We start from the raw sequence: 142019 nt of genomic DNA, 5'->3' as shown, positions 1-142019 counted from the left end.
CCACAGCTAGAGCTCATAAAATATACGCATAATCTCAGAAAGAGAGTGCAGTTCAGATTGCAGTACTAAGTCTGTTCTCCATTCTTGTTATTCTTCCGATAAGCAGAAACTGCCACTCTCTGCGGACAATCCATTAACTAATGAAACCGATCCGTATGCCATTTATTTATATTCACTCCCATTTGCCGCTTTTTCGCATTTTAATTTCATTGAGTTTATACAACAATTTGGCCCAAATGCTAGCAGTTACCCTTGCCCAGTCCTGAGGGGCGCTTCGAGCACCCTCGTCCTCATGCAAAAATTCAAAGGACTCAGAGCCAGAGCCAGGATATGTGAGTCCTGAGACGCACTTGGCAGTGACATTTAATGGCATGTCAACGTCTGTGTCGCACGTTGGCATTTATTGATACGCCGCTCAGTTAACAAGTCGATAAAGTTTTATAGTCGAGGAGGGTATCAGCTGCCGATAAATGGAAATGGCAATGAAAATGGAAATGGAAATGCAATTGCCAGTCTTATGAGGGGGGTAAACAAAGCAGAGCTCTACCTGGAAAACCCTTCCCTTCTTCCTTCGCCATATGGCTAATTTTCCAGCTTGCCTTCTAATTTCCCACTTTTGAAAACAAACTTCTCACAAAGCGCAGCCCAATGCAATTATCAAACTTCAGAGGGTTGCCCTTTGCTAAATTGATTAGAAGACTTTTCCGCTTTCTGCTCTCTCTCTGCTTTTGTAATTTTCCGCAGAGCTCTGGACCCCTGGTAAAGTAGCTCAAATTGACTTTATAATTGCCCAGTGGGCGTGGTCATAACCCAATTACTACGCCCAGTTGCCCAGTCAATGCTCCTGTGGTCGCCATTTGGTCGATGTTTTGATTGACACGGCAATTGCCGGCTCACCAGATGTCCAAATTTGATTTGTAGTCTAGAAAATTTAAAATAAATTCATGAATTTTTCTAAATATTAATTGCGATCTAAACTTTAGCGAGAGAAACTAATTTAAAACGCAAAAAATGACTCAAGCTTTGTGTGTTAGTCTGAATGATAAGAGATGTATCTCTAAAGCGCGACTGAACTTATGGTTCTGGCAAGTCGGATTGCTGTTCATTATTGTAGATACTTTGCTTCATATAAAGGTGTTATATTCCACCATAAATATACTTATTTGCTCATTATTAAAACACAATTAGCCTTAAGTGGGAATCTCTCACTTAGCTTCAGTTCCAGTTCAGAAACCGGTTATCATTTCACCCAGTTTCTCGCTGACCGTTCCACGAAAAGCCCTGCCTTTCAATGTCACTCATGTTTGCCAATTCCGTATCTATTTTGTCCGTGTGTGAGTTTGTATCTGCAAGTGGCTATCTGTGTGTGTGTATATGTGGTTCAAGGTTAAACAAAAATCGCCAAAAAGCCGATAATGAAGTGCACAATCATTGGGACTGGGAGTGGGAGTGGAACTGAGACTGGGCCAACTATAAGGTGGCGCCTCAAAGTCTTGGATCTGGTTTTCGGAACAGGTGTCGTCGCCAGCTGATAAACATCATGAATATTAATGGAGACATCATAATCACCGGCTGGGGGCATTAAATCAAATGCAGCCCGTCGAAGAGTCAAGTTCACTTTCACTCCATGACGCACTCATGATGATGAGTAGTCTTCCCTCGATTTTCGGTTAATTCGATGTATTCGGTGGATTCGGCTTACTCGGCTTTCAGTTTCGCGGCGTTCGGCGTTCGGTTTTAGCCAATTTTGGTCAGTGGCCCACTGGCACTTGGCCACAACACCTGCGCATCGCATACAAATGGCCAATGGAGCGGCTCTTTTCTGGGCTTCTGGCTATTTTCGGATCCAGCGCAGGCCTGATGAATGGCCTGGCATCGATTTGGGCACCGATATGGATCGTCTTGTGGACTCGGCTTGCTTTTTGGCAGCCATTGCATCATTGGGCTAGTTAAGCATTTTTTTTTTTTTCCTCTTTTTTTTAGCCACGTTTTGAGTGCACGCGAATGGCGGGTGAAAGCAAAGTGTGGCAATCAATGACGACATCAAGCCGAAGACCACTGCACCAGCGGGTCTGACCAGCCAGTTGCTTGGCTGAACAGCTGATAGACAACGGACGGGAAAGATAAGGCGCCAGTGAGTGCACTTAGAGAAATATATGGTAGGTTTATGGTAAAGCAAAGACTATTTAAAAACCATGATGAGGTACAAAAAAAGCTAATAATTGGATAAGGTATCAGTTCCGCTAATCAAGTTAAACAACAAAACTCAAATGAATTATTTGAGATTAAAGATCATTAAGAGATTTCTTCTCAGTCTTATAGTGTCGTAGACCTTCAAGAAGCTTATCAGTTTTTTACGACTCTTAATCAAAATATTTTCCCAAATCGGAACGTTGATTGCCAGAAGTTCAAGATTTACAGGGCAGATCGAAGAACACTTTCTTGAGTTTTCAATAAAGGCGACCATTTTCCAGGGGTATCAAGTAACACCATGCCAAGTCAATTTCCCGACTGAGTCAGCGGCAATCTTCGAGAGCAGCTTTTCCCTCAATTAATCGCAACAGAAGGGGTAAATATTTCAGTAGTTTATTTAAATAGAAACATGTTTTTCAGACTTTTGTTAGCGCGAACTCACATTCCGCACTCATTCACTCACACGCTTAGCCAAATAGTTGATGGCTGTTAGATAATTAGCAAAATATGTACAAACATGCTGGCGGCGGTAAATAGATCCGCCCCCCAGCCGCCGCCCAACTCAATTAGGCGCCAATTGTTCTTCCCCCTCCCGAATAAAAAAATATATCAAATCTGACGTCAAGGCAATTTGGCCTGCGTCTGTTGACTCTTTTTCTGCTGAATAACACTTTCGATCCAATCCGTGTACTCGGCCACGTTAGTATAGACAGCCGGCTTGCCGGCCATTCCGCACTGCGTGAATCCGTAGCTGACCACGCCGTAGGCCACCCACCGAGAGTGCTGGCGATCGAAGTACATCAGAGGTCCTCCGGAATCCCCAGCACACGTGTCCTTTGCGAACTCTCCGCCAGCACAGATTTGCTTGGGACCCAAACGCACTCCGAAACCCTCCAGGATCTTGGTGCAGTTCTCATTGGAGACGTAAGGAATGCGCAGCTTTAGTTTTATGGGACTGTGGATGTTGATGAAGTACTTGTTGACTGAAATGGAGGACAATTTAGATATTTATTAAGAAGAGTTTAGATTCTGCTCCTTCTCACAGCTACAGAACTTAACTAACTTAGGCACGAGTATATCTATTGATTGATTTAAGCGAATAGAGAGGAAAAACCCATGTCTCGAATTTAACTAAAACTTCCATTGAAGGTGTAAACAAGATTATTTAACATTAATGTTATTTTTAACTGTTTCCCTCAATCAAGCCGCTTTGTTTTGTAAACAAATAAAAACATAGAAAAACAAAGCAATGTCTCATGAACTGAGATAAACCATCAAGAAACTATATAGCCCTCCAAGCTGACTTTTCAGTTCCCTGACCATATATCCCCAAATCAGTAAGGTACTCACATAAATCCGTGCGACCCCATCCGGAAACGGAGAACATCTGACCCTCGGCCAAAGTCAGAGGTTCGGACTTATTAGGCAGACAGATAGGCATGACGAAGTGGGTAAAGGACACGGGATGCTTCAGCCGTATAATGGCAATGTCATTGTATTTGTAGTTGGAAAACTCCTTGTACTCCGGATGGACATGGATCTTTTCGTAGCCAATGTCCAAGGCGGCGTCTGCACAGCTCAAATAGTTGGGTTCCTCGATGCAGTCGGGTTCGGTTTTCACATTGAATTCGCCCAAACGCACATGCTTTCTAATCGAAGTGGAAAATTCTTACAGTTTTCCTAGGATATAAACCTAAATTTGACTTACAATCCTCTTCGATCACGAACTCCCTCGCCTTGAACGCAATGAGCTGCGGTTAGAATGTGACGATCGTCTATAAGGGCTCCACTGCAACCATAGTCATCTGGAAAATATTCGGGAAATATTCTTTATAGTTAAGTAAAAGTATTTACTAGTTCTCGAACTCACTTGAGTTGTAGACAAGCAGGGCCAGCCAAGGATACTCGTCCAGTTCGGCTATTTCTCCGCCATAAATTCGGTTGGTCACCTGCTTGCCACATTCGTTCAGAAGGTTAAACCCCGAACTGGGCTCCACAGTTTGAATCCGCCGCTTTAAGTTTCTTTCGCTTAAACCGGGCTGTGACATCCAGAAATCTGCGATACTCGAACTTTGAGAACTGCAGCACGGGATAAAGGTAATCCTGGCCATTTGCCGGGCAGCAGACCAAGGATTCGTAGGCACCCTCCGCCTCGGAGACTTGCTGCTCCACCTCGCACTGCACCTTCTTCAGGAAGTTCACCTTCTCCGCCGGCAAGTTGGTGGCATTTCGAACTTGAAGATACGCTCCGCACCGGCTGACCTCCAGGCAAACGCCCCTTTTGGCTTCATTGGGAATGTCGCACTCCTGAAGGACTTCAGCGAGGATAAGCAGGCGGCAGGAGCAGCCGAAGAATATCCATAGTCGAAGAACCGAACCGAGCATGGGTGACAGTATCTATGTGATCTCGAATCAATCAGATACAATCCAATACGAGCGATCGTGTTGGCAAGAAGAAGCGGCGGCAAAGGCTTACGAACCGAAACTGAATGGCAACGCAGTTTGTATAAGCGGAGTGCCAAAAAATAAGAAATACAAAAACAAGGCGACGACGAGGCGAGAAGCCGAAGACCCCGAAAAGTCGGAAGAGCCGAAGAGCCGACCCCCAGTCTACAGTCTTCAGTCTTCAGTCTCCAAAGCTCCAACTCAGGTGTCAACAAATGAGCCCGCCCCCGCCCCATTTAGGCGGCGAAAAACGAGTCCAAAAGTGCAGTAGTCGGCAAGTCCAGCGATCGTCCGGATGGTCCGGTTATAATACATATTGCATAACCATCACTCAGCTGGCCAGCTGGTTTCACTTTCGTTGAAGGTGAGAGACTGCCTCTCGGCCTGGCCAAAGCTCTAAGCCAAGAACAAATGTATTGCCCACTTTTAGGAGGCAGCGAAGTGCCAAAAGCTCCGCCATTTGCCATTTTGGCCAAAGTCCACGGCACAAAGCATAACACCTGCCAATACCGGAAGTTTTCTTGTGGTTTTCTGTGGCCGTAAAGGCCGCCAATTAAAACGCGGTGGCAATGTCGTTTTGCCCGGCGATTGTTGGAGGTGTCGAATTCTGGTGGGAAATCCAAAGGTTTTTCGGAGCAGGTCGGTCAGTCACCTTGCTGGGGTGGCTCTGGGTGTTCAAAATCCACTCTGAACACGCATTACTTAACAATGTTATCAAAAATGTTTTAATTCATTTAATGACAGATTGATTAAGCCCAAGAAAAAGAATTCCTACACCGCAGAATGCAGCCATGAGGTTAATTTCATTGAAGATTATTTTAAAGACAGATACTGATAAGAGGCTTTTGATAATGGTATTTTTTGTTACATATAACCAAATATATATATACAGAACCCCCAGAAATACCTTCTTGATCATGATCTCATGCTCCGCTTGATCCAGTCATCGTACTTGGCAACGTTCGTGTAGACTCCAGGCCAACCGTTCTGTCCGCAATTGCGGCCAAAGGACACTACGCCTCCCAGGACCCAGACGCCTCTACGGAATGCCATTAGTGGACCCCCGGAATCACCAGTGCAGCTGTCAACTCCCTCCTCACCGCCGGCACATATCTGAGTTTCTTCCACGTCAACATTGACTTCTGCAAATCGGCGACGGCACCAAGAGTTGTCCACATGTTTGACCCCCGCTTTTTGTTTGGTGGGACTGGTTGTGCCTTCCAGAGTATAACCCCAACCTGCTACAATAAAAAGCTGATCGACTTCCCAGCCATCCACGCCCACAGTCGAGGGCAGGCAAATAGGTCGAATGTACGGCGTGTAGGAAACCTTACTCGTCAGGCGGACCAGGGCAATATCGTGCGGGGAGGATATGGATAAATTAGTGTAGTTCGGATGCCAGCGTATCTCCTGGATCCCCCTTCGCACAATGTTCGATGAGCATATTCCTTGACGACAATCCAACGGTGTTCTGGTATCGTGTTCTCCCAATCTCACAGAGACTCTGTAAGGAACTAACTAAAAAACCATAAAGATATTGGATAAGCAAATTCTTACAGTGTACGATTGGCTAACATCCTCCCCGTCACGCAATGGGCTGCTGTTAAAACATATTGCTGATTGATCAGCGAGCCAGCACAGTTCGTTTTGATTTCCTTTCCCTCTAACGAGACGTATTCCAACAATGCCATCCAGGAGAACTCAGTAAGGACAGCTTCTATGCCCGACAGGATATGGGACTGCACGACATCACCTCCACAAATATTGTCACCGGGAACCAAATTCGGATCATACGCAAAGGCGGTTGTCGGGGGTGGGACAGGAGGCATCCTTAAATAGTCTTTATCCTGGGTACAGCATGCAAAAACCTGGTTGCTCTGATCAGATGGACAGCGGGAGGCCTTGAGAAACTGCCTCTCGGAATCGGTTAAGTTCCTCTTCATCAATTGGGAGTTTAAGGCGGGGCACTGGGTGATTTCCATACATTGTCCAGTTCGATAATTGGGATTTCGACATCCCCTATCTGTCGGGTTACAAATTTTACAAGAACTCTTATCGGTTTTCCAGCCAAGTTTCAACAATAATAAAGTCTCAGTATGTTTTTACTAGAGAAGCTTATTCACAAGATGATGTTACTTTTTCTTTCCTTTTTATGATAATTTTAGATATATAAGTCACATTTTTCCGAGAAAGAAGAACTTTTTCTCAAACCAAAACTTACACTGGGCGCTAGCTTCATGGCTAATCATAATCCACAGAAAGACCGCAGCGATCACTTTCATCTTTGCTTTGAACTTTCTTCACACCGACATCTATCTCTTCCAGACTCCGTAAAAAGATTAAAATCTTTTAATAAGTAGCCGATTGTTTTATACCATCGGCATCGTGAGCTGCTCGACAACCGATTGTCCCCCGAAGATCAAACATTGCTTTTCATTATCTTATCTCTTTCGACGGCTATTTTCTGGGCTCACATCTACAAGTGAAAAACAATTTTATTGTTTCTGGGAAATTTCGTGCTGCTTGGAACGCTTTTATTGAGAAAATTTCTTTTATGTCTACCTATGGCCTCATGTTCTTCTTGATCCAGTCATCGTACATAATAACGTTCGTATAGATAGAAGGCCAACCCTTCTGACCGCATTTGTGGCCAAAGGACACTATACCTCCCAGAACCCAGACTCCTTCTTGAAATGACATCAGTGGTCCCCCGGAATCCCCTTGGCAGGTGTCCTTTCCCTCCTTACCGCCGGCACATATCTGAGTTTCTGTCAAGTTAACGCCATCTCGAAGCCACCTGCGGCTGCACCTAGCTTTTTCCACAAAGTTTAACTCCACTTTTTGCTTGGTCTCACTCATATAACCTGACGACGTCCGACCCCATCCTGCTGCGTAGAACAGCTGACCTGATTGCCAGCCTTTCACGCCCTTGGTCGAGGGTAGACAAACAGGTCGAATGTAAGGTGTATAGGAAACCTTTTTTGTTAAACGGATCAGGGCAATATCGTGGACGGAGTTGTCGGATCCGTTGACATAATCGGGGTGCATCCGCGTCTCCTCGATGTCCACCCTCATAACGCCGGGTTCGCATCTCCCTCCCTGACAATCAATAAGGGAACTTCTGTTATGTACGCCCAATATCACAGATCGACTGCAAGTTTAAACAAAGTTATTAACAACAACCTAAAATATAAATAATATTTAACAACCAATTTCTTACAGATTTCCGGGACTGCGCTTAGATTCTTCGTCCAGACAGTGCGCTGCTGTTATAACATATTGGTTACTAATCAGCGATCCGGCACAATGTGTATTAATATCATCTCCATTGTGATACTCCAACAACACCATCCAGGGGAACTCAGTGCGGAGGGCTTCATCCCCCCCAAGGATTTGGGTCTGCACGACATCACCTCCACAAATATTTTTACCGGGAACCAAATTCGGATCATACGCAAAGGCGGTTGTCGGGGGTGGGACAGGAGGAATCCTTAAATAGCCTTTATCCTGAGTACAGCAAAAATAAACCTGGTTGCCCTGATCAGATGGACATCGTGAGGCTCTGATGAACTGCCTCTCGGAATCGGTTAAGCTCCTCTTCATCAATTGGGAGTTCAAGGTGGGGCACTGAGTGATTTCAATACATTGTCCAGTTCGATGGTTGGGATTTCGACATCCCCTATCTGTCGGGTTACACTTTTTATTATAAACACGAAGTACAAATTCCGATTTACTTAGAGAAGTTACAAGCTTATTTACAAGATGAGGTTACTTTTTTCTTTCCTCTTTAAGATATTGCTAGTTTATATTGAGAAAAATGATCCCCGTTTATCTCTAGGTGTATAAAAATTTAATTACATTCCAAATTTTAATATATTTTAGACACTTATTTCACATTTTTCTGAGTAAGAAGAACTTTTTCTCAAACCAAAACTTACACTGGGCGCTAGCTTCATGGCTAATCATAATCCACAGAAAGACCGCAGCGATCACTTTCATCTTTGCTTTGAACTTTCTTCACATCGACATCTATCTCTTCCAGACTCCGTAGAAAAATGAAAATCTTTTAATAAGTAGCCGATCTTTTTATACCATCAGCATCATGAGCTGTTCGGCTCCCGATTGTCCCCCGAAAATCAAACATTGCTTTTCATTCGTAAACTTTTCTCTTTCGATAGCTACTTTCTGGGCTCACATCTACAAGTGAAACACAATTTTATTGTTTCTGGGAAATTCCGATTTTCTCGCCACGTTTATATTGAGAAAATTTTATATATTCGTGATAATTTAGAATAATAATTAAATATAATAACCATTTTCTATGGCCTCATGTTCTCCTTGATCCAGTCATCGTACATAATAACGTTCGTATAGATAGAAGGCCAACCCTTCTGACCGCATTTATGACCAAAGGACACTATACCTCCCAGAACCCAGACTCCTTCTTGAAATGACATCAGTGGTCCCCCGGAATCCCCTTGGCAGGTGTCCTTTCCCTCCTTACCGCCGGCACATATCTGAGTTTCTGTCAAGTTAACGCCATCTCGAAGCCACCTGCGGCTGCACCTAGCTTTTTCCACAAAGTTTAACCCCACTTTTTGCTTGGTCTCACTCATATAACCTGACGAAGTCCGACCCCATCCTGCTGCGAAGAAAAGCCGACCTGATTCCCAGCCATTCACCTTCTTGATCGAGGGTAGACAAACAGGATGAATGTAAGGTGTATAAGGAACCTTATTTGCCAAACGGATCAGGGCAATATCGTGGACGGAGTTGTCGGATCCGTTGACATAATCGGGGTGCATCCGCGTCTCCTCGATGTCCACCCTCATAACGCCGGGTTCGCATCTCCCTCCTTGACAATCAATGGGGGAGCTCCTGTTATGTACGCCCAATATCACAGATCGACTGCAAGTTTACACAAAATTATTAACAACAACCTAAAATATAATATTTAACAACCAATTTCTTACAGATTTCCGGGACTGCGCTTAGATTCTTCGTCCAGACAGTGCGCTGCTGTTATAACATATTGGTTACTAATCAGCGATCCCGCACAATGTGTATTAATATCATCTCCATTGTGGTACTCCAACAACACCATCCAGGGGAACTCAGTGCGAAGTGCTTCCTTCCCTCCCAGGACGTGGGACATCGCTATGTCTCTTCCGCAAATGGTATCACCTGGGATCTCGTTGGCAGGTGGTAGAGGCGTTGAGACAGCTACAAGCAGAGGAATTTTGTTTATTTAACACATTTCAATCAGCGATTTCTTAAGATAAAGAAAATTCAAAGCTCATCCTCGCTTAAAGAAACTGCTAAGTAACTTATTAATAAAGACTCTTCAAGAATCTCTTTCACACCCACTATCCCTTAGAGATCAAGGTCTTATAACTTTAATTTCCGAACTTTAAAACATACGCAGAGTCAGGGAATCGCGAAACATGAGAACACATAGAAAAGCAGCAGCGATCACTTTCATTTTTACTTTTGATCTGTTTCAGACTTCCCGACAATCTGAATACTTTTCTAAGATTATCGAAGCTTTTTATACCATTTGGCTTCGGGGAGGGCGCTCTCTTGGTTCTCCTTTGGAAAGATTATAAATGCCATTGAGAGGAATCAAAAATGTTTAATTACTTTCCTATCAGCAACATAGCCAGAACGTGCATAAAGTGTATGGTTTGAATTCTAAGAAATTTCCCAAACTATAAAAGCTGAAAAATAATGTTTAATGTTTGCCACACATGTTTGAATAAGCTAGAAAATTATCTATCTGATTAATTTGAACATTATTGTTTATGTTTCTACTTTTCGTTTATAATATGCAGTATATATACAAAGCGAAGTGAGCACATATCAAGAGATCTTACGGCTAGGCAGATCGGGGGGATGTAGCTTCTTCAGCCGTCAGGCCACTCGCCAGTGAGTTTGGGTGTGCAGGATGCAGTCAGCATAACGACTGCTGTGCAGATTAATTTGGTCACCTACGAATAAGAGTCGAAAGTACGTTTCGATAGCACAGTTTGTAACGCACCAGGGATGCCCTAATGCTCGCGGAGCTGCACGTGATTGCATAACTCTAAGCAACCCAAGCTGATGCTTAGAGGCAGTGCCCCACACTGGAATGGCGTACGTCCAAGTAGGCTTCAAAAGTTTGCATTAGTTGCAGTTTAATGCGATGCGTGGGAAGCTAGCGTGCAGGTGTCGATAGCATAAGTGGCCAGGTGCAGTTTCGCAGGGGAGACGTCATCAGTATTGCTGCCGGTGGCCGACAGGACACAGGAAGGGTCCAAGTACACTTCCCTGTTCTTCATTCGTAAACTCATTTCTTTTGTCAACTATTTTCTGTAGATGTGATTACAAGTAAAAAACTATTTTATTGGTTCTGGAAAATTTCGTTCTGCTTGGTAAATTTTTATTGAGAGAATTTCATATATGTTTACCAGATTAATAGTATTTCTTTAGAATAATTAATAATAAATGATAACCGTTTTCTATGGCCTCATGTTCTCCTTGATCCAGTCTTCGTACTTACTAACGTCCGTATATATAGAAGACCAACCGTTTTGTGCGCACTTGTGGCCAAAGGACACTATACCTTCCAGAAACCAGACTCCTTCTTGAAATGTCATCAGAGGCCCCCCGGAATCCCCATGGCAGGTGTCATTTCCCTCCTTACCGCCGGCACATATTTGAGATTCTATCAACCTAACGCGTTCCTTTTCTAACCACTTGCGGCTACATCTATCTTTTTCCACAAAGTTTAACCCCACTTTTCGCTTGGTCTCACTCATATAACTTGACCCAGTCCGACCCCATCCTGCTGCGAAGAAAAGGTGACCTGAAATCCAGCCTTGCACTTTCTTGAGCGAGGGTAGACAAACCGGATGAATGTAAGGTGTATAAGGAACCTTTTTTGCCAAACGTATCAGGGCAATATCGTGCACGGAGTAATTGGTTTTTCGGTTGACATAGCCCGGGTGCATCAGCGTCTCCTCGACGTCCACCTTCATAACGCCGGGTTCGCATGCCTCTCCCTGACAATCAATGAGGGAACTCCTGTTATGTACGCCCAATATCACAGATTGACTGCAAGTTTACACAAAATTATTACAAAACATCGTAAAATATTTAACAACCAATTTCTTACAGTTTCCCGGGACTGTCCTCATCGTCTTCGTCCAGACAGTGTGCTGCTGTTACAACATATTGGCTAGTAATCACCGATCCCGCACATTGTGTACCGAGATATTTTCCTTTGAGGAACTCCAACAACACCATCCAGGGGAAGTCAGTGCGGAGTGCTTCCTTCCCTCCTACTACTTGGGACATCGCTATGTCTTTTCCGCAAATGGTATCACCTGGGATCTCGTTGGCGGGTGGTAGATGCGTTGAGGGAGCTACAAGCAGAGGAATTTTGTTTATATATTTAAAAATAAAATATTTCTGAAGACTTTTACTTATTTTTTACTTCATTTTCTATCAATTTAACACATTTTAATCAATGATCTTTGTAATACAAAGGAAATTCAAAGCTCATGAGTTGAGTTGAGATAGTTTTTATAAATATTTGAGCATTTGATTTATTTATAAATTCTAAAATATAACTAATTTAAGAAACTTCAAGAATCTCTTTTCACAGCCACTATTCCTTAGAGTTCAAGGTCTCATAAGTTTAATTTCCAAATTTTAAGACTTACGCAGAGTCAGCGAATCGCGAAAAATGAGAGCACAAAGAAAAACCGCGGCGATCACTTTCATTTTAGATTTTTTACTTTTGATCTGTTTCAGACTTCCCGACAATCTGAATACTTTTCTAAGATTGTCGAAGCTTTTTATACCATTTGGCTTCGGAGACGGCGCTCTCTTGTTTCTCCTTTGGAAAGATTATAAATGCCATTGAGAGGAATCAAAAATGTTTAATTACTTTCCTCTCAGCAACATAGCCAGAACGTACATAAGTTGTATGGTTTGAATTCTTGGGAATTTTCCAAACTATAAAAGCTAGAAAATAATGTTTAATGTTTGCAATAAACATGAAAATATTCTTATTAATTTGAACTTTTTTTTTTTGCATTTATATTTTTAGTTGATAATAAAGAAATACAACAATTCTGAGTATTAGCTAAATAAGATAAGGAATAAAAGTAAATATATTTTAAAATCTACAATATGATTTAAGCCGATTGTGTCTAAGTTTTCGAGTTATTTCTATTGGCCTCTTTTCTTTTTTATAAACATTATATAATCCCCAATTGGTCAAGAGCGGAAAACGCAAGATGAGATGGGAACTTGACGTCGGGGTGAAATATTTTTTGTTTATTTATTTATCCCACGTTTACAATTAGTTAAAACTAACACCTAACATTTCGTTGGGAACTATAGAAGTTAAGACCGCTCCAGTGCCGTCTAAGATGAGATGGGAACTTGACGTCAGGGTGTAATATACTTCATATTGCATACTCGCAGGCGCAGGGAATAGTCCGGATAAGTCGAACTTTCACAAAGAGGGTCTCTATCTCTTTTTACTGCCTACCGTTTTTAGGTCTTTAACAATTCGATTTGGAATGGCAAGGCCATGGAATGCTTTTTCAAATATAAAAAATTTGTCATGAAAAGTTGTCCCACCCAAAAGGCTTCCCCCACAAAAACTTCAAAAAGCCAAATCGGATATTTCTAAAATTTATATTTGCAATATATGCTAATAAATATTTCACAAGTGCACTTAAATCTAAGTTAGTTTCTAACCTAAACTAGCAGTAGAAAATATCACAAATTTCGCTATAGCTTTTTCAGAGCTCGATGCTCTCCTAAGCCCTCACATTCTGCCGGATCCAGATGTCGTAGGCAGCCACGTTCGTGTAGACACCTGGCCAATCCTTCAGGCCGCACTTATAGCCAAAGGATACGATGCCCTCCAAGACCCAGGAGTCGCCACGGAATCGCATCAGTGGACCGCCGGAATCGCCGTCGCAGCTGTCCTGCCGGAACTGTCCTCCGGCGCACAGTTGGGTGGACTCCACGGCCACCTTGATCTGCGAGAATCGTTGACGGCACTTGGCGGGATCCACATAGTTGACCGTGACCTTCTGCTTGATGGGACTGCGAGACATTTTCAGAGTACGACCCCAGCCGGCCACGGTGAACTGTTCACCGGCTTGCCGAGACTCAGGGCCCACAGACGAGGGCAGGCAAATGGGTCGGATGTTGTCCGAATAGCGGACATTGCGCTCTAAGCGAATCAGGCCAATATCGTGAACTTGGTTTGTGGACTTCTCGCTATATCTTTCGTGAACCCGGATCTCCTCGAAGCCCAGACGCTGAACCTCCGGGGCGCAACTTCCTCCACCCGGGGGGCAATCCACTGCGGTACGTGTGTCATGCTCGCCCAATCTCACCGAGGCACTGGAACAGATACAGAAAATAAATTAATGAGCATTTAGGCAATTAACCACTAGAATTAGCCCGCTAATTGGTGCTTGGCCAACGGCGAAATCGAGAGCGGGGCGAATTGAGAACCCAAACCCGAACGCCAACTTAGTGAATCATCGAATCGCGCTAACAAGCGGCAAAACACCTCGCATTTAGCACTGGTTAGCCGTCTAATTGATATTCTTGAAATTAGCCAAGTCCAGACCAGGGGATCCCTTTGGCCTCGTTCAACGATTTAGCCGGAGAATGCAGCCGTGTTCGCGGAATCGTCGCACAAATAAGCGTGAATAAGCCACTTTCGCCCACCCATCGAAACTGGATTGGGAAGCAATCTAAATATTCGTAATGCTAAAACTTGATTCACCGGCTATTGGGCTATTGAACTGCCGCCCCATTCATGAATCGGCTAGCCAGAACTATAGTAAATCCCCTAAGGCTAAAGTCACAAACATCAACAGTCATTCAAAATGTCTTGTTTTTTGGGAACTATTAAGAAAGTTTATGTATATGGGAAAGATCTATAGGTCTTAAAGTGATATTAATAAAGGAATATTATTATATATATCAACTTAATCTAAACCAAAAACTGAATGCTTTCGATAACAACATCTTCAATCCGGTTAAACATAAGTTTCTGACCTGCCTCTCAGAAAATAAAATCCCCTGATTTCTGCAAAGGCAAAGTTGAAAAGAAACCACTTTGGACTCTCCTTTAAAGATATCCCCATGATGTGATATATACTCACAGCGATCCGATCTCCCTTTCAATCCTTCCCGTCAGACAATGGGCAGCTGTGAGGACATATCGCTGATTGATGAGGGAACCTGCACAGCTGGTGGAAAGGCCATTTCCATTGCGTCTTCGGTACTCCAACAAGACCATCCAAGGAAATTCATTGAGTTCAGTGTCCTGGCCATCGTAAATCCTGTTCCTGATGGCAACGCCCCCGCAGGAAGGCGGCTGAGGGAGTAAACTAGAGCCATCACCAGTAGATGGCTTTTGAACGACGGTATTATCCCCAGCTTGCTGATTGCCAAAGCTAAATGCCCGAGTCACTTGTCCCGGGAAAACGAAACTGTTTGGCCTCTCCTCCTCCCAATCGCCACCAAAGCCATCGTAGTCTGGGAAGGAGGGATTCTGGCGCTGGTTTCTCGTATAACCCGTATCCTGAGTGCAGCAGACAAAGGGCCGATTATCCACGCCCATTCCACAGGCCGAGGACCTGATGAACTTCTTTTCCAGATCGGTCAGTGCGAACTTCTGCAGCACGGAGAAGAGTGTTTGGCATTCATTAATGTGCACACAGAGTCCAGACCGTTGGTTGGGATTCAGGCATCTCGAATCTGCAGACGAGATAAAAATATTACAATCTGGTTCTCCAGGGGATGCCCCGAAATGCGCGCGCCTCTTCTAGTGACATTCTTGCGGTTGGAGCAGGTGATCTGCAGGTGATTCTACACAGAATGATCATGACACACTCAAAGAAACGGCAAGATAATATCTTTCGCCTTGCATTTAATTAAGAAATTAATGTTTTCAGTTTGTACCCTCAAAACATTGACTTGTATTGCATAAAATATACGATTTAATCCGTTGGATTCATTAAGTTGAAATACTAAAGGCATACTCTTTTAGACTTTGGACTGTTTATAATTCATAAAAATATCAAATTATATTAAAAGAAACGATGATTATTCTTGATTCTAAGGAATCATGAGTCCAGTCACTATATTAGTTAATCGCCTGGAAAAATTTTCCAAATTAATTGGGATTTTTATGCTGACTTTCCAAGTGCAATCATATCTTGACCACAAGTACACATCACTCTGCTCCGGGCACTGCCCACACTTTGGCGCGTGCAATGTTCCCGGACCAACTGGTCCAACCGGCTCAATTAGAAGCGCACTTGACTTCCTCGCGCTGCTGCGATTTTCCCCTGATTTTGGGGGATTTTTCAATGGTCATTTGACCGCTGAAGTCAGCTTAGTACACTCACACTGGGCCCTGGCCTCGTGGGCAATCAGAACGCAAAGAAAAACCGCCGCGAACACTTTCATTTTTGCTACTATACTCGTATTTAGTTAATAATGACTTCCGAGTTGGAACGTTTCCAGTTGACCCGATAAAACAGACTGTGAGATACCTGGAGTTGGTCGGAGCTTTTTATAGCCGCAGCTTCAGCTTCGTGGACTGAGATGCCCCGATCGGTTCTCGATCGGAACTCTAGAGCGGGTTTATCAATAGGGCACCACTGTTCTCCGCTCTGCGGTTAAAACATTCAAATCTAGTGGCTAGTATTATTATGCGGTAACTATCTTAAAGATGCGTGTCACTGGGTGACACCGAAGGTTTTCAGTTCCAAATTTATGCTTTGGAAAACATCTCTTTTGGGTGCAACGAACTTAGGAAAGCCAAGACCTCAAGTCAATGACGCTGGCTAGGAATTCCTGCCCACGTCATGAGTTATTTGGCAATAGGAAACAGTCTAGTTCTACCAGTGTTACTCATCGCTCTAGTATGTAACTTATAAGTATGTTCTAAATGAACTTGAATCGTTTTATGACGTGACAAACTCATATCTAATTAGAGGCTTGCATCCCTTTTGTGGGTTTGCCCATTTGTCATGCATCATCTGCAAGAGACCTGTACCCGTTCAAAAACGATATATGGCAACTATATCATGCAAAATCCACCGGCAGAACACACAGTCGCCGGAACGCCAGGTGATTTACCAGCTTACGAGGTGCTGTATACTCGAACATATGTAAACCAGTTCCTAATGCGAAGAAGACTTTGAAAAATTTCCATAGTCATAAGAGAAAAAGAAAATAGGAAGCCCTACAGAAAACAAAAATTTAGTTGTATTTATAATTGAGTCAAATCGGTTAAGGGAATTCCCTGGTTCCAAAGTCCAAATTGAGAAATTGTGTTTTAATATAATTGATAATCATTTAGTTATTCAACAACCATCAGTCTAATGAGATGCAACTATTATAAAATATTATAAAATATCACTTTCTAATAATATCTTTATTAACATACTTCCGTTTTAAAAATGATTCACTAGTACTTTCTTAGTCAATTTTTTCAGTAAAGCTAGTAAATGAGCTCCGAATTTGTTTAAAGCGCCCAAGACCCAGTGTTTCAGCGGGCTATCTTGCAATATCAATCTTTGTGGTATTTAAGAGTCAGTTGGTCTCCGGAAATAACCACGGGATACATTTCGGTAATTTGATACTTTTATCCATTTGAATTCAAAGGCCAAAAAGCACGGCAAACCCTTTAATTTCCTGACATTTCCCTTTCGATTGCGGGTTGTTAACGGGATCAACATGTTACCGCAAAAAGGGTTGAGCTGACAGACGGCAAAGTTGAAACGTAGCACGCGGAAAATGTCAGCACCAGATAAACGGGGTCTTTGTGTTCCGGAAAAACTGGCCCCGGGTCAGGGGTCCCGTTTCGCGAGGTCTAATTAGGCGTGGAATATGTAAAAATTCAGCATCCCGCTGTTAAATACGAAAAAAAAGATTTTGACTTGACAGCGGTGGGATTCGAACCCACGCCCTTTCGGACTGGTGCCTAAAACCAGCGCCTTAGACCGCTCGGCCACGCTGCCTTAACGAGGCGCCAACAGCCGTCTACAGAATACAAGGTTCTCTCTAAAAACATTGTTTATTTTTCTAAAAATAGAACAATTCTTTTTGAACAACTACCAGAGGGCAATTGTATTTGTATTAGACTCTCACAAGGTTTATTTTCCAAGCCGTTAATCTCTGTAATACTGAAAAAATATTTAAATTGTTTGTTATTTCTTTTTCAGGAATAACACAACTGATACCCATTCCTCCGAAGTATATTAGTTTTAAGACTTGAACCATAATGGAAAATAAGTGAAACCTTTAATTAAAATTTATTATCTTAAAATGTTGTATATTTTAAACACATTATATTTAAATTAATTTTTTTATAAAACACACTTCTGAGCAAAAGTTTAAAGTAAATTAAATAAATTTGTAGATCACTAAATTATATAAGCTATTTTACCGTTCATTGACTAAATATTAAATAATTCTGTACTTATCGGAGTAGATAAAAAAACCGATGGACAAAAAAATTTCAACCTGACAGCGGTGGGATTCGAACCCACGCCCTTTCGGACTGGTGCCTAAAACCAGCGCCTTAGACCGCTCGGCCACGCTGCCGATGTACGCTGGTTGTCAAATAAGCAACTTAAAGATAGCAGCTGCTGAGTTTGAGTACAATGTGGTGGTTGGCATAGTTTTGGGGTTGGTTTCTCAACAGTGTTGCCGGCACTCGGTAGGAAAAAGTAGTAGTAGTTAGTACGCAAATAAACATAGTCAATTCGTGGGCGCTAAGTTTAAAATACAGCAAAGTACGAATAATAATCAGGTTATTTGTGTACATAACTAAACAAAATACTCTACCCCTAAGATAGAGAATCACTATTTTGCGCATTTATTTTACAGTAGTAAAATTCAGCGAAGGACTATAACAAAGGCAAATACTTTACGAGCGACATCGCCATCGAAGCGATTCTAATTCATTGACAAACGCATTTTGATTTTGCGATAATGAGAGTTGGGGTTACAGTAGTGGTTCAGGACACCTTTGACTCGAACTTCCCTTGTTCTTTTCACATTATTGACCCCCTTCGGAGGTCCTGAGGTCGCTCGCACCCCGCTTTTTACGATTCTAGCATTTTGCAAAGTTCGCAAATGACGTAGAAAATGTACGTCGTGTTGTTATTGTTGATTGTATACCCTTAAAGAAATAACTTTGACTTTTGAATAAATTATATGATTTAATCTTTTTTTATAATATGAAGATATAAAATCAAATTCATGAAGTGTTTAAGAGTTAACTTTATTAACTTTACACTTAAGTTAAATTTAAATATGTAAAATGATTAAAACATTTTATAATTTGATAATATTATAAATTATTATAATATAATATAATATAATATAATATAATTTGATAATATATATTACTCTGAAGGGTATTGACTGTTGCACTTCCCAGCCCTGTTCCCATTTTTTATACAGAACGGTAGCAGAAGCTATAGATTTTATAGCCTTTTTATGTGGCCATAGTTTCGCTTTCGCACTGGCCTTTTACGAGTGTTTTATAACTTGTTTACATTAGGAGAGTAACCACCCGAAATGTCACGTAACGGACTTCCGCTGCTGGGAATCATTTTATGCAAAAATCTATCAAATCGCTGGCGGGCTGCATAAAAATCGTCGTAAAGCGATGGCTTGATTCAGAACTCTAGCAGCTGACATTGGCTATATGTCAGGGAGATATAGCCGAGATTGGAGCAGAGTGCAGCGAAGCGATTTGCTGAAGCGTCTCTGTGGAGAATCGCGGATTAAGTGGATTAGATATCGACCGAGTGAGTCCACCTTTAAAGCCTCCAATGGATGAGATGAGGCAGGTGAGTCGAACAGTGGCGACGGTGGCCCTGCTCCTCCTGATTCTACCCCGACCAGCACTGCTCTATGGACAGTCCGAAGAATCCCATGAGGGGGAACAAATTGAACACGAAATCGAAGGAGCAATGGGAAATATGGAAAGGCATTTCGAGTCGGGCAATGGAATCAATCATAGAGAATCCAACGCCATCTCTAAGGCATTTGTAAGTTTAAGTCTATAATTTTGTTTAATATGTTAAGTTAACTTACCCTCTTTCAGGTAAAACTTGGTAGATATATTAAGAAAAAAACGGAATCTCATGGAAAACCTGGCTCAAGCGGAGCCATTATTACATTCCAGGTACTTAAGAGAACGAATAGCTTAAAGCTGATTAGTGTTCGAATGAAAAATAATAAAGTTTGAGGCATAAATAAAGATTGTTAAATATTAATGAAAATGTCTATTTGGTTATCTTAGCCTTAAGTTTTATTAACAAAATCTGTCTATGTATGAAGCTTCATTCTAAACCCAAAGACGAAACTAAAAGTTAAGCAAAGTCCGCGTTTCGAATCGAAGTTAAGTGCAGCGAACTGATTTTCCGGACAAGCCCTTTCGTTTTTTATTTACTTTAAAGCAGTTTTACGATGACAGCCCTTTTGCTAGTATATTTTGCCCTTTTAGTCTGGGTTGCCAAAGACATCCAGGCAAAGGTTATGATCTCCATGGGAGACATGGCAGAAATAAGCGAGAAGAACGGTCGAGAAATGGAGAAAAAGTTTGTGAGCTCTTCAAGGGGACTACGTTTAGTTAGTTACTAACTTTAGTACAATTCTAGTCTGATTTAGAGAAGTTGATTTCCGCTGATCCGGACAAAAAGGTATTCAACATCAAACCAGCCGACAACGCCCACATTCAGTTTTCCTTCCAACCCTCCAAAGGAAATAAACCCTCTTCTGATAAGAAGAAAAAAGAGCCCGAGTATTTCCTCAATTTTGTGTTCAACAACTATAGGAATCCGAAGAAGTCACTGGATCGGAAAACCCTCAGCAAAAAGGTGAAAATGCGACGAACTGCCAGGCGGCTACTGCCCAATGGAATTCCCAATCCTTATAAGTACTTTCCGCTTAAAGGCGATGATATGTAGATATAGATTGTCGCTATCTATTGATTTGTTTACCAGAAAGTTTACTCACCGATAATAAAAATAGCTTTAACTTATTCATTCACAAAAAAGAACCAAAATAAAGCGGATTGTTTAGATTTTGATAACAAATCATAAATAATTATAATGTTAGCTATTTTAATTTGAGTAATAAATATGTTCTTACCTAAACTTAAAGGGTAACACAGTCATAAATATCAAGTGCATTAACTATATATGTAATTAGAACATAATTAGGGTATTTAATCAAATGCCAGACACCTCTAAGATAGCCCACCAAACTTGGAAGACATCGAATTCATTATCTTTCACTATTTTGCGTACTTGTCTTCCTAGACTAGAGGAAATAATTGTCAAAAGCCATATAGAGTTTAAAATGGATCGATCACAAAGTAGGTCTTAGATAAGAACTTTGCACTGAAGATAAAAGTGCTATATTTTTGCTATATAAAGCATGCAAAGGTCGCCAATATCTTTAGTTCGATATCCAAACATGAAATTAATAGTAGTCAGTTGTTTGTTGGTGATTTTCCTGGCGGGAAAACACCAGGCCAGCGCCAAAAGTGTGCTGGGTAACTTGGTAATTACATATCAAGGAAACTTTTTAAACTTACCTTATAAAATATGAAACTTTAGACCAGCGAAGTCGGCCACGATGCCTCCGAGTTGGGCAATGAATTGGGTCAAGAGATTATTCAGTATGGCCAAGAGGCCTCCCAAAGCGGATTACATTATGGACAGGCAGCGGTAAGCATAAAAATCTTAAATCTAAATGAGGAATCTTCAAAAATGAAGAATCATTCTGTTAAAGGAAAATGCCTCCTCTGGTTGGCAACTTGGAATGGATGGCAACATTTTTGGCCATGAATTGGGAGATGAGGGCGACCAGTTAGGTCAGGAGGCTTCCAACAGCGCCATTAACTTTGGCCACCAAGTTTCCCAGGAAGCAGTAAGTTGAAATAATTAATTAATGGGATTTTTATAAATTATTGAATCTGTTTTTTCTATTTTTATAGGAAGAAGCAGCCAGCGAGGAACTTAAGGCCTTGGCTAAGCAATCAGCCAACCAAACATCTAAGGTATAGGCCTAATTTTGGTTGATTAAATAATATTTTTAAGCAACTTTTAAACTTCTTTTTAGAAGTCTGTCAGCAAAAGGTCAACTGCTACTGACAAAGAAAACCCTTCCGTGACCTGTGCTTGCACCTGCTCCAGTGATGGAGCTGCTGCCAAAGTTGCACATGATGTTGCCTCGAGTGCTGCTGGAGCCGCTGGAACAATTGCTCACGATGCTGCCGGTGTGGCCTCGAGTGTGGATGGAAGTGCAGCAAATGCTGCTGGAACTATTGCCCATGATGCTGGAAATGTTGCCGGAGATGTTGCCCATGCCGCTGGCAAAGTAGCTGGAGATGCAGCACATGCTGCCTCCAAAGTAGCTGGAGATGCAGCCAATGCTGCTAGCAAAGTTGCCGGAGATGTTGCCAATGCTGCTGGAAATGTAGCTGGAAGTACAGCAAATGCTGCGAGTAATGTTGCTGGAGATGTTGCCAATGCAGCTGGAAATGTTGCCGGAGATGCGGCAATGCTGCCACTAATGTTGCTGGAGATGTTGCCAATGCAGCTGGAAATGTCGCAGGAGATGCAGCAAATGCTGCTGGAACTATTGCTCATGATGCTGGAAATGTTGCCGGAGATGTAGCAAACGCTGCTGGAAATGTTGCTGGAGATGCTGCTAATGCTGCCAGCAATGTTGCTGGAGATGCTGCTAATGCTGGCGCCAATGTTGCTGGAGATGTGGCCAACGCTGCTGGAAATGTGGCAGGAGATGCAGCAAATGCTGCAAGCAATGTTGCCGGAGATGTGGCAAATGCAGCCGGAAACGTAGCTGGTGATGCAGCAAATGCTGCTGGAAATATAGTACATGATGCTGGAAATGTTGCTGGTGATGTTGCCAATGCAGCTGGAAATGTAGCCGGAGATGCAGCACATGCTGCTGGCGATGTTGCCAATGCTGCTGGAAACGTAGCAGGAGATGTTGCCAATGCAGCTGGAAACGTAGCAGGAGATGTGGCAAATGCTGCTGGCGATGTGGCAAATGCTGCAGGCCACCTTTTCCACGACTTATTCTAGAGTACCTCTCTTACTTATTTAACTTAATAAATTAACGAGCATTTAATGATGAAGCAATTTCTTATTTTTCTAAGCCCTAGCTCCCTAGATAATCCCCTTACCCAGTTTGTTTTGACTTCTGAGCTATATGCAGTGGGTTTATTTTTGGCCACCTGATACCAGGAGCCTCTTGAGACTGTCATTCCCAGATTGTATAACATGGAAGATATCGTAAGGAATACCCCGAAATTAAGTCAAATACCTGATCAATCAGAATCAAACCTGCCGCCAATCAGTGGGGAATCATTAGCCACTCAAGTGCGATTTGTTTTTATTGGCGGCGTCAAAGAAGCCCGTAACTCCCCCGTAAACCCACAGATAAGAACGACCTATAAATGCAGTGTGGCTACTGGAGGTGATTCAGTAATTCACCGATTTTACGAAAAACTACAACATGCACTCTCCTGCAATCCTTGCCCTTCTTGTCATCGTTCTGGTGGCCCAATATGCCCAAGCTGGCACCCTTAGCTTTGGTTCCCTAATGGGTGATGTTTCCCAAGTGGCCGTTGCTGGGGAGAAGGTTATCCACCAACTGGAGAACGCCGTGGCCAGCTCCCAGTCGGATTTCGTACAGCCGACCACCCTGAATATCCTCAGCGATATGGGCAATGCCTTGGGCGATCTGGCTGTAAGATCTTGTCTGGAATGTCTTAGATTTACTAAAAAACTTTCTCTTTTATAGAATGCCCTTACTAACTTGAAAGTAGATACTGACTATATGGAACCGGAGGCTACCAATCTTCTTGGAGATGTTCTGGGAGGAGTTGGCACTGGTCTTGGAGATTTGGCTGTAAGTTATAGATCTAATTAGTCGCTTAAAATCTAAACTAATAGAAACTCCTTATATTTTTAAGAATGCCATCACCAGTCTGAGTTATCAAATGACCAACGATCCTCAGGCTCGCAGTCTTTCAGTAAGTTATGAAATAAAATAAAAACCAAAATTATTAACAAATATTTTTTCAGTCTGATGGAGCTTCCATCATAGCCGAAGGAGGGGGAAGTTTAATCAGAACTATATTTTCTACATATTAATAATATTTTCCCATTTTTCCAGGCCGTGAGTGCCAAGACCATTGCCGCTGCTGCCGATGCCGCTGCCCCCTACATCAAGCAGCTAAATGCTGGCCTAGGCGATCTGGCTGTAAGAACTTAAGAACTGTTGCTAATCTGATGAGTAATGAATTAACTTCCCCCAGAACGCCCTCACCAACCTCTAAGGAACTTTGTATCAGTTCAATTAACAAATAAATATTCAATCGCCTAAAGAGCTTAGTGAGTGCTTCCTTTGTGTTCCAATTTGGGCGGAGTTCATCAACAAGTTGGGCATCAATTAGTTGGGTTGTTTTGAAATCTAAGAACTACCAGCAAGGTCGGGTTCCCATCTGCTTTTCGTTCTAGATCAGGAGAAAGGGGGTTATATTGAGAATGGAAAAGGGGTCAAATGATACGTGGTTGGAACACGTGATTGCCAACAACATTAGGGGATCAAATTTCCAAAAAAATAAAATCCATCAGGAGAAGAAGGAGGAAGCGCCATACACACATGCCGGTTTTTGAATAATTTTTATTATGACAAGTAGGTTGCCTTTGTTCCTCGAGCCTCCAGAATTAGGTCATCTCGAGGGGAATGGGAATCATAGGGGGTCTTTAGGGGGAAAGGTATGAGGGTCTCAACACTCCGGAAGACATTCTCAGAGCTCAGTCGTTTCCCGAGGCCTGCCATTAAGTTGCTTTATCGAGCGGCAAATTTCGATTCTTCCTCCTCCACTCACACACACGATCTCTCCCCCCAAAAAGGAAAAGTCGTGCCAGCAGACCTGTAATTATGAAAATTAACAAACATTTTGGTAATTAATTTCGGCAACCCTTTGGCTGCCTTTGGTGGCCTCCTAGCCATCCAACACCCATAATCCCGCATCAATTAAAATGCACAGCCCGTAATCTCCACCCACCAAACACGACTGAGGGAGGTGCGTGCGAACAATGGATAAATATTATAATAGCCAAAAGTTGGGAGTGATTTTTGTCAAGGGGTCAACTAGACTTTAAACACCCTTTAGATTAGTTTAGGTGCATATAAATATTTTTTAAATATTTATTTTTAACCTTCTTTCACTTTTTTTGGTCAATGTTGGATACAACTTTTTATCTACTTTTCATTAGCTTTTATTTCCTGTTATTGGAATACCTTTAAACTCAAATACCTCTCCACCGAAGGGTATAATTATGATAATAGAAAACGTTTTCAATAATTTGTGACACTCTTTGTCCATCAGTTGGCCATCAGAGTTTGGGCCATTAATTGGCGGTTTGACAGCTGAAGAGCTCAAAGCGGAATCCAGCGCAGTTGCCGACTGTGTGGGTGTGATTCGGTAATTGAATCCCACAACTGACTACTCCGATATATAAATATATATATATATATATATATGTATATGGGATATATGCAATGGATAGGGGAATGAAAGATAGAGGGGTCTGCAGGCAGGAGGGCCAATTGTGCAAATCGAGTTGGCTGGGGAACCGGTTCTGGCCTGTTTCTATGTTAGTGGTCAAGGTCTAAGGAGCAGCGGACTTCGGGACGGACTCCGCTGAGGAGCGGCCAAATGAATGCCTCCAAAGCGGAATAAACAATAACAGCAGGCCCGGAGAAGAGCTGCCAAGAGCCAGGCGAATATGAAACCACAACGAGCGGACAACAGAACCAAAAGGAGTCACGAGAATTGCATAAACAATGTATGTACAAAGTCTGACAGAGTACGTACATAAATCGAGTTATATATAGCTGGGGTAGCGAGTTAACTGAAAGTTAAGAGGGTGCCTCAAGAAGATATGTATTACAAAAACATGGCGACTTTACGGACACTCTTTTGAGCGGACAAGTTTGTGATGCAGAAAATCTATCTTAATACTAACATCTTACTTAGAGGAAACTTTATATTTTCTTCTTAATATTTGTTTATAAACAGTTTGGTTCACTATATATAAATGAACTATAATCATTATTATTCGTAAATCTGAAATCACTCAACTTTGATCATTTTAAAGCATTTTTATCCCAACTTCAAAACAAAAAATGTAATATTTACTTTTAAAAACAGAATTTCTAACCTACCCACCGGCAACCTTGAACTGGTAATCCCCTCAAGATCAAGAGCGAGCCACCCTGACACCCGGCGCAAGGGGCACGCACATGCATCATGCAACATGCAACAGCGGCGTGATTGCAAGGCAGCAACAAAAAAAGCTGCAAATGCATCGAAGTGGCATCTAAACAGGCATATGTACGTGCCTCGTTAAAAAACTGCATTTACAAGGGAGCACATGCAATGGTGTTTGTGTGTCAAAAAGGGTTGCCAAACCGCTTTCAGGGCCTTATGTACACAATACACAAAGGAGAAATCCCTATAATGAACATTTTTGCAGCCGCAGAACTGGTTTTCGATTACGTCGTTTCAGCCTTTGCTCCTCTTGCCCCCTTTTAGGAGCGTTGCAGCGAGAGAGAAGCCAAAGGTTGTCTTATCGACACTTGACCAAAACCAAAACTAAAACCGAATCCAGGCTCTGCATGGGGAGATACGAATCAGGGATTTGGTTAACTATCGATGCGCATCCACGATTCCTCAAAAAAAAAAAAAAATAACACTTGCCACATTAATCGCCACAATTTCAGCCTGTCAACTGTCACTCCCGAAAGAAAGAACTTTCGGGCCTTTGTCTGCAATTTGCGACACTTCACACGCACATCAGCAACAGTTTCATTAAAACTAATTAATGCTTAGGCACACATAGAAACGGTTACACTGAGAAAAAGCTTTTGCTAAAATACTAGGTTGAATAATAAGTACTTTGTATAACATTCTTCCATGGTATAGCATTCTTTCTCAAAATACTAAATCGAAAACTAAGTCCGTAGTGCAGAAAAAATATATTTTTCCAAACTAAAACTTCCTCTCTCCAATCACTGCTTTAGTAATTACAACATATTTCAATTTCAAACAATCTAACTACTTCCAAATAACATTTTCCCCAGTGTAATCTAACACCCAAAATCACCTCTCTAGGACCTAAGGCACAAAGGGGAGGGGATCGACATCATTAAGCTCGTATCAGTTTACAATGTTTTTCCACGCCGCGGCAGCCGAAAAAGTATGCACAAATTAAATTAAATGAAGTGAGTGTGAAAATGCTGCAGGTGGAAAAGGGGGCGGGGCAGCAGGGCGGCTGGCCCAAATGGAAAGCCACAAAGTGCAAACGTTGAACAACCGACCTGGCCTGGTCAAAAGGAAACACGCTCAAGTGATTTCCATGCCACCAACAGACCCCAGATATGCCACACATACATATATATACGTATATAGTATAGTCACCTGTATTTTGTGGTACCCTCGTGTCTGCCTGTTGATGGTGAGTCAAGATAAGCAAATTGTTGCCGAAAAATAGAGGCACAAAGGAAGCGATTTGGACATTTTAATGATGATAGAGCATGACACAGAATAAATGAAAATGAAGTGTGGAAAAAATTCATTTAAATTGCGGGCTAAACAGAGCCCGTCAGCAGAAGTAACAGTTAGTGGAAAGAGTTTTCGGGCAAAAGAATTGAGGGAGTGAGCTCTCTTGATTAATGACTGCCAGGATTATTTTGGTTTATTTGAGAGTTACCTCAAATGACAGGCAGAATCGTACCCACCGGAAAACTGAATAATCTTTCAGGAAGCGAATCAACAAGGTGGATCTCTTGATTCTTTTTAATGAAATTAACCAAGTCGAAGTTTAGAGAATCTGAATAAACACTTAAGCAGCATACGGAGCATAGCTTTTATTGGAGATCTTGTCGTAAGGATGATGGTACCCCCTATCGATAAAGCAATATTTGGCTAAGCCCGATTTTACCCTCGAAAGGCACAGTATTGTGCCCCATAACTAAGCCAATAATGGTCCTAACATGGAATGGCATACCTCGTTGAACTTGATTTCTAATTCCTAGTCGAACTGCATTCACAGTTGAAAATGTCAAATTTCTGTAATTTTTTTTTCAAATTTGTATGATGTTTTTCCTTATTTTCGGCTACCTTTATTTTCCCTTCAATCCGACAGTATTGTTCCCATAACTCGGCCAATTATGGTCCAAATATGGAATGTCATATCTCGAACGGCTCGTAATTTGATTGCTATGATCCCCAATTGATGTGCATTCAAATCTGGGAAACTTCATTTTTGGCCCATTTTTAAAAATTTTGATGATGGTACCCCTTATCAAAAATGCCAAATTTGGGCCAAAATTTATTTTCCCAAAATCGAAAAACGAATGATAGGGGTGGTAAGTGGTGGTCGTTAGCAGCACAAAACAGTCGTTCTTTTGGCTGTGCGACTTGTTTTGACCATGCTAGAGCTAAAAACCCGAGCACACTATTGCGAATATCTGTTAAAAATGGGTGTCCTGATTTTTCGGCCCATAAACTGGAGCTAGCAAGAAAATATCAGAACAATAATGATAAAAGCAAGTATAGGGCCTTAAAGTTTTGGTATTTAGCTGCATACAACAGTCACTGTTTCAGCCGTCCCTCGTGTTTTGACAAAGTTAGAGCTAAGAAAGGGCAAGAATCTGGGCTCTAAAAGACGTATTCTTGACTTTGGGCCACAAAAAACAGTTATTTACCCATAGCACAGCCAAAAATGGTCCTAATATGGAATGTCATATCTCGAACGGCTCGTAATTTAATTGCTATGATCGCCAATTGATGTGCATTCAAATCTGGGAAACTTAATTTTTGGCCCATTTTTGAAAATTTTGATGATTGATTTTCGCATCGAAAATGCGAAATTTGGGCCAAAATTGATTTTCCCAAATTCGAAAATCGAGTGATAGGGGTGCTTAGTTTTGGTCGTTAGCAGCACAAAACAGTTGTTCTTTTGGCTGTGAGTCTTGTTTTGACCGAGTTAGCGCTACAAGACCAAACACAGTATTGCAAATTTCTGTTAAAAATCGGTTTTCTGATTTTTCAGGCATTAAATCAGAGCTCGAACCAAAAAATCAGACAAATTATGTTAAAAGTATAGGGGCTTAAAGTGTCGGATGTAAGCTGCATAAAACAGTCACTGGTTTAGCTATGCGTCCTGTTTTGACAAAGTTAGAGCTAAGAAACGGCAACAAAACCGATATTACTGCTGTTAAAAGACGTATTCTTGACTTTGGGCGCAAAAAAATCAGTTTATTAGCCATAGCACAGCCAAAAATAGTCCAAATATGGAATGTGATACCACGTAGGGATTGTAATTTGATTGCTATGATTCCCAATCAATTTGCACTCGAATCGGGAAAACTTAATTTTCGGCCATTTTTCGCAAATTTTGATGATGGTACCCCTTACAAAAAATAGAAAATTTGGCCAAAAATAAAGTGTTTCAAATCGTCAATATAATGATTAGGGTCGAAAGTTTGGGTCGTTAGTTGCTCAAAACAATATTTATTTTCGCTCTGCGTCTTGTTTTGACCAAGTTATAGCATGTCATACCACGTTGAATTTGTATTTTAATTCCTAGTCGATCTGTCGATCAAACCTTTACCTGTCTAAAATTACATTTTTGTTAAATTTTTGCAAAATTAGGTGCAAAAGTGTGAAATTTTTTTTCAGAATAGGGATAGGAATAGGAAGTAATTGGGATAGTTTTTTTGATACTGCTTAACTTCTCCATCAGCTATAACTAAGTTAAAACTAAAAACATTCAAAATAATTCCCCATTTCCTTAACCAACTGAAGAAGGGAATGCCATCAAGCGATCCCGAAATTAAGCAAATGGGCACCGCATCCTCTACACATGTCTTCACGCAATTTCGAGAGACACATGCAGTTGCAAGCTGCTCCTGATGTTTGTCATAAACAAAAGTTTCGATAATTATGATAATTATGTTTTATGCTCCGTTTCCTCCAACCCCGCCTCGCCCTTCCATTCATTTTTTCTCTTGATCGTCTGCCTGTCAAATTGTCGTCGTCATAAAAATATATGCCCGAAAAATGAGTAAACGTCAAGGGTGTGCAAATGTCTGTATACAAAGACATATTTATATGACGAAATACACAAAGAATTATTAACAAAAATTACTACAAAAAGATTACTACTAAGATTTAAAAACATTCTTTAATGCTTAAGTTGAATTTATGAACTCCAAAAATGAAAGATGATGTACAAACTTAAAATTACTTATGCTTACATTTACAATTTTCACAGAACATAAATATATAATTTTTTTCACTGCACCCCTGTTCATCATCATCTATACAACGACGTGTATTTACTATGTCGTGAATGCATCTTTCTTGCCTCTTTTTGTGGTCGCTCAACCTGTTTCACCTGAGCGAGCTTCCCCGAAACCCCGAAAATACAAAAGCCCTGATGAGTGGACAGTGGGTAGGGTTCATTATCATCATGGTTATTATAATTATAATTTGGTGTCTGCTTTTTTGGGGTTTCCTTTGTACCCTTCAAACAGAAAAACAGAAAAAATGAACAGAAGGATAACAAGAACAAGTGCAGTTAGCACGGATTTAATTTATAATTTTTTCTGGTCGAAAGACTGGGCTTCCTGTTAGCCCTGGGCCCGCTCTTCATAAGTGTTTTTAGCCCCCTCGTGGGACCCTTCTAACCTGCGATTCTTAATGGGCAGCGAGGCGTCTCAAGGTCTTCTCTGTCAACTGATAAAGAGATAATGTTGCAAAAAGCGCAGGGAAGAAATTATAAGAAGACGAGGCACAAAAAGTGAAGTAGCAACTGTCTGACTGGCACACACACATTCGCAAAAAAACAGCCATGATATCATCGAATAAAAAGAGAAACAGAAACAGAAACAGAAAACAGCGAAGACTACTAAGGCCAGACAAACTGAAACAAACCGCAAAAATACGAATTGGGTGGACAAGGGGAGCAAAGAGAGCAGAAAGGGTAAAGTACACAGGAAAAAAAGGGATGTTCTACATTTCATCTGAACATAATGTTTAAAATATAATATTAAACTCTTCCTTAGATTAGTTTTTATTTAGTATTATTTAGTATTTTTAGTATTTTTATTTAAGGAAGGAAAGTAGTAAGTTCTAAGCTCAAGCTTGAGCTTCTTTTGGTACCTATGCTTCCCAGTGTAAATACTCCAACTGACAAGCGAAAGAGACGGCGAAAGACTCACTTCTTCTCACTTCCATCCCCGCTCTCCTCGCACACAGACACACACCAGCAAGTTCAAGTTTGCGAGGCAGGATCCCATTCAAGGCCCCAACCAGCAGACAGCGAACAAGAGGAAGAACAATGGGTGAGGGGTACTGAAAAATTAAATTCAAAAAAAAAAAAAAATACCAAACAAGTTTCGCTTTTATTTAGTGCCCAACAACAGCGCCAACTTGCAGATTCCCCCTCACACAGGCGCAGAATTCCGCATACGCGCCTTATATAGCAAGGCAACTGGCTATGTACCCAACTCTACACCGAACTTTGGCGATCCAAAGCGTACGAATGTTCCAGCTTTACGTGCCGCAGCATAAAAATGGAACAGGCAGCTGGGGCAGGCCAACAGATGGGTTCAAAAGAATAGAATTCGGTTTAAAAGAATGCTTTTCGAGCTCTAGAATTTGTAATGCTAAGTTTTTAATATGTTTTTGGTCACACTTAAACTTAACATATTGCAAGAAACTGGCTATATAAATACTTTTTAGTACAGAAAACATTAACTTATCTTATTAGAGCATCCAACATCTTGTCCTACAACCTCATCCAGAGTTGTAGAATCCGCAGCGAAAAGCGAAGGCGATCGCACTTAATGCTCCACTGATTGCACAACGATCGTTGAAAGGGAGAATGCGATTGAGGATTTCAAGGGGTATTCCACGGGTATTTCTAAAGCAAGGGGAGCAGCAGAGATCAGGGGGGGATGTGGGCTCACAGGGGTGGGGCAGTAGACACAATTGTTGCCGCAGTCGGTGTCAGTAGGTAGACCCCATCATCATATTGTACAGAGACGAGTGTGTGTATGTGTGCCATGTGCATCTATGTGTGTCACAAGGAGCAGAAATTAAAGTAAGGCAGGAGGTTTCTCGGACTGGCTGGCATGTGCAGATAGAACAGTCTTCCACTTTGCTCTTTTTTAAGTCACCACACAATGGGCATTTAATTATTTAACCCTTCTGCTACGCCCCGCGATGCCAGACAGCAGACTGATGCAACTTTGTTGCAATCTGCTAATAGATAGTGTAGACTAACAGGTACCCGTGAAAAATACTAAAGAAAATACTGACATATTTCAAGGAAAATAACTCACAGATACTTATTAATGCTGAAATATGAAGGTATCAAAAGTAAAATGAATGAAAAGGCATTAATGATAGGTGGATACTACTAACAGGGTTGCTTTTTCGACATCCTTAAACTATTCGATAAACTATACAATCGTTTCCTTGGCCTCTTAAACCTCTCCAAACCCAAAATACCCACCGAAACCCCCAAATACCTATTGTAATGATAAGTGATTTCTCAGCCAGGATGAATCTCCAGCTGCCGGCTGATTAATCGCGGATCGTGATGGGGCTATCGGCTTGGGATCACGTTCCGACTCCAGCTGAGATCCTCCCTCCCTTTGTGAGTGCTTTAAAAATAGTACCGCCAAGTATTTAGATCTTAAGTCGCAGATATATGATATATAGGAGTACGAGTATATGCCCTGTGGGCGGTGTGGGGTCGTCAGAAACTGATGAACTGCAATATGGGAATGGAATCCTCGAAGGCAGCTAATTGGAGCTCACCCTCCTCACCCCTCACCAACCATCTCCTTCAGCATTCTCGAATGATTTATTCCAAATATTTACACTTGTTGTGGCTCTCTGGCCTTATAAATCCCAGCCAGCAAATGTTTTGTCACGCGATCCCCCAGTCGTGTTCCTCTAAGCATGTGGCTCTACTTCATCGTGACACAATGTCCATGCCCCAAAGTGTCAAGTTCTGGCTTGGCTCAGTTCGGCTCAGTGATGGTCATAAATAATGAAATGGTTTTTGAAAACATTTCCAGAGGAAGTCTACTTTAGATGTACTGGGAAAAATATATCAAAAGGCTGATTATGTTTAGAGATTTCCTTCTCAAGAAGTCATTAAGAAATTCAAAACTAAATGTTCTTACAAGTTTCTGTATTTTCTCCGCCTGTATAAACACAATCAAAGTGTTTGTTTTCCAACCGCAGATCAATGAGAACAATAAAGTTTTTATGTATCTGAAGGCGGGATCCCAATTTCAGAGTTCGCCTGCCAAGAAAGATAACCGAAGGACCTCGATCCCCAACTGAGACCTTCGATAAATCAAAGGCCAGAGTAAGTCCCAAGTTATGGTCTCTGTTTTCCAGTGCTGACAGTGGCCACCTTTAACCCTTCTCCAACCCCTGGCTAATTATGCCGCGAAGCCCGAAAAAAAATATAAATAAATTTTTGAAAAACGACTTCTTTTCGGGCAACAAAGACTTCCCTTGATGGACGACACTCTGGGGAACATTTGGCCCGAACCCCGCCCACGAACAAATTGCTTACAGGGCAAAATGCAAATCAAAATGACAAAAGCAATTAAATTTAACCCATTTCCAATGCCAACAGAAAAATGTCTCACTTTTTGTGGTTATTTCATGTGGAAAATGTACTGCATCACGATCAGAGGGTTCAGGTTGCAGAAGCAAAAAAAAAGAAAAAGCTGGAAAAACTAGAAAAAAAAACACAGAAAAAAGAATAAGGAAAAGGGCTCTTTTAATTATTTGGCGCCTGCATGTGTCTCAATTTAAATTAGCTGCCGGGGTTTTCCTACGGCTTCCAAGGAAATTAAAATTCAATTTAAAAATGCCACGAAAAATAACAGCAAAAAAATTGGTGGAAAAGCTGTGGAAAAAAAATCGTACAACAAAAGTGGGCTAATTTTGTTATGGTCCCTCAGGGGGGTTGCTGCCAAAGGTCCGAGACGAGTTCAAAGGGTTGCCTTTGAAAATTAGTTTTAGAATTTATGGTGCCTCGCGGGGTTGGGGTTGGGGTGTCTTTAGCGCGCCTTTCAATTGCCATAAATATGATTTATGATCGGCGCATTTAATAGGGATAATTTTCATTATTTCTGCCACTGGAAACAGCATCCCATTCGGTTCACACCCGCCCCAATTAACGCACAATTGCAGGAGGCTGTACCGCCTGTTGTCCCCTTCCTCCTCTGTATCTCGACATCCCAGAAGTTGCTGCCTCTTCGTGGGGCAACTATTCATCAGTCATGCAATCGCCGCTGCCTTCCAGAATCCACTGCGATCCTCAATGACATCGAAATGTGCGGTCGGCATGCCGGGAACTTCGCGGCAGACAAGATGAGGATGCTGGAGATTGGGGGACGGCCCCCGCCAGAAAACCTTGAAAACGACAGCCAAAGGGCTGGTTTCTCCAACTCCCAGTTGCCAGTTCCCAGCTCCGAAGCTCCCCACTCCCCCAAATCTTCGAGAGCTCAGAGTTTCCTTTGGTCGCGGGATCAGCACAAAGGCGACGTGCAAAGTAAACAGCGGAATCAGCGCACAGTGGTTGAAAATATGGTTAAAAATATATTAAAAATAAAAAACATAAACAAGAATATAATCACTTTTAGATAGTTATTTTTTTAATTTTTTATAGATTTTATAATAAATTTTATTTCAATATTAAAACAATTTTTATTATCAAAATCTAATCAAGCATAGCCTGATCCCACTGTTCTGTTAGCAGGGAGTTTGGGATGCCTTGGCACGACGCCTGGCCAGAACAAACATTGTTAGCACTAAATGTCGTCGTTGTCTTCCCCTCCTCCCCCTTAACCCTTAGCCTGCCGCTCCATCCGCTGGAGCAATATTTACACGCGGTGCACGAAGTTGCAATGAATGTTGCTGGTTGTTGGTTGCTGTTGCTGTTGGTGTCGACAGATACGCTGAGGCATTAAAGTATAAAAATAAGAACGTCTTCCTGCCCCAAAACCCCCCGTTCCGCCGCCTCCTTTCAGGCCTTTTCATCTCCTTCGTGGGAGCGGGCCGCACTTGAAATTGCATTTTCTCGGGCCTGGCCTTGAAAATAACTCCACCACAAACTACCAACACACTTGGCCCGAAGTCAGCCGCGGCAAATGGCCAAAACAACGAAAACGAAATGAAAGGAATCAAATTTTTCGAAACCAGTAAAAGGGTTAACCCATGGAAATGCTTTTTCTTATTTCGGAAATTAAGAAAAAGCCAAGAAAAGAAATTCTTGCTTAAATATTTTTGGCTTTCTGATTTAATATTTATTTTAAAGATTTTTAAGTTCCAATTAAATAACCTTAAACCCATTTCTGGGGTTAAGAAAAAGTATCCCAGTCTCAAATGGAAGGCGAAAATGTTCTCATTTTATGTCCTCGCCTGCCATGACACGACTCAAGCACTCAAAATGCAAGATGATGGATGATGGCGAAGATCTCGATTCCTCGCCTTTCCGGGCATAAATTTGAAGAGTTCCATTTCTCTAATGTCGAATGCTCTGACGACTGCCAAAGATCTCGGGATTCGAAGGCTTCTTCAGCTTCTTCTTTACCTCTCGAAAGGTGCCCAACTAACCACTGACCCACTCGAAAAAGGGAAACAGCGGAGCCCCTTCGCCAAGAGTTAAGGAATGGCCAGGAGGCGAGACCCAAACACGAAAACAGACCTTTGGAAGATGCACTTCGACAAACATTTTGTATATAATTAATAATTTTTAACAAGTTTTAAGCTATTAAATATATGATTTCTAGAAAGGAACAAGTTTTTGAGTAAAATTTAGCAATTAATTTTAAAAAAGGGCCTAAAACGTCATGTTGGAGGTATTTTAAGTTTGGAAATAAGATTTGGAAAATCTTTAAAAAAATGAAGAATATTAAAATCATAAAGATATTTCCCAAGTGTGATCTGAATTCTGGAGAGTCTGTTGCTGTTTCTGTTGCTGGCTTTTGCCAGAGTCCCGGCTGCCCTATGGTCGCCTGCATTTTTGGTCATGGCCTTTTGGCACCGCTGCCCTGACACTGCTGCACATTAATTATTGTTTATGTCCGGCCAGACAATGCAACATGGACCGACCGAGTGGCGGCCGTGTCAAGTTCAAGGGTTCATTAAAGAGGCCCAGACAATGGCTTTCGGGATCTGCCCACGCCAGCAGAAAGAAAACGAAAAAGCCAAAAAGGAAGACCCTTCTGCTCGTGGCGAAGGCGAATGCAAAAACCCTGCACCGGATGCACCACAGATAAACTCAGATACAGGCCCGGCTTTTTATGGGTCTTCTAACGATTTTCAGGTAGGTGCAGCAGCTGGAACTCAAAGCTGGAGACGAGACGGAGACGGAGATGCCTGGCACTCCGTAATCTCAATTGTCGGCTTTGCATTGCTCGGCGATACGTGTGACCCTAATCCGCATTGACATGTCGCTCAAATTAGATAATAAAGTTGTCTCCGCCCCGTGGGCTTGTCTCTGGCAACTCCGCAGCTCCCCACGTCTCTCGTCTCAATCATCTTGATCACTGGGTCTGGGTCGGGGTTTCTAGCTCTGGATTCGGCTTGGGATTGGAGGAGATTGCTGCTCCTATGACAACAATGAGACAACGACCCAAGCAATGAACACCCCTTCCCTAACGTTGTAAAGTACACTTGGAGGAAAATCGGAAGATAGGAAATCATCCTTGTAAATGGTTGATACTTTAGGAAACAATATGTAAAAGACTTTCATTGTTCATTGGAAATAAAGTTTAATTTTCATCAATTTAATATTTATCTTCGCCCAACTTGTTTTTCTGAGTGCACTCAGGCCGAGCCCAGTCGAGCCGTTTTTAATCCAATTAAAGTATGGATTTATGAACTACTCGTCTGTGACTGCGTTTGTTGCAGGGAAGGAAACCTCTTTTTATGGCCAGTGCGTGCCGCTTCTCCCGGAGAAATGGATAGAGAAAGGGAGAACCCGGGGGAGAGAGAAAGAGAAGATTATAGAGAAAAAGTGATATTTTAATGGCTCCAACGAGCTGCAAATTATCATCCAACTTTCCTTTGCCGCACTGCAACTGCAACTGCAACTTGATTCGCATTTTCAAGTGCACTCCACTCGAAGGCCAAGCAGGGCGAGGTGGAAAGGTACAGCCCAAAGCGGCAAATAAAAATGCAGAAAGGCGAAGCAAGCGACAAACCGCAGGAGACAGAAATAATTACACATTTTCCCTTTAAAAAGCGGTAAGAGGGAGCAGCAAATGACACAAAATTTAACTGAGAAGTAATGACAAATACGTGAGGTATTGCATGCTTGTGGAGAATCTAAAAGTGAGAATATTTTACTTCGAAATTTAAAAATGTTTCAATATTTACGAAGCAACCGTGCGTATGCGTGATATGTTACAATGCTTAGAACAGATTTAACCCTTAAACCATAACTTCACTATTCCCTTTGAAGTCTATGAATACTTTTTCGTAAAAGTGAAGTTTTACCATCAATTAACATCTCCATTCTCCGGCTGAAAGAGCCTCTTCGGCTCCTACGAAGATTCATTCATGAAGCGTTACCTTTTCTTTAGCACCGCATAAGGGTTAAGACCTGCCAGCACTTTTGCACAAAGGAAAAGCTGAAGAAGAATTATCATAGTAATCTTGATAAGTAAACTCACACACACACACTCTTACACACACAAGTGGGCAGTGAGTGTGTGTGTGTATGCGTAATTAGCATGCACGCAAATAAATTGTTAGCAGTTGCGGGTTAAGCACCATGCGCGTAGGGCCAAAGGGGGTCCGCAGGGGTCTGCCGCTCGATTTAACGAGCTGCGACTGCAACGGCGACGCAGTAAGAGCGAAGAAGACGGACAGCCGGAGACAGGGACAGAAGACAGAGGCTTTCATCAACGCGTCAGTGATGCGCCAAAGCCCCCTGACCAACCCCCCTTGCACTGGGAAAAATATGAATTACTGTAAATTGCAGTATATAGAATATTTATAGTAGACTTTTCAGTATGTTTCTTTCAGTGCACTTTAAGACTCCCCCCTTACAGCCCTTACACGCCCTTCTTAACCCCTTGAGACCCACCACACGCATTTGAAGAATTATGAGGCGGCGGCAACGCACATTTCGCTGAAGGAGCCGCAACAGCTACAAATCTTCCCCTCGCCCCCTTTTCTTTGCTTTTCCAACCCCCCTTCACCCGCAGCCCCCTTTCTGGGCCTCTTTTCTCTAACCAGACGTGGTGCATGCAACGTAGCGTTTCAATTTATGCGAAGTGATTCGTCATGCGGTTAACTTTAGAATCCGCACAGCCAAAGACCCATGCATTCTTCAGATACAGTAGGCACTCGTGGTATTTACAATATCATATATCTATATAATATCATATATAAGGAAGGTGCCTAATAATATGACAATTAAATAATAAAATAAATGTATCTAAAATGATAAGATCATGGGCATTAAAAAACCCTTTGAAAGGAGCGCTCAACTTAAAAGACTAAATCATAAAAAGTTTATGATAGATAGAAGAGATGATATGATAAGTCCAAATATGCGAAGTTAAGAACTTTTTAAAGAAGTATAAACTTAGATTAAATTAGTTTAAGCTAGTTTTATAGATATGGAAATGGTAACTCTTAAGATACTACTCAAAGATATTTTATAATACATTTTTATCACTTCAGACTATGCAGTTTTTACAACGAAGTTCCACTGCCTTGTGGGGAGTCGTGTGGGCTGGCATATGAGTGTTCGAGTGTCTGAGTGCCCGACCGTATGGCTGTAGCCTGGGTGGTGGTGGTGGTGGTGGTGGCACTAGTGGTGTGGTGCAGTGGTGCCGTTTCTGTTTCTGATATTTGTGCTGGTGGTGCCGATGTTGCCTAGGCCCTCAGCCTCGTCCGCCAGGCATTTGCATATGACTTGGGACCAGAGACAAAAGGAGTAAGAAGAGGGTTTGTGGAGGGAGGGGGGGCCTTGAAACCTAGACGGCGACAAAGCCATCGTCAAGTTTAAGGCTATGGGTAGTGCAGGGGATGGAGCAGTGGGGCGGTGCTGGTCATGAGGAATACTCCGCAAACGACTCAATTGGCGGCGTTGACACTGCCATTTGTTTCACTTTTCATGCCTTTTGTTTGGGCTGCCTTCTCATTTGGCTTATCGTTTGCTTTGTTAGCTGGCAAAATACCTCCTTTTTCTACTTTTCTTCTTTCCCTCAGCCCCCCACCTCCACTGATTTTCCACCATTTGTTGCAACTGCATTCGCCATGGGTTCGGTTTGGCCATGAAAAAGTTTAAACACCTCGCCGGCCGAGGAAATGTGTTCTCCCTCTGCTGGTTTGGGCTCTCCTATTATTAGCTAATAGCCGGCCGAGTTGGTTGCCAACTGATTAGCCATTGACGACCACGCCCTGTTCCGACCACAAGTGCACAGAAAGAAAATATTAGATGTATCTTTAACTTGAAAACTATGTTTTATCCGGAATTATCCAGATTTCCTTATTGCTAACACTTTTTTCTCTCCGTGTAGCCACTCATATCTGGCCATCGTCTCATCAATTCCCCAGGCGTTGACACCAAACAATTTGTCAAGAGATAATTTGTTGTTGCAGCTGGCCATGTGGATAGTAACCCCCACTTCTCGCCCATAATAGTGATAAGCGGCTAACGAAGTGGCCATTGTTTGCATTTGGGCCCAGTCAGTCAGTCAGTCAGAGTCGGAGCCCAACCCCGCCCACATTTGCTCACTTAGCCATTTGCTCATTGCAGTTAACAGATTGTGGGCCATTCAACCCACTCGATGTTGCCTCGTTAGCCAATTTCCACCTGATACTTGTATGTTGCAGCTTTTTGGGGGCAACAAGAGCCATGCTAATGAATTTCGATTTTCCACAGAACTTTTCCCCCCCTTTCGGAAATGTGAACGCATCGCTTTCCAGGAAAAACCAATGAGTTGACACACAACGGTTACAAATTAATGACGGCCAATTGACTTTGTGGTCGGAATGCCAAGGGGTTGACTTGTCAGTTGATTGATGGAAATTGGAAAAACAAAACAATGAATAGAAATATCAAAATAAATAATAAATAAGTTGTTTAGGAAATTAGCTCTACTTGGAGTTTAGTTACAAATGAAATGATTTTTAATCTGGTAAACTTAGATCATAAAACCACAAAACTACTCAACCTTTTCCAATCAGAAGACATAACTTCCAGGAAAACTTTTGTGACTCGCTTCGTTTTTTATAGATGACAGCGCTGACCCTCCCTTCCCAGCAGTCACATTTTTGGGGCACGCAAATTTCGGTCTATTCCCGCAGTTTATAGGCGGCACTTTGATTGCTTTAAGCACACGAAATCTATGCTCGTACAAAATTAATAGATTCATAAAAAAAATGGGACCGAACGCACCGAAAAAAGATTTCCGATATGTGCGTAGCGAAGAATGTAGACTTTTTGAGGGGGGAAGAAGAAAGGGAAGGCGGTCTTGAGCTCGGTCCATTTTAATTTGTTAATTTACCACAAAGTCTGCTTTTTCTGATCGCTTTTTCTGATCTTTTTTTCAGCCTGAGTATGCGAGTTCTGCGGATTGTCTAATTTTTAATAGGCAGATGTCTTCAAGGGCTCCAGAGTAGGGAGACAGTTTCTCAAGGTTCCGTTTTCAGGGGCGCAGTTAAGATCAAAAGGGGGTATATCTATGTTTTATAGGGGATTATTTGTTATGTTTCCTGTTTAATTTTAAAGAAAATGAAATATATTTTCAATTTCTTAAAAGTGTTTCCTAATCTCTAAACCTTCTCTTGGCTCTCCTCCCTTGCTGCCTGGCGTGTGCATGATTTATGCCCCCGAAATTCTGCCTGCCTCCATTTGTGGCTGCTCAACTCGACTCCGATCCAATCCAATTCGCTTGGCAAATGCGTAGTTACGCATGCTGACAGGCCTCAGAGTTCCCCCAATCGCTTACAGTCTCCTACGAAAGTCAGCACCTCCCTCCCCCCCTGCTCACTTGGCCAGCAACTAAATAGCAACAATTTGGTTTTCATTCTATAATGAAATAGACGGAGGCTCTGAAATGGGCGGTTCCTGGAACTTGAGCGGATGTGTTGATTTATGGGATTCTTTTCTTTTGCCAGGGGGCCGCCGCATTACGTAAGTCAGCAATTGTGGCAATTCCGAAAGAGAAAACTCCGAAAAGGGGTAATTGGAATCCTGTGGGAAAGTTTTCTGGAAAATAGTTGGGGGAGTTCTACACTCAAAAAGCTGCTATCTGTTATCTTATTTTACAGTTTTAATGATTAATATTGGAAAAAATTAACTTTTATATAACTTTCACGAATTAAAGTAACCCAGGATCCAATTTTCTTTTAATTTTCCCACTTTTTTCCGTGCTCCGATGACGGTTATGGTCTAATTGCACCCAAAAGGGTTAAGCAGACATGCAAAATTTGATCAAAATGCAGACTGGGAGGAGGGTGGAGCTCGAAGGGGTGCCGACATGGGTCCAGCGAGTCGCATTAATCCAATTCCAATTGTCAGAATTCCCCCCAGAAGAGCGCCAGCGGATGTAACGGTCCGCAAGCAAATGACAAAAAATCGCATGACGTGATGTTCGTGGAAAGTGCAACAAAGGTCCCAAACTCCCCCCTGCAACTTTTTCTTTTGCCACAACAACAAAATTGCATGACAATGGGATGCGGAGGCGAAGGCTGGAGAGCAGGTTGCCAAAACTGAGTCAACTGTAGTTTTTATACCCAGTAAATATCAGAGAGGGAGTATACTCTGCATTCCAGAAGATATAGTCAGCTGTTGGACATAGCTTATCTGGATTCTAGGTTCTTAGCTGAGAAATTCGTAGATTAAGCTTAAAAATCTAACAGAGAAAGTACCTTAACATGAAGATTCTATAATACAAAGTTCTCCTTCCATAAAAACCATATATTTATCTCCACATTTTATATACAATTTACCACTCTGATTAAGAGTCATCACGTAGTCCAAAAATCGCATGCCACATTGACTTGTTGCAAGTTGGGCTGGCAAATGGTAAACGAGAGAGAGGGGGCAAATGGGGAGGTGTGGTCTGCTGCCATGTAATTAACCTGCTAAACCGCTGTGACGCCAGCTGCCCTGATATTCATGTCGCAGACTGCACAAATACCTATATACTATATATAATTTCCATGCACACAGAGAACTTCGACGGGCCTAGCAAAATTTAAAATTGCCATAATAAATGACCAAAAATAAATAAATGAAATCGGAGGCAGAGTTGCGGGTGGGGATTTCCCGGTGGGAGGAGCCCCAGCATTTTGTGGAGCTCTTTCTGTATACACATGCCATTTTCCTGTGTATTTTTGGGGGTTGCTTCCGGGTAAGTGTGTTTGTATTTGCAGAACTTTCATTTTCATTTGCAAAAAGCGAAAAAAATGGGGGAAAAAGAGGAAAAACAAAGGAAAAGCAACCAAGCGAATGACGTGGCACACAGCAATTTTCGATAACTTTCAGGTTGGTGGAAGGTTTCATAAATGAAGATACAAATTTAGATTTCTGTTGGAATTCGAATGGATAAAACCTGATTAACAAGAAGTTGACTATATAAATTTTAAAAAAGCTTTCTAAATGGAAAATCACATTTTTATATTTAAAAAATTAAAAAGCTTACATGGAAAGCTTATCAACCTAACAAAAACCTTGAATGTTCTAGTACAAACTATAAAATTACTAAAAAAAAATGTAGTCTTATGATGAGTCTAGCTTATCAGCACAATAAATGATTTAAGGTCATTATAAAAAATCTTTTTCTGTAACTAATTTCTCAACCTAACACCTTGATTTCAGCAGAAAACAATAATATTTTCCTAATTTTTTATAGTTTCTTTATTTTATAACATTTTCAGACCTTCACTTTCATCTTTCCCCATTTAAGTACCAATAATGTTTGTGTTCTTAACTTTATTAAGTCGTGTAAGCGTCTTATGGCTAAGCAAATACAATTTTGTTGCCAGCCCACCCTTTGTGTGACCCCTTCCCAGCCTCACCCACTAACTGCACTTCCCATAACCCCCAAACCCCCTGAAGAATTTTTATGAGTCACTCGGACGACCGCAGAAATAAATACAAGCATAAATATGAGCAGAAGTATGAAAGTTGCCCCAAAGATGAAATCTACGCAACAAAATCGCCTAACAAAGTGCGCAGTAAAAATAAACAGAACGAGGCGATATAAAAAGCCGATAAAGCAAAAGATCCCCAACACAAATTTCTGGCAGGAAATAGATATAGTCCACCGAGAAAAATCCGATTAAATCAATATGTTTTTAATGGGTTTATTTGGAATTTTGGAAATAATAAAAAAACCAAATTTATCAACTAGTAAGACTAGTATGTAAAAGTATTATTATAGTCATTAAATTATAAATATAAATCATCATTTTAAGTGCATTTTATTTGGAAAACTCTCAACACAGAACACCTTGTGCCTCCCACTTTTACTCTTTTCCTTCTCCCACTTTTACTCTCCTCCTTTCCCTCGCCCACTCACTTTTTTTATGCCACCCCACAAACACACACATGGAAACGCGACCTCGGTTAAGGAAGAGAATGTTCTCAAACTTCGGCGAAACTCCGCAGAAAAAGAAAGGAAAATGGTTGGGGAAAACTGGGTGGATAGCTAAGGGGAGAAGAAGAGAGTTGAGGGGGAAGTGAGAACCGAGAGAAGCCAAATAAATGCGATGAAAAGAAAACCCAAGAGGCGGAAAACAACGCAGAAGCCTAGGAAAATGGAAAAATTTTTCATGTGCAAATAATACACACACACATACTCATAAGAAGCATAACCATACACCTACAGTTGGGGGGAAATTAATAGAAACTGTTAGAAAATGTTGACTGTTCAATTTATAATTATAAAAGTTCTCTTATTTCTGAATTTATATTCTTTTTTTATTCTCAGCTTTAGAAAACAATCTGAAAATTGCGCTTAATCAAACTTAGTCTTAAAGTTACAATAACGCCTAGAAGTAGACTATGCAATTGACTGATTTATAAATATTATTTTTTAAAAATTGCCAATTATTGTCTATCTTTCTTTTCCTTATTTAGCTTCAAAATATTTATCAGCCTTAAACTAGGAAATCCCTTAGAACATCTTCTGAAAATAAGAAAATAAGCTTGGCTATTATTTTAGCCACCAGTGTATTCCAGAGTTCTCCACTCACACAAACTAAACTCCAAAGGAGCGTGGAGAAGGAGCGTAAGAGGGAGAAGAAGAGACAGCAGTTTCCCTTTGACGTACTGACGTAATGCGGCAAATGCTGCGCCAAACTCCCATTTATCTCTGTCCCTCTCCCGCACTACATGCACTAAACCACCCCGCCACCCACTCTTCCCTCACCAACTCTCTTTCGCTCCACTTCAACTTCATTCGTGGCCAGCAACAACAATTTTTCAAGGTTTCAAGGCCCCAGTAGCATAGAAAATTCACGATCAAGAACATGGAAAGTTGTGCTCTCTCTCCTTGCCGCTCTCCCCCGCTCTCTTTGGAGTTTTTGGAGTCGAGAGAGCGACACGCGCAAAAATGTTCACTGATGGGAAGGTCGGGGAAGAGAGTTGGGGGCAAAAGGCACCGAGAGAGAGGAGGGAGCCGACAAGAGGGAGTTGCCAATTGCCGTTGGTGGTGTTTTTGTATTGCGGTTGCGCAAAGAGAGGCCAAACGAGAGACCATAGCCAAAGGAGTGGGAGAGCAAAAGGAGTGGGGCTTTGTGTAGGACAGAGAAAGCCAATGGAGTTTGGCTGGGTCTCTTTCTCGCTTACTCCTTAAGGATAGCCCGCTCTTTTGTTCCAGAAGAATGGGAAAGTGAGGGAGTGGGAGTGAACCCCCTTTCCGCCAACCGAGTTTCCAGGGTTTCCAGGATTGAGGTTTATTTATGGCCCACGGCTTTTTGGCCAGCATTTTGATACCACGTGTTTTGTTGGAGTTGGCAATGCAAAAAAAAAAAAAACAAGGAGTTTGGGCCAACAGGAAAACATTGGCATATATAATGGCCTAGCGAATAAGTGGGGAAAGGGAAGAAGAGTAAAAGGGGGGACAAAGAGCAAAGGAAGAAAGGACGACAGGACAACAGTTGCTAAAAAAGGAAAACAAATGACTCATTTGTTCCTGCCAATTCAAAAGGGAGTGCAAAGCAAAATTGTCAGATGGGAAAATCAATTGAATGGAGGAATGATATAGAAATATATGTATGGATATATGTATTTTATTTTATTATCTTTAAATTGTTATATAAAACTCTTTTAAAATAATACAATTTAAAGGAATCAAGTCAAAAGTCTCCAAACTGAGCTTTTTATAAATATAGAAGAAAGGTTTTTTGATATTTAATTAAGATCTATAATCAAGAAAACATCCTTCAAAGTTTGTTTTATACCATTTAAACTATCTAAAAATAACATTTCATAGATAAATTTTCGAAAATCGATAAGAGAGGATGTATAAGTATTCTTTAAAAAGGGTTTTTAAAACAAAATAGAAGAATCTTTTGAACACAAATTTCTGCTTACCTTTAAATTAACATTAAACTACTTTTTTTTACCTAAAACGCCTTTAATTTCCGAACAGTTCCCCCTAAATATTATCTTTCTGCTGTAAACAGAGTTGTTGACAACGTAAAGCTTATGTAAACTGGCCCCCAAAGTTTTCACATAAAAATAGATATCAACTTTTCTCGCATTATCCTCCTGGAAATCATCCCAAACTCCCGTATTCCAAAATACTTTTCCCTCTGCAAAAAAAGCGAAACGAAAAGAAATTTCATTCAATTTCGATACATAGAATGTTGTCACAAAGCCCCAAGTCCCAAACACGTTTTGGGAATTACATAAGCGAATCTCCAGAGAAGAGGGAGAATCCAGGGGAAGAGGAAGAAGAAGGAGATAGAGTAGAAGAGGGACTTTGCGGGGCAGGATTATGGGTCGAAAACAGGAAAGCAGGCAAAACAAAAACCGGAAGAACAGGAAAAAGTGGGCGAAATGTCAAAAAGTGGGAAGCATAGAAGAGAATTGCGAAAAATCGAAGAGAAGGAGGGGTAGGAGAAGAAGAAGAAGCCTGTTCTACACTGCTGCCCACTCAAGTCCAACTCTGCTGATTTTTCTTCTGCTTCAAACATTGGGATACACTGGAAAAATAAGATTTTGACAGTCAAGATGGATTTCTTTTCAAAAAAAGATTGCAAATGAAATTAAGTATTTGAAGATCCTTAGATTTCAGTGTATCCAAATCGTTTTCCCAAATCTAAAACTTTTGCATATATTTTTGATCAAAACTATCCACAGTTATAGTCCTGTTATTCTACGTGTAGGAGTCGCAGTAGAAGAAGAGCGAGAATTCGAGAAGATGCTTTCAAGGTCTGCAGCGGCAGAATTGTGTGAGAGAGAGAGAGCGGATTGCAGAAAAAAGTTGAGAGAACTCCGCTGCCGCTGTCTCTGCCTCAGTCGACGCTTGCAGCGCTGTGGCTGCAGTTGCCCTTGGAAGTTGAATGGCTTATAGAATAAGGGGTGTGGCGCAGGGCGAGAGACGTAAGCACCTTGCACTTGAAAACCGAAGTGCCGACAGCGCTGCCGACGTCAACATCTCAGTTGCAGTTGTTGTTGTTCTAATGCGCGCGCAACGCTCGCTCTTTCGCTCCTTTTCTCCTCTCCTTCGCCTTGTTGCAACTCCAACTCGAACTGCAGCAGCGACGCCGGCTGCGTTTCATTTTCGGCATGTTGCAAATTTCGTTTTCATGCAGCAAATTTCAATTTCATGTTATAAAATCGCACGATTTGTATTGGTATTAGTGGTTCGGCGGCATATTGGAGTGTGCTTGCATGTGTGTGAGTTGCATATTTTTAGCTCTCCGTCAATTTGCCACTTCCTACTTCTTCTTTTTTTGCGCTGCCTGGGTCTGTTTCTTTGCCTTTTGCCCCGCTCTCCTTCTCTTCCTTTCTCTCTCTCTTCGCAAATTGATGTTGAAGGTCAGCGTGTTAGCGAAAATTGCATTATATTTGCATGTGTTTCTGTGTTTGGCTTATCAAACTTGGTCACATCGAAATTCGAGGGAGTTTTTGGTCAGTTTGGCAAACAAACAAAAAGTTTGACAAACTCAAATAGTAAAAAACGAAAGACATAGGAAAGTAAATAGAATTCAGAAATGAAAGAATAGAAAAAGAAGGAAAAATAAATGAAAAAAAGAAGTACACAACATATGCATATCTCACTCACTAGAATACATCAGTATCATCATTTAGGTAATGCTAAGAACGACCGTAAAAAATACTAAAATTACGTTATGATAGCCTAAGTTGTTAAATACTATCTTAAGTATTTTGTGTAGAGTTTTTTGACAGTGACAAACTTCTATAAACTTATGTTTTAAATAAATTTGGAAAAATTAAAAATTCTCTTAGCATTTTATGTACATACATACATCTGTACATATTGTCTTTAAGGATATATTTTTGTTGAATATTCAAAAAAGTATTTCATTTTATTTTTCATTCTAACCTAACATTAAGAAAAATTTGCGTAAAGCGTTCGCCATTTGCCAAAAGGGAAACTTCATTTTTATTTCCAGCATATTTGTTTTCCTGCCTTCATTTTCCTCGCTTTCCATTTTCCTGCTCACCTTAACCTTTCTACCTGAAGAACACTTTAGGTTTGCTCATGAGTAGGCGGAGTCTCTCACTCTTCCTATGGATTTACAGCTAAATTCTATGGATGGTTCCCTAAAGAGCACCCTGTATGTTTATTACTTATGTACAAAAGTATTATTCTCTATGCATGTATGTATGTACTAATGTATGTATGTGTGAGTAGCAGCCAGCATAAAAAAATACCCCCGAAAATGCAGAGCCAAAAAGTGCGTGCGCCTCGTCATCCTCTTCTTTGCTCTCCTCGCCCCTTCTCTTTCCACCACCCCCTACCATTATCCTTTATCCTTGTGGTTGCTGCCACAAAGGACAAATGAAATTTCAGCATTGATGTGCCGTCTCGCTCACTTTCACTTGGCGCCACGACGAAAGGCAGGCACAAAAAGAGGATACGGGATACAGAAGGAAGTGGGAGGGAACACAGCAACCCCTACTTCCCTAAAACAAGTTGGAAAATAACGGAAACTTTCTGTATTATTAAGACTTTTCAACATATTTGAGGTTATGTAAGACTTTAAAAAATAATTATTAGATTATATTTTGTAAAAAATGTAAAATATAGCTTATACATTATATTTCCCTTCTTTAAAGGATGATTTTGATTTTATGTTTTAGGAATAACAGCAAATTCTGAAATAAATAAAATGGAACTTTATACATACAGAGAGAAAGAGATGGGAAAAGTACACCTTATTTAAGGTTATGCTAGTCTCATATTAGAAATAGTATATTATTTTCCATTTAATTTCCCTTTTTAGAAAGAATAATTTCAGTTTGTACTAACTCATAACAAAATCGGAAGTTAGTCTTATTAAAGGAATGATTTGAAACATAATTACTATATCCATAGAACTCACTATAATACACTTTTAAACACAGTTTTCCCATTTCATTTCCCCTTTCTGAAAGAATCATTTTCAGAAGTCTGATCATACTGAACCCTTTTGCCTACCAAAATGATTCCAATTCGATTCGAGATTCGAGGACATCCGTTCGTTAAATGGGAATATGTATGTCTATAGGGCGAATGCTGACTTCATTTCGCTTATGTAAGCCGAGCGGCATGAATCAGACCCACATTGGGGCGAAAAAGGGATCTGGACGCTTCTGCTGCCCTTCATCCGCCATCACATCAACATCATCCTTCGACAAGTGCCCGACAAAATGGAGTTTGGGTTATTTTTGGCAACGAAACGAAATTACGACACCCTCCATTGCCAGAAAAACACAACTCTCTCCTCTCAACTCTTGTCTCTTTTTATATCAACATATATATATATTTTGGGTATGTATTATGTTTACCGTTATGTACCAATTTTCAATGGTACGAGGTTGAGTTGGGTTGCCATGGCCGTTGAATTTCAAACCCTATTTTGGGTTTCAAAGTTGCTTCCGATTGGATAAATGCGGGAGTATGAGTAATTACAAATAATGCCGCTGTGTCGGAGGAGCGGAGTGGCGGGAGGTGGGCTCTGCAGATGGAGGAGTACGGGTGGGTGTCGAACACATCTGCCCAGAAAACACCCCCAGGACTTTTAAGGCGAACGAAAACGAAAAACACAAGGAGAGGCCTGAATAAATGGCTGGCTGAAACGTGGGTGGGAGGTAGGGGATTCGAACTGGGATTGGGATTGTCTATGCCTGAGTACGAGTATCTTGTAGATACTCTTACGCCACCGCAAAGTTCCTTCGCAGAACACGCTTTCACACCCTGGCTTAAAAGCCAAACAGGAAGCCAAAGAAACACGCAGAAAGTTGCCAACAGCACGCAAAGTCGACACTTTAATGTTAGAAGTTCATCAAACAAAAGGCAAAGTTGAGCCATTAAAATGTTTTAGAGTTTGATTTACGAAATCCAAAAATGTTCTGGAAATAGTAAAAAAAAGCAACACAACATCTTATATTAAAAATAAAACATGTTTTGGCGCAATAAAACATCAATTCTTCTTTAAATATCGCTCAATATACAGACAGTTTTAGCAGCTACCAAACCTACACTTCTTTTAGCAACCCGGCAACTCTTTTTACAGCCCTAAGGCAGCCCAGCATTGCCATTAATTATGCGAATTAAACTTGATGCGTGTCGCCGAAGAATTATGAGCCCAGCTTCAGCCTGAGGCTTCCAGACTCTCTCCCCGCCTCTGCTTCCTTAATTCGCTCTTTGCACATGCCAAGATGTGCCTCGTCCTCTTCCTCTTCCACCTCTTTCTTTTCTTTTCTTATTATTATTATTTTTTGTGTTATGCATTGGTCATTAAAATTAGGTCAGAGCCGAATGGAACACAAAAGCGAAATCCTTGAGAATTATAAAGCAGCGATGACAACAACAACAACAAACTAGTTCAGCTCTCTTTTGTCCTCCCTCTGTGTTCTCTTCCTCCTGTTGCTTTGCTCCTCTGCTGTGTTCTTCCTTCGATCCTTTTAGCTAGAACAACAAACAACCAATACATATACGATCTTATTACGCAATGGCTGCCGATCTGCCTACCTGACTGACTTAATTATTATATCAGAACCCCTTGTTGCCCCTCCTCAACCTCCTCTGGCAGGTCGAAAATGAAAGAAAAAACATGGAAACTGCGCAGTTTGAGTGGAATTGGACCTTGACTTTGCACCACAGTCCCTGAAATAATAGAACGCAGGACCCGATCCTAAGAGTCCTATAAGAAATGCTCATCTGGTTCTGAATTCCTCTTTTCCCCCCTCTTTTCGACCACTTTTCATTCCACACGTGCCCTTGTTTTGCCGTTTCTACCGCTTCTTCTTATTCGTTTTCGCATACTTTTTTATATTTCTTTTTTATTTGCAACACGCGCAGCGGGAATTTTTATATAAAAAAAGGAGTCAGAAAAGAGGGAAGGAGAAGAAGAAAGGGAGAGGACAATACATAAAAGCTGGCGAGGATACAAAAAAGAGGCTCTAGCTATAAAAGCTTATTTCGGTTTCACTATTGTCATTGATACCCTACTGTGAGCTAATTAGGAAATATACAGATGAAAATGAATTTTTAACATTATAGAGGAAGATCTTTTGTAATTTAAACATTTTCTTCAATTTATATTTTAGTGATCACCTAATTGAATTCAAAAAGTAATCTTTTAAATTTATTTTTAAGCATAAACAAATAAAATTCAAAGTATTTCGCAATCAAAGGGTACCTTGAAATTAAAATTTCCGAATATCAGCACTCTCTCTATCTTTTTGTCTCTGCTGTTGTTTGCTCGTTTTTTGAATGCCTCTTTTATTACGGCATTCGCATGCATTGTATTTATGTGAGGATGTGTGTGTGCCAGCATATAGGGGATTATATATATGTATGTACATACGAAAACATATAAAAATCGCAATCGTAGAGTGCGACAGAGAGGTAAAGTTCCGCCAAAGAGAGACGGCAGAAAGTATTTCCAATTCCACTTCCACTGGAATTAAGAGATTAGCCAAGGAAAGCAAAAGTGCGCTGCGAAAACCCGAGACTCGACAACCCTACTTTCATGTTGTTTACTTTGCCGGTTTTTTGCACAAACACCAATGCACACGTTCATACATGAATTGGCAGAACGAACTTGTTCGACGCTCGCATACGAATTGCAGTCGAACATGTTGGAGGGGAAACGACCGGCTTCGAGCAAGCTTCAAACTACCTTTGAGCCGCAACGAAAGTGAATTTTTGCGAATTATTTTGTAAGAGAAATGAGATTTAGAAATTAAATGGAAATCTAAAATTATGGAAAAACAATCAGCCCTCAAATGATATGTAATAAATATTTAAGAATATTTTCATTTACGTTTTTAAATGGTTTTCCAGCTTGGACGATTTTTTGGTTTTTCCTTTTCTTTCTATCAAAAAAGGCTTAAAAAGGAAACTCGTCAACCTAAAATCATAAATCCTTGACTAAATATTTTGCTATTTTTCATAAATATTCTTATAATTAAATAATTTAACTAATATATCAAAAATAGTTTTTTTTTAATTTAAAATGTATCTAAAAAAAATGGAAAAATTCTCAAATTTAAGTCCCATTTAACTTAATCTATTTTCTGGTTACCCCAAAACCTCCTCCCTAACACCCCACCTCCTTACCACCATTTTCGATCCCCCAATTTCCCACACCTTTTCCCATTTTAGCGCCAAAATCTGTTGAGTTTTCCGTCGAATGAAAAGCGAGCGGTTGGCGGCGGTGGTGGAAAGTGAAAACCAGCCAACCACCACCCACCAACCCCCGAATCGGAAAGCGAAAAGGAGAAGGAAGTGCGGAAAAGCGAAGTGGAGGGAAAACTCCAACTTCGCTGCCAATGCCAAGCAGCGCAGTCGCCACAAAGCAGCGCAGCCCTGAGCGACTCTGCCGCCGTCGACGGCGACGCGCGATGTTCGAACGAGGCAGCAAACATGCAGCGCAAACAGTTTGAATTTCGCTTTCGAACTGGTTGGTTGTGTTTTTTGGCTTCTCTCTGTGTGCGCCGTTCGTAGGTGGAAAAGAAAAAAAACGGAAGACCCCAGAAATACTGAAAAACTAAAAAACTTAGAAAACTCCAAATTATTTATCCTGCGACCAAAGCCAATCGGAAATTCTACAGCCAGTTCTCGCGCTTTCCTCCTTTTTTCCTGCTTTTTCCGTTTGCCGGCAAAAACAAAAGGCGGCAACGAAGAGAGGCAACAAAAACAAACGCAAAAAGCGAAGCAAAATGTGAAAAATTGCCGAACATGGCGCCGCGTGTGTGACAGAGATCGAACGAACGTGCGAGAAGGACGGTGAAGAGACAGAGCGAAGATAAACAATAGAAACAATTTTTGATACTTAACGTTCTACAACAACAACAAACTCAGCTCAGGTACAACAACAACAAAAAAAGTTAAGAAAAAACCTAAAAAACAGACTGCATTAACGGGAACTTTTCGAAATATTTTTGATACACACAGCGAGAGGTGTACGATTTTTAAAAGCAATACAAAAAAGCAATAAAAACAAGGTAAAAAATACCAAATTGATAAAAAAAAACACTCGGAAAATCCAGCAACTTAAAACAATCTAAAAAGTAGACGAAAAACTAAAATTTCCCCGACTAAATCACACAAAATCAAGCATTTACTATATACAAAGTAAAGTTAAAAAAAAAAATAAAATCTTAAAAACCGGTAAACTGACTTATTAACCCAAAAATCCTCGAAAAAACAGACTTTTGTCTGCGAACCCAAAATTTTCTATAAAAAATTTACAAGTCCGAAAAAAAAAAACAGGCAGAAAATCGCGTAAAATTCTGAAATCGTTTCGAAAGTAAAAAACTGGAAACACAGCGCCGGCATTTATAGACCACAAATCACAGCATAAATTTCCGAAAAAGAAAATTCTAACGAACAAGCAATATTTTCCAATATAAATTGCGGGCAAAATGCTGATCCGAAATAGAGATTGAGAATTTTAGTCGAAGATAGATAGCCGCTTACCGAACCGCTGAAAAGAGTGCTTACTTAGAGCTAACAAAAAAAGGAAAGAAACACAAATTTATGGCTCCGCGTCGCAACAGTAACATCAGCAGCAGCGGCAACAGCACCCAGCAGCAGCAGCACCAACAGCAGCAGCAGCAACACCACCAGCAACAGTTGCAGCAGCAGCAGCAGCAACACCAGACGCAGCAACAGCAACTGCTGCAGTTTTACGCGGAGAACGCGAATCCTCCAGGCGTCCTCATGGGTCCCCTGCAGGTATCGGGAGGCGTAACCCGCTGCTGCCTGCCCAGCGGAGATTGCCGCAAACTGGACGCCCTGATCCCGCTGACCGAACTCTCCCTGGCGGACTGCATCCGAGTGCTGTGCAACAATGAGAACTGCAGTGCCGGGCAGTACATGCACCGCGAGTGCTTCGAACTGTGGGAGGCGGGAGTCCTCCAGGCTCTGAAGGCCAATGGCAGAGCCCGATCCTGGTCGGAGCGGCAGCGCCTACAGCATCTGTGGACCAAGAAGGGCTACGAGCTGGTCCACAAGGCCTGCAGTTGCAAGTGCGGCAGGGGGCAGCTAAGAAAGGACCTCGAGTGGGTGGCTCCAAGCAGCCAGGGTGTTATATACCTCAATGGATCTGGCAATCGGGCCGCTCTCAACGGCAATCTCAGCGAGGACGACGACAAGAAGAAGGCCAAGAAGAAGAGGAACCGCAACAGCAACAACAACAACAACGGCGCCAGCAACGGCAGCTCTAAGACTCCCCTGAGCACCAGCAATGGTAACAGTGGCTATAATGGACTCACTCCCAATCCCAATGTGGGTGTCATTGGCTCCGGGCTGCCCCACAACAATGGTGGCACCAACAATAACAGTGGCACTAGCTCCTCCGACTTGCTGCAACCCAGTGTGGTGGCCACTTTGAGCAACATCCTCAATCCGAACAATGTTCTTGGCTTGGACCTCAGGGCCAGAGCTGGCAGCCTGTCCTCCAGTGGAGCTGGCAGTGGCTCCACCTCGCCATCGGCCTCGCAATCCAGCGGGGAGATATCCGTGTCGCCGGTGCAACAGTTGCTGCAACAGAAGCAGCAGCAGCAACAGTCTCTGCTGATGCAACCTTTGGGTCCCGCCTTCGGCAACAATCTTCTCCAGAACGGCTTGGGCTTGTCCAAGAACCTCCTGATTGCTCCCCAGCAGCAGCAGCAGCAGCAGCAACAGGCCAACTTGCCTGCTTTGGCCAACATCAGCAACTTCAAGCCATTGGCCAGCTACGAGCAGCAGCAACTCGTGCAGCAGCAGAAGAACAAGGAGGTCGAACTTTACTCCGAGAGAGTGCGGTAAGTCGGAATAATATTTATATTTAGTTTAAAGCATAAACTTGGTTAGAAAGTGGGAAAATCTAATGTTCTTTTTTAATACTTTAAAGTCAGTTAACTTGTTTAACGAAACAAAAGACGAGGAAGGTTGAAATGTATGGCGAAATTCCCCAACATGTGGCTGGGGCACATCAGCAATTTCAATATTTATTCACAAAACTTTTATCAATTACACTGAACGACAAGTTAGAATAAGTTCGGCAGCTGTTATTTCGCTCATAAAATGTAAAATTCTTTTCAACTTGCTGCCACAACTTCTTTGCTCTCTCTTTTATCAAGAAATTCCGATTCGATATCAGATTGATTCATATTTTCTTGGTTCCTTTATCGTGTTGCACAGTGTTATCAACAATTGAGGCGTTTGTTTGTCCGTTTTTCGTTCATTTGCCGGTTCCATGCCCATGCTTAGCTTATATAACCTTGATTCCGAACAGCTGCAAAACAGAGACAATATTTGCAGAAATATTAAAGAAATTGCGATTGTTTATCTGGGAAATTTGCGAATGTTTTCCACTTAGGGAAGTCGCTGAAGGAGATGGAAATAAGCGTAGAATTCCCTTTGAATTCTCTTCAGTTTCACTTTTCATTTATCTTTCAGTTCCCTGCTTTCGGTCAAGGCTTCGCTTCTCTTTCTTCTGTTCTACCCATCTCTTTCGCTCGGCATTCTTATTAATCATAAATCATAAGACATGGAAAATTATTGAAATTTATTTGCTGCCATATAGCAACAGACATTTATCGTATGGTGTGTTTTCCACATGTTCCCTTGCTTTTATTTATTTTTTGCCCAAATTTTAATATTTCCGTTTGGAAGAAGCAGAAGAAAAAATATTATTTATTTCAATGCGATCGGGAGAAAAAAAAAACAAAACGAAAGAACCAAAAGAAACAGAAAAAGAATTAGAACGCTTTTTGTTGTTTTGAACGCGATCTTCAGGTTTTTAGAATCCCAACCCCTCACCCTCTGCCTATCTCTTTCCCTCTCCAGAGTGTCCTCTCTTTCTAGCTGAGAACTTTGTTTTGCCTTCTATGGCATAATTCCATTCATTCTTCTGTGTTTTTCGCTCTCTATCTTTCTCTCCGTTTTCTGTTTTTGCCCACTTTTCAAGGCCACGATATTCGCTTTATTTTTCGTGTGTTTTTATACCCTTCTGAAGGGTATGACTAGGTTTTGTAGGTCATTGTAATAAGAATTTATTTAAAACTGTTTAAAATGAACAAAACTAAAAAATATGTTTTTAGATAGTTTTGTTATTTATTAAGCAACTTTACCTCAAAGCAGCATATATATAAAGAACCTATAAGCTCTACCACATTAAGGAAGGGTATCAAAGCCTCGCAGTCAACGTTGCTATTCCCGTTTTTGATAATTTTTGAGTTCTATTTCGCTCTCTTGTTCCTTCTTCGCCTGCAATTTCTTGCATTCTCTTCCATTCCTGCTTATCAGCTTTTATTTTTTTGATGATTTGCGTTTAATTCAAAAATAAACGTCCATAAAATTGTTTATCGCCTTTCGTTTTTTTATTTTTTATTCTCGTTTTTCATTTCTTGTTTTGTTTGCATTTACTGGCGTTTATTTTTAGCGCCACACGCGGCCCATTTTTATTTTATTTAATTTTTGCCCAGTACTTTTGATTGTTATTGTTATTCCTTTTGCTGTTGTTGTTGCTGCTGCTGCCACGATAAACAAACTTTTGCTGATTCAAAAGGTGAGCAGAACGAAAAGAAGAAGAAAGCCGATAAAAGTTCTTGCCTTTCCCTTTAAATTTGCCGTCTCTGTTTAATGAATGAATGTGCCTGGCTCTACCTCTCTCCCTCCCTCCCACTCTCTCTCTCTTACGCTCTTTTAACTTGTTTTGTCTGCCGGCATATTTGTGTTTTGCTCTTTTTTTCTGTACTTTTTGTATTTGGCGTCCAATGTCAAGGTTAAGACACATTTTATGTATTCATTTTCGGTGGGTGGATGAGGCGGAAGTCGGTTTGTTTTCGTGCCTTTTCCAGTTTCCCGACTTTTTTGCAGAAAGCTCTTCCTGTTCGCCTCTCTTTCTCGCTCTCTCGCTGTCGCTGCAAATAATTTCCAATTTCCAATCCGTAGGCGCAGCATTCTCCCCCTCATTATTTAGATTTTCCTCGCATCTCCCATCTCCAGAAAAATGGCGCAACACTTTTCCCGAACGTTCGAAAATACAGCGGGCACAACTGCAAATAAGTTGCGAAAGGCACGCCGAGAATAGAAAAACTACAACAATTTGCCACCACAAACCATAAAAACAAAGTAACAACAAAGTCGGCGTCTTGCATTTGCATACCAAGCGCAACGGGGGTCTAAAGGGTGTGACTAGCCGGCGGTTTTAGCTTTAGGTGGGTAAACAAGGGGTATATTAGTATTGTTAAATAATAGTTTATGAGACTTAAGGGGTTCTTATGGTTGGCATATTCAAGTTAAAGTTCTTTGAGAGACATAATGTCATGTCTATGATATGATACGATGCTTTCTTGAAGAGAGTTATCAAAATATCCATATTTTACCGAAAGGTTCTTGTTCATTGAGCTATAATACATAGTTCTGCCAAGTTTCATATCACTAGCACTATCTAAACACAAAATATAGGTATTCCCTAGTCGGATACTTTGATTTCAAATCACTAGACAATATGCCAGACCCCCCTCCATAGCCAAAGTGCGCTGATATGGTGTGAAAAACAAAACTAAAACGAAAATTAACAACTTTCGCACGACTTTTGTTGTTATGACTAAAGAGCGCGAGCGCGAGAACGAGATGGCTGGCTACCGGAAGAATTCGAGAGGGAGAAAGAGCTAGAGATATCCATATCGGTGCATAGTTTATCTCCACTGGGCCCGGGGGGTTCTATACTCTATACCAGTAAATATGAGTGAATTATAGTCGTGTGAGGCATAGCGTAAATTTCATTTAAATTCTGTTTTTGTTTTTCTCGCAAGTATTTCTTCCCAATCGCCTCCCCTCAGCACTCGTAACCCCCCTGCAGCTTTGTGCTAATTGAGCACGTTCCAAAAACTGTCGTCTAGACTTAAAGCATAAATTCTGCACTGTAAAATTTTTATTAACGCGGAACCCCCATTACACATCCATATCGATGACGATTGTGTTGTTTGTTTTTCCGTCGATGTGGGCTTAGCTTAGGTTCTGTCTGATATTTAACCATATATTCTATATGCTCTCTGTTAGGTTAGGTTTCACTTTTCGCTGGGCGTTGATAAACAAACAAAAGACGAGGCAGCCGAGCATGAAATGAAATGGTCCGACTTGGATCTCGATGGGTACGTAGGGTTACGCCATGCACGGAGAGAAATAATGGGTTTTGGGGGATTATATATATAGTTATGTACTTATTATTCTTAAGTCATAACTAATAGTTACATTTTCTTAATGTGTAGTTAATGTGTTTACATATTGGTGCCATAAAAGGTCTTCTAAAGGGAAGGGGAGAGAACTTAGCAATTAACGACCTTTTTTTGGGGGCAGTCAAATTGAGGAAACATTAAAAACAGCGCCACATCAGACACTTTTTGTTCCATAGAAGCTTTGTTGCGGACACGCTCAGTAGTTCCATCGCAACGGGTGACCACTGTGGCAGACTCCCCCACACAAAATGTGTAACCGCAACCAAATCTGCAAAACCATTTGCAAATTAAAGCGCATAACGATGTGTGGGCAGAAAGATAAATGTATAGGAGAAATGGGAAGGGGGTGAAGGAGGAAGAGGAGGAAACTACTCACCTTTTGTTGAATATCAAATCAAGTATGCATTGCTTACTCGCTTTCCACTCCCTTCTCCGCCCTCACAACCGCAAAGGCTATTAATGAAATCTTTGCCAAAACGACACGCACACTGAAACTTGAATAAGCATATGCACATCGGGGTAACCTGTACAGTGGTCCCCAGAAATGTTGACTTTAGACTCTGAAGCTATAGTATGGCCTTAGAGAAGGGAAAGCTTTACCCCAAATCTTGAATTTCTATCCAAAATTGAACAAATAAATATTAAAATGTATTTAAACTTCCAAGCTCCTAGAAATTTGCACTTTTTACCACTGTATCTGGTGCATTGCAGCAGTCGTCCGCACACCCACACATTCCATGGGGGCACCTATCGAACGGCGCATGACTCTCCGGCGGAAAGTTCCCTCGACGTCATTATTGTCGTATTTTCATTGCCAACAGACAATGCCAGGGCAACTCCATCTCCGCCTCTTCCTTTTGCCTTTCCCCGTGTTTTCCTCCTGGAACCGCCTCCTGTATTTGCCACCCACATCCGTATCCATCCACACATCTATATGTACACACATGAGTGTGTGTGGCTCCATCCGCAGGCTTTTTGCCAACTTTAAAGGCTTCGTTGGCTCAGCAGTTTCCGTTTCTCTCCATCTCACTCTCTTATGCAGAACTTAAATCTACACAGGGAGAGATTGGTGGAGATTTTAAAATGGAGAAAATGTAAAATAATTATTTTAAATGTTAAAAAACCTGCAGTTTTTTCATATTATTGCTTAAATATTACAAACTTTATGGTCAAAATTAGTTTTTAGATCGATATCTTGTCAAGAAATGGATTCTTCTAGTATCCCAGTTCCCTTTTTCCCAGTGCACTGCCTTCCTTTTCCCACTGCTTGCTGCACTGCTTCCCCGTTTTTGCCAGCATGATGTCGTCTGTTGGTTCATAAGCCAAGCTTTGCCTGTGTGTGAGTGTGTTTATCTGTCTGCCTGCCGTCTATCTGTGTGTGTGTGTGTGTGTGTGCTTTTAGGCTTTTGTGTTGGGCCATTCAGCCAAATGAGAAAGAGAACCCCAACTCCTTCTCTTCCTTGTCGCCTCTCCTCTTCCACTGCAGGCTGAAATTGCAATCAATATTGTTGTTGTTGTCGAGCAGCTGCCAGACACAAAAATAAAACGCAACGTGCAAAAAAAGATTGCAAAAAAGAAGAGTGGAAACAGTAAAAACGAGCCTGGCGAAATGAAAGAGCAAGGATGAAAGGTAGGGTTGTGGACGGAGTGGGCGAAGGAGGCGTGGATGAACAAGTTGAAAAGCGAAAAGTAAAACAGAAAACAGAAAACAGAACAGGAACACAAAACATGAAATGTTTGTGCAAATGAAACAAAACTGTTGTCCTGCCTGTGCTCCTCCTTCTTCCCTCTCATTCTCGCCGCAACCGTTGGTCCCTTTCGGGCCCAGCTGGAGTTCTGATTGGAACTCTCCCGCTGCAGTTGGGATCCTATCGGAGTGGACTGGAAAAAAGCAAATAGGGTAATGGATTCCATAAATATTTGATGGCTTTCTGAGTAATTTTAAAGGGATTTCTTTTATTGAATTAACAAAAGCTTAAATCCTTTTGTTTTAAAGTTAAAATAAGTAAGTTTTCCAGGAATTATGTGACTAGATAGTAGCTTTCTCTGGAGATAACATTCCTTAAACTCCCTAAACTTTTTTCTCAGTGCTGGTTATGCATTTGGACTGCTGCATTGCATGTGTATATTTGTGTGGGAATGTTTGTTTTGTTTCCTATTTGATATCCATTAAAACGATTCCACATTCGGCGTCTGGCTGCTGCCCCTGACCCTGTCCCTGAATGAACTCCCTACTTTCTCGCCCCCTTTCTCCCTCTTTCTCCATCCACCCAAAACCAAAACTCTCCACTTGCCCCCTTTTATTTATGCCATTCAATCTGATTGCGAATGCATTCAGCCTTTTGTGGGCGTGTGCCCCCTGAACCGAATGGGGATTTTGTGTTGCATTTGCAATTTGTGTCGCTTGCAGTTCTTTTTCCTCCCGTTTTTCTTTTTGTTTTCCCTCTGCCACTCGGTTTTCCATGTTTATTTGTTTATTAGTTGCAATTTTCATTTGGTGTGGGTTAAGCTAGATAAAATGGTAGAAGAAACACGGGTGGTTGGGGAAATTGAAAATTGACAGTCTGGCAGTTTCTGCAACATTTTAACCCTTGCCATTTTCCGTTTTTCCCATTTCCCATTTCCCATTTGCCCATTCAACTTTTGACACCTACTCAATCACAGTCTCCTTGGCTTAGCCATGAAAAATCCTCAATCACTCTCTTATGTTTTTCCTCGTTTTTCCCCCATTTTCCACACCCACCGAAAAGGAGTCAGACAAGAGCAACAAATGAAGCTTAAATTTTAATCGTCACTCTGACGATAATGTTGATGATTCTCCTGCCCCTTGTGTTCGCCGTCTTATTTTTTCACGCTTTTCCCGTCTCGGTTTGCGGGCTCGTCTTCCTCCTCTGCAGTTTCCTTTTCATCTTCCATCCGTGCTCCATGCATCCTGTCAAAGGACAACGAGCGGCGAGAACGTTCCGACGCCGTTCAAAGTCATTTGGTTTTATGATTATTAGCTTGTTTAGTTCTCTTTCTACCATTTGGTGTACCCTGTAATCGGGGTTAGAAATGGGGTATGCTGGGTTTTCTTTTTTCAAAGATAACTTATAACTTGTAAAATGGGTTCGGTGCAGAGATTATCTTTAGTGTTGATGTGGTATGAAGATGTGATATAGAAGTTTACAAAGTTTCTTAACGATTAAAGAAGGTTGAAGTAGAATTCTGTGGATGTTGAGGATCTAAAGGGTATCTCTAAGCCTTTAGTATTTTATTTCACTATTTTTTCTAGTAGCTAAAGCTGGTATTTTTCGTTTGTATTTTTTGTGGGTGCGTTACTGGCGGCAAACATATTCTTTATGCTTATATAATATCTATTTAGTTGCACTCAGGCAAGTGCTTACCCCGCCCCTTTAGTTTGCCCGTTTGTTGCTTGTTTGTTTGCCGGCGTCTGTCCCCATTCTGTCTCTCTCCTCTGCACTATGGCTATCTCTATCCAGCTCCTGCGACACGACTGATTGCGCTTGTTGTGCGATAACCGTTGCCATTTGTATCTTTTCCATCTTTTGGCCATAACAATTTGACGCTCCATGACTTTGGCTAGGGACAATATGCCACGGGCGATCGAAAGAGATGGGGCTACTGTAAGGGTAAGAGAGAGGGCGACTGAGCTGTGTTTGTTTCGTGTTAACAACAATTGCGTTTTGTTTAATTGAATAAGTGCCTGGGCGGTCCGGCAAATGTCAATGGCTCTCGGCGTACGAAAATAAATATAAAATTCGAGGCTTGAGGCGTTGATTTGCGGATTTTCTGCAAGCCAAAAAGAGGGGAAAGGGGAAAGAAGAAGGAAAAGTAAAATAAAGAGAATTAAAGATATGGGGGCCACTAAAGTGGAGACACAAAGGTCCCGACTGCAGCAGCATGACGAGGACATAAAACGCATTAAAGTCTCTCTGTTTCTCTCATCCCCCATTTTTGGGTGCATGCAACTGCGCGGCAACATCATTTGCCCCGTTTTGGGCAATAAAAGGAAATTATTTTTACGATCAAACCGCCGCAAATAAATAAATGCATTTCTGTAGGTTCTCTTCCTTTGCAGCAGCTCCCCTTTTTTGGCATTTTTATTATTTCGAAGGCGACGACGGCAAATGCATTTTTATGCGTTCGCCTCGGGGCGTGACAGATCATTAGCGGAGGGCTAAAAAATTCGCTAAACTAAAAAAGGCAAAGGAAAATGGGGAGAAAAACGAGGCAAAAAGAAGCTCGCCAAATTTCTTAATCGCCTGATGGAATGGCAAAGAGTGTGGAAAGGAATTAAGCTAATTGCAGGATAATCAGCCCGAAACCATTTCCTGTGGCCTAAAAAAGGAAGGGAGAAATGTGGAAAAGGAAAGCTGAAACTTAGAGTTGGTTTAAGGGAAGAATATAGATCTCTTTCTGATTCCCCCAATTAACTCCAGATCTTGGCAGATAACCCCCTCCTTGGACTCACTCCCAAAACGTGGCAAAAACTTTCTCACGCCATTATTTCTGTGTTTTTTTCTGCTGCCAAGCAACCCAATCACCGATATTTGTAATTAACAATAAAAACAGAGTGTGTGCAACATGCAGGCCGCACTCTTTGGGGCAACGATCGCTGCCTTTTGATATCCGATGATCGAAGCGGATCGAAATCGGAAGGGGAATGGCTTCATTTCATTGTGCGGCGGCAGCAGCAATTGCTGCTGCTGAAAGGCGGCTCGTCGTCGTTGCACATGCGAAAAATGCAACGTATCTATTGCAGCATGCCACATCGATCGGCGGCAACATCATCATCATCATCATCAACATTACCAACATCGGCACTAGCCTAACTGAGACAAGTTTATTGAACTTGGGCAGGCGGCGGCGCCAGCGGCAATTAAAATTAAATGTTAAATGTGGCAACAGGCGAGGGGCAGCCACTAAGCTGTGCCACTACTACAGTGTGTACAACCTTAAACGGACAACATGTTGTCGCTGATTCAATTAAAGCAACAAAAAAAAAAAACAAAAAAAAACTAATCAACAAAAATTGGGCTGGCAAAATGAAAGAGAGCGAAAAAAGAGAAGACAAAAAGAAAGACTCACATGTGTGGAGCCAAGCTTTCTGCCTTAAAAAGTTAACTTTCACTTTCGAGTGCAACTCCTTTTCCCTTCTTCTGCTGCTGCCCCCCTCTCTGTGCTGGCCACCTCTCCACCTGATGACAGCCCCCAGCAAATGATAATAAAAATGCAACATTTATTGAGGGGGGGAGGTTCGGGAGTTCGTTTTTGGGTTTTATCGATGATATGGCCTGGCCGTTGCCTCGATCAACTTTACTTTCGTTTCGTTTTCGTTGTATTACAAATGTGAGTGCAATAAAAAACAACTGCATTTGCCGGAGATTTAAATCAATAAAAGCACATAAATTGAAAATGGTCAAAAGCGAAAGAAAGTGACACTCCGGCTGCCTATAAATAAATATTTACAGTTCTCGCCTTGCTGTCTCGGCCTCGTTCCTGTTTCTGTTTCGATTTCTGTTTCTGTTTCTGTTTCTGCTTCCTCGCTGACCTGGAAAATGGAAAGCCCTGAATACTTTATAATAAATGCCTTGCTGCTGTCGATGCCTTTGTAATTGCTTTGACTGATAATGCAGTCTTCGTTTTCTCGTAATTTTCTTGGGGTTCGTGCTGAAATGGCTGTTGAAATACTCTTCCAAAGGGTGTTCTTGATAAGCTAAGGCAGCTTACTGACCCATTTTCTTACATTCTTTCAAGGTTCTTAACTTGTTTAAAGTCAAATAAATCTTCTAGTTTTGAAGTTATCTGGAAGATACTTCCCACAATGCCTTATTAAACTGAAATACATATAAATACCAAGTTTCATAACGTTTCCTCAAGGGTATCCCTCATTTCAGAGTACCCATCTTAACCCTCTGTTTATCTTCTTCAATTTCTTCTTTCTGGAGGCCGTTTAACCTTCTTCGCCTGTTGCTGTAAAATAAATAAATGCAAAAAATTGTTTACCCTTTGGCCATTCTGGTAAATGTCCTGCAATAATTTGCAGCCTTCGACTGACAGCGGCTGAAAAGTCTTGCCAGTATGCGGGTGGGAAAGAGACAGAGCTTGCTCCCGCTGCCGCTGCACATGACCGTGTTGCATGACTTTGTAGTAAACCTGAAATTCAGTTTGGAGTTGACTTCGTTTCGTTTTTTTATATTTTTTTTCTCGTTTTTGTCCCGCATCTTGTTTATGCACGCGATAAAATTGTTTTACAAAAAAAAAAAAAGAAAAACAAAAACAAAAACCAAGGAAAAAAGCAAAAAATGTTTTAACGTAAATTCAGGCAACAACAAAAGCTGAAGTTTCTGGGCCTTAATCTTAAGGTAGCATCTGCTGGCCAGGCTGACAGGCAGCGCTTTTTTGTAATACTTTTTGTTTCTGGGCCAGGGTGAGGGTTTCTCTTATCATTAACTGAACCAGTTAAGGCTTGGCCTAGGCCCATTAACCAGGCCAGAACGGGATCTGTTTCAGCCTGCCATACGAGAGATTGTTTATGGTTAATTGCTGAAAGGCAAGGTTAAGGAGAAGGGGCATAAAGTCGAATTTAAACTTGATTAAGTTAGCCTTATGGCTACTATTTTAAGTCCCAAACACTTTCCATCAATTCCCAACTAATCCCGAATTTATTTTCTCTTTTCCTTGCAGGTAAGTCAAGTTTTCCTTGGAATGAAACACCTTCTCTCAAGTGCAGAGGCCATAAATCGCGGCAAGTGGCAAGCGCAGAAGTTTGGCTTTATATCCAGGTGGGTGGGTGATTAATGGCCAGGGAGGGGAAGCTCCCTGAACTCCCTGAATTATTTGTCGACGCTTTAAGTTAAACGCTCCCCGTGGCGCCATAAACAAAAAGCAAGCGGCTAGCTTTTAAGCGCAGTTTAACGGTTCAATGACATAATGAATTTAAAGCGCGCTACACGGGTAAAAAATATCTAAAAAAAACTATCATTAAGTAAGTTAAGTCTGGTAAGTTAGTTGCTGGAAACTCTAGACTACTTTCAGGACCTTTTACTCAGGTTCAAAGTTCATTTTTCGCTGTGCATCCCAGAAGCCTGCAACAAGAAGCTGGCTAACAAAAGGGAATCCTGGCAGCCAGGACTCGTCTGCTCCTTGCTAATTAGCTGCATTCATAATTTCGTGCACATTATTTACATGCTAAGCAGGCGCAGACAAAGGGGCAGGATGGAAGAAGGGAGGGTGCAAAATTGAAGCTCAGACAGAAGGCAACCGCAATGTGGTGGCCACGCCCTCTCTCCCACTTCTTTCGGCTCATTTACAGTTATGCAGAGCATTCCTTGGCAACTTTGTAAAAGTGAAAAAAAAAGCTAAAGAAGAAGAACTCTTACAACTGCAAAAGGCACACAGCAGGAGAAGGCTAAAAGGCTGGCTGAGAGGGCCAAGAGAGGTGCCAGCGTGTTGCAAGTGAAAACTTTTTTAATTGAATACATTTTTCAAGTTTATTTTGTATATTGAACCTAAGAAGCAGCAGCTGAGCAGATTCCTTAAGTGTGGCTTGCACCCTTACCCCCTTTTTTTTAGAGTGTAAAACGACTGCACTTGGCTTAAAGCTGCCTTAAGCTGAAGTTTTCCTAAGGCTTCCCTCGCAGCGGGAGGTTTTTCTTTTAACTCGTTTTTAATTCCCTAACATTGACTTTGGCTTTGGGTTCTGTTTTAAGTCCTATATTAAGTTTCCCTGGTAAATTATGATTTTTAAAAGTATTTTTTATTAAGTTTAAAGAGAAAGAGAGTGAGCTGCGATTAAAAAGGAGCGCTTAACTTGAACTGATTGACTTTGATGTCTGCTCTTGTAGTGGTCCTTGGAGGTCCTTTAAGCTGCGCAATCGATAAAATATTTAAATGCCGGCAATCAATTTCCATTTCCCACTCTACTCAGGGCGAATTATCCTGGCGCCATCTTGGCAGACACTTTGCCAGAGAGCCATATCAAGTGGCTCCAAGAGGTGCCCAGCCCAGCCCCTCCACACCCATCCACTTCTGATTTATAGAAACAGATAAAGAGGGGGAGTGGCAGAAGGTCAGACACGCTAATTACCCGATCAACTGTCGTCCTTCCTCTTCGCAGGCACTCAACTTGGCTCGGAAAAGCGGGAAAACTCGCCATGGCAGGGCAGCCAGACATTTCATTCATTCAACTTTATGGCTGGCTGTCGTCTGGCTAATACGTAACTTTTATTTTTCAATTTAGCCGCAACTCTTTCTGTTTTTTTTCAGCATTTTCTGCCCTTGCTGCTCGTTGGTTTTCATGTTTTGTCAACATTTTTCCGCTTTGTTTGTTTCGTCTGGCTTTTCCTTAATTTTCCCTCGCTTTGTTTGCTTGCCCCGACCTGTCCTTTGGCTCTCATTTTATGATTATAGTTTTGTGTGGCCATTGTGTTGCTGTTGTTGCAGTTGCAGTTGCAGCGTTGCACAGTCCACAAATCAATTTTCCCCTAGTCAATTTCAATTATTCAATAATTGTTTATTGTCGTCATTAATTTCGGGCTGTCATCCTCGCTGATTTGCATTTGCATTTTGCCCATTACCGATACCAATACCAATACCATTGGAAAAACGGCCGATGAAAATCCAAATCGAATATTGCCTATACGAAAACGAAACGAAAAACGAGAAAAGAGTCAAAGCTCAAATTCTGTTTTGTGGCCATAAAAAGCTTTGTTTTTGGCCACTTGGCTGCCAGCTGCCATTTTTCAGTTTTCAGTTTTCGACTTTTGGTTTTTCTCTCTCTTTTTTTTTCTCGTTCATTACGCGGCCTGTCAAATTAAATTTGACTTGCAGTTGCCAAATTCGTAAGAGCTCAGAAAAACAAAAATACAAAAAATATCAACAAATAAAAATACAAACAAATAAAAATGACAAACTTGCTTTGCGATCACAAAATATCAAACATGAGGTTGCAGTTTTAATTTGGTTTTCGGGTCTTTAATTTAGCATTTTGTTAATGGGCTTTCGGCTATTTTATTTTATTGCTGTTTAAATTTGGTTTTTTAGGAATGTTTCACATTGATTTTAACACTTTTTTATATTAACAAAATTATTATTCAATTAGTTTATGGGTTTTGTAAGGCTTTCCATTTTAATTTTAGTTGATTTTTAAATACTTTTTTGGGTTTCTTAATTAAAATTCTTTATTACTTTATTTTTTACCGCTAAAAATATAAATTCATAAAAAATATTTCCTAAAAAAATGCAACTTTTATCTTCTGTTAAATTAACCAAAAGTGATGATTCAACGATTTTCCTGCTGAAGTTCTTAAATTTCATTATTTTTCGCTTTCAATTAACTTTTTTGCCTTTTATTACTCATACGCCCGGGTAGCCCCTTCCTTCGAACGCCGAAATTGGCCATAGAAAAACGCGTTTTCAAACTAGTTAGTCAGAGTAAAAAAGCAAATCGAATGCGTAGCTCGGTGGCTCCTAACCTTTCTCTCTCTCTGTTTCGCTAACCAAATGCTCGGCGGTTGCACAAAAAAACGTGCCACGCATTTGAGTGAAGTCAATCACACGCCGTTGTTTCTGTGATTCTTTTTTTTTCTTTATTTATTTATTGTTGCAGGCTGGGAGGTAAATGCACTTTGCACACGCCGACACGCCCCTTTATTTACCCTGCCTACTTTGCCATATTTTACGCAAGTTACAGCGGCGAATTTTATGAAATATTCCACATGGCATTAGGCGGTAATTTGTGACTTTTAATTAGTTAAGGAAAATAAGAAAAACTTTCAATTTTCCTTGGATTTGCATATTAATGGGAAGGCTGATAAAAACAAAAAGCCTGGAAAAGCGGAAAATTGAATTTTTTAGGTAAGATAACTGCCAGCCAGCCATTTAGCTGTCAATTTCTAGTTAGCCAATAAGCAGTGGCAAGTTTAGGAAAATATACGAAAATCCAACTGGATAAGCCCAGTGGGTAGTGGTGGGGGTGTTTAGGGAAGCCTTGAACGTGCTTGGAATGAATGAAAAGCGGAGGAATGAATTTTTTGGGTTTTGTGGTCTACGGGTTAAGGTTCTCTGTCCCTAAAACTAACTTAAAGTACAGTAAAAACTAGAGAAAAGAAATCAAATGAAGTTTTTAGTTTGAAGTTAAAGAAGATCATTCGAAAGTCTCATATTTAAGCCAGAACAGGCTTTTCCATATGTTAGTTTTCCATTTATATCAACGATTGAGAGTGTTTTTGACCGAATTTATATAGTATTTCGATCTGTTTTTCTATATTTTTTACACATACCCCTATATTTCCCACCCTGACCCTGTGCTTTTCAACATTTCCCTGAGTTCTTAAGCTCTGCCTGCATTGTTTTTGTTTTTGCTTTAACCTTGGGGCTTTGTTTCAGCGGGCATTAAACTAAGACTACGACTATGACTATGAGAGGGAAGAGCAGCTCCGAGTGAGCCGGTGAGTGAGAGGGAGACAGGACGAGAGCCTATGATATCAGTGTCAATATTGCGCTCGTACGCCATGTAATTCTATTAATTATATTTATAAATTACACGCACATAAACCAGAGAGGCATTGCCACAGAGATGCACTGAAAGAAAACTAAAAAATAATCAAAAATTTGAACTAAAAAAGGTTTTCTTATCAGAAAAGATATAAACTTACTGCTTATATTTCTTTAAGATTAATACAAAATCATGATTTTTCCTTTACCAAAAACCCAAGTTTTTCTCTCAGTGCCTGCTGGCACGATGCAGTCGTTGCAACAGAGCCGCTGCTTCGCCGCTTTTCAATGGATCTGTCCTTGGCAAAGTGCATTGCCGGCAGCGAAGTCGGCGGCAGCAGAGCGTTGCATTGCGTTCATTCGCCTCGAGTGCAGTTGCAATTTGTGTTTGCAATTTCGCAGTCTGCAGCAGCGACAGCGTCGGCAGCGCTGCCGTGAGTTTACGCCGCCTGCTTTTGCTTAATTTATTGACTTGGCAGCGGCAATTTATTTGCCAAGCGACTAAAACTTCAATTACGCACGCACTTTCTAAAAATACAGCACTAAAAAGATATATCAAGAGGCTCTGGAAAAAGGCCGAAAATTGTTCAAGTTTCAGTTTGAGTTTTGAGTTTTGAGTTTTGAGTTTCTCGGGTTGCTGCAAATATTTATGAAACAAACTCCATTTCGTGGTCACAAAAGACTTGCATTGTTGTTCGAGGGGGGTGGCTGTGAAAGGGAAAGTACACACGAACACGCGCTAAGTGGGTCACTTGAAAAGATCAGCTGTCATGGGTATATGTACAGCTCGGCTCGGAATTATATATATTTCATTCCTTAATGCCAATCAGCCAATCAAAAAGCACTTTTACCAGTCTGATAAGCAGGCTCTCTGGATCATTGAACAAACATAGGGCCTATATGTCGATAAATGGTTATGAATTTCGGGATAAGTTTCTATTTACGCCTCTTTGGTGCTAATAACTTAAACACAGCTGTGTGTATATAGCATATAGCTAAGATATATAGTTTTCAGGCTCAAGGCTCGAGCCTGATAAGCGAAGAGTTTCGAACAAAGGAAAGGGGCCTGACTTTATCGGCTTTATTTTCCCCCTGCAGCTGGCTCTTGGACAAACATCGTGCTGTCGCCTCTTATCAGGCCTAAACTTTGACTTTCATTTACAAGATTTTGCATTGAAGGAGGCGAAGAATGGAGCCCTTTCATTAGCCATAGCTATTAATGAGAAATTATATTGACAATTGTTGTGCGATTGCGAGTGCTGTGGCAGGCCTAGCGATCAATGGTTTTGCATTGTTTTGCCTGACTGGCGCCATCTTCTGGTCACTTGGCTTAACCTTTGGCCACGCCTACGCTTAAAAATCGGATTATTCACATGAGATAAAGGGGGAGGCGAACTGACCGAAAGTCCAAGTTTTTCAAAATTAATATTCTCACGGCGCCAAGTTTTTTGGTTTTTTGGGTTTTCTCTCTGATTTTGCAGTTTCGTTTTCAATTGCATTTTGCGGGCTGTTGATTTCCTGCTCTGTTTTAGTGTTTTCTTGAGTGCTTATACACTGAGAAAAACAAGTTAAGTCTTCAAGGTGATATTATTATTAACAAAAAGTGTTTTTAATGAGGTTTTTCTATCATTTTTCTTTACCAAATTTCTTAATTTTATTACTTAAACTTTATTTTCCTAAGTTATTAACCACTTATTTCTCTCTGTGCACAACATTTGTTGCTTGTTTATTGCCTTTGTGGCCGTCTGACGATTTTTGTCAGTTGATCTTTGACACATTTCAGGGTGCGGCTGCTCAGCTCTTCCCCCCTTTTGTTGATTTTCGGCTCTTTTGGCCTGCTTCGATTTGGCTCTTGCCGTGAGTAGGTGACTTTTCAGCTGTTTCAGATGCTTATCGCGTCTCTTCCTCTTCTCCCAGCGACATGTGCACGTACAGCAATTGTTTTCATTTTTTTTTGTAGATTTTTTTAAGCTTTCTGTTTGTATTGGCAGCATGTTCCTTTGTGATGGACGATTAATTGCATATTAATTTTGTTTATTTTTCGAGGGGGCCGCCGATCTTGGCACGTTTCCTGCGGTAAGTGGGTGAAAAGCAGAAATCCCAAAGCCCAAACAAAACCAAACAAAATCCCCATAATAATAATAGCAAATAAAATGTGCTTAAAATTTCGTGCGCGTGTTGGGAGCTTCGCTTTTTTTTAAGTTTATTTTTTCAGGCTTGTCCCTCGCAGCGTGAGAACAAAAAGGAAAACGAAACTCTGTCTTAGGTTTTTTAATTAGTTTTTTTTTTTTTCGGAGTTCGGAGCCCACCTGTGTGTCACCCTAAAAAAATACAGAAATTCATTTCCAAACTGCAGCTCAGCTGAAATGGAAAGCAAATTCGCTTTCAATTTCGTTTTCAACTCGAACTCGAATGCAATCGCCCTGTTGCCATCTCTTTCTGCTTCTGTTTGCCGCCACGCCCACTTTTTCATTCACCTGGCAGCTGCCAACGACCGTTATTTTTCTATTACCCATGTTCGCTTTTTTGCAACATCATCTTCATTAGCGATCGGTAGCAAAGTTATAGTGGTACGAAGTTGGTGGAAAAGTTGGTTAACTTCGCTGGCAACTTCCATGCTTAACTTATTTGGGATGACTAATGGAGTTTAATAGCTGTTCTAGGTGTGCTTCTTTTCTCTTTTATGTACTTTAGTTATTAGCAAGGTGATCGTTTAAAAAGTGTTCATTCATTAGGTGTTCATTTATGTGGTTTTTTTGGGTGATCATTTATTTTCTTTGTTCATTTATGAGAAATTTATTCATTCTTTGGTCATTTATTCTGTCTATGTTCTATCTATTATTCTTTAGCTGTTCATTTATGGGTTATTTATTCATTCATTCAATCAAACATTCAGTATTTCGTTCATTCAAACATTCATTCATTCAAAGAATCATTCATTCACTCATAGAGTTATTTATTCATTCTTTCATTGATTTATTTATTCATAGTTTATTCATTCATAGATTCATTCATTCATAGATTCATTCATTCATAGATTCATTGAGTCATTCATCCAAAGGTTCATTTATTCATAGATTCATAGATTCATTAATAGATTCATGGATTCATTCATTCATAGATTCATTTATATATTCATGAATTCATTCATTTATAGATTCATTTATAGATTCATTTATAGATTCATGGATTCATTCATAGATTCATTCATTCATAGATTCATCGATTCATAGATTCATCGATTCATCGATTCCTGTATGTTCATTGATTGAGTATTAATTTATTTTAAGTTGCCTCTTATTACCTAATTTAATATATTTTCATTTATCAGTTATTCATTTCTTCTTTCTTCGTTCATTACATTCATTTATTCATTAAATAAACATAAGTTATTCATTCATACTACGTTTACTTACTCCATAATCATTAGTTCTGTGTTCCTTTGAAAGTTACTTATTAGTTTTATGTTCTTTTATTAGTCATACACTTATTAACTAGTTCATTGACTATTCAAATCTTAAGTTCTTTTATAAGTTATTCATTCATTCTGAGTTCATTCATTCTTTGTTCATTTATAAGTAACTCCTTTTTCATTAACCAGTTCATTAGCTATTCATTTCATATGTTCCTTTCCATATGTTCATTTCTTAAATGAAATTTGATTTTAAACTCAAGAGTTTTAACCCACTGTCCGCGCCACTTTTGCTGCTGCTTCTTTCTGATCATCTGCTGCCGCAATGGCAAATGAATTCGTTTTTTGTGCTTCTGTTACAAGTTGCAAGTTACTTAAACAATTGCCTAGCTGTGGATGTTGTTTACCTTTTTGTGCCTTGCGCTTTGTTTTTGTGCTTTGCACAATTTTGCGTTTGTTGAACCTCGTTTTGCCGTCCCCTCTTTGCCTTTGTCTTTCGCTCTCTGTGAGTGTGTGATTGTTGCAAAATTCATTTTTAAGTGTATGAAGTAGAAAGCTCAGCCAGCAAGTGGGGCCAATGGTGGGCGTGGGCCTCTCGGGCAATTTGTCCATAAGCTAGCCCGGCGTCTAATTCGCGTAATTATATTCAAATTTAAAGCCATGTAAATTTCTTACAAAATTATTTGCATTTAAATTGCCTCAGCGGGCATCGGGCAACGCGCGAAACCGACGTCATTGTTAACAATTATTGTGAATTAGCTATAACGAAAATGGGATTTGCTGGCCTCTCATTTTCTCTATATTTTTCTCCTCATTTTTCCTTACTTTTCCCCCCCTTTTCCTTGAGCTTTAAATGGAACCAAATTGAACTTGTCGCCCACTCAACGAGAAGGCACTCGCTCTCTTTCTTATACCTATAAAGCTCTCTCTCTCTTTCTCTTTATTGATACAGCTCTGGATGGCTGACATCATACTATTATTATGGCGATTGTTGTTGCTGCTGCGTTTAGCTGGAAATTGCAATGCACTTTTAAGTCAACTGGTCGTCGCTCTAACAGTAAATGGCAAATAGCAATAAAGCCGAATGATTCACCCCCTCAACTTGGGGCTGTGCATGGAAAAATGGGAATTTCCATAATTTAATCAGTATTTAGTTTGAATAATATAGTTTGCATTTGGGTAATAGGAAAATCTATAAAAAGTCCATACAAACAAAGCACTGCCATCACGTTTTCAATGGCCAGGAAAGCAGCAAATTAGCGGTAATTAATGAAATGTCACTGGACAGATCGATCGATCGATCGAACGATCGCAAATGGAATCGGAATAGAGCAAGATCGAGCTGCATGTAGATGGCACTAATTGAATATTGCAAGTAATTAGAAAATATTCTAGATGGCGGCGAATTTATCGCATTTGTTTGAATAACAATTAAACGCTTTGTAATTTATGGATTGCATTGAGTGAGGTCTATTTTTACGCCGTGTGCACTTAATAGAGTCTCTGATGATGGCATTGTCTGGTGGTCTTGACACTGCTGCCACTAATAGAATCGATATCAATGTGCCTGGGCGGGGTATCCTGGTGTCTAAGATCTCAAATAACTCAATTAGTCATCTTAAATTTTATTATTTATTTATTTTTTGTTTCTCGATATATTTCAAGCGGCCCACACTCCTTTGTTTGAGCATTCATTATCTTTTTCCCAGCGGGTTAGCTTTCTTATCGCTTTCATACGCGGCGTATGCTTAATGTGAGTTCCTCTAGCAAGGCCTGTTTCCTTCTTGGCAGATCTTTCCGCCAAATTCCCCAAGGAAGTGACTTTGTTTTTCATTCTTGACTGGGCAGCTGTTCTTCGGCCATTTCTTGTAGGTTTTTTTTTTGTACCCCCCCCAAAAAAAAAAGGAACCCTTTTTGTTGTCAAAAGTCTGAGCCACATTTGTTATGGCCCTAACAGGTAGAGAAGTCTGGTGATGAGGGGTAGAGCCATAGCGTCTAGCCCTATCTTAATAAGAAATCTTCCGACCGCATAAATAACACTTAACATGTTGTGGTCTCAACACATTTGGCCCTTAGTCCCTTTCTGTTGTCTCACTTCCCCTTTCCCACTCCCCTTTTCTGACCATATTTCATATGAAATTTGCTTATTTTTTCTGTTTTTTTTTTAGTCTTTATAAAAGGTTGCTATAATTTGGTTAGAAAGTTGCTTGTCTTCCGTATCTTATTTTTAAGATCTGCTTTTTCTTTTATTACTAAGCTTGTAAGGGCTTAGAATCTGCTATTCTTTAGTTTAGATAAAAGCTGTTAGCTTAAATCACCTTTAAAAGTTAGAACTGACTTGTAGGGGCCTGCAGTTTCTTGGTAAGAAAATACACCTAACCATACTATGGTGGTTGTACTCCCTCCTTGCTCCCCCATCAAAGTTGTCAACAAAAGCGTGTAAAAGCCGCCTTTGTAGTTTTGGCCAGCAAACATGTTTGGTTTTGGTCTAATTATGCTGCCATGTGGGCTGTGGGCTGTGGGCTGCCGTCGTGCTGTTAAGTGAATTACCTTTGCCTTTGCCTTGTGACTCGACTAATTTAGCTTGTTTTACTTTTGGCTGTCCGTTGGCTAATGAATTTTAATTGCAATCTGACAGGGGGAAAATGCACTTTGACCGCTGCTGAAGAAAGGGAATTCCCACAATTTTACGCTGACATTTTCCGTAGTGTTTCAACCCTAGAATTTTCACGCCAACGCCCACGTAACGCATGGCGGCAATGAGGTGATGATGATGACTCAACCCAGTAGTAGGGAAGGAGGAGGAGGAGGAGGAGGAGGAGGAGGTTGTTTTATTTAATTTTTGTTTCTGTTTTTCAACAATATTGCGTTGGCTGACCACAGACAACAATTACACAATTATGCGAGAGAAGCGCGAAGGGGGGAACGTGCCGCCGCGAGAGCCTTGAATTAATTAAAAATCTAAGCCTAAGCTTGGCGGCCATAAATAAGCCAGACAATGCCACTGGCCAGCCATAATAATAATAATAATATGGCTTAGCAGGCAGCGGCCGCTAGAAGAAAGGCACATAAAATGATTTTGTAACTCGAAAACAAGTACGAAACATGATTCAGAAACTTTGAGCACATTTTTAGGAGTTTGTCGATTGGATAATTGCAATTAAAGTTTAAGAGCCATATGTACAGTGCGGTACATAACTGCCAAGACATTTATGGTTTTGTGATTGTTAAAGTTTGAGATTTATCATCATGATATTACATCAACAGGAAATCAATAACAGATTTTTATGATAACTAACTTTTGGTTTTTTCAAATTTTATGATAGGTTTTTATTCACTTTTAGTTTCGATTTCGAAATCTTTTCCCATCGTTTTTCATACGCACTGTAGTCGTGCCTAATTGAATGCATAAATCAAGCGAGTGCATTCATTTAGAGTCCTCGATCCCGCCCCTCGCTGGCATGTCAAGTGTCAGTTGCACAAAACTCTGAAAATGTGGATTGAAAATGGGTGGAGTTCGAGTTCGAATCACCTCGAATCGTGCCTTTGTCTCTATCGGTGCCTTGGAGAGACCCAAAGAAATCGTTAGATGTCTAAAGACACGAAAAATAAGTAACAAATGAAACGAAAATCAACGGAGAACTGGAAAAATATTGCCAATTAGAATTAATGTGAGCTGCTCTAGCGATGAGATTTCAGAGTATCGTCGAGCAACTCGGACATGTTTCCAATTATTTTTGAATATTTCCAAGCTATTTGCACTTGTCGGCCTGGCTGGGGCTGCTCAAAAGATACGAATTGCGAAGTACATTGATTTATAGAGGAAGTTTGCGGGGCTCAAAGAGCCGCCGCCGCCGACAGCTCAATTTGTCATGAGATACAGATACTTGCAGACACGTTACTCAAAGATACACACGATTTCGGGGCTCGACCTTCTTCTCCTGGCTGCTGTTTACTTAGAGATCTCTTAACCAGTCTTACGCATGGGAGTTTCTACTAAGCTTACGGCCCTCTTACTTGGTATCCACTGTTTGAGCTAGCCAAATATTGATTGATCACGAATTCCGCGAACTGCAAATAATCTCTGAAATTTGCCAGATTTGCTGGCATCGCCAGTCAAGGAGAAAAGGTTACTTACTAATCACTAAATATTGGTCTTAAAACTTAGCTCTTAAAGGGAAAATACAACAACTTTCAAGGATAAAAACTCTTCTAATGTTGATGGTTTAAGTTCTAGAGTCCAGTCAGCATACACATTAGCATGTAAATGCTTTCCTTTCACACGAATTTCCCACAAAGTTCTTGGGTTAGATGTAATTAAATGTGTTTACCCGAGAAAGGCAGAGAGAAGCAGCCATTAATTAAACCGAGAATAATATTTAAATGTGTCTGGGCCTGGCTTACACATGTTGCCCATCGATCTGTCGCCTTGTTTTTTGAGTCATTTGAATGTGAAATAAAAATGTTAGTGGCTGGCTGGCAAAAGTTGTGGCAATTAATTTGACGCCTCTGGAAAAAATGTGTCCCCACATGTGCTGTATGTGTTGAATGTTGCAAGAGAGAAAAGCCAGAAAATCCAAAGCCATTTTAATTGCAAAAACTGTGCGTGTGGCATGAGAAGTGTTGTAGTGAAAAGGGATCGAGTCACAGTTGCCGCCTGGCCTGCTCTATATATACAAATATATATATGATACTGTATCTATGAACTTGCCACCGCAAAACACGCGAGCTGCTGCGGTCTAGTTGCTGCCCTCTCCTTTTAGTTTTGGCCCCACAAAAACTTGGCAACTTTGCACATTTGCCCCAACTCTTTGCCCACGAACACTGCATATTTGTCCAAAGTAATGAGACTTTTCACAGCTAGTTTTTTTAGTTTTTGCTTTTTGTGTAGCGCAGCGTGAAGTCGAAGTTGTCTCCTAGACAGCCTCGCAATGCATTATGGGAATTTTGTGGCATTTTCATTAACAGCTCCGCTCCCCTCATCTAACGCCTCCTGGCATATGAGTCCCCTAACCCCTCGCTTCGTATGTGTCTTAGTTTTAATTTGTTTGCGATTAACACGCGAGCGTAAAAAATATTTACAAGTTTTCGGGCTTTTTTCGTGATTCATTTCGGGGTGAGGCCTAAGAAATGGGAGGCACCACCGATTAGGTAAGATTATAAAGGATTAGACTTGGTTGGGGAGATATATCTAGATGGTAAGTTAAGGAATATGAAATACTCTATAGAATGATTAAAAAGCATCTCTAAGATTCTTTCCCAAGGAATGTTTCCCCTTCAATGACTTGTCTTGATTTTCTTCCAGCTGAAGGATTCTTAAATTCCTGGCCAGCACCAGCTGCTGACGTTGGCAGATTTATAGGGAGACCCCAATCGATCCCCTTTCCCTTTTTTCTTCTTCTTTTCATTTTCATTTTTATTTGCCAACACCTCTTTGTGGGGCCCGCCTGACCGCTCGCAATTAATTAGCGGCAATGAGCTGTTGCCTCTGCCTCCGGCCTCTGAGTCCAGAGTTTCGGGACTCCGGTTCCATATTCTCCAGTCTCCAGTCTCCGGTCTCGAGTTTATGGCAACTAATGTGCGTCGCTGCTTGGGTTGTTATTGCTCTCTTTATGCCGCTGCAACATCCACATTATTTGTTCGTTTCTTGTGCCTTTGCTGCTTGGCTGGCCAATGTCTGGCTAATTTTCTATTTATTTGACCACTAACTCAGATGGAGCACCATCATGCCACCATGCCACCATGCCACCATGCCACCACCATCGCCATGGTGCACACATGGATAAGGCGCACTCTGGCTAATTTATGGGTTTCTTGCACTCTCTGCCGGGCTCGGGAAAAGGCATTAAAGCCGCCTTCTTTCTATAGCCCTTCCCCCGGCTAGCTAACTGAATGTGCTTTTGGCTTAAAGTTTTAGTTCGTGCTGGAAAGGAGACCTCCGCACCCAGAACGAGCGCCTGTTGCTGTTGCCCGGCAGATGCTGAGCCCAAAGAACTAGTTTACTTTCAGTGACTGTCCAACGCTCATCAACCTGATTTTACTACGAAATCACGATTTACCTTTGCACTGAAAACAAAGTTGTTAAAGAAACTGATAAAAACTTTAACTAAATGTTAAACTAAACCCTGAAAAGCTAAATACTATCTAAAAGTTTATTATCTAAGATTAAAAATCATATTTTCCTAGCCATAACTTAACTTAAAGAAATATTTTCCGTGCATTCAGATTTCCCTTTGCTATTTGTGGCCGTCGGCTGTGGCTGTCAGCTTTTGGTTGCTGGCACACGCCCTCCCCCAACAATAGCTACTGGGCTTAAAGTTCAGGCCAGGTTCAGTTCGAGTTCATGCGTGGCCTGTCTGCCTCTCCCCCTTGCCCCCTCCTTGGCCACGTACCACATTTGGCCTTTGCTGCGGATTCCGATTCGGAATCGCTGTAAAATGACTTTTCGCCATGATTTATGTTTCCACGTTGCGCTTCAAGTGCAACAGTTTTTATTTTATTAGCGGATAGGGTAGCGGGAGAAGGAGTCTTTAGGGTTTTATAGACAGTTTGTAGCTTAAGTTTAAGGGAAGTAATAATAGTTTAAGTTTAAACTTGTTAAAGTTGGTTTTCCCTTTAGAAAACTTTATTTTTACTCACCAATAAACGTTTGCTTTTCCTGCCTTCAAGTACACCCCTTTTTATAGATTTCACCTTTCCAATTTTGTAGTTCTCATTAACATAAACGATTCTTAAAACACTGGGTACCATTATGTGCGATCATCAAAGTTTTTAAGGCGATCAACTTTTAGATGTGGGTCGGTCTGGCTTGGCATTTTCTGCTGCTGTGGCTGTTGCTGCCCCTGTTGCTGTTGCTGGGCTGCTGCCTTAATTAGCTCAGCATTGTTTATGCTTATTTCGATTTGTTTCATTTTTTGTCTATTACTTTCCTCCTCCCCCAGAGCTTTGTATTTTGTATTTTATTAATTAATTTGCCCGCTTCGTACTTGGAACAAAGACAGTCGTCCCAGCCACAACCGCAACGTATGGTGTGGCAAGAAATGAGCTCGTATATCTGTCCGTCTGTTATTGTGAGAGACTCCGGGTCTAAAGACACAACCCACATGATTAACATTTGCTATTTCCATGGATTAAATCAGAGCCTCTTGGCTAAATTTGCGCAATTAACCGAACCGAAGCCAAAAGTTTCTTTCCATTTTCCACTGCAATTTGAGATCGTTTGCAAAGATCGAACAGATGCGATAGTCATTCGGTTTAGTTTGGTTAGCTTTAGAGGGGGGAGGGGAGAGTGCTTCGGACTAAACTAAACTGGTTGCCGTTTTAAGGCATAAACTACAACAATTAATAACAGCAACAACAGCAAAAGCAAGCGCAAACGCAGCGGCGGCCACTTTTCATGGTTTCGCTTTACACAGGCAACTGGAAAATGTTTTAAATATTTAGCATCCATTAATCAATTTGCACTCGCCGCTGATCTTGCGTCGCGATGCGGTCAGTTTTTTGGCCTGGGCTCAGATTGCAGTACAGTGGGGGTTGGCTAAAGGGGATTAGATAGGCTTATCAGCAGATTTTTACAAACTAACCAAGCAAACTCAAACTAAAATGTTTATAACTTGGCTTGAAGTTGGTTTACAAGTAAGGGATTTCACTTATTGAGTGCCCACTGTTCGACTGGTTCCTCTGGCAGACGAGATTGCACATTATTGTATTGCATTTCATATGCATTTTGTAATTTGTTTATGTCCGCTATATGGAAAAGCTTCACCACCCTGCCTTCTCTACCTAAAAAACGATAAGGAAAAAATCGATTTAAATTTTAATAAATTGCTGTGGGATTTTATTTATTTTTTACAGCCATTACCCAGCCTGGGAAAATATTAAACACCGCACCCAAAACCCAAGTTAAGGGAAAACTGAAAAGCAGAGAAAGGAAAGTAAAATATTTCCCCGTTTAATTTGATTTGGCTAATTCGGCGATAGAGAGAGATGGAAACTCATTTCGGTTTTGATTGCAATGCCAACTTTGCCATTTGAAGTGTGATTTCCACTCTCCTGCTTTGCATTGATTTATCTCGCTGTGCCATTGTCTTGGCCTACTGCAGCTTTTCCAATATTTCCAATTTTTATTTCGCTTAGGGAAAAGTTCAATCAAATGATGGGGCGTGTCTGAGAGAGGGCGTTGGGCTTGCCAAAGTTAATCAATAACCAGAAGCAGCAGCGGCAGCGGCTTCAACTCCAAAACAAAGAGATATAAATTTATTTATTTTTATATTTAAATTGAATTGCAGGTGGGTAGGAGGTGGCATGGGGAGGCATAGGGAGGGAGGGACACTACCCAGAGCTAGTTATTTATGGGAAAAACGTGAGACGCGGCAGTTGCACGAAAACTGTGTACGCCGCTCGACGTCGTCTATTTACATTTGCCATTATTATTATTATTATTTTTGCATTTGTTGCGCATTTTGGCCAGCGTCTAATTTATCGAGAGGTGTGGCCGAAAAAGTCACAAATAACACCAATCGCACTCAAATTATCGAATGTACAAATCGCAACGACAATTCGAAGCGCTTGAAGAATCGCACGGACAGGTACTCAGCAATGAAATCATAAATGAAATCTCAAATAAAATAAAAATTGGCGGCGCCCAGAATTTGGTAATTTATCGATTAATTGCAATCGCAGCTATGACATTTGCTTGGAGGCCGCCAAGCCCATCATTGGCAGAAAAGGCTGACCCAAAGAAGCTCGCTCTGATCGACATTCAAATGGAGATTTGATTTTGTGGCCAAAACGAAAATGAGATCAGTTCGGATCGAAGCAGAGCAAAGTTTGACCGAAGAAACATCGACAAACATGAAAATCATTAAATTCGCCGAGGCAGCTGCTTGGAGACATGTCTAAATTTAGCAGGCCTCGAGATATGAAGAGGCAGTGTAGATCAGAAATGTAAGGCTATCGAGAAAATTTTATTATTATCGATCATGTTATCGATTATGAATCGATTTTTCATTTCCTAATCTAAATATTAAGTAAAAGCTAAGCATAATTTCAAGACCATATAGAAGTTTTTATTATTATCGATAATGTTATCGATTATCCATCGATTTTTGATTTTCTTATTAAAATATTAAGTAAAAGTTAAGCATAATTTAAAGGCCATATATAAATTTCTGTTATTATCGATATTATCGATTGTGTATCGATTTTTTATTTTCTAGTCTGACTTTCAAGTAAAAATGTTGCAAAATTTCAACTTTCACATTAAAAGTTGGCTATACTTAAATTATTTATCGCCCTATCAAAAGCGAGCGATTAAATTATCGATTGTCCGAAATTAAACGGTTCGCCATAATCGATTAATGGCAATTTCGAGTGGCTCAAAAACACTTTCATTTTGTAAATTATCCAATCACAAAATTACCGATTATGGCCACCACATGCTAGCCACATCCGCTGACTTACATTTTCGGTACGCACTGTCAGTGGCCCGCGCTGTATTTGCATAAATTAAACTAATTGGGCGCCAAAGCAAAGTCACCGCGAATGAATTTACATAAACCGATGGATAGTGGAGGGTATAGAGTAACAGAGAGGTGGCTAACAGTGGAAAGGGGGATCCACAATCGAAGTTGAAGTGGAGCTCTGTTGTTTTTGCTTGGCGTGAGGCAATCCCCTGAAGTACAGGGGGGACTGGGTGAGACAGACCCACAGAAATTGAAACATTTCACATTTTTAATTTGTACGTGATAGGGCAAATAGTTTTGCCACTTGATGGGCAGCCAGACCCCTGCCTCTGCTGTGTGTGGCACGGAAAATTATGCAGCACACAAATCAGCTCCAGTTTTCCCTCCGATACTCCGATTTTCCGACTCTCGCATTGCATGCTAACCGTGGCAGGGCAGACAAATCGACTCTTTTCTGTCTGGCAGCACTTAGCACGTGATTGAAAATTGCCCGGGAATGAAGTGATTGGGTTCCACCGAGAAGGAAAACCAATAGAAATAGTTTTCCCCTCGCCGCTTCTGATTGCCTTCAATTCATTTACTTCTTCTTCGCCTCCGCAGTGAATACGAAATATTTCTCTGTACAAACAATTTGCGGAACTTTGCTCTTTTCGTTTTCGTTTTCGTTTTCCTCTTTGTCTTTGGCATTAAAGGCAAATTTACAAATTAGTGTGAAATTAAGGCCAAAACGAAAAAAGTACACATGAAAAAGCAAACACAAAGCTACAAAATAAACACTCAAGATCCAGAATTACTGATCACCCTCATGGCCTCATCATCAGTCGTCGTTTTCGGGATTGTTCTCCCATTGGAGGCGTCGCCAATAGGAGTATGCCACCAGCCAGAAGTACACGCTGAAAACTAAGGTATAACCAACTTAGAAGATATATCTTTTGAGTAACAAAAGTTAAACCCACTCAGTGTTACGAATACGGGAATGGTTTCCAAGGTGCAGAAGCCGCAGCTCACTGCGTAGTCGATTACAAAGACAGTGCAGAAGATCAGATGGAGTAGGTTGGTCACCAGATAGATGGGGACCAGCACTTCGATCTGCTGCAAGAGATGTCATGGGATCAGAGAAAGAACCTCAAGAGGTGATCACATACCACAATACTGCTTGTCATGAGAAGTATTGAGCCAATAAAGTGCAGCAAATAGGCAAAACGGCCAATGACCAGCAGGCGACCACCTGTTGGTGGGAAATGGTTTTACAAATTAAAGATTTCCTCTAGCAACAAGGAAACCAGAGCTTACCTCTGCTTACCTTCTCCCGCACAGAAGCCCAGGATCGATGCACATATCTCGAAAAGCGCTAAGAAAAAGCAGCCCGCCCGCAGATTCACGCAGCAGCAGCATGACTTCAGCCTGGGTACCCGACATTTCATGTCTCATTTGACAGCAGGGCGAAGGCCTCGCCTGATCGAACCGATCGTCTCTATATACTACTTATTCTATGATTAAAGTAATAGTAGTATATGACCTAAAAATCACCCTTATTAGGATAGAATGGTCACACTAGTCCTAGTAATATACATATTACAACTTGGTCACTCTACATGAGAGGGATGTGCTAACGGAAAGGCTCCTTTTCCACATAAGACTCGATTATGGAACAGTTTTACTATTTTAGCGAACCATATTTAGCTATAAAATAGCTTATATGGCAACACTGCTTCGCTTGTGTGTTTAATTTTTTGGCCATTCAAGGTCAGAGTCAGCTGCTCGGAACATGTGATAATGTTTGGTATTCTAATTTGAAACGCCTTTGTCTTGGCTGCTCAACTCATTTGGCTCATTCAATTTGACAGGCGACGGAAGCGACGCCGCCTATAAATTACAGCACATTCATGGGTCTTGGATCTGGATTTGGTTTTCGTTTTGGCTGTGGACTTTGACTCGGACTCGGACTTGGCCAGCTGTGACTGCAGCACTTCACTTTGAACTCCATTCAAGTCCGAACTGAGTCTAACAAAAGTCCAGACAGGAAGACACGGCCAGCCCCCAAATCCGAAGCCCATTGATTGCTCTCCAATGACAGCTATATGCTATGAGCCATAATATAGCTGGGGCTGACAGGAGGCGGATCTGACTCACAGATCTTGATTGCCTGCCTGCCTGCCTGCCTGCCTGCTTAAATGCAAAATTCGGCCATAATGATAGCTGGAAATTGAATCATTTTATGATACTCTGCCTGAATGAGATGCTTGTTTGGGAGGTGATGTGAAAATTAAATCAGTTAGTTAGCTAGCTGTAAAGTGATTAACCAGGTTAATACTTAGTTTCCACTCAAACAACTCAGAGGGAAATACTTTATTACTTTGCCAATTAAAAACCGATTCGATTCGCGTAGGCAATATGTGATAATAATCCATAATTCGATGACCAAATCGATAAATTCATAGCCCAGCCAAATACGATGCTCGATTTTATTCTAGCACTCGGCTAGCACAACCATAAAGTAAGGGTACACTCATAAAAATGAAGATCGCCTTTAATAAGGGGCTTTTTGCCAGAGAAAGAAAGAAAGAGCCAGGGCAGGGCGCACGTGTTCGGGCCAAAAATGAGCAATAATAATAGGAGGCGGCGGTGGGAAGGCCAGAAAGCGCTTTTGGGCCATTAAAATTCATTAGCCGTGCACATCTCGATCTGGAGTGCGAGATCCGATCAATAAAATAAGCAAACAATAAAGACCGGGTCGAGCACATTCGATATATATATATGATCTGAACGATCTGAACTGACCAGCGACCAGCTGCTGTGTTTTTCGATTCGAATTAAGATTCATATTGCCGAAATTAGCGGCGGGTAACTGGCTTGTGGGTGAAGGAATGTCCGCGCTTGGCTTAATTAACCTTTCCAAATTGAATTTCCCCACCGAATGTAATTGCTTTAAGGAATAATTTACTTAACTTTTAATGTTAAGCAGGCTGATTAGCACAAGTCGCGATGACTAACTGGAAAGTGACGCCGCGACATTCGGTCTGCCTTGTTTATGTTATATAATCGAAGCCGAAGCCAAGGTGTAAATAAACAGCGTATTATAGCATTTCTAACGGCCAGAGCAGTACTTTCTGCCAGATAAGGCAGTTTTAAGTTTTTTGTTTTCATTGTTTTCTGTAGATAAGTTGAAATTCCACATTGGCTAAGTGGCTAGCAGCCAGCCAGCCCCCCTCCCAAGCTGATAAGAGCGAGCGAGACCGCGCCGAGTGGAAGTACAATTAAAATTTAAATAAATGCAAAAAAAAAAACAAATGTGGGGAAAAAACAAATAATAAAATCTATTCAATGTCAAGGTCAGCCAATGAATTCGACTCTTATGTCTTTTCCCACTGTTTTTTGCGAAATTTGTGTTTGCTTTCGTTTTCGTTTTCTCGTTTTTTAAGCTTTTTTGATAACTTTATTTGCCTTATAAAAAGCTGAGAGGAAAATATGCAAAAATGTGAATTCTTGAGGGAATTGTTTATAATTTTATTTGTTTTAATTTCATAATGTCAGGCTTAAGCTTTTAAGGCCTTTAAAAAAGTTTGTTTTCCTTTTCGCGATGGCCCCCTCTTCTGACGTCAGCAAAGGCAACGGCAAAGAAAGAAAAGAAATTTCTTTGCAGAGCGAGGGAGAGTTAGTGATGGGGTGGGGGAGGGGAACTTAAAAAGTCACGTAGCATTCGATTAGTCAGAATAATGGCTAGTTACGTGGTTTACAGCCAATACTGTATGAACTGCAAATATGTAAAGTTTAGAGAGGGAAATCCTTATCGCTCTGCCATCCGGCTTGAATCTGAGACTCGAAGAATTTCCGCTTGCCTGTCGCCCATCGCCTGTCGCCTTTGCAATTTTCCAGCTGTCAAGGAATTTACATTTTTATTTAGAGGAATTTGTGCATTCATATTCTGCTAGCTGCTTATCTAACGTTTTTCTGATTTATGCATATTTTTCTATGACTTTTCCAGCTCCACATCGGGCTGCAATGGGATCTTTTCCCGTCGCCTGGACTTTTCGTCGTTCAACTTGCTGCCAAAGACTCGTTTGAATTCTTATCAAGTCAAGGTGAGTTATGTCTATATAAGCTATATATAAATATATCTGAATATATATAGTTAAGCTGGGGGGCTATCTACTCGCACACTCATTCAGCATGGCCAGTATTATTCACCCATTGAGAAACCGCAGAGTTGGCTTGACTTGGCTTTCTTGGAAGGAAAGGCAAACAAATATCTGCCTGACTTGGCAAACTGGCAATTGGATATGCCTTGGAGGGGAAGGGGGTTTAATTCTGTTGGATTAGATAATTTCCAGCTGGTCTTTAAGGAGGAGGAGGAGGCTGAGCCAGAATTCTCAAGAAGCGATGAGCTCCGCAACTGCAGCCCAGAAAATCACAAATATTCATTGTCTAAGCGCTTTTGGCAGTCACATGAGTAGCTAAGAAGTTGTTTAGAGTGGGAAGCTAGAGGAAAATCTTAAATTTTATTAATTTTATTTATTTCATAGTTAATTTTCTCTCTGCACTTCGATTGTGAATGAGTGCATTGGAAGCCAATCAAGGGGAAAAAGTCTTTGGGCCGGCTGCTTATCTTTCAATCTCGCCGCCTCTCATTCAGCCTTTTCCTTCCCTTCCACTTTTCCGCCTCAAACTGGAATATATAGACCCCTATATAGCCCCGATTCCCCTGCGAGTTGCTTCGGATTTCTGTTTACAGTCGGTGTAATGCCCAGCCAAACAATTTCATTGTTGTGGGAGTAAGGGAGATGCCTGGCTCAAGTGTAAGTTGATTTCAGCTGTACGTCAAGGGCACTGAGAGAAATAAGGCGGAACTTAGTTATGAAGAAAATGTAATCCCAAAAGGTTGTTGATAACTAATCATAAGCTGGTAAGAAGGGTTCTACCTCATCTTGTTCCTTAAGAATTTTCAAATTTCCAAGAACTTTCCTCAGTGCCAGTCATTGAATTTCGAGATTGAGGCCTGGCTAAGCCCTTCGAACTGCACATTGTTATGGATTATGCTCGGCTGAATCCCATTGTTGCGTTTGCGTTTGCCCCGATTGATATATATATATTATATATGATTGGGCTTGCGGTTGAGGCGGGCTTGGGGGGGTATTGAACCGAGTAAAACCGATTTGGAGCCGCAAGTCTGGACTGGGAATTATTTCAAGTGGCAATTAGCGAGCCTCCAAGACAAACTTCGCCATTTGCGGTTGGCAAGCCTGGCGAAAGCCTGGTCAGAGCTCATGAAATCATAACACACGAGTATGTATGATATGAGGATGCACAGGTCCTTGGAGTGCGCCTTGAATATTTCATAAGCAGCAGACGGAGTGGCAAGGGTGAATATCTCGCAGGACAATCCTACCTACCTACCTGTCTCACCCGAGTTTGTGCCCTACCCGAGCGGGCTTTGAATATGTTTTGCGTAGCCAAAATTGTATCTGGCGAATGTATCTGTATCTGTATCTGCTGCAGCTGGTCTCGGAATTTCCCTTTTGGCCAACTTATGCGATGTCTGCACGCAGCGGAAAAGCGAAAGAGCAGAAAGAGAAGGCATTGTCTGGCAGCGAATTGCTTTTAAAAACTTTACAATTCAATCTGTTGTTGTTGTTGTTGGTGGTGTAGCTGGTAAAGCTGCTCCTTTTTGGCATGCATTCCGAATTGCATTTCGAATTGAATTTATAAATATTTAATGCCATTCAAAATGCCATGCAAGCCAAGCGAAATTTCGGTTTTCTGTCTAGGATTTCTCGGTGGGTTAGAAGTTTCTAGCCGGGCTTAAAGAACTGGAACAGCAAGTTCAAGTTTTCAGGCTAAAGTTTTCCTTGTTTGCCCAAAAGGATAATCCCCAAGTCAAACAAAACGGATCAAAAAACTTAACAAAAAAACCCGTTCGTCATAATTAAGACAAGTCAACTTGTTAATCATCCAGCAATTTGCTTTGCCACTCAATGATTCCCGAAAGGGTTGTTGCCGGCTCGCTGATTTTTTAATCAGCATATCATAGACTTCGGGGGTTAACCTTTCTCCCAATCAGCTGTCGACATTTTGGCCGTCAAGGGATTTGCTTCGAGCATCCAAAAAAAAAACAGCTTAAAAAAGCCCAGGCAGTTATAATTATAATTAACACAGCTCCGGGGATTGAACTTCAATTGGGACTCCTGCACATCTGCTAATTGTTTCAGCTCTTCCTTAATCCTCTCCGAAGGGGGTGTGACTGTGACGGGGTTCCATGATGATTCATTCCGGAGATCTGCTCTGCTTTCTGCGCGTTTTTAATATGCCAATCAATCTTTGTCTCTCTGGCCAACTTTAAGCAAGAAAATAAGTTTTTATATGAATGATTGATGAGCGAGTGGTCGGTCTGCCATGTGTGTCTGCTTTTTGCTGGCAAATCTCAAATCGCAATCGCAGTCTGAAATTTCAAATTTGAATAGAAATAAATAAATGTTCTCGCTGGCTGTTGGCGATCATTTTTACCTCCTCCCTCCTCCCTCCCTCTTGTTTTCCTCATCTTTTTTGTGCTCTCTTAAACTGACACTATACATCAGAGGATTTCCTTTTTGCCTCTTGCTGGCGGAAATTTTCCAGAGCTGTTGTCAAACTCAGCAGCTGACAGGCTCTCACTACTAGTCCTTGGATCAGTGATACCCTTCCTTAGGGAATTGTAAGTTAAAAAGGATAATCAAGGGAAAAGTTGGTTGAGTTTAAAGGTTGTTATCAAAGAAAATTAAGGAAAATTTTTACATTAACTCCTTTCTAAAGGGTATATCTCCAGCTCTCCTGCTTTTTTAGTAGATCTTGCTGTCGCCACGACACTTTCCCAGATTGATGGCTGCTGCACATTCTGTGCCCCAAAGAGCTTTCCGTTCGCAGTTCTTTGCCAGTGTCAGCGATTTTTGAGCCGCATTCCAGCGCAATGGCAAGAGACAAAAACTCTGTTGATGGGCGCCACTGGACAGGCCCGAAATTTATGCAGTCTGCCGTCGTCATATGAAAAAGGCAAAACTACAAAAATTTGGCATATGCTACGGTCGTTGCAATGTGCAAATTCCACTCCGAATTAAATTTTTATTAAAGCCAGCAAATTTATGCAAAAGTTCTCCATCTCAGACATGTCTACGCCCACTCAGGTGCGAGTGGAATTGCTTCGGGCCATGTTTGCCAAAGTTGTTGTTGCTGCTGCTGCTTGCGCGGATGTTGCTGATGGAGTTTGGCTGGCCGTCGTCTGCTCTTCTTGAGGAGTGATGTGCGTCGCTTGACTGCCTTAAACATGACATTTATTGTAACTGTCTTTTGGGGGAATACCCTCGCCACTTCCCTTTGCCTGCCGCCTGCCACTTTTCCCCGCTTTTCCGACCCAAGTTGCTTTGTCACACGTTGATGTGGCTGCTGTTGCACGGAGAGGAAAGTTGAGGAACTTCTCTTTTCAGTTCTACTAACTCAAGATTAGAGTAAAGTGAAGATTCTGGAACCTCCTACTGGTTTCTCTCTGTGCATTCCTTGATGTTGCTGCTGGCTGAGTTGATGTTGCTGTTGTCATTTAAGCATTTGATATGCATTGTGGTGTGTCTGTCTGCGTTCGGCTGATTCTGTGTGTACTTATAGATCTGCGAGGGTGTGTGTGTGCTTGTGTGTGTGTTTGTATGTTTGCCAGACGGCGCCAAACGTCGACAGTCATTGTCATGGCAACATGTTGCAGACACCATTGCAATTGTTGTTTGCAATTCGCTGCCGCCGTTGCTGCTGCTGCTGCTGCTGTTGCTGCTGCAAGCGGGCAGACAAACATTGAGCACTCCACTTCATTTATCCTCCACTCGCCACCCCCTTTAATCCCCCCGCTTTGCCCTCCTTGGCTTATCATCCATTTATTTCAATTTCTGCACTTTTGCGTGGTGCAAATTGCACAAAATTTGCTCAAGTGCCTCCAAAGTGCCTCCACAATGAAAATGAATAATTATGTTTGGCTGCAATGTTGGTTCGTGTACGACTTTTCCTCTGTCTCGACTCTCTTAGCACCCGCCCCCTTCGTCGTTTGGTATGCTTAATTAAATGCCTTCGAGGCAGTGACAAAAACATATTTCTAATAAGCGGAGATACAGTTGGGGTCAGTCAGAGAGTGCCTTGGGAGGAAACCTCTCAAATTGATTGAGTTTATTCAGAGGGAGTAGAGGAGAGCTAAAATAAAGTTACTTACCAAGATCATGGAAATATCAAAGAATATTAACATTTTTGCTTTATCGATAATGATATGGAACTGTAGATGTTGCCTTATCGATAATTATATCGAATTTACCTAACATTTCGATAACATTTATACCCACTTAACTCTTATGACAGAAGAAAGTTCATTAACCTGGCCATAAGTCCCTTTTTTGGTAGCCAGTTTTGAATGGCATTTTGTGGGGAAAATTTAATTTCAATTTTCCTCATCAACTTATTGCGGTTATGTCTCTTTCGCTCTCCTTCGCTCTCTTTCCTTCTTTCGTGATTTTGGCATTTCCCGTCGTTAAGCTTGCCGCCTGGCTGAGGCTGAGACAGAGGCATATGAACAGGATAATGTCCTTGTCCCTCTGCAAAAAGGAGCCACAAGGACAAATCGACGGACAGAGACGAAGACATCTACTGACAGACATTGAAAATGATTGAAAGAGAGATGGAGGCCTCAGAAGACAGAAGATGACAGGAGGGTAGAGGGTAGAGGAGGGAGTACGAAGGCGGAGACCCAGCGACCGACATTGAAATGTTGTTGAACTTGCCTCGGTTTTCTGCTGCCTCCATAAACAGAGATGCCAAATGTCAACTCACGTGGAGGATTGATTCACGGGGAAAGGTGAGGCCGCTGAGCAGCTCAACGGAGACATCAAGGCTCGCGGCCTGTCCTGTCCCGTCCCGTCCGTCAGTCATCTCGGATTCAATATTTACTTTATCACATCGATTAGCTGTTTGGGAATGTACTCTTAGTACAGTGGGAAAGAAAGTTAATCATAAACTTAAAACTTAAACTTAAAGATTAAATTTGAGAATATTTTCATACTAACTTTAAGAATGAGCATTTAAACTGTCAGCAGCTCTTAACTTTAAGCGAAATTAACTTTGGACAAGTTTATATATCATTTTCTTACTCATCCAGCCAACTCATGCCACAGTGAACTCTCGTTGGCTGCGCTAATTACAACCGCAAATGCTAAAAAGGCGCGCATTAAACAAATTTAAAATGCATTGACTTGCGATGTTAACGAGCACGCACACAGACGCACATTGATTTAACCTAAAAAAATGGCAAAAGCACTTCAAAGTCTGCTGCCCACACAAAAGCACAGCAAAAAAATGTACAAAAAATGTACAAAAAACACAACAAAAATTCACTAAAAAAGAACAACAAAAAAGCACACACATGTCAGCGTCATTTGCATTCGTCAATTAGGCATTTGTTTACAATCCTCAGCAGCAACAATAAAGACAATAACAATAACAATAACACCAGAGTGAGAAAACCAGCAGCAGCAACAACAACAAAGGAATTTATTTTTTATTTTTATTTTTTAATGTTCATTCTTCGCTTGAGCTAATCTCACACCCACCAAGCTCCGACTTTGTCGCGTCTCAATTTTATGATTTCATTTAGATTTATCACACAAACACACACCAAGAGTTAGGCAAGTAACAACAAAAGGCGGGCTTTGTTTATAACAAATACACAGAGAGAAAAAAGAGACTTCTCTGGAAAAGTTTTAAAAATATCATAAAAAGAGCTCTCTTACTTATCAAACTAAATCTCTTTAAGTTTTAGTTTGCTTTCCCTTTTTATTTAGTTTTTAAAAACTTAAAGTTTAGTAAGGCATTTTTTTCAGTGCATTTATAAGTTGGCTTGAAGCGGTGTTGGCTTTTTCAGACTCACAGTCGAGGCCTTTTTGAACATAAAAATCGAAAACGTTTTTAAATGGCCAAAAGTGCAGCAAGGTCAGCTGCCACTTAAGAGTACTTGTTTTTGGGCTTACAGAAATTAAAATAAAATACTTTTAATTCAAAATAAAATCCCATTTAAAATGAATTAACTCTTGAAAGAGGAAAATATTTGATTGAATTATTTTTATTAACAATATCCGAGAGCGGAGATCTCCAAGGAAATTAAATTAATCACGCAGGGCTTTTCTCTCCAACGAAGCTTAAATACGTCACTCTTTTCCCCTAGCAATTTTCCGCATTTCTTTGGCATTGTTTTCCCCGCTGGAAAGTTAATTGAAATTTTTAAGGCTCGGCCTGGAATTATTTTCGTCGCTGATGTGTTGCAGTTGCAGTTGCAGCTGCCACTGCCGCCGGTTGAGCCACTGAACCGCAACGGTTTGCAATTTTGTTTGTTGTTTTTTTTTTTCGCTTCTTTGGCTCTGTGTTTTTTAACGCTTCATTTGCCTTGGAGAAATTGGCCAAAAATGAGGGGCAAAAAAATAAAGGAAGAACGAGGGGAGGAGGAGGCAAAGTGAGGATGAGTTGCAGTAGTCAGTCTGCCGGGAAATGTAATTTTCATGTACGTTTTTTATTCCACATTTCATTTTCATTTGTTCGAGTGAGTTTCGGGGATTGTTTGCCTTCGAGTCTGTCCCGGCAATTGGGCTCTCTCGGGGCTGTATGACAGCTGGTTGACTGACATAATGTCCGATTGGCCCGATGCTAATGACGATCATCACCACTGCAATCATCATCATCATCATCATTGTGTTGAGCGTTTCAAGTGTCTGAGATGTCGGGCCAAGCAACTGCAACTGGAAAGCTTATTGAAAATTATTGTAATTCGTTGGAATGACAGATCTCCCCCTTCTATCCCCCTCCTAAAAAGCAGAAAAAAACATTTTAATTGAATCGATTTCAGCGATGACATAATTCCTATAGAGCGCCACCCGCGCCCAAGTCTAGAGTCACCTACTTACCGCCCTCTGCCTCGCTTCGGCTCCATAAATCTCCTTAGTTTGGCTTTGGCTCTAGTTTTAGTGTCCCATGTTTTCGATTTTCCACTTGACTTTGATTTATGTTACATTTTTCTCTTAATTGTTGGCTGGTTTTTCACGCCACGGAATGTCAACATATGTGAGCGAAATTCAATTAAAATTTTCCTCGACTTGATCACATTTTCGCAGCAGAGGCAGAAGGCGACAACCGCCACGCTTGAGGGCTGCTGCAGTCTTTAGTTTTATTTGCGTTAATGAAAATAAATTGCTTAATTTGTTTAGTAGTCATTTTCAGCAACTAACGAGGGGGTAGAGGGGCAAGTTTTTTCGGCTGACAAGGCCAGTGTTGGTGCATAAACCAAAGTAAATGGAAAAATGTTAATTATGCTTTTGTTAAGGTAAGGTTGGCGTTCAAGTTTTTAGTCTCTGTACTCTGTCATAGGTCCTTGGTAAATCCCCGCCTGTTAACGTGAAAACTTTGTTAGGAAAGATCGTTGACTGGCTTTAGCTTATGGCCAAATAATCGAACGATATTTCTGAGCTCCTCTGAGCCGGGCCAAATGCTTTTTATGGCCAATTCGCATGCAGCACGACAGAGGGACAACGTCATTATCCTTGTTCGCCTCATCTGCTCTTGGCCAATGTGCGTTGAAATTACCAATTTCTGGCCATAAAATCAAAGAGCGAACAAGTTGGCTATTGCCTCGTTTCAGTTCCCTTCTCTCAAAATGCTTACTTTTTATCCTTGCAACTTGCAACATTTGCTGCACACTTTGGTGTTGCAGTCATAACCCTGCTTAGCTGACTTTATGCTGGCCATTATCGATGGCGTCTGGCTAAGGAAGGGGAGTGCTTTCTGTTATCAATTTTCTAGATTGAAGTGGTTTTTATAATTTTTGTTTAATATTTACTTTAAATCTATGAAATTATTCAGCACTTTAATCATTTATTTCTTTTGAAAAGAAAAGAATTTGATTAAATTTTGGTGGTTCTTTTGGCGGTTTCTCAGTTTTTGGCCGTCTACAAAGTTGGCAATTAGGCGAAAACTTTTTAATAACAGCAGCTGCAGTGGCAGCAGCCCGAACTTAGCTCCATTTCCCTGGCCACTTGAACTTCCCCTTTCCTTTTCCTTTTCGTTTTCCTTTTTTTTGTATCTTTTTGCTTTCGTCCAGCCACTGACCTCGTTCAATTGAGTAATTGTTGTTGCTGCTGTTTTATTTTTTATATATTATTCCTTCTTTTTTTCGGCTACCTCGCTTCGCTGAGCAGCTCCAACACCTGGCAGAAAAGCCCAGCTGGAAATGCGCTTTGAACCTGAAAAATGAAATGGAAGAAACCGAAGCCAGGGAACCAATCAATTTTATGACAAAGCTCTCCGCCGCGCTCACTCAGCTAACCTGACTTTGTTCCCAAATTCCAAATTTAAATATCAAATATTTACAGTTATTATGGGTGGCAGCAGCAGGAGGTGGGTGGATGGGGTTGTGGGAAAAAGGAATATCAACTTTTATTGCCCAGGACCCCGGCTATTTATTGTCTGCAAGTTCAGACACCTTGCGCCGTATTTGGTTTTTATTCTCCTCTGATATTAAATTGTGTCTACAACAAAATGCCATAAAAATCCCACTTAAAGCTGATGCCGACTCCCCCAGCCAGAAAACTCAGATTTTCCCACGCATATATAGGTGGGAGGTGGGAGGTTGAGTTTCCCCTCTTCGGATTCGACCTTCGCCTTGAATAATATATAAATGCGTCAGTCTGCCTTTTTCGGGGGGAGGTCAGAAAGTCTGCGTGCCGCACACATTTGCCAAATAACTCCCACAGGAGGCGGAAGGGGGCGTGGTTAGGGGGTGGTGTTGAGATAGGTGCGAGGACAAGGTCAAAGCACCCGGCAAAGCTTGGATGGATCCTGGAAAGGAAGGTAAAAGCGGGGATATTGGGGCATAGGCCTGCGCACGCCCTCGAGTGGGTAGCCACGGTTTATTAACATTCACAAGGAGGTTCTTACACAGAGAGAAAAAGTTCTTCTATAAACATAAAAAGCCTTACAGAAGCTAAACAGAAAACCCCCTTCGAAAACTCCTTGTTTTTCCCACTGCTGCTTCCTTTTCCCCACCAAAAAAACAGCCTGAGGCTTAGCATGAAAAGAAAAAGCCCAGTGAACGGGGAGGAGAAAACAGGGGTTAGGCTCCCCTGTTTTGCGCCTACGCAAGGGCAAGTGCAAGGACAACCATTTGGTGGGTGGAAAGCGGAGAGGAGGAGGGGACTGGTACTTCAATGCCAGGGCCATTGTCACGGCCATGGCCATGAGAGGGCAAAAGCCGAAGCCGGCCGGCTTTTCTCTCGCCGGGAAAAGCTCCCGAATGGAGGAGCCTCGGCGCGATGCCTATGGCGCCTGCGTGGGAACCTCTCTCGCAGTGGGTTTCCCTCATCCTTGGACTCGGGTTTAATGTCCTTTGCAGCCGTGTAGAGACAACCGCTGCATATATATATATCAGCGAGGTTCCCTGGGCTTTTCCCAACTTGGAAAATTGAGAAAGTTTCCTCGACTGAGCGGGGGTAGCCTCCGAAAATCCCCCGTGACTAATGTGGCGACTAATGGCGTGCCGCCTGGCGGGGCGCGCTTGGTCCTTTCGGGCCTATCCTTGTCTATTTTTGAAATACTTGGCTTTTTATGGCATACTTTATGGCGTTGGAATTGCTGCGCTTAACATCACCGTCTGAAGGGGGCGGGCGGGGGTCGCCTGAATTCCCAATGAGTTTCGACTTTCGACTGGGTTTGACCCATGAATATGGTGTTTTTCTTGGCAGGGCGGTAAATGGGCGGTGGGTGAAAATGTCGTCTAGGAATTCCAGAAATCTTTCACTTTCGGGAATGTTCAGAAAAGATATTTTAATCGCGCGAAAGAGTTGCAAAATCAGGATTTTTTGTGATATTTTATTGGGCTAAAATCAAATTTGGTTTGCCAAAAAATTTGCAAATTAATTGGCTAGTAAATTATGTCTTAAAAGATTTCTGAATTTCATTAAAGCTAAAATCTGTTTAAGGCTTCCTAATGGCTTTCCTCATGCATTAAACATTTTTATTCAGATTTTAAGCAAGCATTTTGGAATTAACTTAAGCTTATAAATTGTTTAATAAATAAGGCTTAGAATGTTAATTTTCTTTTAATTAAAAACATTTATTTAGTGTTTGCCATTTCTGGTTTTGCTAACTGCAAATCATTGGTGGTTTTTCCGCGTTTTTCCTTCGACTTTTACCATATGTTGGTTGGGCGGGAAAAAATGGAAAATGAAACTACACACGCGACAATCTATCTTCCCCCCTCGCTTATCTGCAGAGTTTGCTCTTTGTCTGCGCTTGTAATGATTAATGTCAAGTTTTTGCCCCTCTTTTTTTCCTCTTGGCTGGTTGGCAATTCTGTGTTTTTCCGTTTGAGTTTTCATTTTCCAATGTTTGCGTTTTATTTGCACTCGCGCGCTGTCTGCTGCCTCTGCCGTTTCATTTCGCTTAATGAAAAATCGCAAGTAAACCAGAGAGTGGGTGGGTGGTGAGTCATATGTTGGGGAGTCGTTTAATTGCCTGACACTGTCGAGGAAAGTGAGAGTTGTTCGAAGATGGAGCAATGCATATAAATATGCTATGTTGCATGCCCCACCAACGTAAAGGTTTCTGTGACAAGTTTCGTTGTTGCCAGTTTGGTTTTTGTCTGCCGCCGCCGCTGCTTACATTTGGCGATGATTAATGTTTCATGTTCACGTCAGTCGGGGATTGCCATTGCCATTGCGGTTTTAAAAAAAAAAACACTTTGGGAAAAAAGCGTAAATGATTTTTCACACATAAAAAGAGAAGGAAAAAACAATGAGTTTTCCTTCCCCCCAGCCGCTGAAATTTTTAAATTAATGAGCAGTTCACATTGCCAGTCTGAATCATTTATTTGGCGGTCACCAAAGTTATTAAAAAAGCATTTCGAATGTGGAAAAGCGATTTCTTTATTATTTAAATATTCCTTTTTGGGGTGTTTATAATTATTTATGAGTTTTTTGTGCGGCTTTTAATGATTTTGTCAAACATTTTTGTCATTAATATGAATTGAGGTGAGGATTTGATGACTTTTTGATACTGGGAAATACTGGGGAAAAGGTTTTGCTTTTGGAAAGAAGAACAATTAATCATTCGGGGCTGGCCAGGGCTGGCCAGTGACCGAGCATGTCAAAGCCATTTTGAAGCGACCTCTTCCTGGGCCCACTTTTATGCGTTTTTAATGACTTTTTCCTCCGGCACGGGCTTTCCAAGAGTTTTCCGCTGCTTCCACTTGAGCGACGTCTTCCACTTTGATGCATTTGCAGCTTGCGCTGTGCCGCCTCTCACCTGAAAGTGCATCCATCATGAATGAATGAATGAATGAATGGGGAATGAGCTGGGAGGGAATCTCAAATGATGAGGGAGGAGGCGTTGGACTGTGAACTTGCAGATTTAACCAATCTCCTTCTCTGATACTCTTTACCTGATAGAGTTTTCTGATCTTATAGGGTTAAGATAAATGATGTATTATTTATGAACCCAAGGAATGGCTTCAACTTTAAGATTGAAATGTACTTTGCCAGAGAGAGAGAGAGTACTTCGCTCGAATGATAACCCCTTTATTATTATTGTTCATCTGCTGCCTTGGCTGCTCCTTTTGTGTTTGAATATTTTGAGTTTTTTCATTCTTTTTTTTTGTGGATATTTTTTGGATGGGAATGTGTTTGCCTTTGAGCTTTTATCCTGGCATCTGGCAAACAGCAAACGGGGTCCCCTCTGGCCCTCCTCCGATCCATCTGCACTTCAAGTCGACAGTCACTTAAATTGCCATTTCAGCAGCTCATTTCTGCGCTTCGGGTTCGTTGTCTCCTGTTCCTCGGTTCCCCGGTTCACACGTGCAAATCAACAAACGGAATGGTTAGCAGGAGAAGGAGGAGCAGGAGAAGCGGCAGTAGCAGGAGGAGGAGCAGCTGGCGGAGGAGCTTCGGCGGTAGTTCAACTGCCATTCATCATACGCACTGTTGTGTTCGAGCAAGCATATGAAAATGTTTTCTTTTTCTTTCCTTTTCACTTTTTTGGCAGTACCCATTGAAGAGTTTCTCGTCGCTTTCGAAGATAGCCAAACGATAAAGAAGGGCGGGTAAAAGTGAACAACAGCCTGGAACTTTAAGGGAAGGGACTCCCGGGTTTTGACCACATGCTGTTCGCCATGTTTTTGCCCTTACCTTTTAGTTGTTATCTGCCACAATTTAGTGGCACTTCCTTGCAACATCGTCGCCGGTCACAGAAGTTGTAACAAAAACAGATGCACTGAAAGAGGTTTCTGGTCTTTACAAAGATATTTTCAGGTCTTTAAAGGCATTTTAAGGAGTATCTTTCTAGGGAAAGTCTGTTAATTCTGTGCCTAACTTCCTTTTAGTTATATTTTTAGTCTTGAAATTTGTTTTCCGTGTATGCCAACAACAAGCTCATCAAGAACAGGCAGCTACAACAAGCCGAGTTCATTGCTCGTTAAGTTATTGTCACCTTTATAGCCGCTCGACCCGACTCAAGTGTCTGGGCCATAGACTCGCCAAGTGCTTACCTTTCCCTCCTCCTTCTTAGTTTTTTTTTTTTTTTTAGTTTTGTGTGCATAAGAAATTTGAAGTGCCACCCACAGAAAAAGAGCCAAAAGTCTGACCTTTTGCTGATAAAAGTCCTGCAGGAAAATTCGATTTTTCAGCAAGTTCTTGAAGTCCACTTCCGCTGCTAGAAAAGCATTTATGTGGCACCTGCAACTGCCACTGCTGCTTCTCTCTACTAAATACCACTAATCCCCAATGTAAACGAAACTAATTCGATTTGCCCAACTCCGCAGAGCAACTTTGCTCCCCTAATTACATTCTGTTTACTTTGGCAATTAAACTCGGGGACTTACCTCTTTTTTCTACCCCCCCAAAAGGCCACACACACACATCCAGTTTAAGCCACTCTTCAGTTTTTATTTAATATGCCGGAGATCAACTTGCAAATCAATTTCAATTTCGGTTCTCGAGAAGAACGATGTCGTTGACATACCCATGGCTGTGGGTGGTTCCCCTCAGATTTATTTTCCCGTCTGCTGGCTTTTTAGTTCGCGCGGCACGTAGATGCGACTCCACTTGACTTGGCCCTGGAATAAATAGTTCAATAATAAATGTGCCAGCTTCTAGAGCTCCTCTGTCAAGGATTATTGTTCCAAGAGCTGCTTGAAGAGAGAGGATTGGAACCATACACCTGAGCCTGACTCGCGTTTTTCGTTGAAATTAATTAAAGCTCTTCTGCGGCTCACTTTAAGCCCGCGGAAATGACGGGGCAAAAGCGATGAGGAGGGGTCCCAACTCAGGGGGTGGGAGGGCGACTTCCTTTGGCGTGTTTCCGATTGCTTGTTAGACACACTCCTCCAGAGTGCCAGACATGCATTTTTCTACTTAGTTTGCTGCCAAGACCAAAGGAGGTTTTGCAGAGAGAGAAAATGCTATTTAAGTTGGTTTTTTAGTGTTCCAAAATCAAGTTTGAAAGAGGTCTTAACTAGATCTTAAAGCTTATAAATGGTGAGTCTTATCACAAACTTTGATGGTATAAAGTTTTATAGGCACTCTCTTACTACTTCATTTCTTTCTGTGTAGTTTTCTTCTCCACTGAGCTGTGTTCACATGTCTATAGCTATTTTTATGGCAAACTTTTTATTTGCACCTCATAAAATGCGGCAAATGCGCCGTGCTGTATGCAACACAATGCCAAATAAGTTTTCAGCCATATACCCACACATACTCCTGCATGTGTGTGTCTGCCACAAATGTGATATTTATGACGCTCGCCCAGACAAAGAATCCTTGCCAGCTGCAGGTGCTCGCTCTCTCCTCCAGGGAAGCCAAGGGATCCGAATGGACCAGAATGGATGGCCAAAGCAAAAACATTTATAGCTGGTAAAGGAGGAAAAAAGAGTTTATGTTAGTTACGAGCAGCGTTGGGGAAAGTCCTGACTGGGCAGAGCCTGGAAAAACTTTCACTAAGCCATGGGTGGGGCGGAGATCTTTTTCATTTATTTTGCAGCAGCGACCTTTTGTGGCCTTCGTCTGGACGCAAGTGTAATTAAATTTTAATTTTCCCTAGCCCAGCAAAACAAGCAAATCCCATTTAATTGATATTAATTTCATATGTTTTCCTTCTCTTTGCAGGTGAGTTTCCCTTTTTTACGGCTTTCTGGGAGATGATAATGGTAATCTCGGGTGAGTTAGTCTGCGGAAAACCAGGAAGAAACTTCTGCTTATGAAATAAATCACTTTTTTCGACACAATCAATATGAATATCCTCGAAGGAAACATTAATTATAATCGAAATCTGATCAGTTTTATGGCGTAAACTTTAAGGCCCACAGAGATTATTACCTGCCAAATGGCTCACTCAAAAGTTAAAGCTTTTCTTTTTATGGCTTTCGATGTAAAATTAGTAAGAGTTCCCCGGAGTTAAGCTTGGCTTAGTACACCTTCTACGTACACGTCACGGGCATTCAAAACTTTTATGGACCAAATTGTGTCACTCTCCCTTTAACCCTCTAGTGCCCGATCTTTTTCTTGATGCGAAATGCAATTTCCTGAGCGCGTAATTTTGGCTTTTTATTTACAACGCATAAATGCGCTTAATAAACACGCTGCACATGGCGAATGTGGCACGTTGTGTTGTTGCTGTTGTTGCTGCTGCTGTTGCTGCTGCACTGGAAACTGCCGAAAGAGTTGTAAAACACGGCGAAATGGCCGAGGCGAAGTTCCGCTGCATTAAGTTGGCCAACTTGGCCGGAGGGAATGGCAAAAAGTTTATTAGTTGCCAGCTAGTCAGCCACCCAGCCAGCCAGCCAGCCAGCCAGCCAGCAGTTTCTTCTGCTTCTTCTAGTTTGTACCGCTACTCATCGCTCATACGACGTGTTGTCTGTCCTGCGGGCTTTGATACCCTGCCAGTGGGTAGAATGGTTTAGTAGAGCCTCTCATTTCACCTTATTTATTAGTTTTGCTGATTGAATAAGAATGTAAGCATTATCTTTCTTACTAATATTCTTATTTTTACTTTTTCTAAGATCTTTCAAAGCAAACTTATTCTCCTAAGGAAGAGCATACCCGTACATACGTTTCCCCACTCTAACCCATTCAAGTTTTTATGCAGCTTCTGTTTTTGCTGCTGGTTTATGTTTGGCGGAGCAAATTTTATTAGCTGCGATGGCCAACAATGGCTGAATTTGTATGCTTTTATTGCCGTTGTTTGTTTGCGCAGTTCGCTGGAGCTGAAAAGGTGAACAAACCACTCGCTGTGACTCCCTTACCTGTCCTTTGTCCCCAGCCCGGCCCTCCACCTTTCTAATCCAACTTGGCTTAGTGTCCTTCCCCATTTGCGTTGTTTTCGTCCTTGCCTGGGCTTATCTGCGGTGTCGAGTCCTTTATAAAGCTGTCACTTTGATGCCTGCGGCAGAACTACGCACTTTTCTGAACACCTTCCTCTAGTTTTTGGGTATCAGAATGCTTGTCAATCTAACAAACTGCGCATTCCAGGCAGTTTAGGGGAATCCTTTTTCCTAAGTTGAAAACGCAATTTCTTACTGCGCAGGTTCAGCCTGCTCAAGGGTAAAAACTCCGTCCCTTCCTATCATTCAAGAAGTCAGGATCTGGTTGGGCTGAAAAAAAAGCGAACAAACAGGGCAAGATCATTAAATCGAAAGCGGAACAAAGGCCCAGGGACAAAGGGAATTACATAAGTCTTTTCCAGCTGCCTGAGTCCATTGTAGTAATTCCTTTGCAAAATTGCCATTAAAACGAGAAGAAGATTTCGAAATGCCAGGATGATAAACATTAATGATTAAGCATGTAAGGATTTATCAGGGTATAGTACGCCATTTGAGGACACAAAATCTTGCATATTTTCGTGTTCAAAACTTGCAAAATAATAGAGATTATAGTATTGTTAAGTTCTTTCCCTTCAAAACCCTCTCTTCCTAAGGGTTGCAACCCTTTTGTGACTGCACATTGCAGTTGCATTCGTAATGTGCTGTGATCCTGTCTGCGTCTGCCTTAATTTGTTACGTTTGAATTGCTGGCAACTCGTTTTTAATTGCCGCACGGGTGGCTGTGTGGCTGTATGGCTGTGTGCAAGTGTTGCAAGTAGTTTCCCTAATTGCAGCATGTTGCCAGACCCCCAGACGTCTGCCGCACATTTTCCATAAACAAATGCAAATGCAAATATCGATATGGCATGGCAGCTTGTGCAGTTTTTCGAGGCTGCCAATTATGAGACTAAGCTGCATTCTGCAGACCAGACAGACGTCGTTCTGGGATTAGCCGCCTCCTGCCACTGCCACTGCCCCGACTGCCACAAGCTTGTTATTTAATATTTCTTTTTCCTCAACTGCTAGTTTTCCTTTACTTTTATTTCTTTCAGCTCGACTGCAATCCTGGAAACTTCCCTGAAATTATGAATTTAAATTGCGGCTAATAAATCGCCGCAAATAATCATATTTTTGCCCATTTTTCTTTCACTTCTGCGGTTCCTTTCGTGAGGAGCAGCAAGAAAACGGAGCAAGCAGGCAGTCAGGACATCCTTTTGCAAGATTGCAAGTAGTTGATAAAGTGCAGTTTGTGCTGCTGAAGCTCCGATGCAAATGACACAAACGACAACATTTCAACTTGGTCGGTCGGTCTGCTTCTGCTTCCTTGGGGACGGCTCCTTACCCTTTTCCCTTTTTGCCTTTTTGCTGCAAAAATAAGTAAAAATGGCCAACTCGCCCGGCGCTTCCCTTCGCCTCTTGGCTTTATGCAAATGCAAAATGGATTTAAATTGGCCAGACAAAGTCCGCTGCTGGCTCTGGGCGCCCGAAAGCCAAACAAGCGGACTGGCTTTAACATTTTTGGCCATTGAAAATGTAGTTTTTCTCTGCGAAGCGCTAAAAATGCAATTAAAAGCGAATTATTTCGCCAGGGCAGGGAGTCAGGGGCATGGGGCAGAGAGTCGCCATAAAAATCGCTGCTCACTTGTGGCTTAAATAATGCACAAATTACGCTGCCGGCTTAAAGCGAATTTTCCCCCAATTATGCAGTTTTCCAACTACACAAAAAAAAGGATACAATTTCAATTAATTTTAAGCTCTTTTCGCATTCTGTTTACCTTTTTTGGATATCCAAATTTGATTTATCAATGTCCGAGGCTGAGGCTGAGGAAGGGGTTAAAGTGAAAGGGTTTTCTGCGGGGCTCATAATTTGGGCTTAGAGAACATTAGACGGGGATTAAGGCCAGGGGAGCGTGAGTTATATCCACTAGATAGCTTAGCCAACTGGAAGAAGAGACAAAGGCAGGAGATACTTAAGGAAATTTCCAATTTTTATTAAGGGAAGTTATTGCCACATCCATAAATTCGAATTATTATTTTTTAATGTCCTTAACGATGCCTAATCCCTTTGAATGGTTATAAAAGCAAGTACTTTGGGGGATGGGTTTTGGGTTTTTCTCTTCCTCAAGCCGAGTTTTCACCATCTCGAATTACAGCAATAAACATAACTTGGCTGGAATATGTATGGTATTACCTTTAATTATCCCCTTTTGCCGATTTCTCCACCTCATTGACAATGCACGCCCCCAAATCTGGCGGAGTTTACCGATCTCAACTGATCCCATTGCCATTTATCCTGATAACCACGTCGCGTATCTGCCGGGTATCGTAATTCAGACTCAAATTATATGGCCCTCGTCGTTACCTGTCCCGAATTCGTTCGGTTTGTCGTCTTAAATTTCCCGATGAATGAAAAGAGCAAAGACAAAAGCCCAATCCTGATTGCAGAACCAAAGCTGAGTTGGAGTCGGAATCCAAGTGGCGAATAAAGGAAAGAACTTCACACTGCGAAAAAGTATCTTTAATAATAGATATTCTAATATAAACTTCCTTTTTAAGGCTATTAAAATCCTTAAGAAGTGTCTTTTGTCTAGAACTTACCTCAGCAAACCTTTTTCTTTCACTTTATAAACGATTTTCCTTGTAATTAATCAAAGTTTTTCCCGGTGCACAGAGATACAATATCAGAACGATCCGTAGAGGCGGACTCTTCTTGCCTCCGTGTGTCCTACCTGAAGAACTGGAATTCGTGCCGCTGTTTTTTTTCTCTTTCTTTTCTTTTTTTCGGATACCAGTTCGCATTTCCCATTGTTCATTGATCTGTCTGCCACCCCTTCCCGATTTTTGTGAAAAGGGTCGAATTTGGATGCGTTGACAACACAGGCATTCGGCGGCAACCGCAGCGAAGCTGATCAGATTACACAATTTGACATAATTAATTTGGGAATTTATAAGAAATCCCTGGTAGTCGGTCGATAGAAGGGGCAACATAGAAGGGTCCATCTCGGGCGATTAGTTAGTTAAGTTAGTTTTTAGTTTGTAGTTTGTAGGGCCCTTAATCGCATTTGGGTCATCGAACACACACGTGTAGGCACGTCGCTGTTTTTCCAGCTAATTTTCTGCTATCTTCGGCGAGAAGATCGCGTTCTTGTATCTGCCAGATACTTTTTTCCTCGCTTTACATGGGCTGTAACTCATTTCAGCGTATTTATTCTTTCATCGTCGTAGTCGTCGTCGTCGTGTGTAGTATCTGCCGGAATATAAATCAAGCAATTGCCCTGGTCACCAGAGACAGAACACATATGTCTTCTTGCCTGCCCATCGGATCCGATGGGGCACCTTAAGGTCGCACAGCTTTGTCTGGTATCTGTTATAATTTTATTTTATTTATCGCTGAAATTGAATCGTCTGCAGTCAGAAGAAGACAATGAGACATTAACCCAATAAGCAGAGGGTGCACAGATGGAAAATGTGAATGCTGCTGATGGTACGAAGTGTGTGTGTCAGGGCCCTGAGGAGACTTAAAGTTTAACTTGATTCGGAAATATGGTTATGATTAAAGACTTAAAAAAGAGGAATTTGTTTAATTAAATCAATGTAAAACGTGAGGTTGATGGCCAATAAAGATTGATGTTGACGTTAAGAGGAGGCTAGTTTAGAGATCTCCTTGGTTATGCAATCATCTCCGCTACTTTTGTTGGCATGACAACTTCGCATTAGGGAAGTGCATTAAATCCCGTCCGATTCTATCTGACGAAAAACAAAAAAAAACACACAAAACATTTTCAATTGAGATGCAAATGATCAGAGAGCCATGTTATTTGCAGTTGGTTTTTGTGTTTATTGTTTTAACAATTCAATTTGCATAAAAATTCAGACGAAAATAGAGGGAGATTGAGCCAAATTGCGTCATGGCATTGTTTAATTTATTATTATATACACGGTGGAAATCACTCTCCCTCTCTCGACCCAATTTTCAGCGAACCGCAAATTCCTTGAGGGGGGATTTCACTGGCTTTTTCTACTTGTTGATGCCACTGCAGTCCCCCCCACCCTCAACTGCCTCGACCTATAGCTGTTCGGACCGATAAGGTTCAATCAGCCACAACTCGAGCTGCTCAAGGATGCGAGTGCCATAAAATACCCAACAATATTTACCATAAGTAATAAAAATGCGAGTAAATTGCTTTTTTAAGCTCAAGTAAATCAGAGACTGTGGCCGGACTCGAGAGTCTGGTCTTGCCTTGACTGGGGGAATGTTTGAGGGGACTTTGAAAATACCCTATAATCAAGTTTATCTCTCTGTAGTTGACTGGATTAACTTGATTGTGATAGGAAAATGTATACAAATTTGTGGATTTCGTTTAACTTTAATAACATAATTTCCCTAGGTAACTTCCTTTACTGATCTTGGCTTTAAAAATCAAGCTAATGATAGGAAAATGATTACTTGGGTAGTCTGATGACTAATTAATACCCATCCCAAAATAGGACTCAAAAACTTTTACCTAAAAATTGTGATGAATGACTAATGAATATCCCCTAAAAACACCAATTACTCCCGCAAAAAGAAAAATAGAACACCGAAGCGGCGGCGGCAACAAAGTTTGTGTTCGATAAGAAGGGGGCATTCCGCCAAACCCTGAAGGTTGTTCGGACTCGAATATATGTGAGCTGGCTGCTTACTATATGATATGGTACAGTGGGGCACATATCACTAGGCGCACATATGTTTGCACAGTGCTCAGTGCGCAGTGCTTTGTGTAATTTGAAATAGTGGCCATAAATAATCGCGGACGGATGCCATTTGCAATAGTTCATATGCGGATCGGATCTGTGGATACTATATGCTATATGGATACTATATCTACGCTATGTTGGCCCAGGCCAGGACGTGACTTATGCGCTTTTGGCATGTATGTAGTTGTGTGTGTGTGTGTGAGTGGGGGGATCGAAAACAAAACCATAAACCTTGTCTGGGGCACATAAAAACCTCAAGTTTCCCGACCGCCAGGGCCGTGGGTGTTTTTCATAGGGGGTTGGAACAACGGGGAGGAGGAAAAGCGAAACATTCCACTTCGTTTCGGTTTTTATGCTGTTTTCATAATTTTGTGCATAGGTTTTGGAGCACGACTGCTAATGCTGTTGTTTTGCCACTAAAAAGCATACAATAACAATAATTATGACTGCCGGACTTGCCACCTTGGGAACTGCAGCATCTTCCTCGTTTTCTAGCCTAATAGCGTCGTAAAAGTTCCTTAGAACATCTATCGTGTATCTAATACAGTCTGTGTGTGTGGCATCGTTAAACAATTGACTGGCTGAAATTGTAGTAGTTTTCGCTGCGTTTTTGCATTTCCCGTTCCCGTTGGCTCACAAAAGCAAATCGGCCGAGTTCATCGCTCCAATTCAATGAAATGGACTGAACTGGCGTACGGTGGAGGTTACATACCTGAGTATATCTCGACACGAATATAAATGTATATATGGCAGTGCGAAAAGTATATATATTCCGATCTGCGATCTGTGCGATAGTTTGTGCTATTGACTCTTGGCCGAGGCAGCGGATCAGATAGCGAAAACATCATCATCGCCAGCCTCCGAAGTGCAGCGTTCACTCAACGGAAAGCGATGATGTTGAGATTCCTGCTATCTCATAAGATCTTGAAAGTTATAGCGCGGGTCAGATAAATATGATTGGGGATAAGAAAACAAACAAAATGAAATACATTTGTAGGTTTAAAACAAAAGTTTACAGAGCAACCGGGCTGGGAAAATAAGCACTGATTGTTGACAGGATTTGTAGATGAATTAAATACAGATATTTATTGTTAGAAAAACATAAAATATTAAGCTGTAAGTTAACAACCAAAACCGTGATTCAGCGTTTGGCATTCATTTATTTACTTTATAATGTCTTAATTATCCAATGATTGGTTGCTGACTTCATTACAAAGCGCTTAATTGTATAATTAATTAAGTTGACTATCAGCCATTAATCAACTTTGGTGGTGTTAACAATTTAAACTGGAATTTGTAGCCTAGTGCTGCAATTAGGGAACTATTCATATGGCCAGCGGTGTTTTTTCGGCACATTTTATCGAATTCGAATTTACAATTTTTTCGATGTGCCAGATCTTTCCATTCAATCAACTCTCTCCATCTCTCTCCATCTCCCACATACGCATGGCCGAGAAAACGATGCCAAACATCCGTTGTGCGAAATAAAAAATGAATAAAAAGCCAGATAAACAGATAAAATGAAAAACAATGCAAATTAATGTGAACACGGGTATGCAGCATTAAACATTAAGCATTAAATGCATTAAAAGTCAAGCAACTAGCAACTAGCGGCTAATTACAAATTGTACCAGCATGTTGCACATAAAAAGCAACTACAACAACAACTATGGCAACAATCGGCGAAAAACATCAAAAGCAGAAGAAACAACAACAACAATAACAGCTCTCAATGCAATTAGTCAAATTCAGCAACAGCAACAGCTACAGCTACAACAACAACAACAGATGACGAACGCTGCCTTGTGTTGTTGTTGTATTATTTGATTTGCCAAGCGAGCAGCGCTGTCGACGTAGCTTTTGAGCGCAGCAGAGGAATGAGTGCAATGCACTCAGCCAGCGTGTGAGAGCGAGAGGGGCAGATCAAGAGCGCCAATAGTGTGCGATGGAGCGAACGATAGATGGAGCACAGATAGTGCGAGGGCGAGGTGAGAGAGTAGCCATGGGGCTGAGAAGTCAGCTAGGCTCTAGCTTGTTAGCTAGAAAGGGTTTATATAAGTTATATTTTAGATAAAATAGAGAAGTATTTCAAGTACTTTAATTTAACTAGTAAATAGATAAACTAGTAGGTCGTTGTTATGTTTTGTACGCCTTAATCTCTTAAGTAGTAATACTTACTATTAGCTTTATATATCCGAATCTAGCCTTTTTTGTAATCATAAGCCAGAGTGGAGGACAGCCCTGTTGTAGCTGTAAAACAAAAAGCGAAACTGTTAAGCACTCTTCTCCCTCTCGCACTGTGTGATAATGGCAGCGCACAAAAAAAAAAGCACAAACGTAACAACAAAACATTTGACGAGGCGACTGCCCAATAGCAAAAAATGTGCGATAGGTCGGAGTTTTCATGTGTGTGCCGCGTATTTTCCGCTGCCTTTTCTTTTTTCTTTTATTATTTTTTTTTCAGTTTTTTGCTTCTTTTTTTTTTTTTTTTTTTTTTTTGCATGTTTCTGCTGTTGCTAATTGTTTGCGCTGACTGCAATTTGCATGTGTCGCGATTCGCGAAGTTTATTGACCGCTCGGCGTGGGCAGCTCAGCGGCAGAGGCGTCCACAGCGACAGCAGCGCCGCTGGCAGCACGCCCAACTATTTATAGATAAGAAAATGTGGCAAGCGGAGGCAAAAACAACTGAAACGCAAACAAAAAATAAAAAAATAATAAAAACCTATGAAAACTAAGCTAGTTGCGCAAGCCATTAAAACACTAAAAGAAATTGCAGTCACTCGCGGAATTTCAGTCAAGTGATTCGGGGAAATTCGAAATAGAATTCCTGGGAAATCTGCCGCAAATTGCATGAATTAAGTTTGTTAATTAAATTTCAACTTAAATTGTTGGAAATCCAAAAGAGTAAAAACTAAAACAGGAGAAGCAATTTACCTGTGAATTTCCCATTTAAAATTAAGCAAACTGGAAAAACTTAAGACAACATTTTTCCTTGCCATATTTGGTTACTTTGACGTTGAAGATGATCGCTCAATAAAAAGAAGCTGCCACATGAGATGTTGCTGACCGGATGTTGCACATTGCTGTGAGTTGCAGCTGTTGCTGGCTGCTTGCTGCTCTTGCTGTTGTTGCTTTTGCAATCATAGCGCAAATGAAGCAAATATTTGCTGTTAACAACTTAATGCGCTTGTCGCCGCCGCCGCCGCACCATTACCTGCCCCTCCCCCTTTTCCACTGATTATGCGCCTCAATCAACAGCAGCAAGAAGAACTCCAACAACAACAACGACAGCCAAGTTGCTGCTGCACTTCATAATTTCTGCTATCTCGAGCTTCGCTTTTTATTTCAGTTTTAATGCAATTAACTTGGCACTTGTCTGACTTTCCGTCTCAGTCTGTCTGTCTATATATATATATATATATCTTTTTTTTCTCGCCAGACATCGGTTGACAATATTCCCCCCTTTTTCAGCCATGCCGAGTGGGCCGACTGCTTTATGGCCAGCTAATGCTGTTTTTATCTGTTTTTCTTGGCCAAGATTTATTTTATTGTTATTGGAACTTTCAATAAAAGTTGCCCGTTGCCGTGGGTTTTGCTCAGTGAGGAGGGAGAGCGAGAGGATAGCCCAGCCACCGAAAGAGACGACGAATGGGAATCTGAGCTCCTTCAACAGCTGGAGCTGTTTGTCTGATTAATTCGCCATTAAACAGTGATTAATGTTGTTTATTCTGCGCCAACTTATTAGCTAAATGTGTTAATTATGAGTGTCGATTGTTTGGATTACAGCATTAGCACTATTTTTTGTGCCCGCTGATGGAGATGTAATGGCCAAGTCACGTAAATGATTACAGTTTGAGGAAAATTCTACGGGAAAAATGGGAATTTTCATTGCACAGATAATAACTTTTTATGGTTTAGTTGTAAAAACTTCCACTGCATCTGTATTTTGGCTTTGCAATGTCATAATTAACTGGCAATTATTATTCATATTTATCGTGTTCGCGATTTTCCCGCCCCCACTCGCCAGCAATTATCGCCGTCTGAGAGATCGATGATCAGTTTATCACCCCCGCAGTTAGACACGCACTCTGGAAAATGAATTCATGAATAAATCAGACTCATGCCTCGAAACTCAGACGCAAATCGTCCTTCACAGTTTGCTGGCAATTTGCATTTGCCATTTTTGTCGCCGTCGCTGCCGTCGCTGCTTAAACATTTTCATCACTTTTCACACCAAACATTTAAATGCGAAAATCAATTAAAAGTGTTTGCTGCGATGGAGGGGGAGTTGCTTGCTGTAGTAGTTGCTCTCGAGGCTTTCGTGGTAATGACCGACGAGCAGAGTGTCCATGACAAAAATGCATAAATAACAAAGGCAAACAGCAGCGGCAAACAAACGACAGACAAACGAAAGAGATGGTAGTACTGGAGGGGGTGAAAGAGACAGACTTTTGGGGCATAAACAATAATGATGAACATCAAAAGCTAAGAAATCATTTAAATAACAAATTGTTGGTTGCAAGTCGAGAATTTTTAGTAGTTACGAGAGGATAAAGGGTGGATCAGCAATAAGCTATATCCATATATATCTTAAATCAAGCTATAAATATGATTTAAGACTTAAATCTGCTGGTAAACTTGATACATTTCCGTTCTGATTAAATCTTTGTAAATTCCTTTTAACATTCCTAGTTTAAGCACACCCAACTAGCTAGTTAAATGTTTTAATTAATACATTCCTCGATGCAAAAGTAAAGCACTTGATAGGGCATTTATAGGCCACATCTACGTGCGGGCAGCATTGAGCTCGGTCACGACTTGGGCGACATGTGACACCCACAGCGAGCAAAGATCGAAGCAGATTTTTATGTGTTCTGCTTTTTAGCATTTGTTCTTGAAAAGTTGCAAATGTCTGGCGGCAAATTAATTGTCAGTTGTATCTTGGCAAGAGGGGGCTGAAAAGGGGGCGTGGCTGCATAATTACAGGCGCTGACAATGGACAAACGACGAGACGGACAGCAGACGACCAACGACAGACAAAGCGGGGCTTGACTGTAATTTGACCTTAATGAGGTTGGCCGCTCAAAATGCATTTTAATTACAAGACACGAATAAATGCCACCTTGATGTTGCTGCTATAAATAATGTTTAAAACGAATTAAAGTTTGTAAAAAAAATACGCAAAAGGGTAGATGCTATCAAAGAGATCTTAAAAAAAAAAGTTAAAATTGTTTTTACACATTTTTCTGAGGATATAGACCAAGTTTACTACCTCTTTATAATTTGTACCTACTAGCCATGAATTTGCATAATTCACTCGCGTGTTTTGGCATTTATTTCCATATAATTTCCTCACCCAAAGAACTGGGTCAATGTCGGGAAATCCCCCTCAGCTCTGGCACTCCCCTAAATTGCGCCCCTCGACTTTTAATTTAGACATTCGCTGACATTTATGATGCCGCCATAAAAATGTGTTTGCCCGTGTTTGGCCAGCTGATCGGCGATGGAAGCGTTGAATTTATGACGCGCACTGTACTGCTGCAGGTCAGCCTGGCCACAAAACAATTGGCCACAAAATGTGTGTTTACGACGACGACGACGTTGTGTTGGGTTTCCATGTTGGTAGACCTATAAAAGCTCCTATAAGGCTGCTTCTTGGCTGCTGGCCATTTTGGTTTCTGGCTATCTCTGCTTGGCCATCGCTTCCATGTAGGCTCTCTGGGCATTTGTCAAGTTGATTGCGAAATAAATTCGAGTGCGGGATTTCTTCATTAGTCGCCGCCAACTGCAGTTGACATTGTCCGAAGATGATGCATGTGGCAAGTGGCAAGTGGCACACAGAGCAGCACGGATAATCTGCATAATTTAATGCTGAATTATAGACTTTGTTAAGTCTGAGGGGGGAGGGTTGGAAGAAGAGTGGACTTGACAATTAATGGGTAAATAAATTTGTGGCCATTCAGCCAGCGACTCCTTAAAAGGAGATTCGCTTTGTGGGTTAAGCCTTGGGAGCTACCAGTTTGAAGATCTAAGATAGAACTTATGGCTATAGCATTTCGTTGAGATATATCTTAGACAATTTACCATTTATATATAGATATTCTGAGATACCTGTAGAATGTTCTATAGGTGTATCAGCAGAACCCTTATCTCCCGTATGACTTTGCCTGTGAATTAATCATTATTTTCTCGTTCTTATCTCATTGCAGGTATGTACTGTAACCGACTTCCTATATAGGTAGACCTATATATATATAACCCAAGCAATCGTGAGTATAAAAAGCGGCAGTTGGGTAGACAAAACGATGAATCAAAGCCCGATCGTTCGACTTTTTGTTACCCACACAACGATTCTGGCTCCCATCTGTGGCTAATTTGCATAATAAGCGCGCAGCTGTTAATTAATAACGGGCAGCTGCCTAAAACAACAACCCTAGCGTACCTTCGGCAGCAGATCAAAGCCAGCGAAATCGTATCGAAATTATGAGAGATTTGTATTAAGGCCGCTCTTCGGCAGTCATGGGTTAATGCCAGCCAATTTGATTGGGCGGAGCTGCTCTATGAAGCTTACGAAAAAAAAAGAAAGAAAAACTGAGGCATTTCCGTCTTTGATATTCCTGTGGCAAATCACTTAGGTGACTGCAGACATGCCACGCCCCCCGCCCTGGCAACAGTTTACAAGCTGTAAATTTGGCCAGGCGAGTGGCAGCTGAGGCAGCAGAGAGGGGGGCGACCGGGTAAACTGGCAATTTTCAAATTTGCGATCATCGACAGGCGCCACCAACGCGCCGCGTCAACGAGGCACTGAAAGAAAATTGTTTTTCCTGAAAAAGAAAATTGGAAAATAATTTTAGAAATATTTTTTAAATGATTTTTACCCTTAGAAAGCTGTGTTATCAGCAAACTAATATTTTTTCTAATATTTTTTAACAATAAAAATCATAATATTTGTTCAACGTGCCACATAGCGAGCTGCAAGTTGTCGGCTTGCATTTGCTGCCGCCGCCAAAAGCGGCAAATGGCAAAATGTTTTGCAATTTTCGCTACATTTGCAGACAATAAATTGTTGGGCATTTAATTTGGCCATCGCACAAGGTGGAGCTTGTGTTGGCTAGAGAGAGAGAGAGAGAGAGACTGCAAGCGAGAAGGGGAGTGGGAGTGCCCCCAGCTAAAAGCCATGTGCAACAAACATCAGCTATCTATCTGCCTCTCTGTTTGCGCCGAGTAAATTGATTTGTTGCGGCTCTAAAGGCACGCAGTCAATCAAGCGCGCGAATGCCACAATCTCTCTGGCAAATCTCGAAGCTCAAACTCCCCCGATTCTGCCCCCCTCTACCGCTGTGCCCCCAAAAAAGGGGACTCCAAAGAGGGGGCCAAGATGCCACCGGCGAGATAAGAAAATGTTGAGCAACATTGTTGCCAATCGACAAGAAATTGCACTTAAAATTCGCGCGAAAAACTAAATAGAAATAAAATGCTTGTTCAGCGCTTTTTTTGATCCGCTGCTGCCTCGAAAAAATGGCTAAAATGTCGAGTGCTGAATGCCAAAGTGAGCTGCCAAGCTGAGTGAATGCTGGCTATAAAGATTACAGGGTATGTACGTTGAGTCGTTAGGTTTGGTTATCTAATTGGGGAATATAATATATAAGGAAGATCTAGCTCTTGTTTGCCCCTCAAAAATGAACAATCATAAACACCTTCTTAACCATAATCTTCCTGATCCATCCCTGGAATAACTGTATACCTTAACCCACTCAACATAGCTGTTTTCGGTGATCTTTCAAAGGTGCATTTGTCACAGTTATTACGCACAGTTTGGCAAAGTAACTTGGCCTGCAGCTCTTCCTGCTCCAAACCCCCTTAACCCTTTAGTTTTTTGGCATCGTGCAGTGTCATAATCGCCCATGGTCTCCCTCTCCCTCTCTCACATATAAGTGCATACGTGCCAACCGCCAACACAGGCAATTGTTGTTGTTGCAGTTTGGCACTGCCTCTGCTGCAGTTGCAGTTGCTGCTCTGCCGCCGTCGACGTCGGCTGTTGTCGTTTGGCCGCCATCGCAATAATCTAATGTCAGATAGTTTTGCGGTCGCTAACCCGCCTCGCTTCGACTGCGACGTGGACAGAGGCAGCGACTGCAACGGCAACTGCAGCAATATGTGTGTATGGGTGAGGAGAGCGGCGGCAATCGAGAAATAGCACAATGCACGCACTCTCGTATGGCCATCTCGCTTGCCCCCGCACATTGTGCAATTAGTTGGTGCGCTGATGAATGCAAATTAGAATTAAAACCGCACAGTGGGGCCAAAAATAATACGTCTAAGGGGTCAAAATGATAATAATTTATGATCTTGAAGAAAACTTAAGATTTTACTAACAGCTTTTAAGGTTTAATAGAATTTAAGTTGCTTTTAGGATTATAAAAAAGGCGTATACGTAATATTTGAAGTCGCAAATAGTTTGATTAAAAGCCTACAAGGCGGATACGTGTTTTTTTACTCTAGCTGGGTTTGAACTTTTAAAAGAAACTCATCAATTGCTTAACTAAGAAAGGTGCTCCTTAACTTCAATAGACATTCTAAAAGATGATTCATAACTTGTTTAGTTTTTAGAAGAAGTTAACCCACTGTACCGCGACTTGGTTCTCATGTAAGCGATATTTAATCTGCCATTTGGTTGCGCTGAGGCGTCTCTCGTTCGCCGCGCGTCTCCGTGAATGTAAGAATGTGGCTCCAAAACGAAGCCTGGCCATAAAGGCAAACAATTGTTGACATCTGCCACACGCTGGTGCTGAGGTGCCGCCTCCCCGTGCCCTCCGACTTTTCAGAATCGGCAAGCTTCGCCACTCGTTTCCTTTCGTTTGTCAGCTTGTCAATCAAGTGGTCGTCTTCCACAATTATCCATTCTAATGACAGCGAAAGACAGTGACAGAGACGGGGGCAGAGACGGAGACAGCCAGTTCAAAAGATGGCTTGCACATGTTTCGCTTTGACAAAATGCCAACAAAAACGCCAGCCCAGCAGCATATGCGGCACTTAAATAATTCTCGAAAAAGCAAAAACCAAAAGGAAAACTTACAAAAAACAAAAATAAAGATGTTAAAAAGCGTAAAGCAAACATAAGGAAAGTCCGCATAATTTGTGTTATGGCCCAATGTGGTGGCTGTTTGTGTGAAAAGATGTCTAAAATAAAAGCAATTTCTGTTTATTTTCTGAAGATTATTACTAAAAATAAGTTATGGCTTACGAAATATTAGTGTTAATTAGTTAAATTTGTGGGGAAATCTAGAAACTTGTACTGTTTTACTACGTAGCTTTCATACTTTAAAGTTAAAATATCATAAAGATATATATAATTCTGCCTGTGTGGGCCATAAACACCCACCGAGCAGCACCTACTTTTGCTTTCAGCATTTTTCAGTTTGCGTTTTCATAGCTGCCTACACTAACCTATGACAATAATTAGCTGGGCAAACAAAATAAAGGGAGATATGACACTAGAGTATATATGTTTTTAGGAGTATATATATCTGAGAGAGAGACAGAGAGAGAGAGAGATAGAGAAAAGAGCTTTGTTTGTTTTTCGATATTTTGGCAGGACAGCCGCAAAGTAGGCAACATTGATTTGACTTCCAGTTCGTTGACTTCACCGCCGACGCTGCCGCCTGTTTGACTTTGTAAATTTGAATCAACTCTCGGCGCTTTTCCATTTTCATTTTCCATTATCTTGGCCCGCAAAAAGGTTGTGCAATTCTGGCCCCGGGGGATCAACACCTACCACTTTGAGCTAAGTAAACGTCGGCTGCCGTTGCCATGGCTCTCTGATGAATGGTGTTTGGCCAAGAGCGGAATTATCATCATCAGCGGTGGCTCCTTAAGCTCAGGTCTCAGGTCTTTCAAGATGAGCCAGCCCATGGGACGTATGCGTAATATTTCGCCAAATCGCCTCTAATTAATAATGCAAATCGCTGGCAGATCAGCGATAACTCACAACCAGCAGCTGTAGTTGCAACAACTCAATTACCAACAGCTGTGCCAGTCTTTGCCTTAGCTTAGGGGCACGAGCGTGTGGCAAGCGTGGTTATCGGGAAAAGGCGATCGGATACCACGCCCATAGAGAAGGAGAAAAAATACCAAGCATTATTTACGGGCTCAGTAGGAAATTATATGTTTGCTGATTTTGTTTTTACAAGCACTTACAGTCTCTCCAATCTAGCCTTAGTTCTAAAATCTAAAATGTTTAACATTAAAAGACAACTTTAGTGGCCATCAACCCAATTGGTCGGTTTAAGAAAAAAAACTAATTATGTAAAATAATTAATGATTAAATTAAATATTTTATGATTATTGGGCAAAAGTGTTTACGATGCAAATTAATACACAAAATAGTAGCTTACAGGTTTTTATGGCTGTCATAAAATGTCTATTTATTAAAAAAAAAAAAAAGGGGAGAAGAGTTCGCCTGCCTATATGTAGCTTCATCATAACATTTCCCTTTCTGGCCCAATCAAACGTGCTTACTGGCTAAATTATGAGGCGTTTTTAATGGCTTCCTTCATTTGCAGTTGCAGATTTTCCTTTTCGTTTTCAGCCTCTTCGTGCGGCTCGTAAAATTGGAAAAAGAAATGCCTTTAAATAGCAGGAAGATGCCAGTGGAGTGCTGTGGCGGGAGAGTGGTGAAGAAATCGACTTGCAGTCTGGCAAGAGCCAAGAGCTGAGAGCCAAAAACTTGCACTTCAAGTGAGTCTGCCGTCGAGTTGAGTTCGCCTCGCCGACGAAGTGTTTGCGGGCTTTTGGCTTTGTATTTTGATGTTCATTCATAAGCGAAACGGCTGTCGAAACATGCTGATGATGCTGATGTTTGAAGTGCCTTTGATGCTCATTTCGTTGCCGGAGAAATGTAAAATGTATTTTAAAACTGGCTGACTGACTGAGGGGTCCGCCTATTGATTTTTACGACCAACCAAAGGTAAAGTTCATCGAACTTGGCCAGCCAGGCGCAGGCACACACATGCTTTCCAGTTCCTACCTGCAAAAAAAACAAAACAAACAAACCCTCTCACATGCATATTTTTTCATTAATTTTGGCCCCGAAGTTTAGCGGCAATTAGTCGCATCCGTTGGCTCGCATAAGTTAAGTAAATAAATGTTGTTTAATTTTATTTGATTTGGTCGTGTTTGCTGGCAAATCTTCAACTCCAGACTTTGTAGAGTCATTGACCAACTTCAGTGGGTTCCCTCATCCCTTTCTCCTGCCTGCCAGAGCTACCCGTCCCTTTCCCCTTATCCCTGGTGTCCACTTTCTTTTTTTTTCGTTGTCGGTTTGTAGGGACAGAGGAGCCTTTCATGTCTGTTTAACTTATTTGACATGGGTCGAGAGAGCTTTGAGAGTGAGAGGATACCATCTCTTTCTGCTAGCCATGGCCATCTCTTTCTATTCGTCTCTGTCTCTTGCTTTCTCTTTCTAAAGCCATCCTGGGGCAGTCCATTATGTGCCGGCTTATTTGTTTTAATATTCGCTGCTCGTTTTCTTGCTAGTTTTTGGCCAAAGTCCTTTGCATATCGGGGGGATAATGGGCTCTCTCTATATATATATATTTGTATATCTGTAGTATATACTATATATACCCCTCAGCTGCTGGTTCTTGGCTTATCGTTAACAGCACATTAAAGGATTTCACTGCCTTGGGCTGGTGGCAAACATTTTGTGCACCACAAACATTTTGCTTATTGACTTTGTTGCCACTTTGACGCCTTATCGCCCATCTACATGGCTATATCTTGTTGCTGCTGTCTGGATTTCTGGAGCTGTCTGTGCTGCCGAGATGGAGAGTAGGGAGGGAGAGGGAGAGAGTATGGGAAGGCCAAGGAGAAAACTCTGCCTGGCAGACAAACATTTCCGCTCTGCTGGCCGCCTATGGTCACGTGCCGCTGTCGGATTTAACTTGTGCTTCGATTTTGTTTGTCGGGGATTTCACTTCCTCACGGCCTCCCCTCCCCCATCAAGGACACAACTTGCCAGACGCAAATCAATAAGCTTAAGTGCTGAAAGGATACTGTGTTTAGGGGGCTAATTGATAGCTAATTTAATGGGGAATCTGATGGAACATATCTAGGTGGGAAATCCCTATAAAATTGCTTTAAATTTGCTGTTTATTCCCCCTTAACCTGATCCACCTCATTCTTTCAGTCGCTTAAATTTCATTTAACTAATCCATCAGCAGTTCAATGATGGATTTCCCTCCGGAATCCTCTCTACCTTACCCGTCATTATCCTCTTTTGTCTGCAATTCAATCAAAATTTGCCTTGGCTTTGCGCAAAAACAATTGAGTTTGTCTCGGCTTGAGTGGGCGAAGGATTTGGGATAGATTCACGCTTAAGGATTCCCCTGGCCATCTTAGCACTCTCCTCTGCTCTTTCCACCTGCCTCTCCTGGACACGCCCCAATTGTGTTTTTGGCATTGTCGCGGGTTGTGTCTGACAACAACTCTCGGCAGACGCCACTTGTCACGGCTTCTCGTTCCTTTTTCTTACTCCTAAAGTTCAGCGGGAGTTTTCCTTAGAAGGATAGTCGTCTATAGAGAAGGTTTCTTCTAGGTACAGAGAGAGAAAAACCTCCTAAAAGATAATGACTTCCTCTAGAATTTCCTTAAAAGACTAAGCAGAATGTCACTTTAAATCTTTCAGTTTATTAAAACACCTTTAAAGTTACCTTTAAGTTATCATCTTTAAAGGGTTTTAACATCATTCTTGCCAGTGTAGTTTTCCTTGCATTTTAAGTGCTGGCAGTGGCTCCTTCTAGGCCACCTTCAGATCCTTAACTCCAACCTGCCCCATCCATCGTCTCTGTTAATGTCACTTGGCAAACTTTCGCTGCATCGCCGTCGTCCTCGTCGTAGTCGTCGCCGTCATTGTCTCATGTGCCTCCTCTCCGGCGGAGTCCTGCCTCCTGCCCCCTTCGATTTGTCCTGGTCGTTATCTATTGCTGGCAACGACAGGCAGCATTGATTTAATGACATTGATGGGGCGCCACTCCCTCCAGAGCCCTCTTATCCCTCCACTATACTCCGCTCTTGATGCTTTATTTATTGATTTAACTTTGCAATATCGCTGGCATATCCTTTCTCTGTACTTTTTTGTGTTCCTTTTGGACTCTTTTTATTTGGCGCACTTAACGCGTTTTTGTATCCTTGAATGGATTTCCTTTTTATTTCTGCAGCGCCGGCGAAATTTATGCGCTGCCTCTGCTATCAGCCAGCCAGCCCTCTCCTTTGATCCCTAAGCTTCTTTTAAATAAATATCAGAAGAAGGAGCGCAGCTGAGCAGTGCATTGAACTCGTCCTTGCAGCTCTTGCCTTTATTGCCTTTTATTGGTTTTTGATTTGTCTTTTACCTTCCTTTCCTTTTTTTTCCCTCTGGCTGCCTGCCTGCCTGCCCTTAAGTATTGTTTTGTTATTTTCTGTTCATTAGCCATAAGCAGCTCAAGTCGAATTGGGAATCTCGGGCGGCGAGTGATTGCAAAAATTAATTAACCAAAGGCCACGCCCATTGCCCCATCGAGTGGGGCATTCCCTGGGAAAAAGCCATGATACCGCCCTTTTCATGTCTTGCCTTGTCTGCCGAGTTTTTTGTGTTTTTTTGTTGGTTTTTATTTATTTATTTCGGTACTCGGGATGCAGGATTTAGGATTCAGGATTCATTTAGGGACTCGCTGTCTATCATTCGGGGCGAGTGTAATGAAATTATCCTGCGTGCTTGAAATTCTCTCTTATCCCTGGCCCCTGCCCTACCCCTAAACAAGTTCAAAATTCGTCCTTCAATCTCGTAGCTGCCTTCCCTCCCGAGCCTTATGAAAAAATAAAAAGCAGCAGACGAGAGTCGCCTGCAATTTAATTACTCTGCGGTTTGCTGTTTGCTGTTTGCTGTTAGCCTGTGCGCATGAGGGCAACCTTTTGGCATACCTGAAAGCCCAGGAATTTGCTTTTCATGAAGGAGTCAAGCACCTGGCAGCACTCAAACTCGAACTCAACTCCGACTGACCCGCACACATGACGTCTGACCAATGCAATTTGTAAGCGTTTTTGCCCCAGCTCAACTCGGCTCAAATGTTCATTAGTTTGATTACCCCGAAAAGGAGTCGGAAAAAGGAAAGGGAGAAGGACTGGGGGCGCAGTGTCCCTCGGAACGCCCAAACATATGCAATGAAAAATTCAGAAACGCAATCACAAAATTTGCCCCGAGTTGATAGCACTTTGAACTTGAAGCCATTACGAGAAAAAAAAGGACATGAAAAACTTGACAAAAGCTGTGGGCCAACCAGACCAGCGAAAGTTTTGGAAGGGCCACTCTATGGCTAATGCAGTGAGAGAAATTTTGGTAGTTAAGATTCAGTTAAGGGAATGAATAAAACTTGCAACTTATTTTCCCTTTTCTTCGAGTGCCGCCCTTGCCATGTGCTTTAAATCATTTTCATTTTCAGCTGAGCGCTGACAGCAGCTGTAGCTGTTGTTCCGCTTGGATCCTCCTCGGGAGTCCTGTCTCCTGTCTCCTGGTCACTCCTCCAACTGCTTTCTTGGTCATTGTCCTGCGCTGATTTCTGTTTTTGGCTGTTCAACTTGGCTGCCGCCCTCCTGCCGTCTGAGCCAAAGCACTTATCGCACCTTGTTTAGACAGTTAAACTGTCAACTTGAAGGGAGGCGAGAGCAGTTTTTTAACCCCTCTCAGTAGCTCAGCAGCGAGTTTCCCCCATTTCCACGCTTTTCTTGATTAATTGCAATTTGTGTGCGCTGTGTTGTTGATGAAGTTTTTAGTGTCCGACAAAGTGCTGTATTGCGAGGGCACTGAGTCCGAAGGGGGGTGGCTAATTATTAATGTAAATGTTTTCACTTTTAATAGAAGCTCAGCCGCGCCACGCCGCCGCGCCCTCTGTCTGGGTCAGTTTTTCTGCCTTTGTGGGCGGCGTGAAAATGGTGGGTGGCATGCTCTTAATTGCCCTTAAACATGCAGCTTACATGGCCATTGGCCAGCTTTAAATTCGGTTTGGAAAGAGCAGGGGGAGAGTAGAGGGAAAGACTTTCCATTTCGGTGAAATCCAGCTCATTTCTACGTCTGAACTGTGGCAGGTGTCATTATCCTTGCGGCTCATATATGCGAGACGAGGAGCAGCTCGTGCTCTTTAATTAGAAATGCTAATGAGCCAAAGCTCCCAGCCAAAGCTACTTAGCGATGTTAGTGACACCTTCAAAAGTGATTCAACCGCAGGTGGCAGACGCGTGGGTACGTCGACGATTTCGGTGGCATATATACACGTGTGGAGAGCATTGTCTCTGTTGACGTTCTTTTGTGGCACGATTAGCGTTCTTGATGAGCAGCAGAAAAGTGGATATCATCGCCATGTCATCATGTGAGTGGGGAAAGCCAGAGATGGGAAGGTTGCGAGAACTAGTTCGAAGGCTTTAAGGCAAGGAAATCAAGTTAGGAGATGGAAATTGAACCACAAAGTTCGAATTTCAATCACCTTCTAATCTCACATTGATTTAAGTTTGTAAAAGCTGTATTTCTGAATAAATTTCAGTGTTTTTTAAAGTCTTTATAAAGTATATATATCCACCTTAAGGTCTGTAAAGAGAGAGCTGGTTCCCTCTTAGGAAAATCCCGCAGATCCTGCGAGTGCCAAATAAGCCCTCATTGAGGTGCAGCCACAAGGACCCTCGTCATTTATTGGCCTTTAAAGCGGCGTCGAGTGCACTGGCTTCTATCTCCGTCTCTATCTGTCTGTCTGTCCGATTGTTCACCCATCTCTTTCGCACTTTCCCGCTGTCTGTCTCTGTCTCTTTCGCTTTTGGTTTGTGTGTTATTTTCTGGCTAAAAAGGAGAAGGAAAGGGCAGGGGAGAGTCAGGGATTGGAGGTTTTTAATGTCGTGTTTATTTTGACATTTTCATTATGTGCGTATCTTGTTTGTGGCAAACTGTGTATGTGTGTGTTCGTTCATTGTCTGCGTCTGGCTGCGTTTTTTATGGTTGCCACCCAACGAGCCACCCACCCAGCTCCTTGCTGGCCTTCACTTGAGCTTTTGTTTGGAGTCAAAACCCCCTTTTAATTATATTATTTTGAACCTTTAACCTGGAAAAGTTAAAGTTTTCCCAATGCATTTGGTTTTTTGTTTGCTTTTCGTGGATGCCGAGGACTTGCATTCGAAATGAAATTCTTAAAAACTTTCCTCGGCAGTTGCCTATCGAGTGTCCTTTTTGGCCAGAAAGGCAAAAGTTTTTCGTCTCTTTTGTTTTAATCAAACTTTGGTCCTTGCTTTTCCTCTCCTTTTTTTTTGTATATTGCCAGCTTATAACTTTTCCCTGAGGTTAGAATTTCCACGCTTTTCCGCTTTTGTATTGTAATTAAAATGCAGACGGCTGTCTCTACTCCTTTTCCCTCTCTCACTCTCTATTCTGTTTTACTTTTAGTTACTATTTTGCATGCTTTTTTTCTTAGTTAGCTTGGCAATTATAAAGATATTCTCCAAATGAGCTCCATTCCAGGCCATTTCTCAGAGCGGCGATAACAATTTCAGCAAGCGAAAGGGGAAAAATGCTGGAAAGTGCTAGAAAAAATGGAAAAGCGCCTGGAAAAAGGCAAATTTAATTAGGTTCAACGGGGTTCCCGCCTCACCCCTTTTGAGCTATCAATTGGCGGGCAAATGCAACCGTCTCAGTTTGTTGACTCCCACTTGGCCCTACTCTTATCTGCTTTTCCGCCCTGTTTTCCCCCACTTTTCCTCAACTATTTGCACTTCAAAATAGAGGCCTGTCCACGGGCTATATATATGCCCCGACTATTTCTGTTGTTGACAGCACTTATCGGCTGGTGTGGCAAGAAGTCTAGTTCGGTTGAGGTTCATTGATCCGAGGGTGCGATAAGGCTAAGGCCCCGTTGGGGCTACGAATGGGTGCTTAACCCTAGAAAAGTTAGTGATATGAAGGAGGTTTTTAGTACGAAAGGTTCTCAAGAGTAAGGCTTACAGTACAATCAAAAATTTTTACTTACTTGTTAAAGAAACCAATCTTAAACTCTGTTAAGTTTCATTCTGATAATGACTACCCACTTACATAACGCATACGCACCGTTGCCAAGTTGATAAGCTCGACAGCCAGCCAGCAAAGTAAAACAAACAGAAATCCCTCGACTTTTTCGTTCGTTACATAAATAAAAGAGTGAGTTGCATCTCACCTACCGAGTCGCAGCGATACATATGTTTGTTTGCCTCAAAGCATCGAGGGGATTAAGTTAAGTGGAAGAAATTACACCAAAGAGGATACACTTACTCCTACCCAGGATGCCTTTGGCCTGGCCCTGGCCTTCCCCCGGGAGAAATGGCTTACAGTTCGTTTAGTTTTGGCTGCTAATGTCGTGGGGATTAAGTTCGAATCAAAGCAATGTACTGTGACTCCGTAAAATGCAGCAGCGAGAGAAAAAGAAAGGAGAGGAGAAATACTAAACCTAAAGAAGTGCCTTAAAAAATAATTAAACAATTAAGTTTAGCGAGAGCACCATAATAAAACTATTAACTGCCGGCGAATGCATTTAAATTGCTTGCTTAGCGAGGAGAGGAAAGTGCGGGGCAGTGCGCTGCTGCTGCGGATCCAATAACCATCAATGTCTGGCGAATGTCTGAGAGATGCCTTTGAAATTTGCTTTTCATATAAAAATAATTGTTATGCCCGAGAATAAAATTTAAACTGGAGGACGACAAGCTGGAATAAAAAAAAAAAGGGAAAGGAGCCTCGCGGCGGGATGCAGTTCAATAAACTGCGAAAAAGGAAGGCAAAGGAATGCTTCGAGGCGCTCGTTTGGTAGAAAAATGAAATTGGAAATTGCATTTGTTTTTGTTTTTGGCTTTTGCCTTGTTTGTACATAAAGCCCTCATCTTCAGCCTGGCCAATCGAAGAAAGCCATTATGCCATAGCACATTGAACGCACGATAAATAACCCAAGCAGAGACCCAAAGTCCAGTCAGTCTGTGGCAACCAAGAACCGAGAACCGAGAACTAAGAGGGCCAAATACAATTTATTTGCAAATTGATATTTAAAGGTCAGAGGGATGCTAGCCGGCCAAGAGCAGCTTAGGGCCATCAAGAGCATTTGGCTAATGGCAAATGCAAAAGATGCAAAAATATATTTTATAGAGAGAAGGCGGAGAAATTAAAATGCTTTCTGAGAGAAAGCTGCTTGTCAGTGAAAGGAAAATTCTTGCTTATGACAGGGGGACATCAAGAACTTGGCACAGGACATGGCCAAGAGTTTGGGGGCAAAAGAAAGTTTCTTGAACTTGCAGCTTATCAAAAAAAACATTTCGACTGAGCCGCCTAATGAAGTTATAACCCAGACAAAACCTGACTAGATATGCAAAGCTCTTTCCTTCCTTCCTTCCTTCCTTTTTTTTTTTGTGTTTACTTTTTTATTTTGCAATTGTGTCGCGCATTTGAATTAAGTGCAAATGACATGAGATTTTGTAGGGAAAACAATGCGAATAGCAGCTGCCTCTTAGGAGTTGCAACCCCTCGACAAGCTTTTAAGCCACTTCACAGTTGTACAACAGAGTGCAGTTCCCCATGCCGCCGCCGCCCTCGACTTTTCTTTTCCCTTTGACTTGGCACTCCTTTTGCTTGTTTTTCTTTCCCCACGTTCCGGTGCAGTTTTCATTGTCTGGCTGGGTACTTTTTGAATTTATTGAAATGTTTGTTTGTCTGCCATGTTTTGCTGTACAGAGAGAGGAAATCTGTGTTGGAAAGTGATTGATATTTGTTGATTAATAAAGAAGAAGAAGCTTAAAGAAGCCAAAGAATATCTGAAATTCTTGTCATAAGATTAAAAATATATCTAAGATACTTTCAATTAATAAGTTTTAGTTCCTTTTCCCTGTGTAGTTGTTGCCTGGTTTGCCTGCATTGTTGCTGCTGCTTCCACCGCCCTCTAATTCTGTCCTCGATCCTTTCCCAGCTGCGCCTGGCTGTATGCTATGCTTTCTGTTGTTGTCGCAAAATATTATTACTCCATTTCATTTATAAAAGTGCTGCTGCTGCCCCATCCCCCCGAATGTTGCCACTGCAATTCCATTTCATTGTCAGTGTCTTGTGTTTTGTATTTTGTGTTCTGAGTTCTGGGTTCTAGGTTCTAGGTTCTGGGTTCTGGGTGGGTTTTCCTCTTGCTGGGCCAAGAGAAGTTGTTGGTGGCATTGTTGGTGGCTTGTCATTGGCTTTAACTCCTAATCCGCAGGTCACATCTGGGCCATTGATCAAAGTGTCTTGCTGAGGAGACAGCAAACTTATTCCGCTGCTTAAATTAAGCACCTAGCACCACGCCCACTATGGCAAACAGCCGTCAGCCCCACAGCCCACGAGGAGCATGACTGCTGTCAGTTTTCCCGATGACAATTTTCAAATTTATTCTGCCATTTCTTTTGTCTCTGCGGCGAAAAACGCCTACGGTTCAGCAGCTATGCGATTTGAGGGGGAAAACCATTTAAAAGGCAGACAATTTTTCAATTTCCACACACACACACACACTCCTTTGACAATTGAGAATAAACAGTTTTTCCGGGTTAATAAAATAGTTTTTCCTAGCAGCAGTTACACGCCCACACCGACTAATGAGGAATTTTCCTGCTCTTTAAGAAGCTCATGGAGGAAAAGGTAACTAAAGAAGGAGAGAGGGAGGCTCACATGTTTGCCTTCTGTCTGCACAAACACGCTGGGAAAACTCACAAAGGCGAATTGGAATATTAAACACTTTTATTAACTTTTGCATAAAGCTTAAAGAAGCCAAGAAAAAAGAAGAAGAAAGAGGGGGGAAAACCAACATGGGAGGAGGCAGGAGTGAAATATTTATGGCTGGCATTTTTAATGGATTAACCAGCAGTAGTGGCAGCTCTCCAGTAGAGGACTTCCGCCAGCACTTAGGCCAAGGAATGCCATTTAATTTAATGTGTTTATGAAAAGCCCAGCACTTTGAACCCAAACCCAATTCCAAACCAGAAACAGCTACAAAATCGAAGTCGAAACCAATTGAATTGTAGTTTCTGGTTGGCCATTGTTTTGGATCTTTTGGGGTGTGGCAAGAAAACCTTTTTGATTTGTGGCACTAGCGAGTTTGGGTGTCGGGAGGAAGTGCTGCCTGGCCTGATTTATGCGTCCAATGTCCAGAGGAAGTGACAACTCAATGGCTTCATTAGTGTCCTCCGATAGAGTCCTGGACAAGACCTTCACTTCGAGGAGTGTCGGGAGTTTATTGCACTTCGACTTTTGACTTTTCTTCTTAGGGCCATGAAAAGTTGTTGGCTTTCTTCAGCTATAATCTCAAATTCAGAAATAATATTTTCATGCTTATAATTTGTTCAAGTTCCACACTGCGGTTTTCCCAAAAACTTTCCACACGCGACTCTCATAAATTATGAAGAGGAGAGGTTGGAGCCCGCAATCCTTTGGCCCCGCCTGAGTTCATTCTCTGTTTTTGGCCAACGACCGTCATCTCAGAAGAACTCAACTGCTGGCAGAGATGAAATTAGCAAATCGTCACGTAGCTGGTTGGGAAATGGGAAATATTTATGGCTACAACAGAGAGGAAAATCAGGGAAATATTGGTTAATATTGGCCCTTCTCTCTAGTAAGCTTCTGACTTAAAGCCTTTATACTTCCTATTACTAATAATATATAATATTTGATAAAAATAGGAAGAACTATAAGTCATTTCCCGCAGTGTAAGAAAATCCTTAAGAAAAACTGCGAATGGCAGGCCAACGTTTTGATGGAATGTGCGATACATGTGCGTCTGCATCCTTTTTATTCCACTTTTTTGGCCATATTCAAGGCGATAGAGGAGAGCAGATTATTGCTGCAGTTGCTCCTGCTATCTGGGTTATTGTTATTGTCCGTAATCCCAGACGAGCACCACTCACCCACAGATACATGCATTCTCCTTGAGCAATCAACTTAATTGCTTTAGCAACTCACCCCCCCGAGATTTTCCGCCGCTTGCGAGAGGAGTTTTCTTTTGTTTAATGAGTGAAAATTGTGCCTCGCTTGTATCGCTTACGCAGGGAATTTTCCCGCCCCTTTCCATTTCCACTTTTCGGCAGGCAAACATTCATTAATCGAATCCGTTGTTCTGCAACAATGTTGGGAGTTGATTTTATTGTTGCCAAGATTTATGAGCTCTCCGGCCTGGCCCCCAAGAAGTTGGCAAACAAACATTGCAATGTGGGCCCCGTGCAAATATTAATTTGTTGATTATTTAGCTTGAGTAGGGAGTGGGGGGCGGGGCGGTGAGTGTCAACTCCCTTGAAGAAGAGAACAAAAGTTCTGTGCAAATATTGGCAAGAGTTTAAGCGCTTTGCCCCCTTCCAGCTCTCTCTCTCTCTCTTTGGGCCATATTAAAAGTGCATTAAACCTGTCCCAGAAAGACATTCCTCGGCCCTGCAATTGATTGGTTCTACGTGTCCTTTGCCTTAATTCCGAAGCATTCCAATGTCATTCCACTAAATTATTCAACCTGGCTATAACCCACTCTTCAGTTTGGTATATATATATATCCATGTCTGAGTGCTGTTATTCCGTCTGGTCAGGTGCCAGACCTCGGACCTCAGACCTCGGACCTCGGACCATCGTCAATTACCCAAACAGAGTCACAAATATTCCCTCATCAATGGGTTAGTTGGCTCTGATTGGCGATGGCTCAAACTATTCCCACCTTAGCCATATTTCGTAGATCCTTTCAACACCTTTTGCCTTTTTGACGGCTTTATTACCAGCTGGTTGAGGAGTGGAAGTGTGGGTCCATCTGCCGGCTCGCCATATTGATTATCGATTTGGGAATTGGCCTGGACTAGCTGACTGGCTGACTGGCTGACTTAACTTGGCTCTATATACACCAGCAGCCAGCACCTGGCTAGCTAGCTGTGTGTTTTGTGTGCATTCAATTTGGGCAACGTGTTAGCCACTTTGGCTTAGACAACACGAGGAGAGTCGCCCGCTCTGTTTTCCCTGGCACGTTTGGATTTTATGGTTCATTTGTTGGCGCTTAGACGCTGGCTGGTTGCTTCGTTTAGTCCCTCGGCAGACATATATTGGCAATGTTCATTGGCTCATTGGACACCACCTTCCAGTTGGTGGCGCTGGGAACAGTGGTCTAGGGTAAACGAACTTTCTATAATTTGGATATTGCGTTTTGTGGGGAAAATTGAATTATTATTAAAAACTTAAGCTATATTCCAATCCCATTTTCCAGTCACTTTTACTATCTTTTCTACTCTGTTTCATCAATCCAAACTCATTACCTTTATTCTGTTAAATTTACTTCCAGATCGAGGACGAGGGCAACCACGGCAACGATGAGACGCGCCTCTTCATCCTCTCCTCGTTGGCTCAATCCCAGATGAGCCGGGTGGCCTGCATTCTGTGCGAGGAGCCGCTGCTGGTCTTCGATCGTTATCCCCTGGTCGATGGCTCCTTCTTCCTGAGTCCCAAGCAGCATTCCAGCGGCTGCATCGAGGTGAGTAACGTAGATAGCTATCCATCTTTAGTTTAAAATTTCTCTCTGTGTACTCATCATTTATTAAACGTCAAATGTGGCATGGCACATGGCTCTTGCACACCCACGACCACGCAGCTTTCACTCGCCCACGTGCCCCCGAGAACTTTCAGCTGCAATTAGCGGGCGAACTACTCCAGAGGTACCTCCACTTCGAGTCGCCTCCGACCGTTTGCCACTCCCATTACCATCCTTCTGCCGTTTTTCTGGGGACAGACAGACCCCGCAATTTATGACCCATTTAAGTCAGCGTAATTACGCCAGCGCCCAAAGAAGAGGGCGGGGAAAAACTGCAGCTTGCAGTTTGCAGTTTGCATTTCACATTCTGGTTGGAGAGGAACTGCACGCACGACCTACGCCTCCATGGGCTTTACATTTTCCCTGGTTACCCTACCCTGCTTTCATGGCTTTCCCTAGCTGTGCCTGTCAGTCTCGCTGTTGGCCTCTCCTCTGCCCCCTCAACTTCTGGGGCTTTAAATTAAGCCTGGATTTATAATTCATTGCCAGCTGCCGCTGCAGCAATTGGAATTGGCTCCTTTGTATGTGGCTGCCAGCTCTCCCTCCTCTCCCTTGACTTTGACTCTGGCTCTGGGGTCTTCTGTTCGTGGGCGGCGGCAGCCATCTCCTGGCCAAGTTTATGCATTTTGCATTTTATTTGAAATTATTATGTCGCGTCGCAATGGCAGTTCTGCTGCTCTACTCCCCGCCCTACCCTCCGCTTTCTTGGCCTTTTGTCAGGCATGCAAGAATGCGCTTTGGGTCCCTGGGAAAGCCCCGCGCTTCCTCGCCCTTTGACAAAAGCGGAAAGTTGATACCCTAACAAAGGCAGCCGTTTGCCAACTGGCGGTTTATTTGCCTGCCTTTGAAAGGGTATTTGGAAAAGGAAAGAATGCATAGAAATCCTTTGTAGGTTTGTTAGTATAGAAAACTGTGTAAAAAAGGATCTTTGGCAGGCTGTTTGCCTACGTTTTAAGGGATTACTCATTATTTTCTTGGGGTCTTTAAGAGGCTGAACCATAAACTAGCTGAAAACTCTTAAAAATCAAGATTATATAACCATATTTGAACTTTATTAGCCAAACAATATCCATTTATAACCCTTCTGCAAGCCCAAACTTACCCACAGAGAGTATCCAGGGGCTTGGGAGTCGCCCTTGCCATTCATTCTTTTTCCTGCCATAATTTCTCATTGTTGGCGTGTCTGGGGCCTGGTGGTGGCCCTGGCCCCTGGGCTCCTGTTTGAATTATGCGGCTGGTGCCGCCTGCCCCTTTTTGTCCTTTTGTCTGCACCTTTTTTCACCGCTTCCGCTCTCTCACACCCCTGACTTCATCCTCTTTCCTTTCTTTTTCCAGGTTAAATACGAGGGACGCACTCTCTACTTGACCTGTGTCTGCATGAGCTGCTTGGACGGTACCTCCAGCAGCCGCGTCATCAACTGCAGGTGAGCATCATCATCAAAGGGGCAATGTGGTTGCAAGTTATGAATTTCTAAAATGATAATTTTTCGCTTTCTGCTCCGTTTGCAGATTCTGCAAGGAGCCCTGGGATGGCTCCAGCCTGGTCCTGGGCACCATGTACGCCTACGACATCTTTGCGGCCATGCCCTGCTGCTCCGAGAGGTTCAAGGTGAGTTTTTAGCTTAATAATTTTGATATTAAATCAGTTTAAGAATGTATTTTACGGATAATCCTATATAACTTGCATGAAAATCTTTGTAATGTTCCCCATTTTCCGTTTCCTTTTTTACCTTTACAGTGCAATAACTGCTTCAAGATGCTGATGCATCCGCAGCAAAGGCTGAGCTTCTACAGTGACTACTCGCACGGGGTGACCTGTCCGTATTGCAACACCCAGGACACGCACTTCGTCAAGCCTTTGAGCTTCTGCTACGCCAAGAGCCCGGCGACACGGCTGCCGACGCTCGCATAACATGAGGCCCCGTTGGAGTCGCCCGTGGGAACAGGTGCCACCGCCACTCAGGTGCCAAATGCCCAGGGCGCTCCAACGGCCTCCGGCTGCAGCAACTCCATCACGCAGAAGCAGCCACCGAAGCAGCCCCTCTACAATGCCGCCATCGATTACTCGGCACCGCTGCAGCAGCAAATTAATCCGGACTTGATTGGGGCTCATCCGCATGCCCAGCAGCATCAGCAGCAGGTGCGACAGCAGCAGCAACCACAACAACAGCAGCAACAGCAACAGCAGCAGCAGCAGATACAACAGAAACAGTCACAACAACAGCAGCAGCAGCAGCAGCAACATCAGCCTGCGGTCAGCTCTTTTCAGAGGGCCAACTTCCCAGAGCAGCCACATAAAACCATGAACATGATGGACATGGCAGATGTGATGAGCAAATACCAGCAGCAGCAGAAACAGCAGCAGCAGCAGCAGCAACAGCAACAGCGCCAGCAGCCACAGCAGCAACATGCAACACAGAAAGGACTCGAGGGCCTCCTATTAACCAACACAAACAGCAACAGCAACAGCAACAACAACAGCAGCAGCAGCAGCAGCAGTATTAGTAACTTAATCATTAGCCATAATTCAGCCAGCAATCCAGGCAGCAAAATGCAACCCACTTGGGGCCAAAGCGATGCCATCTCGGCGTTGTGGGGCTGCTCCAGCAGCAGCAGCGGTTGCTCCTCGGGCAGCGGTTCGCAGCCCTCGCTGAGCCCGACGGCCAGCAGTCATGGCAACGATAGCTCCAAGATGATGTTGTGGGCGGCACAGAGTTCGCCACAGAATGCTGCAACACTCAGGGATGGATTCAAGGAGTTGCAACAGCAACAGCAGCAGCAGCAGGTGCAACAGCAACTGCCACATGCAGCCTCGCCCACAGCCTCGTTGACCAGTTCCAGTTCCTCGTCGAACGGCTGGAGTGGCTCGCACTATGGCAAGCCCAATATCTGGGAACTGCCAGGATCCGCAGGCCAAAGGACACCGGCCAGCAGCCACGACATCTTCACCGATCTCCTGTGCAACCTGAGCATCAGCCAGGACAACACCAGCAGCCAGCAGGCCAAAGCCGATGCCTCCGACGTCAGCTCGAACTCGTCCTCGTCAGCAGGGGAACTCCTGGAAGCGGCCAACATCTGGAGATTCCCCGAGTACGCCAGCCAGCTGTACAACGAGGAGCCTACCGGCGGGGCAGCTGCCTGCATGCAGCTCTTCAACGACTATCTCAACATGAACTAAGGACCAGGAGGAGGACCCACCCGCAGCCTGCACCATTTGTTACTCTAGCTAAATTGAAAAAACAAAAGGGAAAAGTTAAAAGAGAGTAAGCAGGAAGGAGGAGAAAGTCGGACCGAAAGTTTTAGTTTTTAAAATCATTTGATTTTTTATATCAATCACACACACACACACACAAGCACATCTAAAACCGAGAGAAAACAATGCAAACTAAAAACAATTTCTTGTTATTTTTGTTGAGTTTTTTTTAGTTCTTTGTTTTTACACACCTACCTAAACGAAAGCAAAAGCAATTTTTAGTTTTATTTTTTAAAGCAAATTTTTTTATACATTTTACCAAAAAAAAAAACAAAAACGAAATGTAAAACACAAAAAAAAAAAGAGGGAGAAAGAAGGAGGAGAAAGAGAAGTAACATTTACATCACGAAGAAAGGGAAAAGTTTTATTTAGCAAAAATTGAAGGCAGGGCATTAAATTGTTTAAACAAATCATGATAATTGCTGTGCTGCTCAATAATACAAAAACAAAAATGAAAACAAAAACAAAATGAAAAGCAAAAGAGAAGAAGAAGAAGAAGGATAATAAGAGTAGAGTAGGAGAGTGTAAGCGAGCGTAAGAGAGCGTATGAGTGCGTAAGAGAGCGTAAGAGAAGCGCAGAGTAGGGGAGAACATGAAACATTTGCTACAATTTATGAAACCTAAAATTACAAACCTAAATTTAAAACAAAAACAACAACCTAATCGATAAGTTGCACATCTTTACCTAAGCGATTGGTAATTATTCCTAGTTTTAGTAAGCGGAACGAGAACCTCTAGAACCGATTAAGTTTCCAACACTCTCTCTCTCTCCAGTTCAGTTAGGTCCTTAAAGCAAAACCCAAACCACCCACCCACCCACTCACACACACATAGCAGCCAGGGGCGGCACATGCAACAAGAGTTCGACCCTTCTTTCAGGAGTACTTCAAGCAGCCCATCCCCACCCACGCTCCCCCTAAACTCTTAGTTAAGTCCTTGAAAAACAAAAAGAAAAAAAAAACCAAAATATAATACAACTACTTTCGGCGCAGCGTGATCATTAATTAGTAAGTTTAAGGTTAGGTTTAGCGATCTTCTTGTATATGTCTAGGGTTCTCCTCTTTGTCTTAACTAGCAGAGCAGCCGTATGTGATGGATCTCTAAAGGTAGAGTGAGGAGGCCGCAGTGGAAGCTAACTCACCTGCAGGCACTCACTATCGATAGGTTTAGTAGGGTTAAGGACGATTTTTCTAAATTTTAAATATGGTATGCAAGCAAACATCCAACAATTTATAGAGCGGTTCAATGTTTCCTGTTTTGTGTTTATTCCGTGCTAAGAAAAGTCACCAAAACTTGGGGGGAAAAGTCCTTCTCCTTATCCTCTCTTTACCCAACTCGAATGTGAAATTTTAATCAAATTAAAAGAAAAACCCAATTGATATGCCACCCCCTCCATCTGTCAAAGATAGTTTAGGAAACTCCATCACCCAAACCTGTGATCGATTTTTCACACCTCCAAATCCTAGTTTCCCCTTTCCCTGTTTAGTTTCTTTTCTTCAGAACACCCTGTGAAAATTTGAATAAAATTGAAATTAAAACCCTCTTGATATGACCCCAACTGTGAAAGGACTTTAGGTAACCTAAAGCTTATAAAAACCACTTTCCCTTTCTGTGAAAATTTTGATGAAATTGAAAGTAAAACCCTTTTGATATTGCCCCATCTGTGAGAGTCTTAAATTTTCGGTTATTTCTCTTTTCCATTTTCAAACTCTGTGAAATTTTTAATGAAATTAAAAACAAAACCCAACTGATATTAACCCTTCTGTGAGTAGAAGTTTAGGCCAGCTAAACCTTAAACCAGATCAGCAGAAACTGTGTTAGATTTTTCCTCTTCGGTTCTTATACTTTTCCATTTTCAAATTGTGAGAAATTTTAATGAAATTAAAAGTAAAACCCTTTTGATATTCCCCCTCTGTGAGAAAGTGTTTAGGCAGCCTAAACCCAAAAACCGATCAGCAGGAACTGTGTTATATAACGCCCCCTTTCCCCCTTAAACCTTCGTGTTCGATACGAACCTTAAAACGTAGACCCCGTAAGTTTCGTCAAATCATCTGTGAACGGAGTGTCGTGACTTCGCCAAAAGGTTTTCCCCTCCGGAAAAACAGATATTGGTGGGAAGACTCGGCACTTCTTGGAAAACCTTCACTGTGAGTGTTCGTAAGGAACGAAATTTTTATGAAAAATTCTAAAACCCCACGAAATTGTGACTAGGCCAGGCCCCATCTAATCCCTTGTGAAATTGAGTTGAAAACAAACATTTTCAGAAAATGTCTAAACCACCACCCCAGCACCAAAATTGCCTCCCCCAAAGACAGCCAAACTGTGACGACCCGAGATTTGCTCAAACCCCTGTGAAAAGCCCTTGCAAAGGATGAAGATTTTTGAGAAAAAATTAAAAACCCCGAAAAGGTGATATTCTCTGTTTTTCATTTTTGATTATTTTGAAAAGTTTTCAGAAAAGTGATAATCTGTAATCCTGTGTTTCGATCAAGGCATTGCCTGGAATTTTTTCAAAAAGAATTCAAAACCCTTCTCAAATATCTGTGAGTTCCCCCCTCCCTGAAAGCCAACCCTATGAACCCCTTTTAACCCCCTTTTTGGTGACTTTTGGTGAGGGATCTGCTTGAAATGCGTAAACCTGGGGATCAGGAAAGGGATCTTAGCCTTGCATGTGCTGCAGTTTTTTTTTCCAGTAATCACAAATCGAAGGCCTCCTTTTGGGCATTTAGCATTGCCGCCATTTACATACCAAATAATACACGTTAATTAACGACATAAACATTTTTTTCAGAACGCATGAAGGGACAAACTGAGTGATAGTAAATTTTTTTGTATACAAAAGCTACGGCAACGAGACGTCATCGTCATGCCTACTTATATAGAACTACCGTTAAGTTTAATAAGTACATACCCTATAAAGCCTAACCTTTAAACCTAAAAACCTAAAACCTAAAACCTAAAAATCTAAATTGATAGAAACGACACTTTTTGGCATTTACTTGAGAGGATTATATATAAGTTTGGCACAGTTTATATATAATTTTCGTCTAAATTTAAGGTTTTAATCTAATCTAATACGTGTACGCGCAGGAGGAAGGAGAGGAAGTGAACTTATTTATAGGCAAAACAAAACCCACACGAACACACACACACAGAGAGATACAGCATATAGTTATATAGATATTTAATTGGAGTAACCTTTAGCCCTTCACTACACTACACTACATACACTACACTACACTACAAATTATATATTGGTAATAAGTTCTATGCAAGCTAAAGCAGCACCCGCACCACCAACTACTACGTAAGTCAGCCCGTGTTTTAGTTTGATTCAGTGTTTGTTTTAGTTAAATGTGCTAGGACGAAGCCTCGATCGCGTCCAGTCGATGGAAATGATAAAGTAAAAACCACAAACTTATGCCCACCTCAGCCACCAAGAAGAATCGCATATATAGAGAGCAACCCCTAAAAACAGAAATAGTCAGACTTCCGATCGATCACAACAAACTAACAAATGAATAAAACTTAGTAGGAGTCTTTAAGTAAGAGCAAGCAAGAGAGATGGCGTTTGAGCGAGAGAGTAAAACACATTAAAATGTAATTTATATTACCTCCTTAGCAAAAATCAATAACAAATAACGAAATAACAAATAACAAATAACGAATAACGAAATAACAATTAACAATGTTTTCTAAATGCATATTAAACTATGATAAATCAAGGCAAAGTAAAGCGAAAAACAAAACATGTACGTTTAAATCAAGTAATCAATTTATAAACAATTAAAAGCAGTTTTTGTTTAGTTCATAATTTGTACTCAAGAAGCGAGAAGCACTTATTATATTTTTATGTTAAACAAATGAAATATTTGCGCGCCTCCCTTACCTCCCCCATGATTTCAACTTTCTTCAGTTTATGGAACCTGCCAAAACCCGTGTAGAACCCAAAAAAGCAGCAGCAAAATGTTTAAACTTTAACCGAAATTCTTAAAAACCAATTTTTGATGGCTCCCTCCGAGCTCTCTCAGATCATCTGATGACGAAATGTACAAATTGGTGAAGTTTAGGCACTTTCAACCGCGATTCAACCTCTGATTTTCCCCCCCTTTAAGGCCAAGGCAATATGGCGCAGCAGATATTTCCCAAATTATAATCCTGATCCCCCACTTTGTAACCCCAATTCCCCAATCCTTATCCTATGTACCAAATTTATAGATTGATTTTATTTTGCCACCCCCGAATGTAATTTTTGTTTAATTTTACAATACACACTTAGCACACTTTTGTTTATGCCTAATTCGTAATGTGTAATATATGTATACTTTGTACCTTTTTATGTTATATACACAAGACCCTAAGGAACCTCCCCCCGAAAAGGAATCAATCCCTCGCCCAGTGTTTAATCCCCCCTACGCTCCTCCTCTCCTACACATTTTGGCAATTCAACTTGAATGTCTACTTTTAATGTAATTTAGTTGAATATTTTAGTTGATTTTTATTATTATTATTCGTACTCCATGCTCCCCGTGTGGAAAACTAAATAAATTTAATTCTATATCAATAAAAAAAAAAAAAAAAAAAAAAAAAAAGGACAAAAATTACATTACTTTCTGCTATTATTATTACTACAATTAATATTGAATTTTTGTTGAATTTTCAAATGATTAAATGAAATATTTTTAATAATTTCCATTTGGTTTTATTTCAACCCAACCCCCTTGTGTTTTTCGTTCTCTTTTTTTTCGGTTGCAACTGCATTGATAAAGCCCATAAAAATGGGAGATAAACAAAAAACTAAATGCCGGACGAGAAACTGCCGACTAGAAGGAGCAGGAACCTTTACCGAAATGTATTGCTTAGTATCTGGTGGGGAACTACCTAGAACTGCCTATCCAGTTTCCTTCGATCGCGACTTAGTTTAGCAGCTACCTCAGTTTAGTCACAACGCTAGAGTCTTAGTTACACAAGTACATATTATATATACTTTACTCGACGTAGGAACATGTTAATCGCAGCTTTTAAAACAGATAGCTTAGATTGTACGCGAAGAAGTACGATTTGATTAGAGCCCCAAATTTTGGATTATATAACCCTAAACTCCCAGTCCCCCTTAGCTTTCCGTTGTTCTTTAGCCAACTTGCTTACTGAGTTACCTGCGTCCCCTGATGCACTAAATCAATTTCTTAGTTGAATTTTGAGTTGAAAGCGCAGAGAAAGCTGAGCTGAGCAGATGAAAATGTGAGGATTAAGATGAGATGATGGTTGGTCCATGTTGTAGTCGAATTTTTGTTCACGTTTGTTCTCGTTAAGTTGAAGATTTCATGCCAAAGTACAAACCTTAAATCAATTCTTCGTAATTCCTAATTAACCTATTGTAATACCTATCCCAGGTTTCCCCCTCTACTTTCTTTTTTGAATTTGAAAAACCAACCTAAGTTCGCTTGAGGTCGCCCACGTCGACCTCGTCCCAAATGGGCTGCACTTTGTTTAGGAACTAAGTTTATTCTATATATATAGTATAGTATATATATATGGTAGCAAGTCAAGAAGATACATATACGATCCCCGAGGAAACTTTAGTTGCATTTTTCGGCATTTTGCACAGGTTTTGCTAGAAACGAATTTGATTTACTTACTATAATTCGTATCTTTGCTATTGTATTGGAATTATCCCTAGAGTTATATATAGGATTTAAGAAGCAGCAGCAGAGAGTGCGAGCAGTAGAGAACCGATGTGTGACGAACCGCTGGTTAAGTGGACCAACAGTCGGTTGATCTTTGATCTTTGATCTTTGGGTCCCTGCAGATCCATTATTACTAGGCGTAGGTGACCACCACCTACTGGTGGATGACCTACCGAAAACTGGAGTGTTGAGCAAGCAATACGAGCGAAGGCCCAAAAAAGGCAGCCAATCTGCGGAAACTGCAAGAGCCCCAACTCGCCGCCTCTGGGCTTTTTGATTTAGCTAATAGATTATATAGTAGGAAACACTACCACACACACACACACACACACACTACACTATATCTACATGAATATATAGATTATATATCTTTTTTGAGGCGCACTCGTGCTGATGTGGAGTATGAATTGTCGAACAATCGTTGCCATTTATTTCGCTATAAGTCACCAGTCCAAGTCGTGTCTATGTGTTGTACTTAGGTTTTAGCCGTGCCCACAGTTCGTTTTTAACTTATAACCCTCGATGTTGTGTTTTGTTCTCTGTAGGATCATGTATTACCCTAGACTAGAACCATAGTATATAGCTTAAGCTTGATAGTGATAAGAGAGGAGCGATAAGCGATAAGCGATAGCCGATAACCGAAGGACTGATCCTGTGCGCGTGTGTGTCGATATTTGAAATTGTGATCCAAGACTGACTGACTGAAAAACAAACTCCAAGCAAGCAAGCAAACAAGATGAATAATGCATAAGTACTATATAGAACATCCAGGCAATTCAGGTATGCGAACTAATCAAGAATTCAAGGACTTCCAGCGAACACAGAGACTAACTACGAAGCAACAAAAGCAAACAGAACTTTCTACCTCATTGTTGAAACGTTTGTAGCCGAGTGTGTGGCTCTTTAGCACCCGACAATACCTCAGATGCAGAACCAAAAACAAAAAAAATCTAACATCGATAGTCAATGATCGATAACTGATGATAGAACTTTGAAGATTGAAAATGGTAAAAGAAGAGAAGAGAAAAGATGAGGATTTAGCAGCAGAGATGAAGGACTTTCAGTGTAAATTTGAATACGTATTACGAGTAGTAATCATTAACTCCATCTCCATGACATATGATATCATCTCCAGTCACGTCAGTCATCACACACACACACACACAAACACTTACTACACACACACACTGAGAGACACACTGCCACAGACTCAGGACCCCATTCGTATCATCGCATTCCATTATCTTAGGGATATACACACATATATAGTAGCTATAGTCACGCGCAAGAAGACAACACCAAAGCAAATCATCAAATCATTCAAATCGAATCATTTAGGTTAAGAGAATGATAACACAGGACAGCCACAAAATAGTTGATAAGCACTACAATTGGCATCATTAACAATCATTTTGCAAGACTTTTTCGTTTGGATTTGCATTTGGATTCACTTGATTTCCGATTGAAAAGAGCTCCCCGATATGTGATATTTAATTGGTAATTGCAAAATCGAAATTGAATTTGAATTTGAATTTGAAATTGAAATTGAGAGATTGAAACGCGAAGGAAACTCAACATCTGTGAGCATTGGCTTAGCACTTAAGTTCGAAAGAGATTAAGGATTATATACTTAGATTCGATAATTCGTAAATTCGGATTCGGAACACCAACTGTGAGCGCATTAAAGATGAACGAGATCTGAAATCAAATGAAATTTAAGAAAATCATATGTGGTATATTTTTTGGCTTGAAATTTGTAAAATTCGCATAGGAATCGAATTCGATCGTCTATTTTGGATATTGTACGAGTACTTCTGTAAGCTTAGGTTTAGTTCTTCTCCCCAAAAAACAAAATCAGACACATGAGTCTGAGCATCACATCTGGTTAGGAAACGTAACAATCATGCACTTTTCGATAACTCATAACTGTGACTGTGAGATTTACACAATCGCCGCCATTCGAGACGAAGATTTCCCTAAGTTAATCAAAATTAACCAAAAGAGACATTTTTGTGGCTGCCTCAAAGAAATCGAAAGTTAATCACACTCGCTAAGTAGAAACGCTTCGGGTCCCCTAAGGACTCACAGGCATAGTACTCTAAGCTCTAGGCTAAGCACGCTTCCCAACTAACCGCATTTTCTGGGGAAAACAGCCCGGAAAATGCGGAGCCATCATTATACTCACTCTCTTAACACACACACACTCACACACACACGAATACAAATTAATGGAATAATTACCTCAGATTAGAATTTTTCTAGTTTAATTCTTACAAATACAAATATACATATAAATGTTAAATGACGAAACAAAAACCAAAACCAAAAGGAAAACTAACGAAAATATTATGAAAAAAATCACTTATACACTCCACAAAAAAAAAACAAAAACTTAAAACCAAAAAAAGTAAAACAAAAAACAAAAAAACGAAAAAGCAAAACGAAACGAGCATTTTTTAATGGCGAGTTATGAGAAATTTTAATAGTAAAATTCAAGAGCAATTTATTATACAAAGGCAAAGAAATATGATGAAAATACCAACTAAATACCTAAGCAAATACCACACATACATCAAAATGCATGCAATCTCAACTAAACTAAACTAAACCAAGTCAAGTAAACTAAACTAAACTAAATTAATGCGAACTTTTAATGTTTCCCCGATTAAAATATTGATATATATATATAAATACTCATATACATATAGACCAAGAACGCTGCCAAAAAATATCGAAGCTGCCACTCCCACAACTCCCACAAAGAATCCAAGAACCCAGCTCAAAAAAAAAAAAAAATACCAAAAAACCGCTAGAAAAGAGAGGAGTACCATATTGTAGGGACTTTATACATGTGTATCTTTTAACGTATATTGATCTTGGCTATTATTATTGCATTATTACGCATTACGCACTGCGAGTATCGTATATCGAGTATGGTATATCGAGTATCGAATATCGAGTATCTATTATATATGGCATATATTGTATATGAAGTTTTCATTGTACTATTTAATAATCTATTGGAGATTGATCCTTGTATGTTTCGTTATAAGTATTTCATACCCACACCTACACACACACACTCACTCACTCATACTCACTCACCTACACACACACACCAACACACACACTGACACTGGCCATCCTGAAGGTCCTTTTTATTTACGGTTGGCGGGACGGGAGTCCTGAAACCGCGGCTGGGCGTGGTTGCGCCTACTCACATAGAAGAATTTCTGCTGCTCAGGTAAAGGCGTTGACCACGCCCCGCCCGGCCCAAGGCCATGCCCATCACCCCCGCCCCCGCTGTCAAGGATCGAAAAAGGGATGTAACGTGCCAAGGATTTTGTGTTAAATTTCGTTTATTTAGTTAAAACTAGTATTCCGTCTCTTTCAAACTTCGAGGCTCAGGAGAAAGCAGAAGAAAGTGAGAAGTAGAGAAGTAGAGAAGAAAGAGAAGCAGAAAGAGAGCGAGAAGGAGTAGAGGAGCCATAGTGGAATTTTGTTTAAGTTTTTTGTTTCGTTTCTATTATTGAAAAGGAAATTTATGCAAATAATAAGATAATAATATTAAACAAAGTACACTTTACCTTATTTAGATGCAATGAAACTTTAATTCCTTGAATTAGTCAAATTTGATTTTGGACCTGAACAAAAACAAAATACAAAAACCACAAAAAAAAGAATACAATTACATGTAAATGGAAAAAGAAATCAAATAAAATACTTGCTAAAAATAGACAAATGTGCCGCAGGACGAGGGATTTGAGAAGGCCCAAAAACCGAAACCAAAACCGATAACTATCGAGAGCATCAAAGTCCCCCGCCTCTGTTCTGGCACTCCTCCATTTTGGGTTTTGCCTGAAAAGCAAATATTTATTGAGTATCTCTTACTAAGCAAAAAGAAAGCGAGCATCCTTTGATTTCCTTGTTGAAAACTAAAGCAAATATACAAAGCGAAGAGCGAGCGGAGAGAAATTACAAAGTAACATTGAACGATACAAAAAACATGAACCTCAGCACTCCTGCATCCTACACAAATGTAACAAAATGCAAAAAGATAACCCTAAACAAATCCTAGCGAATCAAACGAAGAAAGCGAAGAAGGCAGAGAGCGGAGAAAGCGACGTAGAGAGTCAGTTAGAAGCAGAGAAAGCAGTCAGAGAAAGCAGAAAGCAGAAAGCAAAAGCGCCCCTCCCCCTTTTCGAAAGTACAAATTGTTTTTATTGTGAGAGGATCTTTTATCGAAACAAAGTTGAAATGGCAAGCTGATCGATAATTCGATCGATTAGTGCCGATAGGCAGGCAGGGTCTGAGGACCGCACCGCGAATTCTGTTCGATCCATAGTTTCAGCCCAACTTTGCTTCCAAAAAACCAACCGAAAGAAGAAAAAAAACCAAACCAAAAAGCTAACAAAAATATGTAAAATTAATATTAACTCGGAGAAAGCTAACCCGTAGAAGCTTATCGAATATCGTCTATCGATACCAGCAGCAATAATCCCTTTGCCAGCCTCTCTCTAAGCTAACACACACAAACACACATTCATACACAACACTCACATCCTCATCCGCATTCATCTACACTCATCATTGGCATTAAATCATCAAACTAAGAAAAAAAACTAAAAAAAAAGATAATTCTAGACACACTCACACACACACATACAAACAAACATATATCGTACTCCCCACATTTAGCACTTAACACATTCATACATAAATCACTCATGATATGCGTATTTGTCTCTATTTATAATAATAATAATAATAATAAAGTAATAATATACGGAATATGTAACATTTACTATGTACTACCTTACGAATCGATTACACTTCTAATTATATACCTAAAAATATATATATATATTTTGTATAAGCGATCGGCTCGGCTCGATCCAGCAGACTCTCAAAGAACACAAAGAATCTTTCAATAAAGCGCGACCATTGTCGCTTATAATCATCAAGAACCCAAAAGTGTGGCTATTCTTATTCCTGGTTGGAAGGATTTTGTTCATAATTACCTTTGGGGAGCCACCTGTACCATTTATTTTAGTAAGTTAACCCTTTAATTCCCGAAACAAATTGACATTTTATAAATAGAAAGGGCTAATCGATGTCTGGATTGATGTGTGCCAACCGCTAAGTGCCTCCTAGGGCTGAAATCACTCTTGTTTTTGTTGACCTGGGCACAGGGAAGAGAACGGAGTCCATACCCTTATTCGATAATCTCCGCTCAAGTCCAGCTGTGGCAGTTCAATTAGC

General features: G+C 41.4%; 9 protein-coding genes and 2 non-coding genes across 12 annotated transcripts; 4 read left to right on the top strand and 7 right to left on the bottom strand.

Moving 5' to 3' along the window:
- Positions 1 to 2770: 2770 nt before the first annotated feature.
- On the bottom strand, positions 2771 to 4657 carry LOC108111353 (phenoloxidase-activating factor 1). The gene is given in 5 exon segments (XM_017220786.2): positions 2771 to 3176; positions 3544 to 3842; positions 3902 to 3998; positions 4064 to 4211; positions 4213 to 4657. Coding segments are annotated over 5 exon segments (1272 nt in total). The 5' UTR covers positions 4579 to 4657; the 3' UTR covers positions 2771 to 2814.
- Positions 4658 to 5357: 700 nt separating this feature from the next.
- Positions 5358 to 8723, bottom strand: LOC108111265 (serine protease 7-like). The gene is made up of 5 exons (XM_041817644.1): positions 8577 to 8723; positions 7859 to 8321; positions 7206 to 7789; positions 6196 to 6661; positions 5358 to 6142 (listed from the first exon to the last, which is right to left on the bottom strand). Exons 1-5 carry the CDS (start codon positions 8635 to 8637, stop codon positions 5554 to 5556), a joined length of 2163 nt encoding a protein of 720 aa, XP_041673578.1. The 5' UTR covers positions 8638 to 8723; the 3' UTR covers positions 5358 to 5553.
- Positions 8724 to 8834: 111 nt separating this feature from the next.
- Positions 8835 to 12458, bottom strand: LOC108111266 (transmembrane protease serine 9-like). The gene is made up of 5 exons (XM_017220653.2): positions 12342 to 12458; positions 11792 to 12041; positions 11141 to 11730; positions 9612 to 9861; positions 8835 to 9546 (listed from the first exon to the last, which is right to left on the bottom strand). Exons 1-5 carry the CDS (start codon positions 12400 to 12402, stop codon positions 8958 to 8960), a joined length of 1740 nt encoding a protein of 579 aa, XP_017076142.1. The 5' UTR covers positions 12403 to 12458; the 3' UTR covers positions 8835 to 8957.
- Positions 12459 to 13312: 854 nt separating this feature from the next.
- Positions 13313 to 16190, bottom strand: LOC108111290 (serine protease 7). Its single transcript, XM_017220678.1, has 3 exons — positions 16071 to 16190; positions 14820 to 15417; positions 13313 to 14046 (listed from the first exon to the last, which is right to left on the bottom strand). The coding sequence occupies exons 1-3, from the start codon at positions 16129 to 16131 to the stop codon at positions 13452 to 13454; spliced, it is 1254 nt and encodes a 417-aa protein (XP_017076167.1). The 5' UTR covers positions 16132 to 16190; the 3' UTR covers positions 13313 to 13451.
- Positions 16191 to 17610: 1420 nt separating this feature from the next.
- On the bottom strand, positions 17611 to 17690 carry Trnal-uag. The gene has a single exon. It is a non-coding gene; the product is annotated as a tRNA-Leu (tRNA).
- A 506-nt stretch (positions 17691 to 18196) lies between these two features.
- On the bottom strand, positions 18197 to 18276 carry Trnal-uag. The gene has a single exon. It is a non-coding gene; the product is annotated as a tRNA-Leu (tRNA).
- Positions 18277 to 19514: 1238 nt separating this feature from the next.
- On the top strand, positions 19515 to 20654 carry LOC108111267. Its single transcript, XM_017220654.1, has 3 exons — positions 19515 to 19733; positions 19790 to 19927; positions 20346 to 20654. Exons 1-3 carry the CDS (start codon positions 19515 to 19517, stop codon positions 20652 to 20654), a joined length of 666 nt encoding a protein of 221 aa, XP_017076143.1.
- A 472-nt stretch (positions 20655 to 21126) lies between these two features.
- LOC108111268 (circumsporozoite protein) lies at positions 21127 to 22823 on the top strand. Its single transcript, XM_017220656.2, is given in 6 exon segments — positions 21127 to 21252; positions 21309 to 21419; positions 21484 to 21621; positions 21689 to 21751; positions 21814 to 22246; positions 22249 to 22823. Coding segments are annotated over 6 exon segments (1425 nt in total). The 3' UTR covers positions 22803 to 22823.
- A 405-nt stretch (positions 22824 to 23228) lies between these two features.
- Positions 23229 to 24109, top strand: LOC108111312. 2 transcript variants are annotated; one of them, XM_017220706.2, is made up of 6 exons: positions 23229 to 23469; positions 23524 to 23631; positions 23696 to 23755; positions 23808 to 23840; positions 23899 to 23985; positions 24041 to 24109. In XM_017220706.2, exons 1-6 carry the CDS (start codon positions 23236 to 23238, stop codon positions 24059 to 24061), a joined length of 543 nt encoding a protein of 180 aa, XP_017076195.1. In that variant the 5' UTR covers positions 23229 to 23235; the 3' UTR covers positions 24062 to 24109. The 2 variants fall into 2 exon arrangements, with proteins under 2 accessions (XP_017076195.1, XP_017076196.1); XM_017220707.2 differs by lacking the exon at positions 23808 to 23840.
- Positions 24110 to 51945: 27836 nt separating this feature from the next.
- Positions 51946 to 132037, top strand: LOC108111335 (headcase protein). Its single transcript, XM_017220756.2, is given in 6 exon segments — positions 51946 to 54302; positions 85087 to 85183; positions 127572 to 127760; positions 129153 to 129241; positions 129327 to 129426; positions 129556 to 132037. Coding segments are annotated over 6 exon segments (3183 nt in total). The 5' UTR covers positions 51946 to 53034; the 3' UTR covers positions 130996 to 132037.
- Positions 81600 to 82525, bottom strand: LOC108111336. Its single transcript, XM_017220761.2, has 5 exons — positions 82514 to 82525; positions 82395 to 82452; positions 82247 to 82329; positions 82058 to 82190; positions 81600 to 82001 (listed from the first exon to the last, which is right to left on the bottom strand). Exons 1-5 carry the CDS (start codon positions 82523 to 82525, stop codon positions 81919 to 81921), a joined length of 369 nt encoding a protein of 122 aa, XP_017076250.2. The 3' UTR covers positions 81600 to 81918.
- Positions 132038 to 142019: the final 9982 nt, after the last annotated feature.

This window comes from Drosophila eugracilis, unplaced genomic scaffold (assembly GCF_018153835.1).
Source record: "Drosophila eugracilis isolate 14026-0451.02 unplaced genomic scaffold, ASM1815383v1 contig_1781, whole genome shotgun sequence".
NCBI lineage: Eukaryota > Metazoa > Arthropoda > Insecta > Diptera > Drosophilidae > Drosophila > Drosophila eugracilis.
Note: the sequence above shows the minus strand (reverse complement) of the source record. Positions and strands in the feature narration are given on the sequence as shown.

Coding starts and splice junctions, on each gene's coding strand:
- LOC108111265 (XM_041817644.1), bottom strand. CDS start 8,637: ATGAAAGTGATCGCTGCGGTCTTTCTGTGGATTATGATTAGCCATGAA. Junction 6,662..7,205: donor GATCAAGAAGAACATGAGGC/CATAGGTAGACA, acceptor GTAACCCGACAG/ATAGGGGATGTCGAAATCCC. Junction 6,143..6,195: donor ATGTTAGCCAATCGTACACT/GTAAGAATTTGC, acceptor AGTTCCTTACAG/AGTCTCTGTGAGATTGGGAG.
- LOC108111266 (XM_017220653.2), bottom strand. CDS start 12,402: ATGAAAGTGATCGCCGCGGTTTTTCTTTGTGCTCTCATTTTTCGCGAT. Junction 12,042..12,341: donor TCGCGATTCGCTGACTCTGC/GTAAGTCTTAAA, acceptor CTCTGCTTGTAG/CTCCCTCAACGCATCTACCA. Junction 11,731..11,791: donor GAGGACAGTCCCGGGAAACT/GTAAGAAATTGG, acceptor GTAAACTTGCAG/TCAATCTGTGATATTGGGCG.
- LOC108111290 (XM_017220678.1), bottom strand. CDS start 16,131: ATGAAAGTGTTCGCGGCGGTTTTTCTTTGCGTTCTGATTGCCCACGAG. Junction 15,418..16,070: donor CCACGAGGCCAGGGCCCAGT/GTGAGTGTACTA, acceptor TCTCGTCTGCAG/ATTCGAGATGCCTGAATCCC. Junction 14,047..14,819: donor GAAAGGGAGATCGGATCGCT/GTGAGTATATAT, acceptor TATCTGTTCCAG/TGCCTCGGTGAGATTGGGCG.
- LOC108111267 (XM_017220654.1), top strand. CDS start 19,515: ATGGATGAGATGAGGCAGGTGAGTCGAACAGTGGCGACGGTGGCCCTG. Junction 19,734..19,789: donor ACGCCATCTCTAAGGCATTT/GTAAGTTTAAGT, acceptor ACCCTCTTTCAG/GTAAAACTTGGTAGATATAT. Junction 19,928..20,345: donor TTCGAATGAAAAATAATAAA/GTTTGAGGCATA, acceptor GTACAATTCTAG/TCTGATTTAGAGAAGTTGAT.
- LOC108111312 (XM_017220706.2), top strand. CDS start 23,236: ATGCACTCTCCTGCAATCCTTGCCCTTCTTGTCATCGTTCTGGTGGCC. Junction 23,470..23,523: donor ATGCCTTGGGCGATCTGGCT/GTAAGATCTTGT, acceptor TCTCTTTTATAG/AATGCCCTTACTAACTTGAA. Junction 23,632..23,695: donor CTGGTCTTGGAGATTTGGCT/GTAAGTTATAGA, acceptor TATATTTTTAAG/AATGCCATCACCAGTCTGAG.
- LOC108111336 (XM_017220761.2), bottom strand. Junction 82,330..82,394: donor GCGGGAGAAGGTAAGCAGAG/GTAAGCTCTGGT, acceptor TCCCACCAACAG/GTGGTCGCCTGCTGGTCATT. Junction 82,002..82,057: donor TCCCGTATTCGTAACACTGA/GTGGGTTTAACT, acceptor GTTATACCTTAG/TTTTCAGCGTGTACTTCTGG.